The sequence below is a fragment of the Medicago truncatula genome, chromosome 4 (genome assembly GCF_003473485.1).
Source record: "Medicago truncatula cultivar Jemalong A17 chromosome 4, MtrunA17r5.0-ANR, whole genome shotgun sequence".
Taxonomy (NCBI): Eukaryota; Viridiplantae; Streptophyta; class Magnoliopsida; order Fabales; family Fabaceae; genus Medicago; species Medicago truncatula.
The window spans coordinates 972,123-1,114,209 of record NC_053045.1 but is presented as its reverse complement, the minus strand read 5'-3'; the positions used below and the strand labels follow the sequence as shown (position 1 = coordinate 1,114,209).

Sequence of the window (142,087 nt, the reverse complement as noted above, 5' to 3'; positions counted from 1 at the left end):
TAATTTTCTCTCTATTAATCCAGAGTGCTCTGGTCCTATATTAACTGTTCATATTATTTCTTTTAATTTAAATTATTCTCCAGAACAATCTGGTCCTTCTTAATTAAATTAATCCAGAGTGCTCTGGTCCTTGTTAATTAAATTAATCCAGAGTGCTCTGGTCCTAAGTTAATTGTTAATATTATATTTTTGTTCTCCAGAGTGTTCTGGTCCTATATATATATATATATATATATATATATATATATATATATATATATATATATATATATATATATATATATATATATATATATATATATATTAAATGCTATTTATATTATTGAACTACCGCACTTTTATTTTTATTGCTCTTTTAGTTTAATTTCATTATTCAAAAACAACAAAAAGCATTCAAATATCAAAAAAAATTACAAAAAAACATTTTCATAACAAACCTTGATTCTCAAATCAAGTGACCGTTATTTTTATTTTCTTTCTTAATCAAATTTCAAATCAATTCTAATTTTACCTCAAGTCTATTTCTTTCAATATAAAAAACACAAACAAATTCCAATTTGCCACTTGGCTTTTATTTTAACTTTTTTTCAAAAAAACTAATAAAAAAACACAAAACAAATCAAACGTCAATTTCTACCCCGAACTACGAGGTTTTGATCCCTCACGGGTACGTAGGCAGAGGACCTTGTCTTTCCAAATCAACTAAAAACAAATTTCTTTTTTCTTATCAACTAAAAACAATTTTCTTTTTTCTTTTCAACTAAAATCAATTTTCTTTTTCGTTTTAACTCATCATCCAATTTTATTTTCATCTCTTCAAATAAGCAAAGCAATTTAGCACAAGATAAATTAGGTAAAAGGTTCCTACGGAGTACCGTAGACGCTTAGGGTGCTAACACCTTCCCTTCGCGTAACCAACCCCCGAATCCAAAGTCTTAAGGGTTTTTACTCATTTTTTCCCTCCCACGAATAAAAATTGAGAGTTCAAAGATTGACGATTCAAAATCAATTAATGGTTTGATATCCGAAAATCACGAGCACATACGGCTTCTTGGTTCTCTTTTATGGTGCCACTGAGTCTAAGGAAGGAAGAAATATGGAGATTTGGATCCTCAGTGGGTGATCCAGAAAACTGATTTTGCTGCACTAAATTGAGTAGTGCAGGCTTGATTTCGAAGTTATTACCCGCAACCGTTGGGTACACGATAATAGCTTGTGGCTCTTCTGTTGAAGGAGTAGCATACTCTTTGAGAGTGCGTTCAGCCATAGCAGTATTATTTTGTGCCTCTCTCTTTTTCTTATGCAAAAATCTTTTGATCTCAGGAATAAATTCTCCGAGACTTTTACTTCTTCGCATAAGAAACCGAGAACCCAAGAAGTTGGTGGTAAAACAAAAGAAAGAAGTAGAAGAAAAGAAGAAGAGAAGAGAGTTCAAATCACAAAGAAAGAGTTAATCAAATTAGTTTACTCCCCGGCAGCGGCGCCAAAAACTTGATGAGATAAAACCGCAAGTGCACGGTCTTACCGAAGTAGTATAAAAGAGTATCGTTCCGACAGGGAGTAGTTCAATTCAATTAACTCTTTAGAGATGATTAGAAGGGAGAAGAGAATTGTAAGTTGGGGGTTTTCAAGCGTTTGAAAGAATATAATAATAAAAGGAGCCTTGGGATCGTTGGTTTCCTCTAAATGACAAGTCCTTCTCAAACCAAAACCATAAGCTTATAATGTTATGTTAGACCTAATTTCTCAAGACAGTTTCTCTTATGTTCCTCTAGCAACCAAGCCTATTTCGCTGACTTGATTACTATTAGATTTTGGTTCCTCTAACAACCAAGCCTATTTCGCTGACTTGATTGTTATTAGTTCCCTTGAAGATCGAAACTATATGTCTCAAAGATTGCAAAGCCTATTTCGCTGACTTTGCAATCCTTGTCTGAATTCACTTGTTCGAATATCAAAGCTCCACTTTCGTTTTATGAATTGATATTTGGAATAATGGATAAACAATTATCAAACCCTCCACTTTCGTTTCCACAGTTTGATAATGGTTGATCCATGTTAAGACGGTGAATCCAGATAAGAAATTAGGGTTACGTAAGATTAAGGCTTAGGGCTTGGTTTGATTAGGATTATGTCATTTAGACTTATCCAACAATCCCAAGACAAGGAGAAGTCTACTCACTCATGTTCATCGTAGACATGGGGGAGAAGAGAGGAAGCATAAAAGTAAAAGACAAGAAAGTAAAGGAAAATAAAAGAACTTTAATTAGAAAAGCAATTGTCACTTATTGTATTCCAAGTAAAGATGAATATTTGTGATGGCTAGCTACTCTATTTATAGTACACATTCGACTTAAAATCTAAGCAAGTATATTCCAAGAATATTCCACGATAGATTGTGCGCCAAAATAGAATAGCTCAGAATCCAAGCAAAAGCAGCAAAAGGTGTTCTGGAGGGTGGCACGGCCGTGCCAAGGCTAGCACGGGCCGTGCCAGGCTTCTGACTTGTGGGAGACATATTTTGTCTCTCAATCTTCATATTTTTGTGTCCAATCTGCTCCAAATCCCTTTCTTTTGCTCCAAGACTCAATCCATCCAATATTCTTTCCTGAAATATAATAAATTGCAATTTAAAGTAAACTATCCTAAAAAGGAAATAATACTAATATAAAATTATATAAAATCTAAATAAAACTAAACTAAAAAGCATATTAAAATAGACAATAAATGACTCATCAGTTCCACTCCTTTCACACACTAGCCGGAACATTAGATTGATCAAGCTTGATCTTTGTGTGACAATTGTAAATCCTGCCTTATTTGCTTGTCGACGCACCCACTCAAGAAATTCATCTCTATTTTTCGACTTAACGTCGTCTGAAAAAAACTTAGCCGTGTCGACCTCGTGGGGTTGAAGTGGGAGTACACCGCAGCCGCCGACATACTTTGAAGCTTCAACATGGACGGAAGATCCATCTATGTTTGTTTTCGCTTCAACATTAGGCGGTTTGACATCTCCGGAATTTTCGACAGGGTTCTACGTAACTCACGTAGATACCCATAAAATAATAATAAAATCAACCCAATAAAATGCACAATACCTGTTTTTTTACGTCAAATGTGTGTTGATACCTTCTATGCTTGATGCTTGAATGATTTTGGATCAAAGATTGATGGAAAAAATATTGGAATTTTGGATTGGAATGGAGAAGGAAAATGAAGTTGATGAAGAAAATAGTGTGTAGGGGGAGCAGGTAGCTGTTTCATCTGATGAAACATTTCCTCGGCAGTTAACTGCCGCCGATTTCCTAAAAACTTCGGTAGCAAACTGCCGAAGGGCATTTTCGTATTTTACTGATGTGGCACAGCCATACTATATGTGGGAACAGCAATTCTCAAACTCAACACGTAGAACTTCCAATATCCTCATCTCAATTCTCAAAATAGATCTATACTACTTGTGTGAAAATGAATATTCAAAATATAATGCTGGAAATTATAATATGTATGAGGATTTATTGCATAAATGAGTGAAGTGATTGAACTCAATTGTTCCAAATTCAAATTGAAATTCTAACTAAAACATTTTTTTTATTGAATTGTACTATACTTTGACCGAATTTTGAATTACTAATATTCATTTTTCTTGAAAGTTAGATGATTAAAACAAATAATGATATTAACTTCTTTTTTTTTTTACAATAAATGATATTTATCATAGTACTACTTTTTTTTGTTTTTTTTTGAAGGATCATAGTACTACTTTTACAAGTTTACTCTTAAAATATCCCAAATATTTACACTGTATGATTTAATTAGTTATATGTATGAAGAAAAAAAATATGGTTTGTGTATACAACTCAATTGCATATATTTTTCTCATGGTTTTAATATCAAGTTTTTTCTTGTGCTTTTTCATGATTTTATAGTTTGTGTGCAACATTGTGTTGTTTGTCCCTGGTCAGGTGTTGTATGATTTCTCTACTTGTTGATGTGTTCGTTTTGTTCTTATTAAAAGAATTGTTTCAATCAATTATTGATTCAATCAATGATTTAAGCATCAACATTCTAGATTCAAAGACATTGATATTTAGATCACTTGGATTTTGTACGGATTTAATTGTTGTTGTATGCTATTAATTTAAATTTTTTTTTAGAAAGAATTAATTTAGATGTTGTGATAGTGCCAAAAAAAAAAAAATTAGATGTTGTGAGGTTATGTATTTTATTCAATATACTCTATTAAATTGAATGAATAAATATCGGTTTATTCTTGCATAAATTCTAAAGACTTTGCTACAATTTTTCTTTTTGAGAAGTTTTTCTGCCAAAATACAACCTCCATGTGTATCTCTCGTCGACAAAGAAAGAAAATATATCCATGTGTATCGTGTGTATATGTATTTAAGAATATAAAAGAATCAATAGTGTAGGTGAGAAATAATTTGAATTGTTATTTTTATTTTATAGAAAAAAACGTGTTTTATTTTAAACAAAAGACGAATATATTGAAAGATTAAGAAGCCAAAAGAGTTAAATCAGATAAAAAAAAAAAAAAACATTCAATAAGACTCTTCAATCCACACGTTTTCCCCATTCAGAATTGCATATTCGGCAAGACAACGAGCCATTTAATTATTAATCCTAATAGTATGACATAAATTAATAGAAAATAAAAATTCGATTTAAAATCTAACAATTCCTCAATTAGAGATCCCTTCAAAAAAAAAATTCCTCAATTAGAGATGTAAAGTTAGATATATATTACAGTAGAAACTCTATAAATTAATAATGTCGGGACCGGAGAAATTTATTAATTTAGAGAGTTATTAATTTATCGATAAATTAATAATTATTAATTTAAAGAGTTTTTAAGTAATTATATTGTACATACCAAACAAAAAGGCAAATTAGTTTATGTCTCTTAGAATTACGTTGCACCAAATCTTGGGACTCAATGTAAATTAATAAATATTGTATTCATATCCATTGGAAATATGACTTTTGACTTTTGAAGTGTATAGTAAATGTAAACAAGTGGAATGTTCAATGTATTCTTAAGCAAGTTTGGCATATATAAATTACATGAATGTGTTAAAAGTATTCAAACCATATCTCACTCACGAGATGGCTTCTCATCTAAAAGGTGTTGCAAAATCAACTATGTCAGATCAAATACGTAAGGAGTTGTGCGAGTACAAGAGAGATAATCCTGCAAGCACACAAAAAGACTTGCAGAGATGGCTTGAGGGAAAATTTCAGTTGAAAGTTAGTCAAGGAACAATATCAAACACACTTAAGCGGTCAAATGACTATCTCTCTGCTGAAATAGAAAAGGGAAGAGCGGAGATCAAAAGACACAAACCAGCAAAATATCCTGACATGGAGAAGGTTGTTTATGAGTGGTTTCTACAGCATCAAGAACGTGTGAATATCACAGGAGAATTAATTTTGTAGAAGGCAAGAGATACAATGAAACTCTTGTACCCTCATGATGATTCAGATTTTAACTTCTCTACAGGATGGCTTGGGAAATTCAAGCACCGACATGGCATAAAGTCATTTCGTCGTTTTGGCGAGAGTGGGTCTGTTGATGTACAAGACATGGAGCAGAAATTGGTATCGATTCGAGAGAAAATTGATCAATTCTCTATGAAAGATGTTCGTTCATTTGACCAAATGATGCATGGTAGAAGAGTTCTACTTGTGGTGGATAATTGTCCAGCACATCCAAGAAATATTGAAGGGCTAAGAAACGTTGAGTTGTTCTTCTTGCCACCCAACATGACATCAAAGATTCAACCTTGCGATGCTGGGATAATAAGAGCTTTCAAGATGCATTACCGTAGAAGGTTTTACCGCAAAATATTGGAAGGTTATGAGGTGGGACAATCTGATCCAGGGAAGATAAATGTCCTTGATGCTATCAATTTGGCAATCCCAGCTTGGACGATAGATATTCGAAAAGAAACAATAGCGAATTGCTTCCGACACTGTAAAATTCGTTCAGCTAGTGACGTTGTAGGAAATTTGGATGAATCCACTTTTGATGAAGAAACTCAAGACCTCCAGACTATGATCAATCAATGTGGCTATCGTAATAAGATGGATATCGACAATCTAATGAACTACCCAGGTGAAAATGAAGCATGTTCGGAGATTCAGAGTTTAGAAGATATTGTGCGTACTATCATTGAGAACAATGCAGAGGATGACGACGAAGATGATACGGTGTCTTTGGAGCCTGTTACGCGAAAGGAAGCACTTATGGCGTCGAACACTCTTCACAACTTTATAATACAATACAAAAATACAACACCTCAGCTATTGGATGCAATAAGAAAAGTTAGAGATGAGCTCCAAACAGACTTGAACTTTAAAGGAAAACAAACAACTATTGAATCATATTTCAACAAAGTGTAATATATTTTTTTTCAATTTCTATGAATTATTAATTTATGATTTTCTTGGGACCGAAAATTATAAAGGGATCTCCCAAAAAATTATTATCTTACTATTTTATCGAATTATTCAATTTTTTACACTGGCCCAAGTCGGAACCGGACAAATTTATTATTTTAGAGAGTTTATTAATTTACCGAGTATTAATTTAAAGAGTTTCTACTGTAGTTAGATTAATTAGGAGTTATGTTGTTGTATATTAGTTACTTTACATTAGTTAAGAGTTAGTTAATTTAATTAACTATATTAGTTTTAATTCAACAAAAAGGTCATGCTACTAAATGTCTTTAGAACAATGTTAATAAACATAAAAATTGAAAAATGATAAATTTTAGGTAGAATTTCTTTTATAAAATTTTTGTCAAGTGTCCTTAAAATATTTATTAACATTTTTCTTTAACAAAACTCTCATAATCAATATTATTTTCATTCCACTTTTTTACGCACAATTTTCTCATATTTGTCAGTTCTATCAAGAATTGTTACATCAAATAATAGTACATTGTCTTTAAAATTTATATAGACGGTTAGATTAACTAAGTTTTAATTAATTTAACTGGAGTATATAGCTAACATTTATTTTCATCCGTCCTAAAATATAAGTAAAAATAGATTAACATAAATTTATATATTTAATACAAATTTTGAATCAAATATATTACTTTTATTTGTTGATATTTTGAGACGGTACATCTCTATTACGATGTTGTCTTTACAACAGAGATAAGTTGCAAGATTTTTCAAATGAAAGTTCATTCAAATTTATCATAACCTTTAGACATGTCCTTAAGACCCCAACAAAGAGCTTTTTTTTTCTTTTGATAGATAGACGAAATGGCAAAGCCATTATAAACTTACACACACAAGTGGAGGTATCGGGGTTCGAACCCCGATCATGACATCTGACCTAACAATTTCGGCATTTTGCCAGTTGAACTAGGACTTCTGGATAGAGGAGAGAGCTTTTAATCATGTAGTAACATTTTTGTAATAAACCACTATAGTTAGGTATTTATCTCTTTCATATGTCCAATAAAGGTATTGTCTCTTTCGTTCGTTATCTGACCATGGATAATATTGACTATACATAGATTTATATAGTCCTCACGATCATATGGTGGATCTTATACATAATATAATTTTGGAAAATGTTAGCTAGCACTTCGGACACTAGTTAAAAAAAACTGATATAAAAACTTTACATTAGGAAATTGTGAAAAGTAAAATGTTCAACTTTATTAAAGTTAAAAAATTATTTTTCTTTCCTTAACTAATATTCTGTAGACACCGATTAAACATGATCATGTATTTTTTCTTTCTTCACCAACCAAATACTATAGCCCTCCTCTGCCGTCGGTTTTTGAATTGTTTACTCACCGTCGACATTGACTCCTCCACCAAACTGCCAAGGGAAGGCGACCCCACGTTAAATATATTAAAGATTATGTTGGACCTTTATTTAATTTGACAATTAAATAGAGAGTTAATGTCTATTTATATATGATGATGAACGTAGTCTTAATGTTAAATAAAGGTTAGGTCATTAAAAAAGAATTTTTTTAAAGAATTAAAAAATTGCTACCTAAAAAAAGACCTTAAAGTTACAAAAAAAAAAAAAAACATTTATTTTTTTTCTTTATCGTTTTCTTCTTTAACACTCAAACAAAGTCATTAATAATCAGATGAAAACCATCACTTGAGCTACGAATCGGGCATGTTGTCAGATATGTTATAGGCAAAGAACTGTTGCTTGGGTTGAATCGAAAAAGAACCGTTGAAACTGTTTTGAAACGGACAAAATCGGCAAACCATATTAATTGATGTTTGTTTTTGCAAACTCACCTTAAAATTTGTGTCTCTTGTGAGAATGAAATCAAATTGCAAAAACACATTGATGTTTGAACATTTGAACCAATATCTTAGGATACGATGAATGAAACCGCACATCAGCATGAAGATTGTTGTGGTTGTGCAACAAAGCACCCAACACACACATAACACCTCAACCATTGATACAGACAATGGAAACCAAATCTGGCAGGATTGACAAAAGAATTATTGCGATATCGTCGAAACCAACAATGAAGTTCACATGTTACAACCAAATCGTGAGACATGTTTGGTAAAGAAGGCGGTGTCGTTGTGAAGATTGAAGGTACCACCATCGTCTGGGCTACATCGAAGAGGAACGAGTTTGGATTGAGGGCAGAGGAGGAAGGTGCTATAGGATAAAAGCTTTTCTTTAGTTAGAAAGAGGTGGTATAGTTTTTAAGTCAAATCAATCAAATGATGAAACTTGTTCTTTCGACGAAAATGAGAGAAGTTGAAGGACCAAGAATCAAAGTTCAAAAACGAACAAATTTGTGTCCTATCACATGCGATCATGCAATCGATAAATTGAAGATCGTATAATTAAATTCACACTATCCATATTTTAACCTTATAATTTGATATTATATAATTGTTTCAAAAATAATAATATAAAAATTAATTAAATTTCTTAAATTATCTATCCGCTCGATTAAGATCGGACGATTTTTCGATATTGACTACGTTTGACTGCACCCTATCCGATTGCACCTAATCCAAATAGTAAGAAAGGATATACCATAACCATAATCGATATCCCTAAAAATAAACCAAATCCAAATAAATCCAAAAGTACAGTCTTGCCAATTTAGACCAAGTAAAACCTAAAAAAAAGGACAATAAGATAAAAACCCAATAACGATTCTTTCCACTCGAGATTCCACGTCACGTTTGCATCAATCAATGGATAAGAACCAATTTCACACATAATAAATAATTTTTTATTTAGTAAATTATTTTCCTATTTCTATAAATACAAATCCCTTTCTTTACTTTCCTCATTCATTCATCCTTTCTTTGATTTGGACAGATTCCACATCAAAATCAAAATCAAAATCAACTTGCCGTGCCCATTGTTCCAATTCTAAAAACAATATCTTCTTTCCTTAATAAAACCACCTCAAAGTTTGGTTCTTTGTAACCAAACCTGTTCTGGGTCATTGTGAATCTGTGTTCTTATCTTAAAGTTTGGTCCTTTACAACAAAAACTCTTCTGGGTCATTGTTAATTTTTGTTAAATACTTCAAAGTTTGGATCTTTATAACAAAGGGTTTTTTTGGGCTTTTGAGAATTTGTGATTTTAAGAATGGCTGCTACTACTGCTGTTGGTGTTATTGGTGGTAATGGATCTTCATGGATGCAATTTGGTAGAAAGGAAAAGAAACAAAATAAGATGAATAAAGTTAGGGTTTGTTGCTCTAAATCTAAATCTAAATCTAAATCTTCTTCTGTGATGGATCCTTATAAGACTTTAAGAATTCAACCTGGTGCTTCTGAATCTGATGTTAGAAAGGCTTTTAGACAACTTGCTTTGCAGGTTTGATTCTATCTTTTGTTTTTTTTTTCTCTAATTTGATTTATGAATTTGGATTTGAAATCTTGATTTTGGTTAATTTGATTTGTATTATTAATGTTGATTATTTGGTGTTTTTTTGGCGGTGTTTCAGTACCATCCTGATGTGTGCAAAGGAAGAGATTGTGGGGTGCAGTTTCACTTGATCAATGAGGCTTATGATGTGAGTTTTCCTAAAATTTCTCTTAACTATCCTTAATTTTTATTGCATAGTTAATTTAATTGTTATAATTGTTTGGGTTGATTACTATTTTTAGATCCTTTAATATATGGATATTGGAGATTTAAGATCAATCGGTTCACAAGATCTTTACTATGAAGCAAACTTCACCATTGATTTAAAATAAAACAACAAAGATCAATAATTGTGTCACACATCTACATGAATCCAAATCCAGTTTTTTAATGTTTATGTAGCAACAGTTGAGACCAAATTTGATATACAATTATTGAATTATGACATTATTATTTGAATGAAATGATCATCTCTCAAATACAAATAAAAACATAGATGTTTGTTTTTATCTTCCTTTATGGGACCATAGTTTTATGATTTATTTGATTTTATCTTTTTATATGACGATTACCTAATTGAAATTTCATTGTTGCTTATATTGGTGATTGTAGATTGTGATGTCCAATTTGAGAGAAAATGTGATAGAAACTTATGAGACCACTACCACATATAATGAGAACAATGATGAGTCATTTAGAGGAATGAATGATCCAGATTGGGGCTATTGGGAAGAATGGATGGGTTGGGAAGGAGCAGGAATCCGTGACTACTCTTCTCATATTAATCCTTACATTTAAAAAAGTTTATGAATTGTAAATTATTAATAAATTAATAATAATATTAGTCTTTCAATCATATGTATGTATATTACCTACTTACTACTTGTCCCCCATCCAAATTTGGTTGGTGCTCTTTGTACATATAGTCCAAGTTAATGTATGTCATATTTCCTCAACATAATTGAATTTTAGGATATTTGGCTTTTTTTTATTATTGTTCAATGCAAATAAAAGTTTCTTGCAAAAATGTGTCCACTGTTTCTAATCTTTATCCAAATGAAATCTTATAAACTAGAGGCTAATATGTCATTGGTTGTAATGTCATAATAACTTAAATTGATTGTGATGATGTTCTTTGATGCCTTCAATAAACTTAACTACATGAAATCATAGGAATATTGATACTTTTCTTGAAGAAATTGATTGATCATTTCCTTTGAAATTTTTGAAAGCATAGGAATATTGACCTCTAGTTTAACAAGTCACTAGGAAAGTTGACATCATATAAAATTATTATCCAAATAGTGAAGCTGCCCCTTGAGCACAATGATTGATCATTCCCTTTGAAATTTTTGTTGAATTTTTTTATAAGCTATCGTAAAGCATAATAATATTAGTCTTTAATTTAAGTACGCTGACCCTTATTTTGTTTTATTTTTAAGGTAACCTTCGTCATTCAATAACTAAAATTAAGATTGGTCATTATGAAATATAAAAAACTAAAATAAGATTGGTTCATCCAAATTGAATGAATTTGTGTTAGGATATTCTCCATCTATTTAAAACCAACACAAATAACTAAACAAGCCAAGTACACAAATAACTCATCCTCATAGTCATAGGTGTAAGGAATATTGGTGGTTTGATTTTTGTTTTGTTTGCTTAGGCTCTATTGTTTGTAAGCTTGCTTTTTATTTTGGTTGTTGATGGCATCTGCATCTTTTATTTGCTGCACATCTTTTGATGTAAATAGTTTTTATGTCGATGCATTTTGTTGGTTTATGCAAAAAATAAAATAAAATTGCACAACATAGAAAATGCAAAGCTAGCAAAGCATCACCAAGCCAATATCTAAATATAAACAACCAAACCAATTTCTTCCACGATCATAGTCAATGGCCAAGAAAGAAAGAAAAATATCCACATTCTTTATTAGCATCTGGTTATGAATTATTTTGGTCTGTGCAGGCATAATTGACTATGGTCAGTGTCACTAAACTAACTATATGCTTGAAAGCATTTGTAAGGTGGAGAGGAAGTTAAAGTTGGCAGCCATCAAGATTAGTATTGTATACAAAACACCGTCAAACACATACATATTAGACCATCAAGTCACAAAAGGCCAGTGGGTTCGGAAAAGGGTGGTTCAGACTCATTTCTGAAAGTGCAGGAGCAACAATGGGAGTCACATGTAGGGGTGGTGGGCAAGGTTGGGGTGCTCCACCAGAGAAGAAACTATGGCAGTGAGGGGTGGGCATTCAAGTAGGAGTTGTGTGTTAATCATTGGAGGCTTTAGTAGTGTGGTGGAGCTGAGGTCAAGGATTTAAATTTTAGATGTAGTGGTGGATTGTGGCAGAGTGTGGAAGGGAGATCACAAAGCTTGGTACTAAAGGCATGGGTGGAAGGGTGGTGAAAGTCTTGGGCGCTGCCATGCGCCACAGACAGCCGAGCTCAAAGTAGCAGCTCTCTTTCCCAATACTAAAGCTTTCTTTTCTGGTAAATCCCAATTCTAAAGCTAAATAGTTCAATTGATGTATTACACTTCCTAGTGCCTGTGATGTTTTCTAAGGCTGAATTTGTGGTGTTACTGTTCACTATGGTTAATCAATTGCTACCTCACAGCAAATTTAGACCATGTTTGCACTTTCTAACATGATCTGCAACTCTGGTCTCATTCAAGTTCTGCCACTGAAAAGAGCCTCCCTAAGTTTTGCCACTTTAAACTTCTAAAGCCTAATTGGCGCAAGACGCCGCAAGCTACTAAACAGGGCACTTCAAGTTCAAGTTTCTACTTTTATCAACAATGCACAGTTGCAAAGGGAACTCCATCTAAAATTAACACTACTATAGAACTTTTGTATGCCCTACAAACAGCAATATGTCATTATTCAATGATAAAAAGATTTGATTAAATTTATATAGCATTATTACCTGTTGAAGCATAATATGAAGTGTTCTATTATCCAGCTTGAGACCAACTATATCACCATTTTCAACAACCATGACAGAAACAGAGTATGTTCTACTACAAACATTACAAAAAAATGATCACTAATGCATATGATGGACAAGTTGCACTTTCATACACATATAAGTGAGAAGTTCCCTGTCCTGCTACTATGCTTTAAACAACCAAATCATATGCAACAATTTTTATCATATAGGGAAAATTTATTATATCAAACTATCTAACATCGTTTAGTTTTTCATTAAAAGATTGATTTAGAAGCAAAGTACAACGACTTGAGAAAGATGGACCTCCATCCCACCGAAAAAATTCGAAGGAAAGGGACATCCAGCAAACATATCTAATCTTTTTAAATCTAAAGTTACTGAAAAACTGTGCTCTTTAATAAAATGCTTTTCGAAATCATTTGGAAGAAGCAGGACTGGATGAGAGTCTTTCGCTCCTTGCTTTATCAGCTTTTTCCAAGTAATCTTGATGAGATTGGTGTTTTGATCCTGCAAGGAAACATAAGCTCCACAGATTAAGTAACTAAATGAAATGTATAAATGGATACCGGTTTGGAAATTCAAAATTACGTTAAGTTTGCTTGATGTTTGGATATTTTGATTCAAAATTCATTGTCTCCAAATCTCGGTTTATAGCACACCAAATAGGATTATAGAACACCAATTTAAATAGATAAAAAATAGGATCGAATAATGATAGAACAACAATGCAGCTGTACAGAGAGTATTCTCTGTCCAAAGTACAGAACAGGAACAACCTCTCTGCTTAGTTTCAAACCCTACTATCAAATATACAACTCACTCTATCAAATATACAACTCAATCTGTCTCATATTTGGAATATTTGTTTATGTCATTTTAGAATACTACTAAGGCATTAATTCTCTTTTTCCACTGACACCTTCATTTATTGTATCTAGGTTCATCTAACTACTCCACTAACTACTTTATTAATAAAGGCATTGTAGTCAATGGAGCTAATTTTTTCATAGAAATTAGTACACTAAATGATTTTCTTAAGAATTCTGCATGAGACAGATTGAGTACTAATAATAATTGTAGAAGCTCTTTTCAAATCCTAACTGCCTTGTAACTGCTATTAAATCCCTAATAATTCCCATTATAAAATTCTGTTGCTAATTATTTCCTAACCACATCTATCATATCCTTCCTATTGTTTCTTATGCTGTCCAAATCACTTCATTTCAAACTCTGATTTAACCAATTCAATTTTACAAAATCAAGTTCATACAAACCATTGATCAACGCTTGCCCAAACACAGATGAAGGAAAGTGGAAATAGTATTTAACATAAAACCTTTTAGAATGATCAGTGTCAAAGAAACCAAGTCAAAAGAAAGCATCACCGATGGTACTGCTGTGAATATTTAAGAAGTATAGATTTTAAATGATAAAAACATACAATAACAGGATGGATAAAATTCATATTGGCCAGGACAGTTCTACAGTTGTGTCATAGAATGTTGATGTGTTCCATTTTTTTGGGATCTTTGACCAGGGTTTCCCCTCAAGTTTTTTCTTTCTTTCTCTGTTTTCATGCATTTATGCATTTAGGAGACCCTCATAACAATTGTTTTCTCAAGGAATTGAACTCTGATTCATCCCCATAGAGTGCGGCTTTCTTTTGACAGACAAATTTTGATTGCCACTGAAAAAAGACAAGATAGAGAGAGGAGCTAATTATATGAAATACAATTTTTTAAACAAGGATCCTTTTCCTCCTCTTTATCCCATCTTTTTTCCTCACAACAGGTCTTAGTGCATGGGTGAGTGAGTGTTTGCAAACTTGAATTTAAATGATTTAGATTTAGCAAAGTTGGTTTTGGTTAAAAGTAAATTTGAAGTGATTTGTATCTGGAAATGTCAATGGTAAAATCCAGATTAAAGTAAATTTAATATGGAATCCTCAACTCCGTGCATGCATAAAGAAGACATGCTGAAGCGCCGATAAAGAGGGTTGACATAATGAAGGACGCTCCAGTAGTTAGAGGCAGAACGAGACCAAGTAAAACTATAGGCCAAACCAGTAAGAGAGATTTACAGATAATAGCGCTTATCCTTGAACCAACACACATTGAAAAAGGCTTGGCAATTGTTATTTGTTATTCTCAACCCAATTTTTTAAGCAACATTTTTTGGAGGAAAAACAATTTTGACTTTGAACAGCCAAAGATAATTGCTTTTCTTTGATTAAAAGTGATTTTTGAGGCAAGAGGGAAAGCACTTGAGCAATACAATACCATCAAAAACCTCAACTGGAAAACTGGTGAAAGGTATCGAGCAAAGGAAGAGCTAAACTGGGATTTTCTGAAGAACTTCATTAACGCTTAGTCAAGGTTCTAGTTATACGCTATCTTGAAGAGATTGATGAAATTACCTGATAACAACTAAGAGCCCTTTTGAATTGGCTTATTTGAGCTTATCTACTGGCATAAACACTTGTGAAACAGTTTGGGTTTGGGAGAACTTCTAGAAACAGCTTATGACATGTCCATAAACAGTTTTAAGCTTATTTTCTAAACTCTCGAGGGTAGTTTATGTTTATGAAAATAGCTTAAAGCTTAGATGACAACATTCCAACTTTATTATATCTTTTCTTATAGTAATATACAAAGCAATTCTATGATAAACGCTTATGATTCTATAAACACTTAATTAAGTTGTTTCTCTATACAGGGCCTAATAGACATCTCATAAGCTATTTTTATATGCTCGCCTAAACACTTACGCAAATGCTAATGCCATAAGATAACTAGATAAGTACAAATAAGTTGTAAACAAAGAACTTCAAACGCACCCCCAAAGTCTAGTTAATTTCACCAAATATAAAGCCCAATTAAAGCAGTTGCAAACTTGCAGAGGGGATACATACATTCAGATTTAATAAGACAAAAATTGTATATCTGATGAACATATGCAACCACTTTTACATAATAATTCAACTAAGCAAGAGACCCTAAATGTACTTAACATGTTATGTTTTCTTTATAATAGCATATTAGGTTTTACACCGAGTTTAATTCATCCTTACAAAACAGGTTATGAGAGACATGGATTTTTTTTGCAATCCACTCTCATGTCGAACACTATTAGGCTTGGTGGGAGGATAATTTAATGGGTGGTCTCACTCTATGAAGCACATACACTCCTCAGATTAGATGTGTCCCGGCGACACATTATGTGATTTTCTCAAATTATTAGTGGTGTCAGTGTGTCCGTGTCGTATTCGTGCCCGTATCTGTACTTTATAGATTGATAGACTCTAATATCATATTGACTTTTTACATTAGTTTGACTCATCCTTATAAAACCAGTTTGTAAAATGATGATGTAACTCTTTATAAACTACTGAAAGGCCTTATCTAGGAACTTGAATTGTTTTCCTACTACAAAATTAATAATGGAGTAAACCACTAAATTCGTCCATGACGTTGTAGGGCGCTCTGAAATAGGTCATAAGATTGTAAATATTTCAAAATGGTCTCTGACTCTAATAAACTGTCAAGTTGCCCCCTATATTTAACCACTTACTATCAATTAAGTCCTTTTAATTTTTTTGGAAACTCAGTATCCAACTCAATGACAGACTAATCCGGGATCAATCCCACCGTCCACTAGCAGGGGCAAAAATTGAAGTCAGAGCAAAACTTTGTATGGACTGACCTAACACAAAAATTATAGGCACCTAAAGAATTCGAAGCTGAGAACTAGAGAGGAGCACACTCCTAGGTCTCAAGCCTTCACCACCAGGCCAACCCCTGAGTTTATTAAGTCCAATGGTTCAACAACTTCCTATCAATTTGGTCCTTATATTTAGCCACTTACTATCAATTTCGTCGCGAGTAAAATTTGACTTAGTAACATACCTTTTTGAAATATTCATAATCTCAAAAGACTTATTTTAGAACAACTACCAATTTGGTGGTTTACTTGTTAATAATGATGAGTTCTACACATAACACAATCACTGATATACTAAAATGTTGCAAACATCAGTGAAAGAAAGAGAAAGAAACAACCCATTATTGATATAAAGCTAAAGATAAGAACTTTGAAACCAATTTAAAAAAATTGACAATAACAAAAAAGTTGAAATTTGAAAGGAACGAACCTCTGTTCATAAGAAACCATGGTACAGAAAAAACGGCAGTGATGAGAACTAAGCCAGCGAAAACATGCTTCTTTTCACCGCTATACAGAATTTGATTCAACCTTGATCTAAATCCACCATCGCCGCTCTTCACTTTTGCTTTTGCTTCGTTGCTCATTTTTCCTTCACACACCTCTCTCTCTCTCTCAATTGATTCTTCCTACTCTATTAAACCAGCCCTAACATTTTGTTGAAATTTTCTAAACACTTTTACTACTACTTATTTATATTTAAAAAAAATAAATTATTATAGAGTTAAATAATAATTATCAAATTTTGTAAAATGTTTTTTTTTTTTTAAAGACCAAAAGGAAACCAATATTGAAAAACTAAATCAAACCCCCTCAACAGAAGGTGTACCGAAAGAAGTAGGAGTAACAAAGAATAGAGTACAGCATAGTAAATGCTAGGAAGAGAGTAAAAATAAAACAAGTTAGGTAACTATAGTTTAATAGAAAATGGGATTTAGCCTCCATAATTGGTAGTCAAAATTGAATAAAACATACTTTGACTCAAACCACCAATATGACCGAAGCTATACCCTTTCACAAAGAGTCTACAAATTTTTCTCTTTTTGATGAAAAATAGGTCTGTTACGGTCCTTCCAAATGTTCTAAGCAATAGAAAGTCAAATAATGTTAAGGGAGCATTGAACCTTATGCAAAAATCCTCTAAGTACCAAACTGGTATATATGCACTAGGACCCTGCCATTATAGACAATAGAAAAAGCAAGGCAACCAGAAATACCAAGGTCTACCATAAAAATCACATTTAACAAAAAGATGGTCAATATCCACGTTCTCACCACAATTCGCCGTGCATCCCTGCTCAGCAGCTTCTATGATGCGCCTTCGCAATAAATTTCCTTTGTCAACACTTTACTACGCAAAAGTCTCCAAACAAAAATAGATATCTTAAGAGGGTTGCACCTCATGACAAATTTATGATGATTTTGGTGCTGGTTGATGTCCACCTCTGTCAGTTTGTTGTAAGCAATCCCACCAAAATAGCAATGGGATGAATGCAAATGTCAAATCCAATGATCAGCTGACCCAGACTGCAAAACTACTGAAGTTGGACGATTAACGCACTCCCACAACAACTCTTCCTCCCAAACGAGTAACCTCCTACGACACTTGCACGCCTCACCATTCACACCCCACCCCATAGAAAACATATCCTCCACAATCACCAACTTATTGTCGGGTAACTCGTAAATTCTTCTGAAACTATCATTCATGGGTGTACCATCCAACCAGAGATCTAACCAAAACAAAGTAAAATTCTCATTACCCACCTTCCGACTAATATTATCTCTCAGTCACCCTCCATCCACGTGTCCTACTCCCTCTCTAATATTTCTCATAGTCTGCCACCATACCGACCCATCACCCCTCTCAACACATAAGCGTCCCTCTACCTGCCCATAACGCGCAATATTTCTATAAAAAAAAAAAGTAGTTTTTAAAATTAAATAAACTATAAAGCTAAATAATTTTTTCCCCTAAATACCTCTAAAAAAAGTTTTTTGTTCATACATTATTATCAAATTTTGTTTTTCTTCTTTCATAGAAAAAGGTCACAATTTTCTTGTTCATACTATTTAATTAAAAAAATATAAGTGAAATCTCATTGCAATAGTAACAATAGAAACAAAACCGAGCATTATAAAATAAAACTTATTTAGATCTTATTTGTAAATATATTTTTTTGTGGTATACAGAAAAAAAAATTAGAACAAAATGCGATAAATTAGATATACAATTAAGTGATATGGTTAAACTGATACATTAATCTATGTACTTTTGCTAGTTAACAACCATATGTTTTAAAATATGTTATTTGGTCAATTCAACACAAATATTAAAAGGAAAATGTTAACCAGATACCGTAGATGTAGATATGAGAAGTGTTGATTAGATATTATAGATAAATACTATGAATTTGTCAGTGAAAAAAGTTGACCAAAATTAATAATTTCAACCTCATTAATTATGAAAAAATAAGCCAGTTAGTACAAAAGCCAAAGGACACACCATATTTCAAAACATAGTAGAAATTTTATGTTCAATACCTTAATGCTGACCCTAAAGCACCTACTGCAGAAGTCAATGGTTTAGCACGAATCATGGTTAATGTAATAAATACCAAAGCAAACACTACCTTAAAGAAAATCCTTCAACTTATTCCAGGGAGTACTCCTCGTCAAGAATTTGCACTTAAAACACGTGCTATTGAATACAATACAATTATAATATATAATGTTTCTACTGCCATTTCAGCTTTGCAAAAAGGAAACCCTAAACTTGCAGAAGAACTTGCAAATGATGCTGCTAATGAGGCTGACGATTGTGAGAGTCAAATATTCTCAGGGAAATCACCACTTACTACTGAGAACAATGTTATGCATGATGCTTCTGTCATAACATCAGCTATTGTCAAAATATTACTCAAAATGTTGAATTAAACAATTTACATCCAATAACTTAATAAATTAAATATTATATTGAGAAATTAGTTATGCTTATCCCACTCACATCCACCCACCCACCCCCCAAAAAAAAAAATCTCTCCATAAAAACGATTCATTTACAATTAGTTTGCGACGTACATCATACACAAAATTTGCATATTTAAAAAAAAAAAATGTCTGCAAAACTAGGTTTGGTTAAATACACATGCAAAAAAAATAGTTTTACGCAACCAAAAACATTTTCATAAAACAAATGTTCTTTTAACGTGCACAAGTTAAAAATGCACCATGCCCAAGTTAGTTCATAACTTTTAATTGGGTCATGGGTTAAAAATGCACCATGCCCAAGTTGTTCTACCATGCACCAAACTGAAACCAACCAACGTGTCGACGAACAAGATGGTTTGAGTTGGGTCATGGGTCAATGGGAAATATTTAAAAAATTCAAAGAAAACATAATTAAATAATATTATTTTCATAGAAAATTCAACAGTTAGACTAAATTCCACAACTAAATTTCTTTACACTTGAATTAAATTGAAACACGTTAAAATCAACATATAAAATCATAATCTTTAATAAACAAAATCATATTTATTTTGAATAGGTTGGATTTGTAGATTCACGAATTTGAAATCATAAACCTGTTACCTGCACCAAACAACAACTTCAAAATTGAACAGGTTGGTTTAGATTGGATCCGAACGATTTCAAATATAATTTGGATTGGATTGATTTGGGTCATCGAGTTGAACAAATCGATTATCCGAGATTTGTGAACACCCTTACTTACAATAACCGTGTTAGTATTCAAGTTTAATCTCTTTTATTGAGCTTTACAATGAAAAAATCTACGGTCCCCATTTTTGTCATGAAATTTGATCAATTTTTGATACCTTTTATAGTATGGATAAAGCCCCTAAACGTGAAATGAAGAAAAATATGTCTCTTGAGCTCAAAAAGAAAAAGAAAAATTGTATTTTCCCTTGATATTTCTAGGAAAAAATGAAACAATCTAAAGAAAAAGAAAAGGGAAAGAAAAAAAATGTATGATTAGAAGAAAATGAAAATGATGAAAAGAGATGTAAAATCTCAAGTGGTATACACACCACAAAATGAAACAATCTAATGCAAAGTAAAAATTTGCTTATCCTATCTTACATTTTTTTTCCACATTACAACCCGTGAAAACCATCTTTTGAAGCATGCTTGCTTTCACAAGAGATGTAATGAAGATAAATGTTTTGGTAAAGCTTATGGTAGAACATAGTTTTTGATGAAAAATTGTGTGGAATCAAATCACGCTACTTACAAATGAGTGATCATGCGAGATCTAGGTTGTTGATCCCTTGGTTTTGGTGTTCGTTTCCTAAATCTTCCTACATAAGCAATTGCTTGAGGACAAACAATAGTTCAATCATGGGGATAGGCCTAAAATTTACATATTTTTATGGCCTTATTTTATTTAATAAATTAGTATTTTCATTAATTTTTAGTTGCGTTTCACTATATTTTATTTGTTTTTCCTTTCTTAAGTAATGAACTAGAAATCGTGAGGAAAATGAGGAAATTGGTGAGTTGAGCTAAAGTTTATGGATAAGAAATTTATTGATGGTATTAGAACACCATGTCAATGCAAAAAGGGTTGGTAAGTCAAGAAAAGTAACGGAATGTGAAATATAATACACGCAGAGATAAGTGCAAAATATATAATGCCTCAAATTATAGTATAAAAAGTTTGTATCCAGAGGGATTGTAGAGTTATTACTTCAACTTCTTTCCAAACAAACAACTTGTTTGTGCGAAAATAAAATAAATAATTTAACGTTTTAACAATCAAATTAAAGTTTGGTGAATAGACAAAGTAATAAAAATGGTTTTTAGATCTTAGAGGTAAAAGATTGGTTAAGGGATTTGACTAGGTTGAAATAAAGGTTTGCACCTAATAGAATGCTGAAACATTGAGTTACTTCTTGGAAACCTCATGGTTATAGGATTTTCTAACACAACAATCATGGTTAACTAAGGATACTAGCTTTTCAAGGTTTTCAACTGCTAAGTTAGCATGCAGCATTATAAAGGTCATATCTTTCCCCATGAGAGGCATATTGGGTTTTCCTATGACAAAATATCTGGTTGAATATTCAAACAACGAGGTTAATATCTCTTTTCGAGAGTAAAAAGATATCTCATATTAAATAAGTAATTTCATTCATTTTTCTCTTACGAGCTCAACGAACTTGAAAAAAAAAGTTGATTGAATTCTATTTTAAAGTAGCATTTTAACAACTTGTTTAAAAGAAGCATAAAAGTTCTAACAAAATTAACATGCAAACATCCTTTATATCTAATGGTTGCAAACATGCAAACCCTAATTGCCAACCTCTAACCCTACTTTTTTGGCTCCATTTTATCCTGACTGTTAGATCATTGTAATTAGGAAGATTAGCACATCAGCCGTTAGATCAAATCATTCTCTTTGAAAAATGAAACACATCTATGGGAAAACAAAACAGTTGTTATTATTTGGTCTTTTTTCAATGTACACAGTGGTATGTTATCTAGGTTATTTTCAATGTGTGAAATTTGAATTCCCCATTCCTTCCTCGGTAGCCTTCACATTGGTTTACTCTAACTACCGAACTTCCCAGCCACATTAAATTGGAGCGTGTTTTCTATGCATCACTCTCTACCCTCTGTTTCTCCAAGGCCTTCATCCCGTATCCAGTCTCTCTTCTCTCTTGCACCGCTTCTCGCATTTTCTTCCTAAGTGACAGAATCTTCATCCACCGGACTACCACCTTTCCACCATGTAAGTTACCTTCTTTCTTCTTTTCTCTGAACCTCTAATTGATGCTCAATTAAATAGATAAAATCCAATTCTCTGAATTTGATTTCTAAAATTTCACTTTTTCTCTGAATTTGATACCTGCATCGTAATGAATTTTGGAGACCATTTCTCTGATTTGCGGTGGCCGATCCATTTTGGTGACGTATTGATTTCGACGGTTGAGGTAATCCTTAAATCTGTTTATCTTATGCTATCAGATGATTTGCTGTGAAATTTATATATAGCAACTAAATCATTTGTTTTTGTTTGGTCATGCATTAGGTATTTTCATTTTATTCTATTTTTTTTACTTGAATTTATGATTGATCAATGGAGATAGGTTAATTATAGGTATGTTCTTTTAAGATGCATATTCCATCAATCTGCCATTTGACATATTTATTTATATATGTTAACAAAAAATATTGAGTATGGTCACATTGCCTATAGGCACGTTTTTGGTATTGTGAGAAATTTTGAAACACAAATGTTTGATATATTTGGGTTTCCCCTGTTGTTGCCTCCCTCTCAACCAAAAATGCCAAAATTTCTATTTCATAACTTTCTCTAACTAGGTTAATAAATAGTTACTTTGATTTGGGATTTCAAAATTGTTTAATCTGTATGTTTTATGTTTGGTGGTCACATTTATGACTGCAGACCTGCTTCTTACTAGATTACCATAAGAATTTTGTCACTGTTTACTCCCCATTGTTGTCCCAATTTCTGGCAAGAGTTTCCTCAAGCCCCTTTTCTCTCTGCATATTTTGTATTTGGTTTTGACTGATAAGATCTAATGAATTCAGTAAATTGATTTTATAAAATTACCAATTTCTTTATTTTTTTTTACTATCATTGAATCATTTTCTCTTAAAGTCATGTGTATTGTTTCCAATATTATAAGTCTCTGTTTCTTTCTCAATCTTTCACTTTTGTTTCCATAGTTTAATCTATATTGTTTCTATTTTGTAGGTTGCTACTTGCTTAGTTGAAGAGACTTTGATTTGTGGGAGGTAATCTATGATATTAGCTTTGATCCGGGAAGTTATACTGCATTTTGGATTATCTCCTACTTTATATTTGAGCTATTTTAATTTTTTTGATTATTCAAGTTCAATAATTGTCATTCTCCATTGTTCAAGTTCAGTATTGCCATTCTTCATTGTGTATTTAAGCTGCCCGTTGGAACTTACCAATTCCAATTTGAAATCATGTCAATTATAGTTACTTGACCTTTGTTTTAAACCAAGGAGGGCATATCATTATTTGAGGTTAATATGTCTTTTTTATGTTGAAAAGAGTAAAGAGAAGAGGAAATATATGTATGGTTGTTACAGTATTGAACTTTGTATCAAATGTAAGCTTTTGAGTTGTTCTTTAATCATGCTTTTACTATAAATAATGCCTCAAATGTAAGATTTCTACTCTTATTAATCCAGTTAATGCATTTCAATCCTTTGTAGTATTCATTTCAATTTTTGCTGTTAAAATAAAATTTTCAATTTCTTCCCTCTCTAAACTCTTTTTCATTGCCACTAACTCGACCCACCAGAGCATTTCCTCTCATATTTCCAGTGCAACTAATGTAGGCACTGTCTTGCTTATGATATCATTCGAGAGAGTTCCATAAATAGCAGAACAAAGGTTCGTATATGCAGCTCTTTTCCTTTTATTGTTTTATGCTTCTTAGTCTTTGCCGGCCTATTTTGCATTGACTATAGCTTTTTGTGCCTACATCAGTTGCCTTTTGGTTGAACATCATTTTTATATATGACTTTTCTATAATGATTCATTTTTGCTTTGAACTTTTATGCAGGTTAGTCCTTTTGTTTTAAATGTTTTAAGTTGAATTACGGATCAAATTTTTTGTTCTTCATCATAAACTGACATAACGGTTAAAAATGACACAATTATAAATGGTATGTGCCATTTTTTAAACATCCGTGTCCGTTAAACTTTGTTATTTTTTTAGGATGGAAATTTGTACCTTTCGTTGCTTCAAGGAGTTCTGACTAAAATTATTATTGTAAGTGTTAATTTGATATAAGATTATATACAGGAGGAGAATCCAGTAACCATGTATGCAATACCTTCTCTAACACTTACAATTGAAACAATGTACATTACTCTCATACTATTTGAGTTTCAATCTCTTCAAGTTTTATTATGAATAGTTTTAGTGCAAAAAAATTCTCAAAGTTCAACTTAGTCAGGGTTCTTTTTCAGTAAAATTCTCAATTTTGTTTCACAGATCAAGGTAGTTACATGTAAATAATTGGCCGTTGTAGAGCAAATGTAGTAATTTTCAAAGAAATGGATTGTTTTTTGTTTTGGAAGTTTTTCTGTTGAGCTGGGTTTTTTGTCAAGGAAATGTATTTGTGTTGGTTTTATTATTCTCCATATCAATCACTGCTATCACTCTTATGTCTACAATTTTGGCAAGGAATATAACCGAAAAAGTTCATGTTTGCAGTGGAGAAAATGGAGTAAAAGTTACAAAGTGGTTGAATTTGTACATGGGAACCACACACTTAAATTTATAATTTTTCTAAGCATGTTCTGCCTTTTGTTCATTATGTTGATGGACCTGCTGATCATTTTGGTGCTTTGCCATGGAAAACGAGGCAAGCCTCAGTATCTTATTAAGGGTTGAAACATTAGATCTATACTTTATTCTTATTCTTTAAGTTACATTGACTAATGTAACTTTAAATGTATTAATGTAAGTTCAATTGTATTATACGACATATTTAACATTAGATCTATAATGTAATATACTTTATTTCTTATTCTTATATATTATAGTCAATACAACCTCCTTTCAAAAAAAATAAAAAAATACAACCTGTACGACGCATTGGTCAAAGATCTAGAGTGGTAGAACAATGTTTGCCGATTTGATCCCATCTAAAAGAAGTGTCTCTTTGGGATATGAAATCAATATACTATTTTTTGTGATGATGACTATATACATATCCTAATTAATATTTGGAGGTGGTCTTGTGGAGATGCTTATATAGAAGACAATGGAATAGAAGTCAAGAGCTCGCCAACAATATAGGAAAATTAAGTCCTCCAATTTGTGAAGAGTTTGTCAAGTCACCATAAGTTTTGGTAGATTTTAGAGATGACATCAACCCGTCATATTTTTAATTTGTGTCATTGTTAGCTTTTATATGTACCATTTTCACATGTGTTAATATTTTTCATGATGTCATTATACCCAAAAAAATTATATGATCCAAGTGTCCTTATAGGGTGTATTAGGAAGATTTTGATTGCAACGTTGTCAAGGACAGTCACTAAAACAAGTAAGCATATACCACCTTCTATTGCCCGTGTTCTCGCATGGTCAATTTTATGTATCAATGTTAAGGGTTACTTCAAGAAATGGACTAAAATTTTTGCTAATAGATGAAGGTGTTTGCATTGATAATACTTTGAATGCAGTGTTTAAAGAAATTTTCAGAAATGTGTAGACACGGAATCCTTCCATTATTCTTAAATTTAAAGTTATGACATTTGAATATTAAGTTGGAATTATACGATGTATTTTTGTTTTTCCAAAATATATTTACATTGGATATCACCCGTGCGGTAGCACGGATGAAAAGTCTAGTATTTATATTTATAACATCCTCATTCCTCTCCCATAAAAGTGGTTTATCTCATAATGAGCTTAAACACAAAAACATAATTGGAAAAGATAATGAATAAAAACATATCACAATGAACATGATTGGAATGAATTGGAAAAGATAATTAATATTTGGAATGAATTGAGAATAAGATTAGAAAAAAATAAGACAATTAATAAACACTTGCAAGAAGAAACTATGAAGGGGAATATTTTACAGAGAATATCTTCGGTTGTGAAATGTCTAGTAATCTTCGCTACCTATCATCTTACTTAGCTTTGTTGGGTTGGGTTTGGTCCCTCCACACCACCCACACACGCACATTTTTTTTTATATTATTATTTTAGTTTATATATATATATATATATATATATATATATATATATATATATATATATATATATATATATATATATATAAAACGTGCATTTAATACACAATATTTTGGGGTACCAACATAGTTGAGATCTTGAAACATCGTATTATGGCCCAAGTTTAAAAAAAAATTGTATTATGGAGACTTGAGGTGTCAACTGTCCTAACTATTGCACGTCGCATTCATCGTTTATTAAACATTATGATGTATTATGTAAGGAAGTTCTTTCCTCACACTTTGTTTAAGGCGCGTAAAAGTCAGGAGCGAGGTTGACGGTAATTAGAGTTAATAATGTGACACTACATAGATGATTTTCTTTTTACAAATTAAATGGGATGGAAGAGGTGCAACAAAAGGATTTATGATGAGGTCACCAATCCTATAGATGGATTTTCACTTAACAACTCAAATCTTTTTTTTTTTTTTTTTCTAAAAGAAAAGTTTAGGTGAGTTGACTCTCGGGGCTCATCAGGGTCAGAACAGACCTCAAAACTTAAACAATATTTAGAGTGATATTTACTTACATATCACCCACTAAATATATCCTCACATTGACCACACAAATTGAACTCACAACTTTATTAATAAATCAACTCATTAACAACTAAACCAATCTTTAATTGCTTGTCATCAAAATAAACATTAATTTACGTGACAATCTTCCACAAACTCGATGTCAACCATACAAAGGTTAAGAATCCTTCATGATGCAATAAAGCCTTCGCATCAGAAATTTTCTACCATAGACCCAATGCTAACCATACTAATTCTGCGTGGTTACATCCAATGAAATCCAATCACACTGATTCATAAAAATAATCACAAAAAGGACATAAAGTAGTGCATTGAACATTTTCATACTTCCACACCTCATTATCGTGGTCTATGAGATCCTCCACCAACACATGCTCAAAATCCATAGTTGGCATTGATTAGACATAAGGTTACCAAGGGTATGGCTATACTCTCACTAACTTCCCATCTTCCACTTTCTACCTAGATCTCAATCTAACAACTTCTAAAGCATGATTAATGCTACACTAAATATAACTGAGATTATTTAGCTTTGAAGACATGAGTAAGTGTAACTATAACATTATGGGTTGATTGCAAGCTTCTAACCTTGCTTTCGTAACATAACAAGATTAAAGCCATAAAAGGGACGAAAACACATCCCTTCATATCCTTCCACACTATTACTTTTCCCAATTAAGCCAATTTACACCTCTCCTTGTCCTTTATTTGAACCTACACCAAAAAGAATTGATAATTTTTTTCAACTAGAGGCATGTCAAGGACAGGGAATATGTCGTCGATGCAAGTTATCAAGATTCATTTATTTCTTAATAGAATCAATGATGATTTGCCTATCTTCCAAGAGGTCACTTGATTACAAACTTGTTCTTGAACCTTCAAGTATTCGATTCGAGACTAGGGCACACCATGTGAACCAAGTATAGGCCATCTTGATGGATACTATTGATTGACAACTGAAAATTATCTAAAACATCGATCATAAATGATGCTACTCTTAAGAACTAGCAGCATCTTCATTTTTATGATTAATTAAAATGATGACACAATTCTTTGTTGTTAATATATACTCCTTTTTGCCTGTTAAAAAACAAAATTAAAATGATGACATAATTTATGTTAGTTTAAGAAAAAGTAAGGGAAACATAAATGATATAAATTGAGTTTAAAGCCACACGCATATTTTTTCTCTTGTTGCCAAACCAACTGCAACCAAATCAGTATTTCATGTATATTACAACAATGAAGAATATGCACTTCTACTTTTAAGGGACAACATCAATCTTGTATATGTGTGTCAAAGCAACATCCTTTAAATCATCATATGATATATATATTATGAGAAGAGAGAAAAAATTTCATAGACACAATCACAAATTAATATTTTTAGGCACACTCTCACATAAAATGAAAAAAAAAAATGTATTTAGTCTTATCAATTGACATTATTCAATTCTTTTTTATAATTTTTTTTTTATGGTTTTGTGTGTGCTCCCAAATATATTTATCTAGGCTTGTGTCCAAGCAAATATATCTCTACTTCTACTTTTGACGGTCGATCGGTAATTACAAAGGTGTAATGCACATATCGTTTTAATAAATTGAGTTGAATATATGCAAAACTAATTAAACACAATTAAGATTATAAAATTACTTGAGGGATCTTTAATCGTCTAAAAAATGGAAGCAACATATCCATTTTGCTTGTTTCTTTCAAAAAATAATACAGGAGGTGTGATTCCCTCGAATACACTTTTAATTTGATCAATTTAACAATTCCAATAAAATTTTAATTTTTTTAACCTTGAATCCTTTCAATTTGTGTAGAAAAAAAATATAAACAAAACGATTCAAATTATAAAATCCAAATAGAGTAAAATGGTCAATTTAAACCACTTGTGATAAGGTAAAAGAAATTATCTTCAACATCTTAATCTTAATCTTAATAATATACAAATGGGAAGAAACAAATAGCAAAAAATTTTGCACCAATCCAATGTGTCAAATCCTCAAGCCCCTTCATGTCACATCACCATTAAAAACTAATTTTATTTTTGCCATTTTAAGCATTCACACAATACAAACAATAAAATATCATTATCACATATTTTCCCTCTTCAATTCAAATTTCAAATTTCAAAATTTTTCAAATCATTCTTTCTTTCCCTTCTACCTTTTCTCTTATGCCAACATACATCATTTCTCTCTCTTTCATTCCAAACTTATTTCTTTTTCTTCCTCACTTTCTCTCTCTTCCTCTTCCTCACAACTCTCTCATGTAAACCTCACTCTCCCTCCATGAAACCATTTTTCCTCTACCTTCTTTCTTCATTTCCGATCAACTTCGGCTGCCTCACACAGAAATAAAACCACCATAATATTCCTCTCTTCATCCTCTTCAAAACCCACTAATTAATTTATAGATCTATCAAGTTCACTCATGAGGTGATTTCTAAAATTGTTGTTTTCCGACCACCGTGGACTGCCTATGGAGAAATTAAACAGAATATCTCCTTCACCATGAATGCTACAGTAAAACACACAAAAATTTATCTTCATCGGAGAAACTTCACCAGTGACCAGCGCACCGGAATTCGCTTCCGCGGCGCCGGAGTTACAATCAGAAGCTTCTTTTATTTTCATTCAGATCTCTTCAAAGGTTATTTGTTAATTTTGTTTGTTTTTTTTTTTTTTTTCTCTTTTTGGATACATTTTGTATTTCTCATTCAACCACTTGCAATAATGATAAATGATTTTCTGTTTTGATTTTTTTGTGCAGCAATAGGTGGAGAAAAAATAGAGGAATTGGAACAACTGCAACATGTTGTGATCCATATCTTTGTTTTCCTTGGTTAGTGGTTTTCTGACCAGTTTATAGTTTTAACAAAAAACTTCTTTTTATATTTCCTTTAGATTAAGGTTTTGTTAAATGTGTAATTTTATAATTTTTAGATTAGTCCTTCAATTAAACTATTGTAATTGTGTAGCAAAAAATCCAAGTCATATCGACTGAAACAATTGAATGATTTTTGGAGTTTAAATTGAATCAACTTGATAATTAATTCAAGACAATTGTTCATTTGTTGCACATGCTAATTAGTTTACACATTGATACACAGATTCATTTTGAAATTCAAAACAAGGTGTTTGAAGATATTTAAATGTGCATTCTTTGGAGAATTTGTGAATAAATTTACATGATTTCAACTTAAGAGGGCCAATGAAGTTCTGTTCATGATTTTGGATTTCATATGATTTTGGATTACATGTGAATAAATGTACATGTAGTTTAATTTTTGGATTTCATATGAATTTTTATTGTGAAATTGAACACTCACCAAGTGTTTGACAAAATGTCTCAACATTGAAAACTGATGGCAAATATAAACAACAACATCTTGGTCTTTGTTTGGTACTTTTATATACAATATTAAAGTTTATTGGCGGTTCTGTCATGTTTATTTAGACTTTACTGGTGTTGTTCCTTGATAAAGATATGCAATTTTAAACAAAACACATTTATTTAACTATACTTTTATGCGATTCATGCTAATTTAAAGGTTCTATGATTGTTACTATAATAAATATGTTAGTAATGGTTCTATGAATAAGTTAAGGTCATAAGTTTGGTTAGCTCTTAATTTTTGAAAGAAGCATACTGCAGACAAATTCAAATTACAAGAGTTAGTATCTTATTTCATCATCTTTTGATGCTATTATTTGTGTTAGTTTTTATTATTATTAGAAAACAATTCTTGCATCTAACACACATTCAAATTTCAAATTTGAATGTGTCTATCATTTTTAAATTCAAACATATATCCACTAAAAGACATGCTTACACACATTCACAATGCTTACATCACACATGCCAATTTCGTCAAACATCAAAAAGAGATATTATTTGATTTTACTTATACTTTGTTTTGTCATTAAAACTTCAATGATTTCTAAGCTTAAGAGTATTTCCTATAATGAGTATAAAAGTACCACATTTTTGTATCTTTTATGCAAGCTTAAATCATGACCTATTTATCTAGGTAGAAAAAAAAATCCTTTATTTTTGGTGTTTGGAATCTTTTACCATTTTCATGAGATTGAGATTTAGAATCATATTTAAATATTTACATATTGGTCAAGTTCAGAATTTGAATCTGAATATGACACATCTCTTTTTTTTGTTTTTTTTTCTTTCACACTCTGTCTATGTTTGGTTGTTTGAGCTCCAATAGAAGACCTCTGTTCAGATTTTTGTGTTTTCTTTTAATGCTCATATCTGCCTACATGTTGCTTGATCGAAGGTTTTTGAAGAAATTCCACATCCATATATAATCAAGATAAAGAGAAGGGTTGTTCTTGATGATCTTAAACAAGTAAGATCAATCTTATTTTTATAGATACTACTTAATCAGGTCTTATTAGTTATTCATTCAGTGCACTCATATTTCAATGTTTTGGCAGATTTTGAAGCGTTACATGAGAGATCAAGATTTGTATTTGAGATTAATGGCCATGAGGTAACTTCATTTCTTAGTTTAGATTTATTTTTTTGTTATTAGTGATTTTCCTTTCTTTCAATTGGTCTTTATATATGGGAGATTTGTAGTAGTGTGGAAGATATCACAATAGAATTGGCCAAAACTAACCAATGAGAAAAAAATTAGAAGTCTTTTCTTTCTACAAATGACCAGTCCTATTCCATCTGCAATTTTCTTTAAACACAAGATGCTTTGTTGGCCCCCCAAAAAAAGATGATATGTTGTACACATGACCAGTCACATTCTATCTGCAATTTTCTCCCTTTTCAATCAAGTTTTCAAATTCAAATCCCTCCAAAATATTTTATGATCCCTATATTTGTGGCTGACAGTGTTGGAATTTCACATTTTGCAATGTCTATGGATGTGGCCTCACTGATTGCTCCTTGGTGTCAAACCATGGTAAATATTTTTTACCTATTAGGTTGATCCTTTGCTATTCTGGGTTTTTACTATAAACTCAATTGTTGATCCTAATGCTCTTTCCATACACCCTATGGCAAAGTTTTTTGTGGGATTTCAATTCTAGGAGTAAAAGGATTATCATCTTTTTCTGATTATAGTCTTAAACTAGCTATCATATTCTTCTATATGAAATTTTGTGAAAAGTCCATATCTTTGAAGATACTAATTGTTAGCTGAAATATTTTGTACAAATTTACTCTCTGTCATTTTGAGTTGATGGGCCACAAGACAAAATTCCTGTTAGGAGCTATATCAATTTGTTGTTCATATCATTGAGCTTTTAACCTTTACTTTATTATTTTGCCAGCTTGCATGTATTGTTAAGTTGACACTAAGTTTTATGAATATGTCATGCTATCTTATTTCCAAATAGTTAACTAATCTAAATGGGGTTTTGAAATGCTTGACATTTTTCCCCATGGCAATTTCTTTACTAATTCACTTAACAAGTTAACATATAGATTTATATTGAAGGCCTTTGTAAATCGTGAAAGTGTTTTGACTCCTTTTGGCACTGATTGGAAATATAATTGTTAGTGTTATAACTTATAGGTTCTTTATCTATTGAACCAGGGCCTGTTTTGATTGATTTCATGATGCCCTTGCTTTTTGGCTGTTGCGGTTCTATGAACTAAGGTAACATCCTAAACTTTAGTTCTCAAACTATTGTACCCAAACATGGATATTAATATATTATAGTATCATCTTTGATTAACTGTCTTGGTTATGCTTTATGATCAATGAAATACTTTAGGATGATACATTTAAGTAATTAAATACTTTTAGTAGATTATCGTTATTTTTAAACTTATAATCAGTTTGATGAGAGAGAACGATATGTTAGGATCAATGGAAGGTTACAGAGATGAAACAATATGTAAGGGTGGAATTGAGTTCCCTATGATACAAAACTGGAACAGTTATGATGGGGTACCTGGACAAGAACCTGTTTTTAATTCTTTCATGCATTTGATGGTTAAGATTAAATAGGTATGCAATTTAACAATATTAGATTTACCCTGGGATTGACTTTTAATTTTAATTTTTTTTAAATAGTACCTCTTCTTAATGTTAGTGTGGAAGATATCACAACCAATTACACGTTTGAGAGTTTCTCCTTCAAGGTATCTAATTAATTCTACCCTTCCTATCTTCAGCCATCTGTTAGACTATGTTTTCTCAGCTAGGTTGCATTTTGTTTTTATCACCTTCCTATTTAATTTCAATCTCCCTACTGTAGTTCCTTTAAAGAATATTCATTTTTGTTTGTTAGAAAATTCACTATTGACTTTGCAGAGCCATTTCATAGTGCTGAATTAAGATTTTTACATAAATGATCATAAATCAATGATTGTTGGAAAATTGATACTAGAGAGGCAGAGTCATTTTTTTTACCAAATGACTGCAATAAACCAAGTTACTTGTCTGTTTTGAATCACAAGAACACATTAAATTTGATATTGTCTGTGTTAAATGCAATGTTCATTCAAGTTTTATTCGAATTCATTTTCCCTTTTGGAATGGCGATGAAGAATTTAATGATAAAATTATTGTAGATTAAACAGTTTTCACTTGCACTCATTTGAAGACTAATAAAACAATCTCCCTACTTAATATCATTGACTTATAAATTTGCTGGTATAGGCAATATTGGAGCAATGGGGGACTAGCATGTGACTAATTTTACATGGATAGGAAGGTGTTGCTATAAGCTTCTGCAACAAGTATAAGAGTGAATACAACTGTCTATCAAGTTCTTCAATAGTGTGTTACATACAAAAACAATAGACAATTATTTAAAAAAAGTATATAGATTGATTGAAAGGCAAAAAATATTAGACAATTGTGTATTAAGTTCTTTATCAAATTTGTAACTCAAAACTGATTAAATTGATATAAATGATGTATGATTTACGGGAAGCATAACAGATGCTTACTTATTTGTGAAGTAGATGTTTAAGCTATTATTGACAATGACTTTTTACTAAGTTTCCTTTTGAATTGTGTTTTTTTCTTTTTATATATTTCTTTTAGTGTTTTGTTTATTAAGTTTGAATTAAATTAGTTCAAACTTCACCCACAATTCAAACTCAAAATTCAAACATTCACACTTTCAATCTCTCACTCTTTATTTCTTATTCTTCTCTCTCTGTGTATGGCATAAATCATATTGAATATTCTCTAAACATATATTTCAATGCTAACCTCAAACAAATCAATATTTCCTATACATGGGGGCTATAAATATTTGATGGTAGTTTGAAATTTTATATTTCTCTAAATATGGGATGCTATAATAAGTATTTGATTTAAGTCCTAAATTTCATATTCTTCAAACATGGGGCTATAGGTATTTTAGTTAATGTGAGGCTATAATAAGTATTTGATTTAAGTCCTAAATTTCTTATTCTTCAAATATTGTTGTGATTAACAATTGTATTAGTGTTAAAATCACAAACTCCACTCAATTAAATTATAAGACAAACTCCACTCACAATTCAAATACCCACACTTTCATCCTATTCTCACTTTCACTCTCAAACATTATAATATTGCATATGGACAGTTGTATGTTGGTGTTTGGAGGGTACCACCAAGAAAGGGTTTGACAATGTTGATTTTGGATGAAGATGGCAATCCATGCACCTCAACTATCAATGTTGTTTATCCGGATGTGTTTGATAATTTGTAGAAAATAGCTTATTAGGTATGAATATGTGTATATTTGAGCTTTATGGTCAATTTGAATTATCCAATATACATTAATCACACGCAAAAACCTTTATTTAATTTTGTAGATAAATTTGGAGTTATCAAACGATGATGCATCTATTTTAAAGATGAATTTATTTATTTTTTTGGATTAATTGATCTTCCAAGTATTGACTACTTTTTTGTGACTTATAACATATGTAGTCATTAATCATTATTGATCAGGGTTATGCAATGATTTTAAATTAAATTGAACTATATGTCAAATGATGACAACATAAGCTGATTCTTTTAACAAGTGCATTATATGTTTTTATTTTAAAGGTACGTTCAAAGTAATAATTTAGTTAAGACGCAAAAAATATTTTTTCGCCCGTGCGTTGCACGGGTGGAAATACTAGTTCGAGATATTTTCCAACAACTACAAAAAGTGGATAAAAAAAGATACATATGGATAAATTTCTTTTTATTTTTTAAATAAAATGCTATGGATAGGGTTATGAGAATGTGATCCAGCCAGCTAAGAAACAGTCAATGTCTGCCAACTTGGTAGGACCACAACACAATAATTGCCAGCGTAGTATCTAATGTTACCGTTGCCACTCCAAGCAAATCCAAAAACTATTATAAAGAAGAAAATAATCATATCATACATCATTCATTCTCTTCTCAATGGCTGTTTCTTACTCATTCTTGGCACTAAGCTTCTTCTTTTTCCTCTTCACACTCTCTCCTTTACCTGTTTCCGCTACTGACCACATTGTAGGTGCCAACCGTGGCTGGAACCCTGGGATTAACTACACTCTTTGGGCTAATAACCATACAATTTATGTCGGTGACTATATATGTTAGTACTCTCTCTTTCTCTCTCATTTTCAGTAACTACTATCTTTATTTTTACATCTAAACATTGCGTTTAATTTTTGGGGTCTTAAACCTCATGCTATTGGGATTTTGGGTACTGGTCATTTGAACTTGGGTTTCCCCAAACAAACTTGGGTTCTTTTAAACAATTTGTTTTTAACCGAAATTTATTATTACGAATCATGAAATCATAGAGAAGAAGATCAAAATGATCAGCAAGAAAACATTAAAGCAAACATAAGAATATTCATGAAAGAGATACTTATAGAGATTCATGTAGAATGAATATAAATTGATAAAAGAATGAAAAATTAGTACAATGGTAAAGTTTATTTATAGAGTGACAATGGAATATTAATTTAATAAATTAATGGTCGCTCAGACCCATTAATTTGTGATCTAGGATGGACTCCCCATTCGTTGCTAGTTTAATTTACCAAGTTATGAATGCTAGTTTGATTCAAACTATTCGTATGTCACCATGTCTTGTCCCATCCATGGTACTTATAACTTTAATATTTCTTCACCTTCATAATTACTGAGCGTGTACCCATCACACCCATTATTTTTTATCCTCTATAAATAGTTAAATTTTACTTCATCATTTTTACACCACTTCATTTTCACTCTTTCATTTTGTCTTAGCTTTGTTCATATTGAAATTTCGTTAGATTTGATAACTAAATTGGTGATTCACTCAATTATGTTTTTCATTATTGCTTACTGCTTAGTAATATTAATTTTTCCCTTTAAGTAATCATTTGATTCTGTCTCTTATTGTTTTGTTTTTGTTTTAATAGCATTTAGGTACCAAAAGAACCAGTACAATGTGTTTTTAGTGAACCAAACAGGTTATGACAACTGTACCTTAGACAGTGCTGTTGGGAATTGGAGTAGTGGGAAGGATTTCATACTATTCAACAAGTCTATGAGATATTACTTCATTTGTGGTAATGGACAATGCAACAATGGAATGAAAGTCTCAGTTTTTGTCCATCCACTTCCTTCTCCTCCTCCTTCCTCATCTCAACACAACCATTCATCACCAAATTCTGCTGCTCCTATGGTCTTGGAATATTTGGGACACAAGTTTCTAATGTTGTCTTTTGTTTTTGTTATGTTTGGATATGTTTTGGTCTAACCAATGTTCCACTTTGCAAACCTTAATTAGCATTCTTAATTCATTGTTTTGTCTAATGAAACTTCCTAATTGTTAACTTCAATTACTTGCTAGTGGTAATTCAATTGATGCGACATGTTACAAGATTTTTATAGTACATGATGTTACAAGTCTTTTATAGTAGTATTTATTTATTTTAAAGTTCAATTTGCATTACTTTGAGGGCTGTGTTTCTAAATTTTGAGAAATTTAATTCTAGCTAGGTTCTGGAGAAAGTGGAACTCATGATGGTAAAGTAGATTGTTGTGATTTGTGTCTAAATAGTGTAGAAGTTCTTTCAATTAGATTTAGACCATTAAAGCCATTCAACGTATCAGATTGTTTCCCTTTTATTTTTTCGTTTTTACTGTCCAAAAAGTGCAGATGACTTTGCTCCAAACCAGATCAAAACAACTTGAATAATTGTGTGATGTTGAATCTCTCTTTTGGTGCTTCAAAGTAAGATATTTGATTCTCTTGACAGAATTTGACAAAGGCAAAGAGGCTATTTACAGCTGCTTCTAATTACATAATAGCTCAAAAAAGGCATTTGTGCTTGAAAGGTATGCATTGTTGAATAATTACATCCATTAAGTAACTCATACATCAGTGGCATACCTAAGCTAACTTTATAGTACTGTTTTCTAAAATATTATTTTTGCATGCTTAAAACGACAGCATTTTATACAACTGTGTGAAACTTGGATTTTGCTACTGCAGCAAATCCCAATCCAATGGGCGTAAAGAAAGAAAACATAGCCATATATTGAATGTGGCATGAGCTCTACGCTTCCAATCATCCTCATCGCCGTCTAACCTCTAAAACAAACTTTTATTTTCTGCAATCTCACTACTATTCGCATTGTGCACACAATTCAAACGTGCAACCTGTTAAATCATGTTATTGCTTTTTAATTTAAATAAGTTAAGTAAAATGTCGAATTGACGACAATTCATATGAAGACAATAAATTTTCTAGTTTTTTACTTGGAGGGATGCTATTAACAGCGAACAATTTTATCTAGAATTTGTCCCGAATAAACCCCAACCGCCGGATCTTGTGATCAGTGGACAACAAAGGGTTGGTGGAAGTAAAAATGGAGGCGGGCTACAATAAATATGTGCAGTGGTGAATTTTTTGTCCCGTTAGCATTAGTCTATGTTTTGGTGCACTTGTCAAATTAGTCATCAATCATTAGCAACATTTGAGTAGTCATTGGCCCAACCAAGCAAAATCCTTCTATTTTTTCCATCCTTAAAGAAATATTTTGATGCATAATATTTTGCTTAATCTTATCACTAAACATATTCACTATTGTCCTTATCATCATTATAAGTCCCAAATGTACCAACTTAAAACAGGAAGAAAAAAAAAAATTGCAATTCAATGGCTAGGATTGAAGAATGGGTACTTGTTTAGTGGGTTTGTTGTTCAATTGTTGGTATTTGCAAATATGGTCTAATGCCAAAGGTTTCTTCTGTTTTTATCATATGTCCCTCCAAAAAAATATGTAAAACTGAATAGCATCCACATTTTTTTTCTTTTTTTGTTTTTGCTATCATCCCCATGTAATAAAACAAAATTTGGTTTAATAATCAGGGTTGATGAGGATTTGATGTTGAATACTTGTAATTAAGCTAACAATGGGCAGAAATCAATCAAAATTCCATGAACAATAAATTTTATACTTTTGGAAAAAATAAATAAATGAATGGTAATTATTAATTAGTTGAGTTTAAAATGAGTGTTTGTTCGCGAGCGAGCACGCAAAAATGTGCAAACAAAAATACTAGTTATTTTAAGGTTTCAAGCAAGTTTCTAGTAATTGGTATTTGAAACTTTCTAAACTCCTACTAAATTATAGATTTTAAGATATCAAACAGATCACATTCTCTTTTAAAATTAATTAAAACACAACCTCCATATTTTATAAAACATGTGGTCGTACTATTCTACTACCCGTGTCATGAAGTTATAATCGTGATAAAAAACATTAGCTTACTTACGCCGCTATGACACCATTAACTTGAAATAGTTCATCTTCTTTGAGTATTTTTGCATTGAAAAGAACATTTTTAAGAGTTTGACTACGCATCTTCCTTAACTAATACCCCACTAGTTAGCATTTTTCTTAAATTTAATATGGTGAATTTTAGAATAAGGGCTCTATTAAGTCCTATATTGGTGGATTAGTTCAAAATTACCATTAGATTTAATCTATGGTCCATATTAGGTAAAAATTAATATGAGAAGAACCAAACATTTCTATACAGAACTCTTACATCTTTCACATGTGTGATTGTTACCACTTACCAGGCTCTACAGTTTTCTAATTATTTGTAAAATGAGAATGCTTGTTCGAGTGTGAAATGAAACATTTGTGGCTTTTTTGCATCGCAATCTTGAAGCTTCAAAATTAAATGCTCTATTTTACTCAAAGTTTTTCTCTTTACACCATGGATAAGGATAGTTCTTCCCTGTGGAGAAGTATGGTTAGGAAATTCATAAAAGAAATTAATAAACCTCCCTTTGAAGCATAAGAAGTGCCAAAATAAGGATAAAAATATTTTAGCAACACAAAATTCAAAGGTGGATTCTAAGATGAGGGATCAATTAAACCCCTCATCAGTGAACCATGAAGAAATTACGGTTGAATTTAATCAATGGATCATATTTGTTGCAAACAAAATTAAGAACATCTATATCTTTCCGCATACAATTTTGTCTCATCTCTTCTCCTATCCATGTTGTTAGTTCCATCACCCACCTCTTGTATCAACGCTCTTCTCCTCCAAGTTCTGCTTGTTCTTCTCTCTCACCATTTATCCTCCATTATATTTCTTATAGTTCTATTGTGGAATGATTCTTCCTATAATTTTCATCTCTTAAAAAAAAGTCATTAGAGGATTGAATTTCATGGTAATACTAAACTCAACCAAAATTTTGAGCACGTATGATCCATCCAAAAAAAATATAATCCTTAGGGGCGATGGAGCAATCCTCATATATATTAATTATTTGATTCATCATTTGTTAAGATTAATATTTTGTTATGATTCAATATTGCTTTCTGTTGAATCACTTATGTATTTGATGATAAATATCAAATTACATTGTCATACAAAATATGGAAACTTCGATAAAAAATAAAATAAAATAGAATACAGAAACAAAACAATAACGTTGGTGGAAATAATAAAACAATTCTTGAATCTCAGCCATTTTATTTGAATGAATTGAACCCCCTTAGATAATTTGTGTTTATCAGCCGTGGCTGGATTTTGGATTGAGGGAGGATGTAGATCTGAACAAATTGGGAGAGATAAGAGGAAAGAGAAGAAGGGGAAATAGATTATGTGAGCAAAAATGTACGTGTTCTCATTTTCTTTTATATTTAATCTACACCTTTATATATATCTTGATGGTATATAAAAGTGATTCACCGGTAAACTATTTAATTGATGGTTCACCCTAGACATCACCAAATTCAAATAGGTAAAATTAAAAACAAAGGTTGAGGCAAAATTACAAATTGGGTAAGCCCAAACAAAATAACGGGGTAGACCATCGCGAATGAAAATCCACCAACTATACAATAATAAAATTCATCCACAATCTTAGCTCAACTGACAAAATGTCGAAATTGTTAGGCCGGATGTCATGACCGGGGTTCGAACCCTGGTACCTCCACTTGTATGTGTGAGTTTATAATGGCTTTATCATTTCATCTATCTACCAAAAAAAAAAAATCCGTGTTTTTTAATATATTTCACACAAAAATTAAAAATAATTATAACACATCAATTATACAACAATAAGAGTTGTTATTATTATATTAATCATTCTTTCTTTCAAAAAAGTATTATATTAATCATAATTTATTACAAAATCATTCACGAGACAAAGTATAATATACAATTATTTTGTTCATAATAATCAAGATATCAAGATATGACATACATGCAAACATGTTTTGATGTACGGCAGTTATGAAACTCGGATGCGGATATGGTTGCAGGTATGATATGATACGTTAACAAAAAATTTATACTAAAACTTATATGTATACGTTAACAAAAAATTTATACTAAAACTTAAAGAAAATAAACATTGATTAAAAGAACTCAACACAAATTTTATCTAATGTTGATTAACTAGATCCACCTCTCTCTCGTTACCTTCATCCACAAGAAATATAATTTTAAGTGGTTAATCGAGAAACAATTCTAGTGATGCATATGTAAAATTGAAATATGTATATGTGAAGTATCTTATAAGTATCATTGTGTATCTGCGGAGTATCGTATAAATATCCGTTAATATATTTTTTTTAAATTTAAATAATTAACTCCGATACTTCGTTAGTGCGTATCCGCGAATATCCGTAGAGTATCGGTATCCAATACGGGTACGTCTCCATTTTAAAATATCAGACTTCATAGACAGCCAATATGGAGCACGGACCTTAATGTTGCTAGCTTTTTCTAATAAAATACACTCAAAAGATGTCCTTTAATGAATAAAGAAAAAATACAATGAATTGCAATAACTATTTACATAAAAATAAAATAACATTTCTGTTTCAAGTACCTTTCCATGCCTGACTTATTTCCATCATACATTAAATATTTATTTTAATTAATTTACATATACTTATAGAGAAAACTACTTTTAAAATATGGTCTTGTTAACCGGAGTTCCGATACTGGTTAAAAAGCTAAAAATAGAAAGAAAAAAAATATAATTTGCATTGAAAAGAGCAATTTTTTAACTTTTAAAACATAGAATACACAATTTTCAAGGAAATATTTCCTTTAATAATTCCTTAATCAGTGCCCTAGAGGTACCGGTTAACATTTCCCTTTAAAATATCCTCGTCCTGGGGCAATCATTGCAACATATAATAAAATAATAAAAACTATAGCTTAATGCAACAATGTAAGTTTTTATTTTATTTTTAAAGAGACTTATGTTATCTATTGAAATCCTATCTAATTCAAATCATTAGTTTACGTAGTTGCACATTAAGATATCCAGTTCGCACGAAAAATATAATAACTTTGGTATCATCATTAGTTATATATTTATAAATAAATGAATAATTTTTAAATATCACTTCATCTAATCAGAGGAAAATTTCTATCTAATAAGCACGAACGTCCCGTTTAGACGCATAGAGAAACTCTAAATTTAATTTAATTTCTAAGAAAAATAAATAATTTAAGTCTATGAAAAAAATAAATTGGACAATTTAATCTTTCTCTATTTTTTTCTAAAGGATAAAACTTATGTGCATATCTTTAAATGTTTTTCTTATGAATTTTAACTAAAAATATATCTTTTGGATATTACAAACTTTAAGAAAATTATAAATTTGAAGAAATCATAATAAATTTAATTAAGAATTATACGAAAATCATGTAAGAATGCACGTAAAATTTTTCCATTTCTAAATAGGAGTATTAGATTTGTCCTGATGACTTGTATGGTCAATACATATCTTTAAATGAAAATGAAAAGAAAACCAACTTTTTTGACTCAAAAATAAATACAATGATTTTTTTTTTTGGTAAAGATAAAATATAGTATAAATACCATGAATTGCAATGACATATATATGATAAAAATAAAATTGAATTTCTGTTTCAAGTACATTTCCCTGTCTGACTTTTTTCCATCTTACATTAATATACTATTTCTTTTCATTAAATGTTTATATACCTATTGAAGAAAAATATAGTATTTTAAAAATATCCTAGTCCAAGTGTAATAATTGCAACATATAATAAAATAATAAAAAGAAGAGCTGGTTCCAAATTGCAAACGTTAAAGCATGTTAATTGGGTCTAGGATCTGACAAGAACAAACCAACTAACTGCCAATTGTTTCTCCACCTCTTACTTTTACTTTTTCTCTCTTTTGCTCTCATCATAATTTTTTTTCTTCTTCAATTTATAAATCAATCAAGTGTTGTGTTTTCTGTGTGTGATTTTTTGTTGTTCATATGGCATCTCATGATATCTCATCTGCTAAGTTGTCATCAATGTGTGACATAACATACTTATCAGATGATTTATTAGCCAAAATATTCAGTCTTGTACCATTTAGATCCACTGTTGGATGCAAATGTGTTTCAAAACGTTGGTTAGATTTGATTTCAAGTCCTTATTTCATTAAACAATTTACATCTTATCAACATTCTCTTTTCAAATCAATCTTCATATTTGTCACACCTCATGAAGTTGTGTTAGCTTTTCACGAACAAAATCCGTCACTAGAGAGGCCTATCTCTTTTGGTCTGGATATGCTTATCAAAGGAAGCGTATGCGGTTGTTCCAACGGTTTATTCTTGTGTTGTAAGAATCGATACACCTATGGTATCGACTATTATATTTACGATCCACTTATGAAAAAATGTGTCCCTATACCTCCTTCTCCTTCAACGTGTAATGAAAGTTTATTCGCGGTAGGATTCATTTGCAATCCTACGGGCGCGGCGGTGATCACTCCTTCTCCAAATGAACGTAACTTTCGAGTTGTGATCATTAAGTCCTTCATAAAAAGGTTGTTCGAGATGGAGTTATATGTTTTCTCCTCAGAGACGGGGTCATGGAAACGCGTTGTTATGATTATTCCGGATGGATTCGCTTTTGCTCCTCATTGGCTACTAAGTTTTTCCTATGGTGGAAGCTTGTATTTCATGGGGAGGACAAGCATTTTTGTGTTTGATCCTTATACAAACACAAGGGATACCCTTAATTATCCCTTAGAAGCTGATTCAATGAACATAATGAGTTTTGGTTTCCTTGGAATCTCTTGTGGTTGTTTGAGGATAGCTGATATTGGACAAAATAATTTGAGAGTTTGGGAACTTGTTGAAAAGAATCATTGGGATTTGTTGCATAGCATTGACATATCCAAAAAAATGTCAAAGAAATTTTGTGGTAATTATTATAAGAAGGTTGCAGGGTTTCATCCTTATGATGGAGACATTGTGTATTTACATTCTTATGCTGATGGAGTTTTTATTTGCAACTTAAGGACTGATACATTTGAAGTTGTTCCTGGTTATGAGAAAATTGATATAAGCCCTTTTCAGTTAGAGATAGCAGATTTGTTGTTGCCTACAGAGTCATCATCCCCATCCGCTGAATAAGAGATTATTGGAGGAGTCCTCGTGAGCTTAGTTTATTTGGTATGAACAGTGCATAATATATGCTGATGTTCAAACTCCGGTCAAAAAAAAAAAAGATTATTGGAGGAATACTGCAACTTTTTCTTCTTCTTCTTCTTAGATTGTTAGGAGCTTAGATTAAAAAAAAAAAAAAATTAAGTTTTGAATAATAGAATTGTACTTTACTATGGAATTTTATTTGATGATGACGATGATGTGGGTTTTTATGTCATAGTCATTTTCAAGAGACAAAAAATGCTTGACTTGTGTTGTCGGTTGTCACATAGTACCTGGAATTGCTAAGAGAAACGTCCTTTTGAAACCAACTTGTGGTTCAGAGGGGAAACAGCAAAAGCAAGAGTGAAATTTTGAGATCATAAAGAGAATAAAAGGGACAAAGAAAATTGTTTGAGGGATCAAAAAGTCATAATTATTTAATGGAAGACTTTGGAAATAGTATTCCATTGAGGGTCCTCCATTGAGTACTAATTAAGATTTTCATACTTCGTTGTAAAGAAACTTTTATGCTTTATTGGAATTCATAGAAGAATGAATAATGTTTGGTTATGCTATAATAATGATTGATTTTGTAAAGTTGATTATAAGAGTGAGTTAAAGGTAAAATGATTTTGTTTGAATACCTTTGTAAACGTAGATTAAATAAATTTGAGTGTAAGAATCAATTATAGAATTAAAAGCTATAAATTCTAACTTTAAGTAGAATCAATACGTAGACAAAATCAATTCTACTTGAAAACAATTGAAATCAATTTAAGTAGAATCAATTCAATTGAAATCAATTTAAGTAGAATCAATTCTACTTGAAATCAATTTTACATTTCTTGATTCAATTTTGGACCAAACATACACTATGTAAAACAGTTTCATATGAATAAGGAATTAGTGAAAGAAAGAAAAAAATCATATTAAGAACGCATCTGTCTCCTGTTTTTTTTGTTTTTGCCAACAATTTTAATATTTCATCAAACTAGGCAAAGGTCATGTGCAGCAAACATCCCACTTTGGGAACCATAACAGGATTAATACAAACTCTTGGATAAGGACATCTCATTTGTGGGACATTTCAGGTCATACATGTGTGATGAGTGTGCATGTGACCTGCTCTGCTTACACAACTCAAATAAATTAACTTCTTGTTTTAGCACATATACAACCTTCCATTCCAGATATAAGAAAGAAAGAAAGAAAAAGAAAAAAAAAATGTACTTGATCGAAATTTGAATCAAATGCAATTGACTTTTTGCTTATATTTAAGACGAGAATTAATCATTTGAGCTTCATAACTTACAACTATTTCATGAATTAACACAAAATATAACTTGCATCTAAATGTATGCAAATGAAAATGAAAATTGAATTGCTGAGAGTAAGACTACTAATCCATATCTACAATAGATAAAAGGACCACCTCTAGCACCATTTCAAGATCCAATCAATCACCTTAAGTAACTGAGAGAAAAAACTAATTCATAATCAACCAATAATCACATTTTACATTTGTTCCTCTTTCATTATGATGGAGCCTTAGAGGTTCACAAATGAAAAAGCTAATGCAAACACACAGATTTGATGAAGGGATTAAAATTAATTCCGGTTATGATGTTAAGCCTGCACCTGCTTGTGCATTACATTACACATACATTTTGTTAAACAAACAATATAACATTCTGAAATTACATGCCCCAATCAGTCATCATCACCGAGCAAGTTAAAGGATCAATGTTACAAGAATATTTGATATTATGGGGAGAAATTCAATTCCAATCGCCAGTAAAGAAATTTCTGTCCTAGAGTTAACATACTATCCAAGCATCAAGAATCTAAGTAAGTCGCAAGTAAATTTTAGAACAAGGATAAGAAAATGACAACATTTTCCTTGAATAACGGACATGTTTATGTATATGAATTTTGAAGAATACTTCTTTAGAGACCTTAACTAATTTTTGTCAGTTAATAAAGATACTTGATCCTATATAATAGAGGACAAATCGCCCCCCAAAAATCCCAAAACAAAACCTGATTCCACTGGTAGTGTCAGAGAAGTTCTAGTTTCTTTCTAATCATCATCTTTCTTGTTAGGTTTGTGGTATTTTTTCTCAATTTCCTTGGCCCAATCTAAGAAATTGTCAGCTTCCTTCTTTATGTTTGGAACTTGGTAATTCTGAGCCACATAGATCCCAACCACATTCCCTGCTATAAAAGAGAAGAACCTCCTGATTATACCCATGACAGTTGCTTGAGTCCTTGATTTGCAGTAACTGTAAAATATCTAATCAGATTTGCAAATATCACAGTCAGAAGGAAGCATATGATCAAGTAAAAATCATCTGAGCAGTCATTTATATACGTGGCCTTATTCAATCTTCATCCAAATTGGTTATCATTATCATGCTATATTACATCATTTCAAAGTATATTTTCCTTTAACTATACTCTAAATGATCAATTAAACACAAATGAGAAAATGTATGTGAGCAGTTCCATTAACATTCAGAAATAAAACAATGTAGACTTGCATCGACCAACTCTGTCATATAAGTCTTAGAAATTGAAAGTGAGTAGTAGTACCAACTCAACCGCAAAAGCTAACATTTGGGGTGAGAGTTGCCCCCACTATAATCACAATATTCAATTTGTGACTCTTAACACGTCACCTCATGTCGAAGATGAGAGTGTGAAATTTGCATTACTAGACATCTGTAGGATAGACTCAGTATTGTAAATTGCGGATTGCAGAAAATAACAGTTTGTTCAAATTCTGCTACGCTGCAATGTTATGACACTAGTATCACCACTATTTGACAACATGTTGTATTAACTTGCGTATCGTGGAACAATAGCAGTTTGTTAAAAAGGTGACAACACGTTTTCATCCACATCCTCGTCCCCATGCGGAAAAATTCCCTGCTTGTGGATCCCTAAATAGGATAATCCCTATGGGGATTCCCGTTTATAAATGCAAATTGACATCCCTAGGTAGAAAGAAGTTGTTTCGGTGTGATAAAAATTAGTATACCTAAACATTATAAAAAGTAATAGAGAGATAAATATAAACATACAGTGTCACATATATTGTTTGTATCTTGATGTTCAAATAACGTAACTCGTTTTGATCAAATATAAATATGAAAAATGAGGGTTTTAAAGGTCAGTTACAGGGTTGCTCCCAATAGATCCATCTAATCTGACCTAATTCATGTATTATGGGTCGGGTACCGGTTTGGTGAATCCAAATACATGAAACCTTGACCCCGGCCCGATATACTTCAAATATCTCCCATTCACTGCTAAATGTGAAAACTAACACTAGTTGCAGCCATAAACCAACTTCGGACTCTCTCTGCCAAAAGCTAGCATATGCCTTCACTTATAATAATAACCAAATCTTAGTTATGACAATATTCAATGCGTGACTCTTAACACATCATCTCATGCATGCCCAAGATGAGAGTGTGAAGTTTGCATAACATACATCTCTAGGTGACCATATTGTTAGTCACAGATTGCAGAAAATTGCTGTTTATATCAAATATTTGACAATATTTTGTATTAAATCGCGTATCACAAAACAATAGTGCTTTGTTAAAATTAGGATTCTAATTCAACCCCATAAGTTATAGCCACAATTCAAGTCATATCAACTCCTTAAACAAACTACTTTTCCATTTTCTTTAAATTTTAACAAAAATTTCAGTCACACACAGAATGTTTGCCAAAAATAACAGATAACAAGATAAATTGAAAAAATTAGGAGCACAATGAGTTATTTATTATACTTGTTAATCGAATAGATTCAAACAGTGAAGAAAAGATCGTACCTTATAGTGAGAGGGTGTCGTTATAATTGAATTGTTTTCGCCATGGGTAGAAGCTTCGATGGTATAACCGAAAATGAAACTGAGAAGACGATGAATACTACTATCGATCTAAAAATATGATTTTTCTTGTGAAATAAGTTTTTTAGTTAGATTTTGATGGTAAAATTAATATTTTATTGATTGTAAATAATGTAACAATTTTATAGAGTCAGGAGGTGTATTGGATTGGAATTTTAATGGATAATTTTTGTTTAAAAAAGTCTTTAAGGATTTTAAAAGACTTTTAAAAGATTATTAAGGATTTCAATGGATTTTGATTCATAAGATTTTAAAGGATTTGAAATGATTTTATGGATTTCAACAGATTTTATGAACTTTAAGAAATAATTGAAAAAAATATCTTCCTTCAAAAAAAAAATTGGAAAAAAACATCATAACACACTTTCTTTCACAAAATCTCAATAAAGACCCTTTTATTTATCTTTTATGGGAGAGCTAGAGAGAGAGGGGGGGAGAGAATGAGGAGATGAAAAGAGAGAGAAAGAGAGAAGGGAGGGGGGGGGGGGGGGGGGGGGGAGAGAGAGGAGAGGAAAAGAGAGAGTGAGAGAGAAGGGAGGAGAGAGGGGGAGAGATCGTAAAATCTTAAAAGAAAAAAACAATTCTAAGAAATCTTATGTTTTCATGAAAGACTTTTTCATGCTAAAATTTCACTAGAAAATCCCACAAAATCCATCAAAATCTGATTTATTAAACAATCCTTCGAAAGTTGAATGGTTTTGAATACCACTAGACTTTTTTTAAGTGATTAAGAGTCTTGATTGAATACCACAAGACTTTTTAAATGACAAGGAATCTTGATTGAATAACACAAGACTTTTTTAAATTGGAAAGAGTCTTGATTGAATACCACAAGACTTTTTCATGATAAAAAAATCTTTTAAAATCCCTTAGAATCATGATCCAATACACCCCCCTAAATATGTGTACCAAAAATGAAAAAGAGTGAAATTAGAGAATTGATGTTCCAACATTTGATAAAGTTATGCCACACTAGTAAAATATGATTTTGCTCCTTCGGCAGTTAACTGTCGATGAATTTGAAATCTGGCTGCAGTTAACTGCCGAGGAAAATGTTATAAGAATAGAACAGACATAGGAGTTTCCAAAACTCCATTGTTACGTTTTTTGATCTCCAAGGTGCGATTTTGAGCTATTTCAAGTCATTTCAAGCCAATTTCAATCACAAAAACAAATAAGTTTTTTTAATTATTGCATTGTTGTTTTGCGGTTGAATTGTTTGTTTTTTTTTTTTGTTAAATTTTGATTATATAGGTTCGATTATATATATTTTATTGATTTTATGATTTTATGATATGTTAAGATAGTTTAGGTTAGAATTGTTAGAGAACTTTTATTGAATTGTTAGGTTTAGGTTTTGATGAATCGTTGTAGAATTGTTAGAATTGTTTAGGTTTAGGTGTAGGTTTTGATGATAGTTTAAGTTTAGGTTTAGTTTTTGATTTTATGATTTTATGGCATTGTTGTTTAGTTAGGTTTTGATCGCCATTTGTTTTTAATGTAGATATGTCTCAGAATCAAAATCAAAGTAACGTTCAGGGTGATGAGAAGAACAAAGAAAAATCGCATATGACGTGGCACATAATTGTTTGCGATGGTTCCGAAAAAAAGAAGGGTTCGAAGGTGCCGGTGTACAATCACTCGAGGTTGAGGAGGAGCGAGAGAACATGCTATTTTGGTCCTCAACCAAAACAAGGTGCCGCAGGGACTGTAGCGGGAAACCCGATTGACTTGTGTGACGAGGATGAATGAATGAATGCCTAATTGTTTTCGATTTTTTTTTATGTTTTATTTTTGTGTTCCGCACATTTTGTTTGACATTATGGTACTTAGAATAAAATTGCATTTGAAATAATTTCGATTAAAGTCGCGTTTTTAATTATTGCGTATTCGAATAAAAACTAATTAAATCTAACGTGAATTCAACTAATTAAAATTGCGTAATGAATAAATAAATTTGAAAAGTGAATAAATAAGATAATTATTGTTCCATTCAAAACAAAATATATGTCATCGCATTACATTGCATTACACATTACATTACATTCCAGAATGTACCTTCCAACTGCAACAATCATCTTACCACTGAATGGGGCAAATTCAAACTTGCTAACCAGCAGGACTCCAGTATTCGATCAACATCTTGAACGCTGGTATTCAAGTGTCAAAAGAATGAGGTGCATTCCTTGACACTTGAATACCAACGTTCAAGACGCTTATCGAATGCTGGAGTCCTGCCGATTAACAAGTTTGAATTGCCCCATCCAGAGTAAGACAATTGTTGCAGTTGGAATGTGCATTCCAACTGCAACAATTGTCTTACCTTTGAATGAGATAAATTCAAACCTGTCAAACAACAGGACTCAAGAATTTCGCTCGACATTCATGTTTTCCTTTGAAAAGAATAAATTTTTGTTAGGCTTGATTTAGATGATGGTATTCAAGTGCCAACGAAATGAGGTTCATTCCTTGACACTTAATACCTTCATCTAAACCAGCCTAACAAGAATTTAATCTTTTCAAAGGAAAAACATGAATGCCGAGCGAAATGCTTGAGTCATGTTGTTTGGCCGATTTGAATTTATCTCATTCAAAGGTAAGACAATTGTTGCAGTTGGAATGTACCTTACCCTAACTAATGACGATCTTCTGGCGGAATCAAGTTGTTGATGATATCTTCAGTTGATCTCAGCAACGTCACCCGCATATCGATCCACTGGAACATGCTGTGCTCCCAAAACATGTTCGTCACGTTTTCGTCGTTCGTTAATTCCACCCAAGTGAATGAAACTCTCCCCTCGTCTAGCGTTGGACGTTTATACAAGGCGTTCCACCCTCCTTGTGTCTTTGGGGTTGACTTCTTGGTTGAATTCAGTCAGTTGATCCTTGAGACCTCTTAACGTTACACCAAGGCACCGAACCTTCAACCTCTGAGGTTCTCCGCCGTTGAATTGCGCATGAATGTCGATCCACCCGACCATTATTTCAAATCTACACAATAAGAAATTAAAAACAATCAATGAAAAACTCATTCAAACATTTCATCAAACACTTGATGTGCACATTATACATAGACTCTAAAATTCATAAAAATAACCCTAAAATTATAAATCATATACTCTTACTAAAATAAAAAAATTAATCATATAATATAACATTAATCAACTAACATCTAATCTAAAAATGATTTATAACATGTAAATCTAATTAAAAACTAAAATAAAAAAATAAATATAAAACAACAAAATAATAAATAACCCTAAAATTCTAAATTATAACATAAACATCATGCAAATATTTTAACAACATTAATCAACTAACATCCACCCTAAAAATTAATTATAACATGTAAATCTAGTCAAAACTAAAAAATAATAAATGTACTCAAAAACTAAAAAAATAAAAACATTTATAACAACTAAAATGTAAGTTAATAGCATTATAATTACTTACTTGTGGTTTTGTTGAATAAATTTGATTGGATTTGATTGTGTTTTTTAGAAAGATTCGTGAGAGAAATTTGAAGAAGATGATATGAACAATGAATGAGAGAGCTTATGCCAGATTTGTAGTAGAAGATCCTCGGCAGTTAACTACCGAGATTTTTCTCGGCAGTTAACTGCAGTCGGATTTCTAATTCCTCGGCAGTTAACTGCCGATCGGGCAAAAAAGTAAATTACTCGTGTACCACAGCCTTATCAAATGTGGGAACAACAATTCTCGTGAAATTAAATATGTGTATATTAGTGAAAAATTAAATAAATATTACATTGATATTTTAAAATAATAAATATTTTGAGAAAAATAAAAAACGAAAAAGTGACAATTAAAAAAAGTCAAAACATGAGCAATAAAAAAAGTTTTTTGGACCTACCAGACCTACTTATTTAAGTAAATATAAACAGTATTTTTATTACAATTATTATATTAATTTTATATTTGGGTTACATTATAAATTTTGGCAAAAAGATTCATATTTAGTTCATATTTTATAAAAAAAAAATAATGTTTTTGAAAAAGATTCCAGCAAAAATTCGTTCAAAAGTTTAAAGAGTATGGATGGGTAGGAGGAAAACATGCATATGTGGACGACTTAAGTTTCACCACTTATGGGATTAGGTGTCAGACCTTTTTATGGTAGGACAAGCAACTCTAAAAGTTGTGTCAAACATAGTGGTCAAACATAAGAAAGTGTGTTCTGACAAGGTTCATGAATGTTGTGTTTTCGATGATTGATTTTACCATCCAAAAAAACCTAACGGCGTAGCTTATTGTCCGCTTGCCCTTCTATTCGAGAGTAAATAAGGGTTTATATATTCAATTATGTTATGTAAAGGTAAGGTACATATATACACATTATGCTTAGGTTGGCTGTTGGCCACAACCTCTTCAATTATTTTCATTGTGCTTGCCGAAGTATAGTATTGGTTTAGTTTTCAAGTATGTGAAGGGGCAACATAATGTGTATAAAGTGAGAGAGGATATTTTTCGATCATCTGGCTAAGTTTGAGAGTGGGAAGATCAAGTGGTTCTCAATAAGGTGAAGTGATATTGTTCATTTGTAATATAGCTGGGCATTGCCTTGGAGGAATGGGGTTTGGAATTGAAGTCAAACAAGCAGGGACAAAAATTAATTTTGTCTCCTCCAAAAATGATTCAATAACCTTTCTTTCTCCCTTTCTTTTTTGGATCATGTTAACCGGTGCTCTTGGAATACTGATTAAGGATGAAAAAAAAAAAAGGAAACACAATAAAAATAGAAACTAGTATTAGATAAGGACCTCTAATATGTGGGAAATTTCAGGTTATACATGTGATGTGATGTGTGCATGTGCCCTGCTTTGCTTATACAACTCAAATAAATTATAAAGTAAAAAAAAAAATCAAATGTATTTGATCGAAAATTGAACCAAATGCATTTAACTTTGGCTTATATTTAAGACGAGCATTAATTATTTGAGCTTCATAATTCACAATTATCTCATGAATTAACATAAAACATATAAATTGCATCTTAATGTGTGCGTATGAAAATAAAAATTGAATTGTTGAGTTGAGAGTAAGAAGACTACTAATCCATGTCTACAATAGATAAAAGGACAACCTCTAGCACCACTTCAAGATCCAATCAATCACCATAAGAAACTGATAGAAAATACTAATGCATAATCAACCAATAATGACATTTTACATTTGTTCCTCTTTCATTATGATGGAGCCTTAGAGTTCATTTGAGCTATTAATCTTGGTTATGATGTTAAGCCATCACTTATTTTGTGCATAACATCATACATACATTTTGTTAAACAAACAATATAACTGAGCAAGATAAAGGATCAATTTAACAAGAATATTTGATATTATGCAAGTCACAAGTAAATTTTAGAACAAGGATAAGAAAATGACAACATTTGCCTTGAAGAACACTTCTTTAAAGACCTTAACTAATTTGTGTCAGTTAATAAAGATACTTGATCCTATATAATAGAGAACAAATTGTCACCCTAAAAATCCCAAAACAAAACCTGATTCCACTGCAGTGTCAAAAATGAAAGTTCCAGTTTTTTTTCTTCTAATCATCATCTTTTGCTGTATTCAGTTTCTCAACCTGATCTTGGAAATTTGCTCTATTCAGTCTCTCAAGGACCAGTTTCTCAACCCAATCTTGGAAATTTGCTGAATTCAGTTCCTCAACCTGATCTTGGATCAATTTATCAACCTGATCTTTGAAATTGTTAGCTTCCCTCTCGAAGTGGTTTCGAAGTTGGTGATTCTGATAAGCAGTTACGTACCCTAACATAAAATAGACGAGCCTCGTTGCTAGACCCATTGCAGTTGCTTGAGTCCTCCTTGATTTGCAGCAAAAGTGAAATATCTAATCAGATTTTCAAATGATCAAGGTGAAAATCATCTTTAAGAGTCCTTTATTTTTGTGGCCTTATTCAATCTCTTAAATGTTGCCAAAAATAACAAATAACTAGATAAATAAAAAAGAGCACTGCTATTTAGTGCGATAAACAACATATACGAAACACAAGAAATCTTGGCCTTTAACACAATACATGGTCAGGTAGTGTGTGAAAGTGGGATCATGACATAATATATGGTTAAATAGTGGCGTACGTAAAATCACCAAGTATGATAGTTTCGTGTGTTTCGTAACAAACATCATTACCCAATAAAAAATTAGGAACATAAAAACATGATTACATTATTATACTTGTTAATCAATGATAAGTTAATAGATAGATTCAAACAGTGAAGAAAAGAACGTACCGTATCGTGAGAAAGCTGAGTAGCGAGGAGTTTCGACGGTACCCTAATTCTCTTCACGGTTCTAAACGCAAGCAAACCTTTTACTGTTTTAAATATATATTTTTTCAATCTAAACATGATGTTTCTTGGAGAATAAGTTTTTTCCTAATTTTTTTTTTTCAATCTAGATGTTTCTTGGAGAATAAGTTTTTTCCTTTCACTACTTTTAATATTGAAAATACTCTCCGGTCTCTTTGGATTGTGCTGGTTCGCAAAGAAATAATTAGTTGCTCTTCTTTTGCAAGTCTTGTTGCTAGAGAGTAGAGCTCTCCCTTTGTGGTAATATATCTCATTTTTGTTAGTTAAAAAAAATGGTAAAATTAGTATTATGTATTAAAATATTTTTATTAATAGTAGTTCGTGGAGCAATTAAGCAGAGTGAAATTGAATAAATAAAGGTATATGTTTTGGGTTACATTTAAATTGTTCAGTAATTTAAGTTTACTGATGTACCTTAATTTTTTGTGTATTTGAATTTATTATTATAAACTAGAAATGAAATATGATATATAGTTAAATTCTTTAAAATGTCACGTAAAATATCAAAAGAAACTTTAGTTTCATCAGTCTATTAGTTCGTTAGCCTATTTAAACATAGATCAATTACTTGTTTAAATATGTTCAAAAATGAAATAAATTTTTAAATAGGCTAGCAAATCATATCAAATGTTTGAAAGGTTAAACTCAGACCTGCAAAATAAGCTTATGACAGACTATATATCAGACTTGGACCTTACAAAGTTAACTAAACTTAACCTGTTTGGAGTGATGTAGTGTTAGAGGATGACTCGACCTAGCTAAGAATATGCGAGTTAAACTCTTAATGTAATTTGAAAGGTTTTTTATTTGACATTTATCTTTTATTGTGTTAGATTTATGACTTCTAATTTCTTTTTTGTTTATATTTTAATTTCTTGAATAAATTTCTTACTAAAGAAAAGTTACTCAATGCACAAGATGTACTAAGAATACTCATACAAACCAAACTTTGAATTGCATCTTCTATGTGTATGTTAAGTTGATCTCGTGGCCGCACTTTCAACAACAATAATTTCAATTATGGTGTAGTATCAAATTCATTCAAACTCACTTTTTATCAATCCAAAATATTGCATCATGAGAAAACTGATGTAGTTAGTTAGCTTGTATCCATATATACTTGTTCAGCAAGTAATTAGCCTAGGCAGTTATAGATTAGCATTAGTAACAACATACACATATAGTAAGATAGAGTGTGGAGCTATTAAAAACTACATGTATCTTCTATCTCAAGTAATGGAATGTACAATTTTCATTCATTTTCTTTCATTTCATAACATGATATCAGTTTTCTTTCTTAGAGAAAGAATTTGTTACAGTCTGTTTTCCATAATTGTCATTTTCTTTTGCGTGTTCAACAAGATTCTTCATCTTGTTCATCAATTCATCACATATTTTCATTGATTTATTTGCTTTGATCTTCCTTATTCTGCAAGATTCTCACTCATGCAATTTTTCTTATCAATAGAGTCATGCACCCCTCATTCACCATAAGTCACAATTTTAGTTGCTATATGATTCAATTCACGATTTATCTATTTTTAAGGTGTCTGGTTATTTATGCTATGTCTCCACTCTCAGATCACACAGAACCAAACATTATCCTAAAGCCAAAAAGTTTCTATTCTTGGGATATAAGTCAAGTTACAAAGGCTATGTTCTTCTTGATTTAAACTCCAGAGAAATATTTGTTACACGCAATGTCGCATTCCATGAGCATGTTTTGCCATACTATAAATCATATATGTGTGTTACTTCTAATTGGAACTATTTTCTATCTCAGAACTCCAGCCAGTTCACCTATTACACACCTTACTGTTTTAGATGATCTCTCACATGAACCTCAGACACATATCCATCAGAACCCTTGTGTTGATAATGCAACTTGATGACATGAAATTATATAGGGTTTTTAGTGCCTTTTTAGGGTTTAAGTAGCAATTTTATGTGTATTTTAGTTGAGTTTTGTAAAGGATCGATCAAAAGTCATGCAAGAGTATAAATGGGAAAATAACTTTGAAACTATAAAAATATACCCAAACTAGACAACTTTGTGACTGTACTATGCTTATTACAAGTTTTGACATGTTAAATTTTGGGGCATAGTTATTATAGACGTTTCAGTGAGGATAAATGAGACAATGAATAAAGAAAAGCATAAGGATTAGCCTCGTCCCGACTCGTGTCCCTTCCAATGAGCCACACACCGTGATACCGATGGAAAGTTAGAAGTGTTTCGCCATTGCCTCACCCGCTTCGCGAGATATACGAAAGTTCAGAAGTGTTTCATCACTATTTAAATCGCATCGTATACTACAAAGATCGTGTCGCGACAGTTGGAAAATTAAGAAGAGCCACTCGTGGAGAAAGTCACTTAATGAAGAGGTGGAGTGCAAATAGGAATAATATTGGGTTATTGGGCTTATTTTCATTCATTTTATTTCATTTCATAATACAAAGCCTCTTATTTGCAATATTGATAATACTACGTTGGTTAAGGAGGTGTAGATAATTTTTGTGTTTATGATACCCTCTCGACTGTATCTTTAAGTAGTTGCCCTTTTTATTATTTTCGTTAACTTGGTAATATTACTTAATTTGTCTCATGTAACTGCTATGAGTTGGACCCATCAACCAAATTTACTCAATTTTTTTATGGTAAAATAAGTTTAATTTAAATGCTAAAACAAGAAGAGTATAATCAATTAGGCTATGAGTTGTGTAACAAAAAAAATTAGACCATGAGTTGTGACATTTTCCATCTACATTTAAGATTTATCTTGCTTTCACAGTAAACAAAATGAAGGTATAAAATACTCACCTGCATCGAAAAACAACAGAGGAATTTTACTGAGAAGAAATTGACTGTGGTCACAGTGAAAAAATCTCTCATCAGATGTACCACTATATCTTAGATCCACATACATTGTTGATGGTAAATCTTCATTCAATGTATTAGACATAATCTCCATCTCAATTGTGCTTTGATATGTTTTAACATCGTTTGCATCCCAAAAAGGAGAGTCGTTTGGTAACAACCAAGTTGAATTCAAAAATGGTTCACAAAATAAACCTTCTTTGTCTTTCCCAAAATAACGCGATCCGTTAGCATCGCGTAAAGAAATGATGAAGCCGCGGTAATTATTTGGTTACCTAACCCATTTGCTGGTAACAAAATAATGTATTTGCATGTTGTTTAATTTTTGCAGCACAATCAGTACCATTTTCCTTATATTTTGCAATAATTTTCATGTCTTCGTTGAAAGCTCTAGTGTTTGGTCCACATTTTCTATGATTTTCTTCATACTTTCCAAGTTTAGATAACAAATATGGAGAAGGTTTGTGGTAGAAATGAGATTGTGACCTGCTTATGCATGATGATTCATCAAATCCTGAAACTAAAAGTCCATCAAGAAATTTCTCTTTGTCATTACCAGTGATGTCGTTAGATATTGAAGTTGAATTTTCCAATGCAATATTTTTGGAACCTGTAGATTATGCAAATAAAATCATAGTGAAGTTAGTAAGTAGTGGAAGAATTGCGATAAAGAAATATATCACCAGAGAGAATTAAGATTATGTTTATGGATTCTTTATATCAATATTTTAGATGTTTGTGCATGGCATCATAACCGAAATTACGACCGCATTCAATGCATTTTACCATCATATCAAAGTCCAATACAAAACTGCAAATGTCATTTGAAACAATTCATGGAATTGTGTGGTTTGTAAATGCTACAATGATATAGTAAACTAATACAATCAAAGACTTTGTTGAAGACAAGGAACAACTTTAAGGAATCATTGTAGTGTTGGAGATAATGTTAATAGAATCACTAGTCATGCTTAGTAGAAGAAAATAATTTTCTTTAATGATCGTAAATTAACGAGCATGAATAAAGATGTTATAACATTAAATAAATGAAATAAGCAAAAACTATGCTTCTACATTTATTGTAATTTTTTTAAGCAGCCAAAATAAAATAATAAGAATATCTTAGCACAAGACTGACAAGAAAACAAGTTTCATAGTAAAAAGAACAACAAGCCAAACAAGTTACACTGTTATTATATTATAAGGGTGAGTTGTTTAATAGTAAACATTAACTTCAAATGAATTAAATTTAGAATAATATTATACATGAACACCCTTTTTCTTGTACCAGCCATACACACTCCTTCCGTGGCATTTATTTAATTATTTGTTTTATTTTATTAATTAAAAAAAGAAAACCAACACAACATTCTCTCTCTTCTCTCCACCGCCCACACCCTCCGTCACCACCAACACCGTCATCACCTCTGACCTCTTTCATCATCTTCTCCTTTTCTCTCTCCTCAAACCTCTCTATGACTCTATCTGCAAGAGTTTTCCTCACAACTCCTCTCTGCAATTCATGACCGTCGACGTCGCTTGTGTTCACGACCGTTGGCGTAGCATGTGTTCCGGTGATGAGTTTAAGATACCCGACGACGGTGGTGGTGGTCAGATCCGAGGATGAGACAACAGGAGACGACGGTTGTGAGATCTGACGCTGATATGGAGGACGCATGTGGTGGGCGGCAGTGTTGACGGTGGTCGTGAGAGAAAGGAGGAGGTAGGTGGTGGTGAAGAGAAAGAAGTAAGTGGATGGAAATGGAAAAAAGAAATGACTGTGCAGATAGAAGAGAGAAGGTGAAGTTGAATGGACAAAATTACCCTTAAAAAAAATAATTAAAAATGCCACATATGGGTTGTGCCAGCAGCTTAGTGTGTCTATGTATAAGTTCTCTTAAATTTATGATTTGTGTTTAGTTGTTTTTGCTCTAAAACGGCTACATTTCATCACTTCCCATAACCTTGGAATAAAAATATGAAGGAAGATGTTTTAAGGTATGAAAATTTAAAAACAAAATCAGTATAACTTAGAAAAGTACAAATGCGGCAATTTTTTGTATTTTTTTCATTAAGTGTGAAAAAAATGAAAAGTTGCGGGTTCAAGTTCACATCTCAACACATCAAATGTTCTTGCATCTACTATATAAACTGCACTTGCAAGACGGTCTATTTTAAATAAATCATATTTTTAGCCAAATAAGAAACCTAATAGATTTTCGTAATTTTATATTGCTTTCATTTTATAATACTTACAAGATTTTCTTAATTTGTTTGTAATAAATAGAGTTGTAAAAATGGGTCGGCCCATTAGCCCATATTTTAGGCCGGGCCACAAAAAATTAGCCCAAAATGCACTCGAACTTTTTTGGCTCGAGCCCATTTGGCCCATATAAAAAAGGGCTGGCCCATCGAGCTTCGGGCCGGTCCGTTAACAATATTTCCATTTGATTTTTTGTTAAAAAACACTTTATTTTTGAAACAATTAACAACTAATGTAAAATTTATTAACAAAAAAATATTTAAATAAGTAAACTTAATAAAAATGAATGAATTTAGCTCAAAGTTTTCAAATTATAAAATTTATAAATTATTAGTTTGATTCAATAGAATGAATAATCTAGAGTTTAATTAATAGAATTCAATTTATATAAATGTCAAAATTATTATTTCAACCGTTGAATGAGCAAGTTAGGAAAAAAAAATTGATCGTGTAAATGCCAAAGAGCCACGTGAACTAGATTTTCTTCTTTCTCTGCACGTAAAAAAACGATTGGTTAATCTAGAAGTCCTAGCTCAACTGGCAAAATGCCGAAATTGTTAGGCCGGATGCCATGACCGGGGTTCGAACCCTAATACCTCCACTTGTGTGTGAGTTTATAATGGCTGGCTTTGTCATTTCGTCTGTCTATCAAAAAAAAAAAAACGATTGGCTAAGAGCAGGAGAGAACCGTAGAGAATTGAGAATTCTAACTTGTTTCAATCCTAGAAATTGAAATATTGTGCATAAAAAAACAATAAATGACAAGAGTAGTGATATTTGAACAACCATTTTAAACAACTTTTGTGACAACTTCTTTTTTCTCTTTTTTTTGATAAAGGTAGATGAAAAAAAAAAAAAAACCAGGAGAGGCCTAACCATATACAAAATCAGTTCATGGTAATGCGAGAGAAAGGTAAACCTAGACTATCTCTCAAAAGAAAAAGAAGAAATAAAAGGGGGAGGGGATGACCACCACTGTGAGGAGTAGAGAGCTAAACCCTGAGCATTTTTAGCAAGAGCATCGGCTGCCATATTGCCTTCTCGGAGTATGTGAGTGCAAGTACAACTAATCAAATTACAAAAGTGCATACAATTATGCCATCTCCTTCTCATTTTCCAAGGAATCCCAATATCTTTGTGAAAAGCATTGACAACTGCCATAGAGTCGGTTTCCATCCAAATAGAAGTCAAACCATGATCTTTGGCTTTGTCAATAGCCAACATGAAAGCACAGAATTCCGCTTCAAGAGAGGATGCAAAATCAATATTGCTAGCTAAGGCACCCAGAAAGATAGAGGAGGATCCCCGAAGCACAAAACCAATAGCCCCACATGGGTTAGTACCATATGAAGAACCATCACAATTTATTTTCACAACCTCTCCTGTTGGAGGTGTCCACACAACCATCTTAGCAATAATGGCCCTTTTAGTCTTAAAAGGAATGTTGAAGAAATTAGAAACCTGGTAGTCTACCATGTCAGATCTACCTTTCATGATAGACAAATTAAAACTAAGGTGCACCTCTGATAGAACAACATTGAACACTGACTCCATGGATCGCTTAACATCAGAAAAGCACCTCTGATTTCGCTCAATCCAGATTGCCCAAATGATGTGGAGAGTTGCAGAGTTTAAAACTTGTTGCACCATATTACTACTAGCGCCATCACTCCTCATGAGCAGAGTGAGAATGTTAGTGCAGTCAAACTGTTGTCCGGTACCACTCCTGAGCCAAATCTAAAGTTTCAAAGTGACAGAGCAGTTTAGAAAAATATGATGAGAAGTTTCAGCGGCCTTGTTGCAGAAGCAACACCTGAAAACCACATAGCAGCCCCTTTTTCTCAAGTTGTCATCAGTGGGGAGCTTATTATGGATAAATCTCCAAGAAATAAAAGCCCTGGTGGGAGGAGTATAAGAATTCCAAACATACTTAAACCAAGAAACAATTTGACCATTACTAGCTAGAAAAGAATAAGCAGATTTGCTAGTCATTATGCCATCAGTAGTTAGCTTCCAATTGAGGCTATCAGGAATATCAGAGACACAGGTAGAGTAATTCTCAAAATCTTAGAAGCTAAATCAGAGTCTATGGCAATTAAAAATTCAGGGAGGCACCAAGCGTCATTCACAATGCATTCAGAGACACGCATATTCAGAGAAGCATGGAGGTTATGGGGGATCTGCCAATGCTCAGAGATGGCAACTTCTTTTTTCTCACTTTTCATTGGTCAAAAACAATGGAGAGAGAAAAAGAAAGAGAGAGAATAAAAACATAATGTGAGTATGAGAGAGAAAGTTGTCAAGAAGTTATCACAAAGTGGTTGTACAAATATCATTTCTCAAATGACAATGAGAATAAAATAAAAAAATGTTTCTCAAGTTTTGGCTAAAAATAAAGATCTTGATGGCGAAACAAAAAAACTAATGAATTTTAAATTATTTTTTTGACCAAATTATTGATTAGAAGATTTAGCTTGTATAAACTGTTATTGGTTTAATACCCATAATGGAAGCCGTTTCAGTATATTAAGGATGTATCCTCGATTTGATCTTCATAGCTGCTTTTAATATATAGCTAAATTATTTTCATTTTAAATTAAATAAATTATAAAGGATAACAATGGATTTAAGATAAAATAATGGGGTAAAAATTGTAGAAAAGATGATAAGCTGTAAGCTCAAACAATATCTGAAATAGCGTCTGAAAATAAGTTATAAACTCGTAAAATAAGCTATAAGCTCGTTATAAAAAGCCAGTGACCAAACAGAGCTTTTTTAAGCATACGAGGTTATCTGCTTTAAGCTAACTTTTTGGGTTTACCAAACAGACCCTTAGGGTATCCATCAATTGCCAGGTTTAATTTTCATTACTGTCCTTTTAATATGAATTCATCAAAGTCAAATTTAGTCCATAATTTAATTATGTCTGAGTAGTTTACTTGGAGTCCAGAATGTGAGGACCGTATGATATTCTAATGAATTGTATTTTATATAATTGAAATAAGAAATTCAGTTTCTTTCAAATTAAAAGTTTTCTACGCAAGTAGAAACACCGTGAAACATATTTTGCATCAAAAGAGTGGAAAAATGTATCAGACTCTAGAAAATTAAAAAATTAATTTTTAAACACAGCGAAAGCGCTTTTAAAATTAATTTAGAAAATTTATATTTTCAAAAAGAGATTTTAGAATTATAATCGTGCACGCGAAAGCTAACGATTATAAGTTTAAAATTCGATAACGGACGCGCGAAAGTCGATGGTACGTTTAAATTGATTTTTTTTTTTTACTAAAAATGACTTTTTCTGAAGAACTGATTTTCTACTAAAAATCCTTTAAATTGATTTTTCAAAACGTACTTCGAAGTTGTAATTCGTACCACGCGAAAGCGCGCAATTACAAGATTCGACTTTTGGCAACGCGTGCGTTAGAGTAAGCGACATCTTTAATTTAATTATTTCCCGCAAATAAAATTATTTTGTTTTAATTATAAAAGTATTATTTTGTGAGTATCAACAACGGTCAACGAGAACTACATTCCAGTCTCTCGTTGTTATAATTAAATTAATTTCATTATTTTATTTTTACGCGCGAAACAAATTGTTTTGAGATTAGCCTTAGATAAACATAAGAGCGACATATAATAGTACTTGTAAATTGATCTATGTGGATTCGACAACCCTTTATACTAAAATTGGCATAGTCGTACACTAGCGGCCTATCACACAACCATGCAGATTTATTGGAACACGAGAATTTGGACATCCAAATCAATTCTAAACATACACATACTAAAAAATGAAAATCACTTTATTACTCAAAAAGTACATATAAGCATGAAACAATTACAACTAATAAGAGTCGTTAACTAACTTCAACCTCAATAATAATCCTTACCGTGCCTAATATTATGAGAAGAAGAAGAAACATTTTCAAAAGGTTTTCCATCACAATAATGTGAAGGAACTCCAATGTAAACTCACGTTCACAAATCTCCTTACCTTGAATCGAATTGTAAAGAATCCATGGTCTTGAATTTCCTAAACCCTTAGCAACATAATCAAAAGTAGATTGATAAGTAGTTACCAATACATCGGATAAACTTAGTAAATATACATATCAACCCAAGTCTTCATATTATGCTATGCTGATTGTCATTAAATTTTTGTTGTTCTTCACCACTTGGTTGATAAACCTCAATTACTTCCCCAATAACTTTTGATTTATTCATATACATCATCTTTAAATTATCGCCATATTGTGGATATAAAGACGCCACAAGAACAACCTTCGCAACCGTCTTATTTTTGTCACTAAAAGACGTTGTATATTTTTCGTACCAAGTATTTCTTGTACCAATTTATAGGCGGAACAATTCTTTGTCATAAAGAATATATGTAATATCCTATGCAAATTTCTAAGCACATTTGTTACTCATTTTCCAAATGTATGATTTATTAATACTATAAATTTGTTTTTCATAGAAAAAATAAAATACCAATTTATCTTGTAAGATGAAAATGAAAATTATACACACCATTTTTTAAGAATAGTCTGATCAATTTTTTTTTCCAATGAGTACAGTTAGGCGTGGAATACACGGGATGTTTTAAATAGGGATCTATTTGAAACATTCACAAAACCAAATAGAATAATATCGCGGGAAATACTTGAGGTGGTTTAGGGTTTTAGCATCGGCCATGGGGTCGAGACCAGAGGTGGTTGCACCGCCTGAGATATTCTACGACGATGACACATCACACAAATATACCTCTAATTCCCGTAACATTCAAATTCAGGTTTTCCCTCTTCTTCTTCTTCTCAATTCAATTTTCTTCTACATTTTGCTTAATCAAGTTCTGATTCGGTGCTTTTAACAAAGGAATCAATGTCTGAGCGAGCACTTGAAGTTCTCAATTTGCCCGAAGATGGTGTTCCTAAGTTACTCCTTGACATCGGTATTTCAATTCAGTTTATTCGTTTTGATCACTCACACCGGACATGACACTTACACATATCAGAAACACATGACGCATTTTAAAAAAAATGTCATAATTACTTATAGTCATACGTGTGTCGGTGGCGTGTCGGGCACTGACATGTGTTAAACATCATACACACCTTTGTTATGCTATATTGTTATAGCACTGATATTGCTACAAATTGACAATTAATCCTTTGTATTAAATAGCGTATCATAGAACAATTACAATTTTGTTCAACTTACGCTATGCTACAACACTAATAGCCATTATTTGACAACACCGGTTTCAACTTTATTACTCCCTCCGTCCCTATATATAAGACTCTTTTGCCAAAATCACGGGAATTAAGATAGTGGATATTTGTATTAAATTTATTTGTAATCACTATTATTTTTACAATTTTATCCTTTAAGAAAGAAGGTTAGTTTATGTTTTCAACATGTTATTTATTGTTGATTGAAGAAAAAAATGTATAATAAATAGGGGCATGTATGTAAAGAAATAATTAATGTAGTTGGAAATAATAAAGGGGTCTTATAAAAAGGGACAATTTTTTTTTTCAAAAGGGTCTTATAATTAGGAACGGAGGGAGTATAAATGTATAATTATTGTTGTTGTTGAGGTTGTTGTTGTTCGTGTCATCTTAGGCTTTGTATGGATAAACGGCTTGATTAAGTGTTTATCATATAAGTGCTCATGTACAAGTTATTTCTATTTCTGTAATAAAAGATAAAGTCAAGTCAAATTGTTTTGGTATAAGCTATGCGCTGTTTTCATAAGTGTTTTGATATAAGCTAAACACTGCTTTCGTAAGTGTTTTGATATAAGCTATAACTATAAGTTGCTTTCATGAGTGTTTTGATACATAAGCTATAAGCTGCTTTCATAAGATATCCTGGAGAGCTTAAGGAAATAAGTTGTAAATAGTTTATGAAAAACATGTTGTCGGCTGTTTGCCTGTGTCTATAAGCTCTCCCCAAGAGTCTCATAAATGCTTATGCAACAGATAAACTCAAACAAGTCAATCCAAGTAGACCCTTTGTGTTATTATTATGCTCTTTCCCAGGCTTATAGTTTCCTAAGCACTACCCAAATCAACAGTGTTTGGACACACACATAAAACACACTGCAAAGTTGAATACCGTAAAACATTAGGAAAAAAAAAAACTAAAGTTTTATTCATTTCTTTGTGAGATGATGTAGTTGAATTTTTAATTCTTATTATTTTTGCGATACATCATGCTTTGCTTTAGACTATGAATTACAACAAAGTGCAATGACAATATTGCAGCACCAATTTGCTGGATGATATTCAGGATAACTAGGATATGGTTTTGAAGATCTATGTAAATCGTTAATGGATCCAACATAAGTAGGATATTTTTGTGAAGATCTTTGTATGTCATGAATAGGAGTATCATGACGAGTACTTTGTGTTCTTCCAACAAAAGTACTTACAATTGCAAGAAGCAATATCACTAGCTTCAAAATTTTCTTCAATGAAGTTTCCATTATGACTTTGCAAAATATTAAAGAAAACACAAAATGATATTCTTTCAATGATGTGTGTGTCTATTTATATGTACACAACCGAATCAACAATCAACAACCAAATCAACTAAAAAATCATCAAATGTAATTTCTAATCAAGGTGATTAATTATGTATGGTCCATGTATGATTGTTAAAAGAAATAATATCTCGACAAAATATTGGAGCATTGAAAGAAGGAAATATAACGCTTTCAATTACAATTATAGCCAAGATAGGGAACCAGGGTGCAACCAATTATTGAGAAAAATGATTACATTTTAATTTTCTTACAGTGTCTAACTTTCTTCTTGCGGATGGGAAATTTGGTTTGGCGAAAAATCAAGCTAAGGACATTGATTTGGGGAAAAATTAAGCTAAGAAACAAATAACATAACCATATAGGGTAATACATTTTTGTGGTATACACATTGTTGGTTATTCAAGCGATACAATGTAAAAAAAAATAAAAATACTATATTAGATATAATATAAGAATGGAATCCTCATGTAATATAAGGGCTTTTAATTTTAATTTTATTTTTCTTATCTTATTTCTTCTTGTTTTTTTTTTTTTGAAGAAATCTTATTTCTTCTACTCGGTTAGGTTTAACAAAAGTTTATTATATCATCGTTAAGTAGTAAAATTTATAAAGTTTGTATCCGCATGGATTGCATTATTTCAACTAAACTACTGCGATGATGATTATAATTGATGTAACTAATTGTGGGGGTGGGTCTGCAATACTCAATATTATTGATTGTTTTGCTTAATAAATATAGAGAAAAGCAACTAGGTCGTGTTAGATTCCTTTTCCTATATCGTTTATGTGACTACAAACTATGAATAAAATGTTAACTGATTATTTACTTAGTAGTTTAATCATAATCTATTTACTTAGGTAGTTTAATAATAATCTAAATTAAATAATATATGATAAAAAATTCCATTATTTACTTAGGTAGTTTTTAAAAACCAACATGACTATTGATTCGAGTGGAAAATTAGATTCATATCCCTTAAATAAAGTCTCACATTTTGGTCTTATTGGCAAAAATTTGGTTGGAAGAGGATATCTCACTAAAATTGGTCAATCAAGTTTTCGGATGTAGATTTGTAGTAGGCAAAGTCAATGGATATTTCATACCAACAACATGCTTACAAGAATATTTGTTTAGGGTGTGTTTGTTTCAAAATTTATAATATAATTATCGCGAATATGAGATTGGAAATGCAACATTCTCATGTTTGTTTCAAGTTTTAAAAATTTGTTCCGAGAAAATTTTTATTCCCATAAATACTATTTACATATGATTTCTTCTATTCTTATTCTCATGCTTAAAGGATGGGAATCTTACATTCCCATGGAAATATAATTCAACTTGCTATAAATTCTCACTATTACACTCATTTATTTTCATTTTTATTTTTTTAATTAAATAATTTTTAAAACTTTTTCAAGAAATCTAAATTTTTACCAAACATATGGTTATGAATTTATTCCCGAAAATATCATTTTAAGCAATGTAATTTCTTACCTTGAAACAAACACACAAGAAATAATAATTGATGATGGCAAAAACTGTATAATAAATAAGATTTTTCCTTCGAATATGATAACAACCAAATAATTTGTAGAAAATGAGTCACTTAATACACAACTTCATTTTTGTATGAGATTGAAAACAAAATTAATGGTTGGGTTGACTTGCAAGGTTAAGAGCAAAAAATGAAGTGTCCGTTGGCCTAGGATTTGGACTCACGTCTAAAATTCCATGATGTTATTGATGCAATTATATAAAGTATAATACATAATCTCAATTATTAATTTAGGAACTTAAGACTATAAGTTCACAAAATTAATTTAATTTTTTTGATACCATTAATGTAGATTAGACGGTTACTGCTAAAAATATTAACATTGCCTACGCAACCCACAAACACAGTGCAAAGTTGAATAGTAAAAAAATTAAAAGCAATCAAGTTTTATTCATTTCTTTATGATACCATACGATACCATGTAGGTGAATTTTTAATTCTGATTATTTTTGCGATACTTTATATTATGATTTCGAGGACAAAAAATCATAATAAAACAGCAACACTATTTTTCTGGTTGATATTCAGCATAACTTTTTTTTTAGTAAGATATTCAGAATAACTTGGATATGGTTGTTGTAAATGTTGACATCAAGCATAACTAGGATATTTTTGTGAAGATCTTTGTATATCATCGGCAGGATCATAACGAGTACTTTGTGTTGTCCGGTTATTTTTAGCAAATGAAGAGGATCTTTCCTATTTTGTATGTAAATAATTTTTGAATGTTTTTTCAACGTGGCTGTAATTATACCATAAATACGTAAGGAAATTAGGAGTCTGGGTATCTCTATTTTGGCTAAGCTTCATTTACTCAATTTAGAGTTTGGATGCAAGATATGTGATAAAAAAATATATAACGGTTGAGATTTTAAATTAAAAAACAATAAAATGTGGTTGCGATATGAGAGGAGAAAGAAACATAATTTGTTTGTTATTATTATGTATTTTTATTAAACAAATATTAATTTTTTAATTTAAAATATCAACCGTTAGACATTTTTTGCCACATATCTTGCATCCAAACAAGCTTAGCCTAAATGGATCATATTCGAACTAAAAAATTAGGGTTTCATCATTTAAAATTATGTCACAATCAACGTCAATTAAAATGTTCGGTTCAATTTAAAAAAATTAGAAAAATTGAAGGATCAAAATTAGAGATTTAAAATCCTAATTCAAAAAAAGGAAATTTTAGCAAGAAAAAAAAAATAAAAGTGAAAATCCTAATAAGCTGCATCTCAGAGTTATCACTTCTCCTTTTCAAATCTTCGTCCCAAATTCACAGAGATGAAAGTGAAAATCTTGCGTATCCTTCTCAATATTTCAATTCCCTTTCATTATTCTTCAATTCTTCTTTCAATTTTTTCTAATACTTTGTTTTATCATTTTTGCATATTACCTGTTTGTTCTTTTGCTTCACAGTGTTTTTGTTTTCAAATTTTCATGTTTTTACTCTTTTTTTCAATTTTTATCAATATATCATGAATTGGGTATTTGCAGTGTTTTTCTTGACTTAGGTTTCTCCTTTTGGGATATCTGCTGATCTTCTGTTACAGAGTATGTTATCTTCTTTATCTCAAACTAACTTTATGTAATGATGGATTTGTTTTGTTTAATCTGTCTTTCAAATAGTATGTTTTTGTTACAATGTCTGATTAAGGTTTAGGATTACAATGTCCCATTTAATAATGTCTCTCTATGAAAATAGTTGTGGAGATGTTTTAGGGATTGATATAACATTGGTATAGCGATGCCGATGACATTATTATTGGATCGTCCGTAAACTGTTAAGATTATGCTTATTATGAAAATAGAGAGGAGAGTGAAATGAAGTGGCATGGAATTGGTGGAAATGGAGAACAAAAGTGGGTTTGAAAATGATATTTGCTAGATATTGAGTGTACGTTTGGTTCCACCTTTAGAGCAAGCAAAATTGATTTGACATGTTTAGTTGTTCTTGATTAGAATTGATTTTTGCTTTAAGTTAGAATTTGTAACTTTTTCCTTGAGAATTGATTATTACCCTTGGCTTTATCATTCAACATTTCAACTCACTTTCACATCAATATATCCAAACAAAAATCACTTTACCTTCAACTCACTTTTAGCTAAAATCATTTTTACAGAATCATTTTTGTCACTGTAGAACGAAATACACACTAATTATATTTAATAACAAAGGTCGTATGGCTAGTGTGAATCTGACGTTGCAATTTTAATCAAAATTTGTATTGGGCCTAGCAATTTCAAATTTTCAGTCTACGTAATTTCTATCTGTGAGTTGTATCTGTTTAGTGATTTTTCCATATCTCTTGTGTCGAATGTAGATGGCATGCTGTTGCTTCATGGACTTGGGATGCACAGGATGAAACATGTGGGATTTGTAGGATGGCCTTTGATGGATGTTGTCCTGATTGTAAACTTCCCGGGGATGATTGTCCACTCAGTAAGCTACTACTAATGTTATCTTTGGACTTTCATGTCATTATATTAGCATAGAGTTGTCTTTGGTTAATCACTTAATCTAATAATCTTTGTATACGAAGAGTTCCATGCTACTCAAGAAGTAGTAAAGCTCAACTGCATAACTGGTAATTGTTTGTGTTTTCATTTATTCTCATTACTGCTTCTATTAACTGAGTGAATTTGCATGAAAGAAGCCTTAGAAAAGAAACTTTTAGTTTTAGCTGTTAACTTAGTGAGTATGAAATTGTAGTGTGTATGAAACTTGTCATTTTTTTTTTATAAATTGTGCATGTTTTGTAACCTTATACACAAAGGATTCCCTTTTATTGCTTTTTGAGTTCTCTACATGCAGGAAAGTGAATCACTCAGTTCATTTCTAATTTTTCTAAATGTAGATAGGTCTGGATACCTCTAAACATCATTTGTAGTTTCATAAATATAATTAGGCATAAGTGCTACAAAGATGTGTTGTTACTGGCATACAAGGTGAAAATTTATAAAGCTTTATGGTCAAGGAATTGGAAGCAATTCCTGCATAATTGAGAATTTTTCAGGAGAGCCATAAGATGACAATTGACAATTCTATTTTGGGCCGTCAAATCATGCTTGAGAACTATTTATCATCGCCGTGATGTCTGTCTTCGTCTCTCCAACATATTGCATCACTATACGGATAACTTGTCTTTCTATGGGACAAGATTTACATTGATTAAGTTTCTTATTGATCAAATATGGTTCTTTAATATTTGTATTAGTATTTATTTAGTAGTCTAACTCTTTTTCCTGCTACTTGCAGTTTGGGGTGCATGCAATCACGCATTTCATTTGCATTGTATCTTGAAATGGGTGAATTCTCAGACCTCACAAGCACATTGCCCAATGTGCCGTCGGGAATGGCAATTTAAAGGTTGAGAGAACATGGGCAATGTATTTTTTTTCTTGGCAAAATATGGTATCTTTGCACATAAGTGCTGAAATGTAATTTGATCATTTGTATTGGATGCATTGCTTTTGTATCAGCTAATATACTATAATATCCTTTTTGGTAGTAACCAATTATGTATGGTGCAATTTAGAATGTTTTTGGATGTAAGAAACTGCTTGTAGCTTTGATTTTGAATTTATGTATGCTCTTAGCGGATGGAAGAGTTCAACTCATGATTACAGCTACTAAATAATGCTTTGGCAAGGCAGAATGAACTTTAAGTGTCCCAAAGTAATTAATTTTTAAATTATAATTATGCTTTTTTAATTTTCATACTGATTGTCATATTAATTATCAAGGGTTCAACTCTTTTTCTTTTTTCATATTGATTGATTTTATATGTATTGTGAAGTTAGGTAAATATTTTCATGTGGAGTTTGGAATTTCTTATCGGCACAAATTGTTAGCTTCATTATGTAACATTCTGATTTTTTTTTTTATTACTTGCTTTATTAGAATAATTGTGTTCTAGAGTGTGATGATTAGGAAACTAAAATACATTTTAGAAAATATTATTGGTCAAAATATAGTAGTTCATATCTGAATTTAAAATTTAGACATAACCAAATTTATTTTCAAGCTGACAGTGTAGAATTACATTGTCTATGAAGATCAAAATATTGACTTGAGATGAAAAAAATATGACTTCAAATATGTACGTTTGTTGAATTGTTTTTGGAACTAACATAAAATATTGATTTGTCAACCATGTATTTCTTATATGAGAAACAATTTTATTAGACCATAAGAACAGTAAAAACTATGTAGATAGGATAATGATATGGTCGAATTTGATAGACTAAACTCGTCTTAGAGTTCAAATTTATGTTGTTGGTTCATCTGAAGTCTGAATCATTGTTTTGATAGACAAAATAGAATTATTCTACTTGAGAAGACACAATTTTGAATCCAGAATGAAAAATATAAGTTCAATATTATTTTAATCAATTGAGATATGCTTAATTGGTAAAGGTTATGAATTTGTAAACACATGCATTCACCTACGTTGTTTCACCTTCAATTCAAAACTTAATTTCAAGTGTTTAGAAATTGGTCCTCTCAACATTGAAATAACTATTGACCTTGTAACTAGGTGTAAATATAACTCAAATCAAAACAGTAACTGTTTTAGAAAGAAAAAGGTAGCAAATTGCCAGATGAATATGCAACATGGATACGGGGGTTCGCCAAAGTAAATGATGAAGACGAAGCAGTTTAAGCACCCCTAATTTCAGATAAGTGGAATAATTTAGTTTTCAGCCAACCATAAATACCACCATGTATAAGTTAACGTATATGATAAACAATATCAAAAGTGATTTTTCCGTTTCCGACCAGTGTACTTGGTATCTGGAGGAACATCATCTCCTCTTCTTCTCATCTGCTCCTTCTTCCTCTTTATCCATTCCCTGCCCTTTTCACTCTTATTATTTTTCTGTATCTTCCACGGTCTACGCCTGTCTAAAACATGTACCTGCAGTATTTTTGTTTGTTCAATATAGTAAAACTAGCAATAAGCTTGTGAAAAAATGACATGTTAAAAGAGGCATCTACATTATTCCCCAGCATAAGGGCATTTCAGGCATTGACAAGAAAGTTATCGGTTAATATGTTTATTCATCCGTGATTTTAATACATGTGCATGTAATAGTAGCATGAATGTTGCCATCAATGATAGAGAGATTTTACTTTATGCTACAAAGTGAAATGCTCTTTTTAGACAAGCTATAACCAATTTATGAACAGGTGCTTTGTGACGGATAGAAGAATAAATCAATACCAGGTGTTTTGTGACCAAAGTCATACTTTATGAAGAATATTTAAAAAAAAAATTCAGTACATCTCTTGATGAGACCTGAATATGAATCAAATACACAGAAGTGGGGGGACTTACTGTTTTATTTGTTTCACTTCCACTGTCGTCGTTGTCTTCAGTTCTACCTTCGGGCAAGGGCAAGGGTACTTCTTGACCACATACGAGAAAAAGATACTCTTTTCTCTTCTTAGGACTATCACAAGACAACAATTGTTCCACGGTTAGTGAAAAAGAAAAAAACAAGTTGAACAAAACACAAAGATAATTATGATATATGTTGACAGTCTCGGATAGAGGAGTGGCCACTATTTTATTAATATTTATCTAAATATTTAATTATCAAATCAAACACACACACACACACAAGCAAATAACTATAAGTATAAAAAAGAACTATAAATAGTTAATACTATATATATTCAATTATGTTTATATCTATGTTATGACTATAAATGATAAAGATTGTATTATATATATTTGTTTATTTATACACCACAAAACTTTTGTTTGTCAAGTAGCCTAGTGGTTAGATTCACACACTTTAAGTGTGGAGAATCTGGGTTTCAAACTTCAGCCACTACAAATGATGTCCCTGGTAGCTACCAACTGATCTACACTTATAGACATACAACACAACTTTATAAGAGGGGAAACAATTAAAAGGTGTTACTTTTTTTGGTCAACTGAACAGGTCCACTTAAATTAAAGATAGTTGTAAAGAATAGGTTTTAATTCCAGACCCAGCCCATTATCCCTTTTTTAGGAAAAAGCTAGTAGTAAATAAATAGGATAATTTCTCAAACAGTCCCTCGTTAGCTACCAGAAGGGTCTTTCCGGTGGTGTATTTGAGGGCCCTCTGAGAATATAAGGGGTGGATTGTGAAATTGTCAAATATAGTCAACATCAAAAACCCTAACTTCTAAACAGAACCCAAAACCCAACTGCCAGAAAACCCTTGAGCTAAAGAAAAGCCCTGCAAGAAAACTAAGCTAAGAGTGGGTCTGGGACAGAGGTTGACAAAGGCAGAGGTTGATGACGGCTGGCGATGGCAGGGGATGGACGCCGGTGGCGACCAGGGAAATAGAGGAGAACAATTGTGCTCCTGTAGCGGCACAATGCTCTTCTGAGTCGCTAACATGGTTGCAAGTTGCAACTCCCTTCTGCGCAGGTTCGCCATGTGTCGCAGAGGCTAGCCACTGTTCCATGTCGCCCACGGCTGCTATTGACAGCATAGATCGGGATGATAACAAAAAAGCTCATACACATCATTCCCTTACATCCATATAAAAAATATATTACTTATACATATGTCACAAGAGTATTCTCTTACGTAACCATGTATCAATAAAAGAATTTCACAAAATTAAGTCTTAGATTCAATTCAATTGCTTACTAGTTACTCCCTGTTTTCTAATACTATATACTCCCTCTGTTTCAAAATAAGTGTCGATTTAGCCAAAAAGAATTGTTTCAAAATAATGTCATTTGCACTTTTCAATGTAGAACTATTATTATACTTCCAATTGCACCCTCTAATCAATTGAGTGTACACTCTTCCAAAGCATTACACCAATAGTAAAAAAAAAATGGTTAGTTTAGTAAAATTGTCATGTCTTTTGACACCATTATTACATTTCTAAATTTGTGTGTAAAAACCTTAAACGACACTCATTTTGAAAGGGAGGAGGGAGTACATTACTTACATCTCATTCTCACCATCCAAAAAAGCATTAATTCTACATCTAATTCATAAAGAGACAATTCTGCCAATTCAAGTCAATCACCACCATCAACACATATATCATGTACACCATCCCACTAATACCCCTAGATCAGTGCCCCTCTTATAGCAAAAAACAGTGATAGGAGAACAAAGAGTGCTTATACACATTGGGTAGTCCTCCCTTGGGTTACCCCCTAAACCCAAATTGTAATATTCTTTTATTTTTATATCAGTTAAAAGATAAAGATTATTGGAGGATACTCCTTCGAATTGCATACAGGGGTATTGTACGCTGTCAGTATTGAAAATGGATAATATGTAAATACTTTAGCAATATGGGAGTTTATAGCCTTCATCGGTTCTCACAAAAAATATTGAGCAAAAAAAAACAGTGATAGGAGAACAAAGAGTGATTATACGCCTTGCTTAGTCCTCCCTTAAGTTACGCCCTAAGCCCAAATTGTAAAAGTATTCTTTCATTTTATATCAGTTAAGAGATAACAATAATTGGAGGATACTCCTTGCATTTGCAAATAAAGGTATCGTAAGCTATCGGTATTGAATATGGATAATGTGTAAATACTTTAGCGATATGGGAGTTTATAGCCCTCATCAGTTCTCACAAAAATTGTTGAGAAAAAAAAAAAAAACAGTGATGGGCGAACAAAGAGTGCCTATAAGGAATGGGCAGTCCTCCCTTGAGCTAGACCCTAAGCCCAAATAGTAATATTATTCTTTTATTTTGATATCAGTAAAAATAAAAAATAAAAATAAAAAAGAAATAAAAAACACAAATTCTGCAAATTACTCTTTGATGAAACGAAGGGCTTTGTAAGTATTACTCATACCTGTCCTTATAATCCACCACTATACCCCCACTAAATCCAGCTTTCATTGCAGGACTCGACAACAATTCCCGTTGATCATCGTTTTCCGGATACACTTGAAATACTGCTCTAGCCCCATTTGTCAGGCATTTGTATAAGGATGTAAAAAAAGCCCTACAAAGGAACAAAAAAAAGTTGTAAAGAAGCGAGGAAAAATGCAGCAAGTTTCCATATGCTTTACATACATTGGAAAAAAAATGTATAATAGATAAGGAAAACAGCATACTTCAATCTTAGATGAGGGTTGTGAAAGGATTTATCAGCATTACATAACCACTGCATTATCAAGTAAAAAAAAAAAAAAAAAAAAAAGGAATGAAAATCAGACACGTAAACCAAGAAAACTTGGTAGAAAAGGATGACTTATCCCAGATCAAACTGGGGACGTTGGCTGTTAGAGATTAAAAGTTTAACACAGTTTTATATCTTTTCATTGCATTTCTTTTTAATTGAGTTTCATTTCATCGGTGCTATGACTATATTCTTCTTGACACAGTGACCATGCATGAATTTTTTTAGTTTGAATTTTTCATTTATCAAAAGCAAACCTGAATGGTAGATATACCGATGGCCCCATCAAACATTCCAAAACGAAGCCCTAAACCCTGAAACCAAAACAAAGTAGTAAGAAAGATAGAGAGAATGTGTCTTTATGTTATCTATAACCTCAATATAAAAAGGGGATATTAAGTTTTGATGTAGTATTTTTTTCCAATTTTATCCTTCATTTAAACTACTATATTTACAATTTTTCCATTGTTTACTTGATCAAATACTGACTTTTTAAACAACTGCATAAACTTTGTAACATATTATTTTTATCAAGGGATAGACAGGTGCGGCATGACTGCACACTAATGTTTATCAATAACATGGAAAAGGAAACTAATAGCCTTTATTAGAGCATAATAACATAAAGTGTTTGGTTGGATTGACTTATTTGAGCTAATCTACTGACATAAACACTTGTGAGACTGTTTGGAAGAACTTATAGAAACAGACAAAAAGCTTACGACATGTTTTCATAAACCAAATTTAGGTTATTTCTATTAGTTCTCAAGGATAGCTTATAACTTATAGCTCATATGAACACAATTTGTCTTTATTTTATAATTTATTATAGAGATAGAAATAGCCTATACATAAACACTGATATAATAAACACTATAACATAACAGAATTCCTACAAACTGTTATTTTCCACAAAATCTATGATTGACAACAATTTGCTGAAATCAGGTTTAACAGTATACCTGACCCATGTCACCGAGTAAAAGGTCGCCCTCAACCTCACGGTCCAATGCGATATCTACAAGTTAACAATTTGATTTTCAAAAAAATTATCAAAACAAAAATAAGCAAAATAGATATGAATAAGTAAAATTACTTGCATACCAAGCATTGAGGGTGCAATGTCAAGACCAACCCAATGGTGTCCACTCTCTGTAATTACCTCACCGCTAAGTCCCGATCCACAACCTAAACAAAACAAACATTCACAAATTATATAATGAATGAGAAATAGACCCTGAATCACCGACCCTTATGATCGAAGGTGCATATGATGTTTGACCCATGTCCATGTCCGATACGAAACTCACATGTATGATTACAAAAACTTATATGAATGTGTCAGTGTCAGAGTGTCAGTGTCGTATCCGGTGTTTGTGACCTATGAAAACAACAAAGCTAACTAAAGTGAAATGGCATACCAATGTCAAGGAGTAGCTTAGGAACACCGTCTTTGGGTAAATTGAGAAGCTCCAGAGCTCGCTCAGTCATTGAAGTCTTTGTCAAACACAACAAATCAGAAATCGAAATAAAAAAATAAAAATAAAAAAGGATTAAAAAGAAGAAGAAGAAGAGGGAAAACCTGAATTTGAATGTTACGGGAATTAGAGGTATATTTCCGTGCTGTATCATCGTCGTAAAATATCTCCGGCGGAGCTACCGCCTCTGGTCTTGAACCCATCCCGATCCCAATTCACAAAACCCTAGTAACAATAACAACAGTATCACGCGTATTTTATTTTATACTGCAATAAAATATGGTTAGCTACTATATTCTCCCAAAAAATAACAACAGTATACTTTATTTTGAGTCAAAATCTTCTCCATTTATTTCCCTCTCCATTTCCTCCATTTAGAGAGATAAAGACACATGAAAAGTAAAAAAATAATTAATGATGGTGGGACCCACCTAATGATGGGACCCACCACTTATTTTTTGTGTCTATCTCTCTCTAAATTGCAACAAATGAAAAAATTTATAAATGGAGAGGATCTTAACCCATTTATTTTGTTCTTATTTATGTCACTAACCATATTAAAAATCGATTTTTACTTTAGCGTCCGAATTTTCAATCACTATTTCTGTTGCTAAAGATATTAGCCACCAATTTTTATACCTTAGAGATTGAAATTTTGTCGCTTAAGAAAACATCTCTAATTTTTTTATAAAAAAAATCCATGTTTGGTTATAGCTATTCAATGCTGTAATTGTTTTTTTAAGGCATATTATGTTTTTTATTTACTATTGGAATGCCAGACACTCTTTTCGTTGTGTTAACATTTATAAATTATAAATGATGTTTTTGATGAAATTTTGATTTTTATTAAAAGTATAAATATAAATGGTTGTAACTCTCAAACTATAACAAAACTCTCCTTGAAAACAATATAACAAATTCATGTATGGTTATAGCTATTCAATGTTGTAATTTTTTTTTAAGGCATAATGTGTTTTTTATTTACTATTGGAATGACATACACTCTTTTCTTTGTGTTAACATTTATAAATTATAAATGATGTTTTTGATGAAATTTTGATTTTTATTAAAAGTATAAATATAAATGGTTGTAACTCTCAAACTATAACAAAACTCTCCTTGAAAACAATATAACAAATTCAATGAATCATGTTTATCTATTTACACCAATAAGAGAAATGATATTTGTACAACCAATTTTGTACAACCTTTGTGGCAACCACTTTTTCTCTATTCTTATTAGACAAAATCAATAGAGAGAGAAACAAAAGGAGAGAGAATATAAACACATGTGAGTATGAGAGAGAGAGAGGGTTGTTTCAAAAGTTCTCCACCAATAATATAACAAGTATAATCCTTTTAAAAAAAATAGCAAATATAATATAAATTTTGATCTTTTTTAATGACACCAACAATAAATTGTTATAGGAAAATTTGTTTGATGGTGTAATTGAAATATTGGATAATAAAAAAGACAGCTAAAATTTCTTTATTCTCTTTATATATATATATATATATATATATATATATATATATATATATATATATATATATATATATATTAATAGAAGCATTTAATACATAAATGAAGCAAATAGTTCGGTGGTAAAGCGAGTGTTTTGCAGGTTAAGGGACGCGTGTTCAACACGGTTTATCGTCGTTTATTTTGATCGAAAATATGCAATGATATAAGTGTAGTAAATTATTGAGAGCTTAAAGCTTATCCCAAATTCTTTTATTTTTAATTATAAGACCGAGTTTTCAAAGATGAGGTAAACATTGATATTCAATGATTCCTTTTGAAATACATCGTAACTTGATTCAACGGCCCTCCCTATTCTCTTGATGGATTCAATGTCGAGATCCATTAAAAATAATCATCCTAAAACATCTTAAAAGAACCTAAACTATTCTCATGTGTCGATTATTTTGTTCAATCTTATAAGTTGGATATTAATCTTTATTTTCATTAACTAATCAATATCTAAGATTATGAAATCTACGGTGTATATCTCTATATTGTGTTTACTCAAAAAAAATCTCTACATTATGTGAAACACAAATATTGAATTGAAAACTCAAAAATATAACAAGTAGAGTGAATGTAGGTTTAGAAGGATTCAATCATCGAATTCCTCTAAAACTCAAGACTACTATGAATTACTCACTCACTCACGACAATCTAAATTATAAAACACGAATAAGCAATGATTATGAAGAAAGATAAAAGGAACTTGGATTGGATTTGAAAAGTATAGATTCTTAAGTCTTACAAGTGAAAATAGGTGACATTTAATTTGGGTAAGTGAAGTTGTTTCCCACCATGGGAAAGTTAGATTAAACCATTAGATTTAATCAAGAACACAAATTTACTATGGTCTGTCAGTATCAAATTTCCCTCAATTTTTCCCTCTCTACATCCTCTCTCTACCCTCAAGAACAGAACTACCCTAACCAGTAACCACCACCATGTTTAATTTCAGTCTTTAACCTTTGCCATTAAACAATCACAATCTTCCCTGTATTTTAATTTCATTGAAAAAAAAATCATACATTTTCATTGAAATATTTGATCCATTGCCCTTATAAAAAGAAAAAAAAAAACTGAGAAACAAAATTCATCGAAAAGAGAATAGAATTCAACAACTCCTAAAACTAAAACCCATAAAATCCAAACTTAATTTCAATGATTCTCCTTCGGTGCTTATCAGTGTACTGTGATCAATAGCTTGTGTGAATTAGTTGAGTCTTTTATGCCTTTATGTTTTGAACCCATTCCGTGAAAATTTGAAGAGGACCGTAAAGCGTAAAATGTTAGATTCAATTTCTTGGAGAGATCATCTGTTGTTGTTGATGATGAAGATTATTTGATTATTTGTGTGAAATTCCAGATCTAGAGGATGAATAATGTATAGAAAGACCATGGTAAGATCAATACAGCTCTTTAATCTAATGGTAAAAATCCAACTTTCCTATGGTGGGAAAAAACTTTACTGTCCCAGGTTAAATGTCACCGTGAAAATATGATATCTTTCTGTTATGTCTCATGCCTATTTATAGCCAAGGAGGTCTTTACTCTTTAACACTCAATTATATTAGATGACCATCCATATTCCATATTACAAAATAGCAACGTATATAAAAGGGAAACATTAGGGGATTAGTTTACCCTTCATTCCTTTTGTCCATTTTCGCTCTCAAAAATATAAAATCATTTTCTCCATTTGCTCCTTTTTGCATCATTATTGAACATCGTATATAAGCAAGGTATATGTTGTATGGCTTGAATGCATCACTTTTAACTCTAAATCTTGGCTCAACGATCACTCCGATAGAAAGAAAATAAACAAATAGTAGTGAAAAATCCTAAAAACTCATCAATAAAAGATGACCAAAATAACAAGTAAAACAAACCGTATAAAAAGTTAGAAATATGAGTTATCAAGCTCCTAGAAATAGCTTAGATAAGGTATGGTATCATCATTAATGTTTGATTTCATAATAAAGTATGCCATCATCATTATTATTATTGGTTCTATCATATGAGGTACCTTATTATTATTATTTTTTTTACCCTTAGAGCAGAATATATATGAGCTGTATAAGTATGATATAATGTTGTATGGACCATTTATGAGATTTTATGGAGGGGCTTCTATGGTGCAGTCAGAAAATTGATTTTTTTAAAAAAGTTTTTTTTTTTTTTTGAAGCATTGAAAAAGTTATTTTGTTTAGCTAATAAGATGTCATGTCAGCTAGTGTACTGCTAGTGGACCATTCTAAAACTAAATTTTACCTTATTACAAATCAATCTTCATAAGGGGAATTTCAATTTTAGTGCACAAATAGGAATCTATGTTTAATTTTGATTTAATCAGGGACACAAATTGCAATAAGTAAAGATATAATGACACACCTTATGGGCAAATGTGCAATACACCATATAATCTGACGTGACATGGATTAAATACACAAATACTCGATGATTAACCATTTAACTCATTCTCATGACTTCACCATAAAATTTTCCTTTAAATATTGGTGTATATTTTATATATCTTATCGATAAAGTGTGAGAAAGTTATATGATATATAAGTTATAAATTCTGCACATCTACTTCAATTGAAATATAATTAGTAGAAATTTCTTAAACACACTTTTAATCCCATGAAACATCTCTAACTATTTATATCACTAAGCAACTTTACACCAAACCAAAAATCCTTACATTTCCTCATATAAATGAAAGAAGAAGCAAAATCTTTTATTGGCTTTCCACTACAGTAATGCTTAGGAGGAGCATGATAACATGGCTCCATTGAGAACTCTCTTTCACAAGCTGGAAAATGAGTGTCATTACTTATTATCTTGTATAGAAGCCATGGCCTCAAATTTCCCAAGCCTTGAGCAACATATCCAAAAGTAGACAAAGAAGTAGTAACCAACACATCAGATAAACTTAGTAGATACATATCAACCCAAGCCTTCATATTATGCTTATTATCATTAAATTTTTGTTGCTCTTCACCACTTGCTTGATGAACTTCTATTATTTCCCCTGAAGAAGTTGATTTATTCGTATACATCGTCTTTAAATTATCACCGTATTCTGGATATAAAGACGCAACAAGAACAACCTTCACAATCGTTTTGTTTTTGTCGCTTGAATTTTTCATACCAAGTACTTTTGGTAGTAACTTATTGTGAATGGTGCAATTTAAAACTAGATTCATAATTGCTTCTTGTGGAGTTAAAGTAGGATTGAACACTCTTATTTGAAGACCTATTTTCTCATCTGCTTTAGCCAAGTGTGCTTGATAGAAATTTGTGATTAGTCTCCACGCTTCATTCGAAGGGTGGAAAAGGTAGCGTCCTAAATGGTGAAAAACGGTGTCCTTTTCAACGAACATTTTTTCAAGTTCCTTGTTGAAAAAAGGTGTCATGAAAAGAGAAGGTACAAAATATTGATCTGATTGCAAAATTAACAAAGGAACCTTAATGATAAGAGCTTGACTATGATCACAGTGAAAAAATTTCTCAGGTAAATTTGGTCGGTATTGTAGGTTGAGAAATAATGATGATGGCAAATCCAATTTAGAATTATTGTTAGCTTTTTCCTTCTCTATCAAACTTTGATATGTTTCAACATGATTTTCATTCCAAAAAGGAGACTTTTCTGGTAACAACCAAGTTGAATTCAAAAAAGGCTCACAAAATATACCTTGTTTGTCTTTCCTGAATCTTACGAGCATAACACGGTTTGTGAGGAGAGCATACATAAATGTTGCAGCCATGCTAACCATTTGGTTTCCTAAACCATTAGCTGGTGTCCAAATAAGGTATTTGCAAATCGAAGCATCACCCGAATTTAGAATCTTTCTCATGCTTTTGTGATAATCCTTACCATTAGGTCCACACCTTCTATGAATTTCTTCGTAGTTGCGTAGTTTCGATATTAAATATGAAGAAGGTTTATGAGGTGAAACTTTGCGATATAAATGAGATTGTAACCTGCTTACGCATGAGGCATCTTCAAATCCAGAAGCTAAGAGTCCATTAAGCAGTTTTTCTTTGTCATTATGGATTGGAGTATGTAGAGTTGGATCATTTGTGGAACTTGTCATTGTGTCATTCTTCAAACCTGTAGATTTGAGAGAGATAGAATAAGTCCCAAAAATTATTATACTAATCATCAAGATTTTTTTTTTTTTTTTAAATAAAAATATCTATGATTGCAAGATGAATAGAAATATCATGGTTTTGATTTACAAACCTGTTGTTGTAGCTGGTCTTTCTTGAGTTGTTTTAGTAGAATTTTGAATTTTCCCCTGCACCTTGAATTTGACAAGTACATTAAGAAAATGGTGAGTTGTGGACAAAATAGAACAAAAATTAGTTTTATTTAATTAACTAACAAAAGTATGTTTAATGTATACAACTTTTAATTACTCTATGGGGCCTTGAACAATTTGATAGTTTTTAAATTGGTTCTTAAACTAGAAAAAAAAAATAAAAATTGAGCGAGTCTTTGAATTTGTCAAAATATTAAATTAGATATCTAGTTTTCTTAATTGAATCCTTGAACTTATGAAATTAGACATATATAGTTACATACCTTTGACATGGTATTATTAAATTCTCCTTTTATGTTGCCACCATCTGAAATTTTATGGACTGTTCCTCCATTGGTTGTGACATTTGTATTGTTCTTCACATTTTCAATTTCTCCAACAAGTAGCACCTTGCCTTTTGTAAACTGCTCAAAGAGAGAGAAACTTGTGTTTGAGTTAACAATGATTACAAGAGGAAATGCTATGAAAATTACAACAAATAATGTTGTAAATCTCTTGGAACTCTTCACTATCTTATCCTTAGTGATTTGAAGGATTTCCATAATATTTTGAGAAGAGTTTATGTGGTAAATAAGAGAGGAGAGTTTATAAGAAAAGAAATAATTCAATTCATGTGATGTTAGCAAATAAGTTAAGAGAGGAGAGTTTATATTTTCATTGAAACAAAAATAATGTGAACAAGAGTTTGGTTTGTGTTTGGTTTTGTTTATGTAAGTCTTATACTTTAGGTTAATTATAGGAAAGGACAAGATGTCATAATGATATAGCACTATCATGACGTTACCTAAGGATAAAAATAAAATAAAACAAAAATAATAATTCATATACATGATTAGTTTATTAACAAGAAAAAAACAAAAATAATAATTCATATACATTCGTTATTAACAAGAAATCATGTATTAGAAGTCAAAATGAAGCTCACAATCCAAGTTGATAAAGGAATAAAAAAGTAGAAATATTAATTTTAAAATGACATTAAATCTATTAATTGTTTATAAAGTTACATATTTGAATAAATATAAATTTAGTATTTTTGAAATATTCACTATTATTCTGAATAGTATCAAATTAGAGAGAAACAAATTATTGGTGGTGGTTGGAGTGGAGACATCAGACATGTCTCTTAGAAATCAATTTGATGAAATTAAATTATGAGCTGCCATATTTTTTTATTTTTTTATTTGATAAAATGTCCAAATCCCTTAATTATACGTATACGTTTTGTGACAACATAAATGAAACATAATCTATGCCGTAATTTTGTAGAAGTGGAAAATGTAGTTTTTGTTAAAATTACAGTAATTATGATGATTTTGTCAATTTCATCATCAATCTAAACATGTACGAAATTGACGTAGACGGTAACAATCTAATACCTAGAGGATATAACCAGTCTATCAATTTGTAGTAAAAGAAAAAGGTAAATGCTAATTTGTACCCTCAATGGTACATGTTAAGAAATTTATTGTAGAAATATATGTATCAAAAGTCATACATTCAACTACTTAAAAGTTAAAATATTATGTTTTCCAATACAAATAGTTTTTTTTCGATTCCTTAATGCTAGCATGACCCAAAAATATATAATGAAAGTCAACTTTGTTTTGTGACACTTCATACTGAATTCTTTCGCATTTCTTTTTTTGATAGTTTACACTAATTAAGTGAATTCTCATTGGAACACAAATAGTCTTTTAAAATGTGTTTTGCTTTAGAAAAAATAAAATAAAATTTAGGTGGCATAGATGTCGTTCCTTAAACGTTGTTCTGACTTCCCTATCCCAATGAGGCAGTGACAGTAAACACAAAATCATGCAATTGATTAATAATAATCCCACTGATCAACTTGCTTCAATTACTTCTACTTCTCTTAAGCAGTCAACATTGAATAAATAAATTATTACTTAAAGTATGATATCATAAGGTCGTGTGCTTAATTAGTCACTGGAAAATTGAAACCATAGGTTATTCTCAATTATTTAAGGAATACATTTTTTTCCTGTATAAAATTTGTTTAATTTTAGTCCATATTTAGTTTATTTTTATGCAAAGGATAAGTGATTTTGGTTCCAAAGTGACTAATATACCTATGACTCCAAATCTATAATGTTCAGGTCCAAATCATTGATTGAATAATCGATATTTTAATATGAATCAAATGAAGACCACAAACAACGTCGCACAAGACGACGAATCACGAAGAAAAAAACTAAATTTATGTGAAAATCACTTATTTAGATTAAAATAGAGAGAAAAAGATGCAGATGAGTGATTTCAAGTCAAATATTGATCCAAAATCATCTACTCGATGAAGATGATGGAAGAGAGAACCAAGAGAGAGAAAACTAAGGTCGGCTTGTTAGACTCTTGTAGTAATATGTTGAAGAGCTAAATATAAAGTTAATTTAACACGAGAAATAATATAATGAAAATGTAAAGAGAAATATTGTTATCCGACTGTGCGCGTAGTTGATATCCACTTTTTTTTTTTTTTTTTTTTTGTGTGTGTGGTAACCTTCTATTCCTAGGAGAAGTAGGCGTAATCCAAAGTTCGGTCAAAAGATAAGTAATGTTTGGCTCAGAATTGATCCATAAATAAAACTTAAGTTCTTCTAAACAATTCGTTTTTTAGTGAAGCTCGTTAACCACTTAAACACAATTACTGTAAAGAGAAAAGTGTTTTTCATTATTCAAGTTGTGAAATACAAGCAGTAGTCACCTATTTATAAACAAGGTAACAAAACAACTAAGCTAGCTTGCACCACAAGCAACTGTGCAAAGACTAACTTTAAAAACACTAAAACATGATTAAGCTTGCATATTAACAAACTACTTAACCCTATGAATCCCTCGCTTAAACTGAGCAGTCTCTAAAACAATTTATACAGGGAGTTAGTTTGGTTCTTTCAAGCTATCCATAATGCCAAGCTTAGATCTCAGTCTGCCACATGCTTCCAACTTCAATGGCTTTGTCATAATGTCAGCTAGTTGATCTTGTGAGTTGCAATGCTTCAATTCCATGATTCCATCTTTAATTAGTTAAGTCTCTTAGGTAGTGAAACCTGACATCTATATGTTTGTATCTACCATGCATGATTGGATTCTTAGATAGCTTTATTGATGAGCTATTATCACAGTATATTGTTGTTACTTCTTTAAGTTCCTCATTCAAGTGGTGCAGGATTCTTCTTAACCAAATTCCCTAACATAAACATGAAGCTGCTGCAACATATTCTGCTTCAGTAGTGAAGAGAGTAACTATAGGTTGCTTTTTAGATGACCAAGCTATTGCACTATCACCAATCATGAACATTGAAGTATATTGTAAAACGACATAAAATTTAAAACAAGTTTTTATCAAAACGACATAATTTGAGACGGAGGAAGTAATAAACATATTTAGAATTCCGTGAACAACATAAAAAAAACAAGGTGACATGGCTATACACAAAAACGAGTGTTAAATGCGGAGTGCAAGAGCAGGGAATATATCATCTCTCTCGTGAAAACATGTGCAGTTTTCTCCGGTGTCAAATTCAAGTCATTAAACATCATCTCTCTTGATTTTAACATTTAATTTTTCAAATACATTTATTTTTCAATAGATAGAATTTCACTAGACCTTCCGATCACTAAAGAGGATTAGTCCCGCAAAAGCAACTCCGCTAGTGTGAGATTAGAGGTTTCCACTTGCCATGTTCTTTTGTTTGCGTTTCATGTTGCCCCCATAAAGGAATTTCTCACAGTCCTCGACTCCAATTCTTGTAAACTCTTTTACAAGTGCTTTCATACGTTCAGCCAATGAAGTATTATAATACTCTAAGACGGCTTGGTCCGTTGCTGCCATTCTTACCATCCTTTGCAAGTAACTCTCAAAGTGCATGGCTCCATTTCCTGCATAATTCGGGACAACCACGTTAATAAGTCTAGCTAAAGAATAATAATTAAACCCTAACAGCTTTCGCGACCCTCTAAACCCCACCTTTGACCAAACACTCCACTTTACCCTCTTCCATGTATGCATTGTATGCCTCCAGAATATCATGAGCACGGTTGATGAAATGCCCTACAATAAAGTCTTCGAAATTCTGAAAAAAAATAATCTTAAAATTAAACCTCGGAAAAGGAATAGCCACAAATTTAAGTTACCATGAACAAATATGCATTTTTTCTCTTAAACAAACTTGCAAAACCACTATCTGTTTTTCTATTTTGAACTCTGCCATTCTCACACTAAGTGACATTGACTTATCATGAGAGTTTCATTATTTTGTTGAATTTTGGTTTCATTAATAAGCGTAGATTTATTTATTGCTCTTCTAACCTGATATTCTTGTTTGTTGATTGTGTTATGAACATCTTCATTTTTTTTTAACTTGATAGTTTGGACTTATTGGGCGTGATTGATCTTGATGGAGACGATACATCTACCACTAGAAGACCCAAAATTGATTGTCTTTTGAAATTGATTGTTGGGGTCTTTTGGTTTGTTCTTTGTTTTAGTAAACTTTTGTTGAGGATGCATGAATCTTCAGCGATTTATTTCAGAGAATTGATTTAACTTTTGTTTTTGCACTTTTTATCTATTAAATTTGCATATGAGTAATAGTTTGCCACTAATTCCAAGTTTCCAACTATAACACGTTTGTTTAAAATCTGAAATTTCCAATTTGAATGTCTTGATGCATTGATGAATATCCAATTAAGTTCTACGATTAATTGATAAGCTTTGAAATTTCGCAGGAAGTTCCACTAAACATTTTAAAGTTTAGCATATTATCAAAGCTATAGTCTAAAAAACAAACATAATACATTTATTGGTTTTCTAGCATGATATTAAGAAATTTAAACTGTATTAAGCAACCTAACCACAGTAGTAACTAACTTTGCTATACTAAACCACTTTTCTAAATATTGAAATGTATGAAATTTCATTTATAATAGTGAAGGTTGTGGTCAATGTAATGCATTCCATATTGCTATTCATAAAGATCACACATTGCAAACATCAAATATAAATGTCATATAATATAGCTTATTATGTTAATAACCAATTGTTAAAAAATATTAGAGTATGAACAAATGGGTCAATAGTCTAGACTCTTTGACATTTCAATTTCAAAAGAATTCTAATTGTGCATTATTAAGTTCCATATTACTTTGATCTAAGTTCAGGTTGAGTGAACTGATCATAATTTCCATTTCAATATTTTATGGCTATTAAAGTTGTTTTGTCTTTCTAATAGACCCGTGCGATAGCAAACACCATAGTGGGCATGGCAAAGCAAACATGACATACATGAAGATATAAAAGAAAAGAAAGAAAGACTAGAATCAAACCTTTGGAGGCCTTCTTATCATTTGTTCCATTATCGACAATGATTTAGTGAACACATCCTTATTGCATATCTGGGAAGTACTTTTGGCCGCTGGAGGTTTGATTATAGGTTCTGTTAAGATTTGACCCTGTATGGAGACTAGAACCTGTAAAATTGTTGAAACGTGTGGGCGCCATAGATCGCTCCCTATGCTATCCTTGGTGACAAGTAGACTAAGGTATACTTGGCCAGAAGCAAACAAACTTAGATGTGGACAAACACCTCTAGAGTGAAAGTAGACTACCTGCCATTAAAAATGTATCTTTTGTCAAACTTTAAAAAGAAAAGGAACAAGAGCACATGTCACGATTATCCTCAACGACATACCGGGGGTACAATGGGATAGTTACTAGGGAAGTAAAAATCAAAAAAGAAAAGACCGTGCTGGTAAGGAGTCCCTTTTGGTCCAATAATTACAGCCCTCAACAGATTCATCTTTGATTTATATGCTCGGACAAATATGGAATCTGACAAAGATAAAAGAGTAGAAAAACATGACGAGATTGAGCAAAATTCCATAATAACAATACTGAATTGAACACAAAGCAAACCCACCCGGCAAATCCTTCTCCAAAATTTCCCAGTCTTCCTGGATTGCATCCGACCAATTATTTGGATGCTGTTAAGGAAATGAGTACATTGTAAACCCTTATAATTAAGATTAGAACAGAAACAGTGTATCAAAATAAATGAATGAATAAATAAACTTGCCTGGTTCAACGGGCATTTTTTATGAATAAAGTGATGGTCCGAAGCATCATTAACAAAGTCAAATTGCTTAAAACTTGGGAATTTTTTGAAGATTTCATCTTTGGTTTTCATTGACTGTTGTTGTTGTTCATCTTTGATATTGGCATGGTATGAACTGCTACTGCCGGTTTCCTTCAATAATAAAGCATACTCATCAAACAAACAGATTTCCATTAACAAAAAGGCAAACTTGATAAAATAATACAGAAATACATACATGCATATATATATATATATGAAACATGAAGAAAAATGAATTTCAGAAGTAAGAGGACAAGCATACACGTTTCGGCTTTTTCACGGAGCCAAAAAGGTCGACGAAGTCAGCGTCCATCTGAAAACAGCCAAAGGAAGAAAGAAAGTGAGGGTTCTCGTTCACTGACGGTTTGTGAGTGAAGAAAGGAATTGGAACGCACAAAAGTTAGGGTTTGTTTTAGTTTTTTGGAACGCACAAAAATTAGGGTTTCTTTTAGTTTTTTTTTTTAATTTTTATATAAAAATAAATCATAGTTTTTGTCATGTTAAGTTTTTTTTAAGGTTGTCATATTAAGTGTCTATTTAGGCCCTTAAAACACCAAGAAAAAAAAACAAAGCCCCTTAAAAAATGTTTGTTTAGGATTTTAAAAAAATATATCATTTTATCAAATATATGATTTTTGACTCTTAAATGAAAGACTATTGGACTTACTTTTCTTAAAATCTATTTATTATTTTTGTTAAAAAACAATGAGGTAGCCCGTGAACAAGTTAAAATCATTTTTTATGCCTTTATAGTGATAAGGACATGTTATCGATGAGCTCTCGAATTTCAGCTACAGTTTTGTTCTTCATGGTACCTCCTACTGATGCATCTAAAAGCATGCATGCGGGTTGTCAGTTTCAATCCATCTGTGAAAGTTAAAGCAATTTCCATCTCTGAAAATTTGTTCCTCGAACAACGTTGTTTCTTAACAAACCCCGAACAACGCTTGAGTAGTAAATTGTACCTCTCCCATGCATCGTAGAGATTCTCTATGTTTTCTTGTTGGAAACCGGCTATCTATTTTCCTTTTTTGCATTGGCCATCCCAAACACTCTTGTGCTACAACATGATGCAAGGGAGCTTCAGAGCTTGCTATATATGCCACATTCAGGATCCTTTCAGGATAATCTGAACTGTCGAAAACAATCGTATTCACATCGGATAAGGCTCTGTCTACTGGCTAACTAGCAATGCTATCCTATAGATATAGTCTACACATTGGATTTATAATGTTGATATGCGTTGTGATTGTGCAATGTAAGTTGGTTAATAGCTTAACTATGAGATTTTGTAAGGCCTTGTTAATATGTTATACAAAAAAGAGAGTATTGTTTTTTTTTTAAGAAACTAAAATGAATTATATTACCACCTCAAAAGAGTCTTTCCTAGCACAAGACGTACTAAGGAAAAAACAACATTGTCCAAAACACTATTTACAACAATCTCCTATACAAAGCAAAAGATAAAAAGAAAAGAAAAGAGAGTATTGAGATTGTATATAGGTAAAACAATCAATCACTTTCCAGGTTTACTGGATAGTAGCATACAAAATTGCTCTTGAGTATATTTTAAATTTCAGAATGTGTGTGTGCTTGCATTAGTTATTTAAGGTCTGCGTCACAGACCTATTACTATTATGTTAGGTTAGTTTTTATGCATATTTCAATGGTTTTCAATTGTGGCCAAGGTTCTACTTTTATGTGGTAGACATCAAAACTCCCCTTGAATACACCCTTCAAGTTTTAATACCAATTCTCATAAACTTCTTTTATTTATTGTTGACTGATTTTTTATATGATTGCTTATTAGAAGCTATTAAGAGTCAATTCCATATACTAATGGGATTGTTATTTGTTCAAAATATTCTTTAAGGAATAATGCTCTGAAATCATTCCTTTATGGTCTATGTTTTATTTAATTTCTTATCATCATAGGATAATAAGGTAAAGTATAAGAATTCTTCTTAAAAAAAGAAGGTAAAGTGTAAGAATTAATTAAAGATCCAGAGGGAAAAATTGGTTCATGTTATGTGATCATCGTATTTTTCGAAAAGATATGGTTAAATAAAAATGATGCTTTTAAAAACTTTAAATCAAAAGGAGTATCAATAAATTCATACTTAAATTTAATTATATTAGAAACTAAACAATTCACTGCAGTTTTGTTCGAACAGAGGCAATACCATTAGACCAATCCAAATAGGCTGTTCGAAATATAAGTTATGGCCATAAATTCATACTTAGTTTCAATTATATTAGAAACTAAGCAATTCACTATTGTTTTGTTTGAACAGAGGCAAGGGTTGTCAATCCTAATATTTCTCCATCTATGATTTTGATAAAAGCGGACATATACGAATTACATCAGACTTTAGATTATAAACTGAATAAAAACTTTATTAATGGAATCCAACAAATTAGAAGGGATTCAATTCATCGTGGAACCCTAATCAAAGAAGTTTAGTCGAATGAAAATAATACAAAAAGTTCCTCCAAATGTAAAGAATTACACTAAAAACATCATATGTTATTCCATCATCACTTCTCACGCACCACATCCGGTGGTTATTTCTCTCCACCGAAAATCACCTTGGAGGATAATGTAGAGTTGTTGAAGCCAATCACTAAGGAGGAGCTTAGGCTGGCTTTATTCCAGATGCACCCTGACAAATCCCCTGGTCCAGATGGCTTTAACGCAACTTTCTTTCAAAGATTTTGGAGCTTATGTGGTGATGAAATTTTTGAAGCAACAAAATGTTGGATGGATCGTGGTTTTTTTCCCTCTTCATTAAACGAAACTAATATTTGCCTTATTCCCAAGTGTGATAGTCCGAAGTCTATGAAGGATATGCGCCCTATTTCGCTTTGTAATGTGCTTTATAAGATGTTGTCAAAACTCCTCGCCAATAGATTGAAAAGGTGCATGACAAAGTGTGTATCAGAGGAACAATCAGAATTTTTGGAACGGAGGATTTGTCGGCCCTTATTCATAGAGCAGTTGTTAAAGGAGATATTCCTGGCATCAAAAATTTTAGGAGAGGTCCTGCGGTTTCTCACTTACTTTTTGCAGATGACTGTTTTATTTTTTGCAGGGCTAAAGTTAATGAAGTTCAACATCTAATAAGTATCCTTAGAGAGTATGAGGAAGCGTCCGGACAACAAGTTAATCTTGCCAAATCAGAGGTGTTCTTCGGTAACAATATGAGTCAAGCGGCTAAACAAGATTTAGCTAATATTCTTGGGGTGAAACATGCTTTGGGTACAGGAACGTATTTGGGGCTTCCTTCTATGGTGGGGCGAAGCAAGAAGGCCACTTTTGGTTACATAAAAGATAAAATCTGGAGGAAGATAAATTCTTGGAGAGGAAGGTCATTGTCTAAGTCAGGTAAAGAGACCATGATTAAGTCTGTGCTTCAATTAATTCCGTCATATATCATGAGTATCTTATTCTCATTCTCATACTGTTGGTTTTGTTTGAATTCGATTTGTTCACTTTGTATCGTGTTATGCATCTTTGACGCACCTTTGATGAACACCCTCTGTCATTCTTCATATCCTCTTTGAAAAAAACTTCACCATTTCTTCTCTCTCAAATTCATGTGCGACTATTCACCACACTTGACGGAGCAATAATGCTGGAGAACAAGGAGATTGTCATCTTCAATGGATATGTGTGTATTGAGAAGTGATTTTTGTCATCTTCACTTTTAAAAAAGAATTGATATTTGTGATCTTAGCTTCAAAGATGTTTTTTTTTTTTAAATCAAGAAGGATTTCGAGATTTAGGGTTTCTAACGGAGTAATACGATTGTTGTCTTGAAAGGAGTAATATTATCTGACATACGCTAACCAAACTATATTAATAAATTAAAGAGTAATATTTTTTGTAAAAAATAAAAGTTATATTTTTTTTTTTCAAAAGTTTATTTCGCAGAAGTTAATCATATTCAAGACGAGTCGGATAATTATTGTGAATACATTTTTCTTCTCTAAGTTCTGAATTTTAGATCATTACATTATGGTGTTGTAGTAGTCTAGCTCCATATCCGTTAGACCTGATTATAGGAGTAATATTTTTTTTACTCGTTATAAGCATTTGATTTACAATTTCTTTTGTAACTCTACTTTGGTCGTTCTTAGAGGGAAAAAAAAACTATAAAGATAGTAGGAAAGAAATAATGTTGCTTGTGAGATGTCTGAATTACATTGAGGTGAATAAATATGGTTCAGTTTGTTTCGGTTCAACCATGCATACCCCTAGTTGTGAGCAGTGATATTTTAATTTAAAAGAAAAATTATATAAAGTACGGTAGCTACATTTTATTAAAAAAAAAATAATCCAAAAAAAGCAATCTAAGATGTGGGGGCTACGCCTACACATGTAACTGTCATAACGGTCTTATAATGTTCCTAAATCAAGTCGAAAAACATGGTGACAAGGTTTCTCCCTCTTCCATGCATTCTCTCTCTTTTCTTCTCCAGAAAACTCAATGTACCATATTTTTGTATCATCAATGCCTTCAAACATTCTCACAGTAAGTTTCTACATATATTTTCTCTTCATTTATTTATTTATTTAGAGAACCTTTTTAAATCCAATTTTTCATCTTTCATAGATTAGAAACAATATATATTATTTTCCATTGTTGGATATGAACAACCCTGAAGATGATTTTGTCTCTATTAATTTAGACCTGGGAATTGGATTGTTGCAAATCACTATAAAGAAATTATTCTAAGAATTGTGTTTTAAATCATTTTCATTATCATTTTATGAACAAAAATGGTTTATAAGAACACAGGTTGTTCAAACCTAAAAAGAGACATGTTTGATCAAAATGATTATTTCAAGGTTTCCTTGTGATCATAAAGCACATGTACGAACACGGACACCGAACACGACACAACACAGACACGCATAGATCGACATCGCTAATAATTTGAGTAAATCATATAATTTAGTGTAATTATATGTGTCGACATGTCGCGCCTAATCCGAAGAGTGTCCGAGGTTCATTCATAGGATATAATTCATCAGGTTGCTTTGTGTGTGTGATTTTTTAATCCCTTTATTTTGTAACGATTATTTTAAATTTCACTATTTTTTCATTCTACATTATAATTGTTTGAATTTCATATTCTACTAGAGCTTATGCATTGTATGAATTTCATATGACAGGAAATTGCTAGACATATCTAGTATTTCTGGTAGATCTCTATGTTATTTTCTTCACAATGTTTGATTCTGGTTACAAGTCACAGTATATTGAAGGTCAGAAGGAGAAATTTGTGAGGTATTTTTATTTTTGGATATAACATATCAATGTGATTGGTTATTTTTTTATTCTTTTCTTATCTCAACTCTCCGGTTCTCGAGGGAAAGGGACTCTATTAACATAAGCATCTTTCAGACTAATATACAGTGGATGATGTAGGTTGGATGATTTGGATTCCAATTCGTCAATGCCATCTAGCTCAAGTGGGATGAAGAAGTTAAGATTTAATTTAGATTGTTTGCCTTTTCTTATTCCCGGTCGCGGGAAAAAAAATTCGTCGAAATCGTTTCGAGTCGGAGTGAAAAAGGGATCAGATGGACTAATGAATATTGGAAGATCACTCAAAAGTGGAGTCACTTGGGGAGTTTTTCCAGAAGATCTTAAAGTGTCACAGAAAAAAGTATTTGATCCTCAAGATAAGAATCTTCTTTATTGGAACAAGTTTTTCGAGATTCTATGCATCCTTTCTGTAGCTTGTGATCCTTTCTTTTTTTATCTTCCTTATTTCAACCACAAATCATATTGTTTAGCCATAGATAACAATCTAGCGAAGTTTACTGTTATATTGAGAACAATATGTGATTTTATTTATCTCATTCGCATAAGTTTCCAATTCCGCACCGCCTTCATTGCACCTTCATCTCGAGTATTTGGAAGAGGTGAACTTGTCATAGATCCTGGATTGATCGCAAAGCGATATTTACAACGCTATTTCATTATTGACTTCTGGTCTGTGCTGCCGCTGCCACAGGTTTGCGATACCATCCATGCTTAATATGTTTTGCGTACTACATAACGTCTCGTCTCTTTTCTTTTTTCTTTTTTGCCAATATGTCTTAATGTTTGTTGTAGATGGTAGTGTGGAAGTATCTTTATAGTGCAAGACGCTGGAAGGTATTGGATACAAAAACATCACTATTGAGACATGTCATCATGCAATATTTTCCGAGAATGGTACGGTTCATACCTTTGGCTTCCGAAGTTAAAAAGACAGCTGGTGTTTTTTCTGAAAATGCATTGCTCGGTGCCATGTACTATTTGATCTGGTATATGCTTGCTAGCCATGTAAGTTTCTTTCTTAAGTTTTAATTCTCCATTGCTTCTGTATTACTTATGAAGCTCAGATAATCCATAAAAGAAAAAGTGTTGGTGTCATATCTGTATCAGATACATATACTCTTTGGATATTTCTCGATACGTGTCCAAAAAGCATCCAATTTTTCTATGGAAACTTCCCATTAAAATTGAACTCCTCGTACACTTCTTGATGCTTCCCGATTGGACACCAAAATTTATTTATAGTCAATTTTTTGAGGTGTAATTATGATGCTTTTGTAGATATCCTGACATAGAGGTTAGAATAAATTACGCTATAGGCGGAAGCTCTAGCATTCTTGTTACCGACACGAATGATCAATGTTTCTTTCTGACTATTATTTTTGTAGATAACGGGTTCTGTATGGTACTTGCTAGCGATAGAACGTAACGACACATGCTGGAAGAATGCATGTAAAGAAGTTGAAGGATGTAATTCAAATTTCTTGTATTGTGGAAGTTCAAGTAAGCATATACCAGGGTATGAAAGTTGGAGAAATGTGAGCCAATCTGTGCTTAAAAGTAAATGCTTTATTGAAGATGATAACTCGGCTTTCAACTATGGAATCTTTTCTCAAGCTATAGAATCTCATATTGTTGCTTCCATAGAAGTTTTCCCAAAATTTTGCTACTGTCTATGGTGGGGACTTCAGAATTTAAGGTATGTTCTTTGTAGGATTCTTTAGAACTATATATTATCTACACGAGTCCTCTTTATAACACCTATAAAACACTCAGTTTATAAATGTAATTATAATTAATAAATATATATGTATTAGTGTCGGTGTCCTATGTTTTTCACATTAGCGATGTAAAGGTGCATGTGCCCATATCGTGTCTGGTGTTCGTATCAAAGTCGGTGCTTCATATGTCTTAAATCTATAATTTATAGAATTTTAGATTGTAGATTCACTTGATGTTGAGTTAACCTATATCATCTTTTATAAATATGCTTTGATTCTTATTGATTTAAAATATGAACACATAAGATGATAACATGTTCACACTTTGACCTAATAACCTTCTGTTTTTGTTTTTCACAGTACACTTGGTCAGGGGCTTCTAACTAGTACCTACCCTGGAGAGGTTTTGTTTTCCATAGTAATAGCTATTATGGGGCTTGTGCTCTTTGCTCTTCTGATTGGAAACATGCAGGTAAGCAGAAAGTTTTTAATGTACACATTGATTTATAGCATCTTGATTACTATAATACTTTAATCCTTGTGTTATAAATGCAATTGGACAGACCTACCTTCAATCAATGTCGGTTCGTCTGGAGGAAATGAGGATCAAAAGGCGTGACTCCGAGCAGTGGATGCATCATCGCTTGCTTCCTCCGGACCTAAGGGAAAGAGTCAGACGCTACGACCAATACAAGTGGTTGAACACCCGAGGGGTCGATGAAGAAAATTTGGTTCAGAGTCTTCCAAAAGATCTTAGAAGAGATATCAAACGTCATCTTTGTTTGAATTTAGTCAGAAGGGTGAGTTCTGAGCAAACTAGCTTGTCCTTTCCGAGATTGCTTATTGCAACACAAAAGTGTTACTTCTAACTCTTTATTTTCTCATTAGTATTCTGTGTATGACATATATTATTCAGGTTCCTCTCTTTGCTAACATGGATGAACGCTTGCTTGATGCGATATGTGAGCGATTGAAACCGAGTTTATATACAGAGCGAACTTTCATAGTTAGGGAAGGTGATCCAGTTGATGAGATGTTCTTCATCATTCGTGGTCGTCTAGAGAGTGTTACTACAGATGGTGGAAGAAGTGGCTTCTTCAACAGAGGAGTTTTGAAGGAAGGTGATTTTTGTGGTGAAGAGTTGCTAACATGGGCATTGGATCCAAAATCTGCAGCAAGCTTACCATCATCAACAAGAACCGTGAAAGCTATGAGTGAGGTAGAGGCATTTGCTTTAGAAGCAGAGGAATTGAAGTTTGTTGCATCACAGTTTAGACACATACATAGTAGACAGGTTCAGCATACATTCCGTTTCTATTCGCAACAATGGCGAACATGGGCTGCAATCTATATTCAAGCTGCATGGAGGAAGCATTTAAGGCGAAGACGAAGGAAGGAGGAAGAAGAATACTACGAGGATTACGCGGGAAGTGATGATTCTGCAAGGGCGTTGGTTCCGGGTCCTGAAAGTTCGTCAAAATTTGGACTTAATACAACAGTCTATGCTTCTCGGTTTGCTGCTAACCTTCGTGGTCATAGACTTCGAGTGCCAAGTTCAAGAGACCTGGTGAATATCCCAAAGCCCTCAGAACCTGATTTCAGTGCTCTCAATGATAAAGAGTTATGAAATTCTGTTTTGCTTATGAGGACTGTGTTATCTTCATTTACACTGCTGCCGCTGCGATTGTCCTTCAGCATGACACTGTCTGTACTTGTAAAGTATTGTGTATTTGTCAGCTGATAACAGTGTTGGCTTATACAGTGTGACACACCTTTTGGTGGAGTTAGCCTATTGGTACATGGTTCTAATCTAGGCTTGTTGAATTTCAATAGACATTTGAAATTTAGATAATATAGCTGCTTACATGCCAATTTTAACACATCTACATGTTTGTTTGCTAGTAACAGCTGTCATGATTTGTGTAAAATTTTCAAAATACTTGCTGATAAACAATGTACAGAAAGTACAAAAGGCTCATTATACTGTGCATAGGGCAGAGCTAATGGAGTTTGAACATTTTACTGTTGAATTGTTATCATTATAATCATACATGTTTTGTGTAACTCAACTGATATCTTGCAATTCAAGACAGCCTAAGGCATCATAGAAGTTACAATATTTTTTTTATTTTTTTACAATATTATATAAGTTACAATTGACATAGTTACAACAGTTGAGTTTGCTTGGTCCTCGTATTCCTTTGGCAAAAGTATTACATCAAATCACTTAAAAGAAAAATAAACTATGTAAGCAACGCCTTCTTTCTCTGCATGCGAGCATTCGATGACCATTGCTGTGGATGGACAATAAAACACAGAACCTCCTCTAGCAGTGTTCTACTCAGGTCCGCCATGCAGAAGATACTTCCAATTCAGAATCTTCTTCCCACCATGTGCTTGACTGCAATATCACAAGATGTTGGTATCAGATTTAAAACTGGACTAGAGAGTAGACATGACCAAAATGATTTATGATCCCATAATAACCCACTATAACAAAATTTCACTCGGCCTAATGCCTACAAACTTTGCGATTATGATTATGATTTTGGCTCGATTCACATGTATAAATATTTTAAGAAGGTAGGTATTAATGTACATTAAGGAATATAACTGGGAATAGCATTACATAAACCCAATAACATTATAAAGATGCAGTGTAGAAAATGTAAATTTTACATAAAGAGGGAAAAAAACAATAAAAATAATTATTCAACCATAGCAAAAAGGACACAAGCATGCATAAAAGCAACACAAGCTGATTAAATAAACAAGAATACCCTATAGCCTCTTCGTAGAAATTCTAGAGAGCTTCCCACTTCTTCTTGAAGTCCAAGGACCCTCAACAGTTCTTCTTTGGCCTAGACAAGCCAATAGATAATAGATAATAGATAAGGTTCATGCAATTATTCACAGTTAGTAAGAAAATAAGGTGAAGTTCATGAACTTACTTCACCAAGGGTGAAGCGAGTTGCACTTTCTGCTACACACGCATAAGAACCATCAGCTTGCTTAAGCATCACCTGCCAGGGACCTGAACAATTTATGAAAAAAAAATCAGTGCATCATTCATATAATTGGCAAATAAAAGCATATTAGTCATACAATAAGAATCAAATATAAACTAGCTATCAGGTGTTAACTGCTGGTTAAATACGCTTTTCCAGATCCATTACAGAAATGAATATTGATATCCTCCCTTTTTCTTATTGACAACTTGACATCAATGCCCTTGCTTTTTTTCCCTGGTGATACAAATATCTTGCTTTAAGTTATCATGTAATATGCACTAGGGTAAGGACGACAAGGCCAGATTTTGATTATTCGTGATTTGGTTCAAGTCAAAGGAATTTAGCCACGTCAAACGAAAAATAGAGGAAACATGGCCATATTCCAATTTCCATTACTAATTAAATGTTTGAGTAAAAAAAAAATAAAGAATGATATAGAATCAAAGAACGATAATAAAATAAAAAAATTGAAACTGAAATTGGGGTTTGGGTAAGGGAGGCCTGCATGTGTGAGTTCTGCAAAAGTAAGCAGCGTCAACACATGGCCAGCCTATCACCCCTCCAAAAATAATTGCATCATGTTGTTAGATGCTACGACCGGCTCCCACCAGTTCGCTTTGTTTTCCTTACTCCTTAGTTTAAGGCAAGTTTCTATGTTGCTTCTACCTTCTTAATAACACCTCATGTTGGGTCATCAAACAAATATAACCGATGTGGGACTATAAACTTCAAAAACTATATACTTATTCACATTGCAATATTGCAACTGAAATTGAAGCATTCATTGAAGAGTGGGTAGTAATTTGTCGTCAAAGTATTGGAACATTTCTTTTATAGAAAATAACCTATTGGTGTTTCATATACTGAAAATATGTCCTTCCTTGCAAGATTTGGTGTTAATATTAAGAGAAATGCTAGCAACACACATCTTAACACACACTTTCCAACAAACTCTCTTTGATTTGTTAGAATTCACATGGGACCCACATGATTTGGTGGGACTCATGTGAATTTTAACCAATCAAAGAGTGTGTTGAAAGATGTGTGTTGCTAGCATTGCTCTAATATTAAATAACTGGTAAGAAGCATTAGTACTAATATCGCCTTTATTTTAACACAACTTTTCTCAGCATTGTATTTTAGTTTCGCTTTAGTTTTTAATAACGTTAATATTTGATTTATATATCTTGTTAAAAAAAAAAAAAAATTTATATATCATGTATCACAATTACTAAGTAGAAAACATTTGATAAGAGTGTGTTGCACGCATACATGCATGTATGTATGTACATATAGCATATAAATATACAGCTGTACCAGGGTATTGGCGGAACACAGCTCCACTGTAATTGACAATATAAGGTGCTACTGCAATTGTCTAGAAAACAGTAAAAGTACAGTCAATGCCTATTATTTGAGAAAATATTATTTTTTACACAGATAATGATAAATATCTAGGGACTATTCAATAAAGAAGGGGGTACCTTTGAATAATCTCTGATCCGAATGTAGAATACTGGAGTGAATTGAGAAAGAAAGCGGTATTGCAAATCTTTGGGTGGGAAGCCTAGAAGGCCTAAATCAGCACTGCAAATTCAGTATTTAATATTTGTCAAACATAAGTGTCCGAAGTAGTTAAGGACTTGGGCATGCAAGAAAGTTTCAATAAACAAAAAAGAGTACAACATATACCGCAGTGTATCTAGCTCAAGATTAAATAAAAGTGTTGGGGTTGATGGAGCAAATTTTTCCTGCAAAGTCGTAGTATTAGAAGATATATACATCAAATTAAATAACTAGGCGATGCCAGTGCACATAATTAATCGTGTTCAATCAAATAAACTGATTAGCTATCCAAAAGTCAAAACCATAGCCTACATCAAGTTTAACCATTTTAGACCTTGCTACTAAAAGGGACAAATGAAATTAACTATTTAATGCAGTTATTGGGATAGGGATCAAGCGGTGTGGTCAATTGGTGATCTTTGTTGTCTTCAGTATAATGCAGCTGTAGAGATGGGGATTTTTCTTTCTTTTGGTTTATATTGTGCTATTGGTAATGGTGAGTGTTTGTCATTTTGGAGTTAGACATATAGGGGCAACCCTATCTATCAACTTTTCAGTAGCTCCCTGATTTGTTACTTAAGTGTTCTTAGTATGATTCTATCCTTGGGTTTCACAGTATAAATTAGTATTAAATGAGTATTAGTTTATACACTGATCAGGAGCTAAGAGTGGGTTGTAACAACAGACATAGAAGCTAAACTCAACAAATTGCAGAATTTTGCATGCTGACCAAAAAACAAATGAAAGAACTCAAGTCATGTATTATTGCACATTATTTATCACCAATGGACAAAAAATAAACGACCCCTACCAAAGAATCAAAGACCAAGCTAATACAGATAAGAATGATTTCATTTGCACATCAAAGATTTGATACTGAACAGATAAAAAATCATGAAACCTTCTAATGGCAGAGGCACCATACCACATACTTCTCAATATAACCAAGTTCACGTGTACTGCAATTAATGAATATGTAGAGCGATGGAGGTTCACTAGACTGCCAACGACCTGCACTTCTAAGAAATTTAATTGTCAAAATATTGTTTTTATCATGGGTGTTTTACATAGAAACAAAGCTTAACCAATATGACTCAAGAATAATTTGATACTGTAACACATAAGTTTCAAACATGGTAACTAAAGAAAGAAAAAAAATATTATTGCTTAAAAATCCATTTTCTCGCAAGAGCTAACCTTCATTCTCATCTTCAAAGTCAAAATCAAGGGTGTTTCTAACAGATCTGAAAAATGAAGCCACGGGTCCTGCAGGGATATCATCTAAGGAGCCTATAGTAAGGCCATCAACCTTGAAACAAAACAAAGATGAAACTTTAGAATATGAATGGCTTCAATCTGACTAGGATATCTTCATTCTTTATTGTTGAAATTTGGGGTCTAACTCATCCTTACAAAACCTGCTTATAGAATATGAAAGGCCATCAACCTTGAAACAAAACAAAGATGAAACTTTAGAATATGAAAGGCTTCAATCTGACTAGGATATCTTCATTCTTTATTGTTGAAATTTGGGGTCTAACTCATCCTTACAAAACCGGCTTGTAAGGTGAGGAGTGCCTCCTCATTATAAACTCTTCTCAAGAGTGTTATCTATCCGATGTGGGACTAAATCCACCCCCTCAAAGCCAACACAATGAAGGTGTTGGAGGCTGCAATTAAGGCTAACCAAAGGTCGCAATTATGTTGAAATTTGGGGCCTAACTGGCTTGTAAGGTGAGGAGTGCCTCCTCTTTATAAACTCTTCTCAAGAGTGCTATCTATCCGACGTGGACTAAATCCACCCCCTCAAAGCCAACACAATGAAGGTGTTGGAGGCTGCAATTAAGGCTAACCAAAGGTCGCAATTTAGGCGACTAGGGGCGGACCGCAATTAAGGCGAATTTCCAACACACCCCCTCACGCTTCAGCCCGGCCTAATGGGCCTGAAGCGTGGACGATGCGGGAAGCTCAACGATAGATCTAGGATAGACTCTGATACGATGTTGAAATTTGGGGCCTGAAGGTGTTGGAGGCTGCAATTAAGGCTAACCAAAGGTCGCAATTTAGGCGACTAGGGGCGGACCGCAATTAAGGCGGAATTTCCAACACACTCCCTCACGCTTCAGCCCGGACGATGCGGGAAGCCCAAGATAGATCTAGGATAAGCTCTGATACCATGTTGAAATTTGGGGCCTAACTCATCCTTACAAAACCGACTTGTAAGGTGAGGAGTGCCTCCTCTTTATAAACTCTTCTCAAGAGTGTTATCTATCCGATGTGGGACTAAATTCACCCCCTCAAAGCCAACACAATGAAGGTGTTGGAGGCTGCAATTAAGGCTAACCAAAGGTGGCAATTAAGGCGGAATTTCCAACATTTATTGTACATAGTTTAAATACATTAGAATTTTCCAATAGTGTGATCATTTTATGACATTTTCTTGAAAAAGGCCTCATATTAAATAAGAATAAATTCATAGTAAAATTTTCATTACTGAATCCAGAGCTGCTTTGAACAACTGAGAGGCTCGAAGCTTTTCTGGTTTATCAGGGAATACCTACAAAAAAGTCCCGAATGTAGTGACATCTCTGAGAAACATTATAAAAGTTGTATTGAAAGGAAAAAAAAAGTTATATTTTCTTACTACGCAAGCTCTGGTCTCTTTTTTCTCCTGGAGCTTTTTTACAACAGCTAAGACAAGTTGAATGTTGGCATCGATGAAATCATCTGAAGATCCCTTGAAATATTTAGGAATTTGAGAAAATTATGTGCAATGTATTCAGATACAAGCATGCTTCAAAAACGTCAAGTAACTGTCAATCAGAACAGTTTCTTTAAGCATGAAAATGAAATCAACTTAGCCCATCATATTAGCATAGCTACAAATATCAACTAAAATAACAAAGCAGTTGAAATATTCTGCTAACCAAAAGTATGCAGACAAGATCCATGGGAAACAAAGGCATGCGACAAGATCAATCAAATATACATTTGAAAATGTATGATTCAGCCTACTAATTTTTGGAACTTCGTAATTATTAGTTATTACTCTCTCCAAAAACATAGACCTATATACAATGAAGGACCAAAACTGAAACAAATAAGTCACTACACTTGAGAAAGCATGCGTCACCAGAGCAAAGAATAGTACCTTATATGAAGAAATGTTGCTGGGCAAGGGCCTGCATACATAACCCCGAGAACAAAAAAGATCAGGAATGGAATCCCAGCACATAAAAGCCGCAAGCAAAATATTGTTATTATGTGTATATTAACTTACACTAAGCTTGAATTATAAAGATTTGAAAGAAGAAAAAATGTTGAAAATGAAGGTTAATCATGTTTACCTTTCCATAGATAAATATTGAATAATATTAAAGGCTTAAATATGGAAATGGTCCCTGCAAATATCTGACGTTTTGGTTTTAGTCCCTATAAAAATATTTTTTTGGTTTTAGTCCCTGCAGATATAGAATATTTGGTTTTGGTCTTTGGTATTTTGTTTTAATCCTTGTAAAATCATTTCATATTGAAATTGGTCCCTATAATATTCATTTTAGTCCTCATTTTGAGGGACTAAAATCAAATATTCTACATATTACAAGGACCAAATTCAATATGAATCAATTTTACAAGGACTGAAACAAAATACAAGGATCAAAACCAATTTTTTTATATTTACAGGACTAAAACCAAAAAAATATTTTTACAGGACTAAAACCAAAATGTCAGATATTTGGCAGGGACTATTTTCATATTTAAACCGAGAGCATGAACGTTGAGTTTAGGACGGAGAGGGATTCTCTCTACCTTTTGATTGTCTACATTTTGGTAACTTTCTCTCATCCAAATAATCTCTTTTAATTACTCCATTTTGTCCCTAAGTACACTAAAATCACCAAATATCAACGGTAGAGAATCTATTTTTGTGTAGGACAAAGATCCAAACGACTAATTTCTCAATCAGTATTAGCTCTCACTTAATAATAATAGCAAATCAATTATAAGCAATTTTTTATTACCTACTACAGTCAAAGAATCCAGATGTTCACATAGTCAATAGCTCGAAGCCATAGAATCAAGAACCAATGGTTCCGATTTTAAATTTGCTTTTAAAATATTGATAAACTGGCTTCAAGCTAATGCATGAATACGAGGAATCTTTGACTACATAGAAAGAGAATGAATAATAAACGTACGGGAAATCGATTTCGATTCTCAGTTTTCCATCTTGAAGAGCAAAATTGAGTGAATTAGCAGCATCAGTGGCGAGAACTTCATAAGACTTAGGTTTATAAACAGATACACCTGATTTAGGATCGAAACCTCGATTTGGGTCTGATGAAGAAGCTTCTCTTTCAGTTTTAATGCATTTGATTTTGAATAAAGAAGTGTTTCGAAGAGATTTAGTAGTAGAAATTGAAGAAGATAGTGGAGAAAGATGTGAAGGTAGAAAGGTGAGGTTGTGAGGTAGAGATGACATAGCCATAGCCATGGATAGTAGCATTGTGTTGTGTGGCACTCAAATTGGCTCAGCACAACGCGATGAATAGAAGAAGATAGGAATATGGAATAGATATTTTTGGTCATATTCACTCTCAAATTACTCATCAAAAGTTTCTCAATCATATATTTTATCATGAGAAAAAAACCATAAAACAAAGAGTTAATTGAAAAACTATTGAGGACTAATTTAAAAGTGATTGACACTAATTTAATTTAGTAGTTTGTTTATTTTTTTATAGTGATAAGCAAGGCGAAAATATTATTCTTTCTTTTCACTTGTAAACTAGTTTAATGATAGTGATTTTTATTGATATACGAAATCGTATAAGTAGTAAAATTAAAACGGTAAGATCGAATGTCGAACTCGAGAATCACGTTATATTGTCGAATATTATTTACATAATTTAATTGAACAAAAAATTTTCGTTTGTTTGATAGCAATAATGCAAAGTAAGCAAAATAAAATTTGTTTGAAATTTATAACAATTAAATTTTCAGAGATGAGTTTTACTAGATGACTGACTTGAGTTATTAACTTAATATGACTATTAAATCATCATTACTTAATTCTCTAAATTATTTTTGCTTTAATTCCTTAGTGACAAAATGTTAATTCTAAAATAACTCATAATTCTTTAGTGAAATTAAGATTAGAATTAAGCATGAATGAACAAGAATTTTCAATTGGTTTCAAGGGTTAATTTGCATCTATTCCTAGATTATAAAGCAAGAATTTCTTATCTTAAAGCATTTATAAATTCAACTTCCTTTTTACAATATAAATCATAAATCAAATTAAACACAGCCAAGCAATAAAAGCATTAAGAACAGAGTTAAGAAAAATGATTAAAATTTCAATAATCAAAATAAAATCATAGTACAAAAGTTGTCATCTAAATAATTTCATCTCTAACAATAAAGAAATTAGCCACTCATGGCTTAACTATAGAGAATAAGAAGGATTTAAGGAATTCACATAAAGGCAGAGGATGAGAAGATTCAACCCCCGCCTCCTAGGTCGAACAACACCTTCATGGAACCTTCCTAAGTATTTTTCACCGATTTATATGTATAAAGCTATGAACCCCCTTCAAAATATGATGTTTGTGCTTAAATAGACAATTTGAAAAGTGAATTTACACCAGTTTTGCGCCTAGGCGCAGATGATGTGGCAATGTAAATGGCTTTTGGTATCACGCAACAGTTTTGCATTCAAGTGTAAAATGGTAGCAGCAAACAAGTCTTGAACTCATTTGGTTGCGCCCAAACATAGTTGTTTTGCGCCTAGGCGTAAAATGGCAAAAACACTGATCTTCTAAACTGTGTAAAATGACAGTCTTCACCTTTCTTTTTAAAAGTTTGCATACTTTTGAAATGACTTTTATGATTGACTTTTCAAAACTTCGTAGACACCTTACCACTTTTAAAATTTAATGTAAATTTGATAAACACACAAAAATAGATAAAATGCTCTGAGGATTGTCTGGTTATGGAAAAATCAACACAGATCAAGATATCAAATAATCATGATTTCTACTATAAAGAAACTAAAACTAATTAATAACTAAGAAAACTAATTAAAACAAAGTCTAAAACTAATATAAATTAATATAAAAATGATGAATAATCATTTAATACGTGTGAAATAGTTAAATTAATCACTCATTGTGGAACGATGGGAGTAATTTATACATTTTTTGTATAAATCAATGAGGTGTAAAAGATAGAGAGGAGACATCCCAACTAGGTACCCCTAACCACCTAAAGCAATACCTTAAAAGTAAAATGTTATTAAAAATTGCAACAGAGAGCAAACATCACGAGGATACTAGACCAAAATACAAGGAAAAGACATGTACACACAATTGTCTCGTTAAAAACCTTATTAAGGAAACTCAATGAAAATTTTATCCCAAATTATAAGTAATTTACAATGAGACTATTGAAGCATTAAAATTATTTTTCTTAGTATACCTTTAACTATTTATTACTCTATCTTTTTCCAATTTTATAATTTATCTTTCCATACCGTTTATTAAGGAGAATTTTGTAAAATAATTCAAAATATCTCATTTATATACAAAATTAATTATATTTTTAATACGTGTGAAGTGCTCAAAACATCATGATTAAAGACGGAGGGATTACGTCATTTTATGATTTCATTCGAATCATTAGTTTCTTTTTTGAATCATATCACTTTAACACTCTTTTTTATATTACTCTCTCTTTTTCATAAAATATTCACTATATTTATTAATTTGTGTGAAATTGTAAAAGTGGCTTATAATATGGGGTGGAGGTAATTATACACAAATTATTCACATTAATAATGCTAACAACGTTTTCATAATATAAGTGAAAAGTGATTGAGAAATTTGTAAGGGAGAGGTTCATGTATCATCCATCCATGTGAAAGAAGGAATGCATATCATCTAAAGCATATATGCAATTTCCCTACCATAATTTATGTCGTGGACCATTTTTGATGAATTTAGATGACATAGTAATTGGCCCACCTAGCTTATAGAAGTTATTATTCAAACTTACCGTCTGTTCTATGACATAATGGTTGCAGGTTGCTTGCATATGTACCTGCATTACATATCAGGCAACTTAATTTAGTTGTACAAATGTAGTTGCTATAATTTAGTTGTACAAATGTAGTTGGTTGGTTAGCAAATTTCTAGTGTTATAAAAGCATAGTTTAGCATAAAACTTTGGTGATTTTTACTTTCATTTATCGTTTTGTTAGTTACTTTTGGCGATTAGTGTAACATTTTTCCATGGTCAATGTATCTACCAAGTTCACTCCTTCATCTTACCCTCTTATCACCTCCCATTTCCTCAAAACTTGTATGCTTTAGTGCTCACAACCATGATTCCCAATCTCCTTTGCCAAGGTATGTCTTAGAATTTCTCTATTGTCTCACATCATCACCCTTTCATTTTATATTATACACTAGATTTTGAAATTATGGTTGCACTCACTAGATTTTGTCTCGTGTACAAGTTGTTTAAAATATCAAAATAGTCTTTTGTCCAGCAAAAATCATATAAGACCAAAAATTATTCAAACCATAAAAATTTGTCTTATGATGTTTTGTCTTGTGTTGTATTGTTTTGTCTTGTGTTGTTCTATCTAATACTTACTGTTTAATAAATCAAACACACCCTACATCCTAGTTCGCATGCTACTAGAAAAAAATTAATTAGCGCAAAGAAATAGAGATGCCAAATATGGCGACCAAATTGGTTTTTGTTGTCTCTAATTTCCATAGTTGTTTCACTCTCTTTAGTAGTTACAAATGCAAATAACTATGGTTGCTAAGGTTATAAATTGTTGTTGTTACCAGAAATATTGAGTAAGTTAGTGGTTAGAAATTAATTTTTTTAGGAAAGTAGTTAGAAGTTAGTTTCTCAATTTGTATGTAAAAATTGAGTTCTATAAACATGAAAATTATGTACACAACTCACATCTTATACCAAATAATCAACATGAACTCTAATGAGTTTTTTCTCTATCAAGCTCTCAAGTTTAATTTACCTATGAGACGAATCATCATTTCTTTGATCTTATAATTTGTAAAATTGTCATTGTTATCGTTGATAAGTATAGGACAAATGTGATTGATGCATGTAAATGAAATTGTGGTCGGTATACAATTTTGAAGACCTCAAAAACCTTAATAATATTGCGGTCACATTTGCATTTATTTGCAACACAACTGCATCTTGTTGCCCGCTTTCCTTCCATTTCTCTGTATTTTTTTTATATCGTTACAACTTCATATTATTATATTAGACAAATATTTATATGATTTAAAAAAAAAAAAATCAAACCATGATGGTTATGATTTGTATAATAGTTCCTGCATCCTTGTTGAATTTGGACTCTTTCTCTCGGTGCCATAACTTGGAACTGTAATTCAAATCTTTGCAGACTTGTTAGTCAAGGCTGTAAGCTGGTAGGATGTGGTTCAGCTGTGCCAACTCTTGAGATTACTAATGACGAGCTTGCAAAAATAGTTGATACTTCTGATGAATGGATAAATGTTCGCACCGGGATTCGTAAACGCCGAGTTCTTTCAGGTTAGTTTATTTCTAACTTGCTATGTAACCATCATTAATAGAATGGTTGCAGCTGAATTGAATTTGGCTTTTATGGAGTGTTGATAGTTTATAAATCTCATCCATGTTTCCATAAGTATGTAATAATGAGGATTGTTCATGGTTCGGTCCAAGAAAGAAAACCGAACAGTTACAATGGTTTGGTAAAATTGAACCGAATCGTTAATGATTGGCCCTGAACCAGAACTATTTTTAGAGAAAGCCAAACTACATTGTTTTTGAACTGAAACTAAACTAAAATAGTTCAATTTAGTTTTCATTTTTTAACAATCCTAGTAGTAAATGTGAGTAAGAAGTCCCATATTAGATGAAAATGTCAATATTGAATAATATAGATGAGACGACCTATATATCCAATGTTTTGTAAGGTTTTAGGTAAAGATGTAGCAAATAGTTGCTCATAGCCCAGTGTTATGATTCATTGGTTGCAGGTGGAGAAAACTTGACCACTTTATCAGTAGAGGCAGCAAGGAAAGCTCTTGAGATGGCAAAAGTTGATCCAGGTGATGTTGACCTAATCTTGGTGTGTTCATCTACTTCGGACGATCTTTTCGGCACTGGTCCTCAGGTTGGTATTGGTTATGTTAATGTTTCTTTCTTTGTTATTAATGCATCTCTATAGTTCATATGCTTTTTTGTATGCATGACTGTAATTGTTATTATGAATTTCAGATTTCAAAACAGCTCGGCTGCAAAAAAAATCCAGCAGCTTATAACATTACAGCTGCATGTAGTGGATTTATCTTGGGTTTAATATCAGCTGCTAGTCACATTAGGGGTATGAATCAGTTACTTTTTGTTGAATTAAGGTTGTAATATCTCCTACATGTAAATAATTTTTTTTCATTTTATGAATGCAGGAGCAGGATTTCAAAATGTTCTTGTAATTGGAACTGATGCTGTTTCGAGATATGTCGATTGGACCGACAGAAGTTCATGTATTCTGTTTGGAGATGCTGCTGGTGCTGTTCTAGTACAGGTAACTCTTTACCTTCCTCAAAGCGTTGACAAAAAAAAAAAAAAAGTGCCTAACTATACTAAGTTTAGTTACTGATTCATCGTAATGAATCAAGCTTCATCATAGTAAATAGGGTTTTAACATAGTGAATAAAAATTGATTTATTTTCATTGAGATTTAAATGGAACTGATTTTGTATAAATTTGTAGCATTGTTCTGATGTTATATATGATTACATTGCAGGCTTGCAACTGCAAGGAAGATAGTTTATTTAGTTTTGATTTGAATAGTGATGGTGATGGATATGTGTATGTACTCCTTACCTTTGCACTATCGACATTTCTAATCGAAGGCGTGTTCAGTGATATATGTGATTACATTAAATTAGTTAATTTTTTGAATTTATTATCAGTGTCAACGTGTAAGTATCGTGTACAATGTATATGTGTCGGTGCTTCGTAGTTTCTTACACATCCATGCACATTGTTAAGTGTTGTGTGACAAACAATTTAGTTTTATTACTTCATGTAGGCATCTGAATGCAGCATATAAAGAAGAAGGGACTAATAATGCACCAGACTCAATTAAGGGTGAGTTGGACTTTCCTCCTAAGAAGTGTTCATATTCATGCATACATATGAATGGCAAAGTAGTGTTTAAATTTGCTATACAGAATGTGCCAAAGTCAATTGAGTCAGCACTTCAAAAGGCTGGTCTATCTGCATCCAGCATTGATTGGTTACTTCTCCATCAGGTATGTGAAAATCATTTTTTGGTAATTAACTTTTTGATTAGAGAAAAAGGTTGGTTACACCATGCTTATAAATATAATTAACTATTTACTTGTTGACAAATGTAGGCAAACCAAAGAATTATTGGTGTAGTGGCAAACAAATTAGAATTCCCTCCAGAAAAAGTGATATCAAATGTGGCTGATTATGGTAATACAAGTGCAGCTTCCATTCCATTGGCTTTAGATGAATCAGTTAGAAGTGGAAAGATTAAGGAAGGACAAATTATTGCTGCTAGTGGCTTTGGTGCTGGTCTTACTTGGGGATCAGCTATTTTTCAATGGGGATAAAAGTATTTGATATTGACAATATCCTTATGTTTTCTAGTGATATACTGCATGATTTTTATTTTTACTTTTCTAGAATAATTAAGATTTTTTTTTTTTTTTACTGGATTATAGAATAATTGATGGGTGATTTCTTTTTTGGTTTCTATTTTTATAGTCAATTGTCAATAATTTTTCTGTTTTCACTTATCACTACAAAAAAATGTCATATTATTTTTGTTGTTTTTCAAAACAATTAATTGATCGGGCTCAAAAGACTAATAAGTTTTATTTAAAGACAAATCATATGAAAGAATTTGGTTCAACTTTTGACTAAAACAATTATTGATCAGATTTTGTTTACCTTTCAAAAACCCAAAGATTAAAACCAATTTGAAGAATTATTTCAAAGTATTTTTTCAGGAGTTTTTTTTTTTTTTTTGAAGGTTTAAGTCGTTGAGTAAGACTGCGATGACTTATCAAACCTCTTGTTAAATTTGAAGAGAACATTTACCATCTCATTCTTGAGTTTTGTCAAAGTTGGCATGGAATTGGAGGAAACAATAAAAGCTCGGTCAAGAAGTTTTAAGATTAAAAGAAAAACAAATGTGGCAGAATTTACAAACTTGATTAGTGAAGTTCATAAGACGGAAATATCTCCAAATAGTAGTACTAGTAAACCTTCAAGACAAATTGGCATCGCGTCTAACATTGCTTGACTTCAGTTTTCAGATAGAACCACAAGCTATCTAGCCCACTGTCTATCAGCATTGCCCTGAACAGAAAAACAAGCAATATTAGGTAAAAATGCAATGGGAGAGTAAATCACACAGGTGCATTTTCAAACATCTAAGCATGTGCCAAAAAGTTTGAGAGGGATCAGAATATAAATCAAACCAAAATTCCAACATCGATATAGATTTAAACAACAACCAGAAACCTGACAAAATCTATTGAGTTGTTGATCCTATCACAATATCCTAGATTCATCTAAATAAAACAGACGTCTATAGAAGACATATAACAAAATCATCGAAGGACATCAAATATTCGTAGACCCCATCCTGTCTCTGCACAGCCCATCTCCACCAATAGATCAAGATGGCCGTATTAACTCACAATCAATTGAGTTTGACGTTGCTTCTTTCATTTTTGAGTGTGGATATGCAATGGTTATCAGCAATATCTATCCAAATCATGACTTGATGTTGCTATGGCAGCAATTTGAACCCAAAATATTGTTACTGGAAATTTGTTAACGACGTTTACTAGTTACTACTTAACTAAGGGAGCATTAGACAGTTTATATTGGCTAAGTAAGTAGCCAACATTTTTTTTTGTTACAAAAGATAATCATGAAGACAAGGAACAGAACAGAAAGCAAAAAACAGTGAAGCAAAATAACCAAGCTTTAGGGAACCGAGTTCCCATAGCATTAGTTCCTCATGTAGTGGAGAAATGACCATCATGCAATTCAGCAATACATTAAGAAAACAATAAAACAAATAATAGTGATACATACCTGTGTTCGTACAAAACCAAAGGGCGAAAATGGAAAAATGACCAGTGTAGACACCACTCTCGTCCAAATGGCAAATATTGATTTGAAAAGAGGCATGTTCGCTGGCGGTTATCAGTCTGTTAGTGGCAGAGCTGCAACCAATAGGACATATGATCAATCTCACAAGATAACCAAACCGGGGCTCCGGAGAAATGAAAGAAGAAAACTTTGCCTTGGAATGCATAGCCCGATGAATCTTCCCTCCTTGCTCTGCATCTTATGGTCGGTGTCAGGACCGTCCCTGAGAATTCGGAGGCTCGGCTCTGGGATTAAAAGGAGGCCGGTGATAATACCCAAAGATAAAAATAACTACCGTATACACAGGGTCGTTCCTATATATTTGGAGGCTCGACTCTAATATAAAGATAGGCCTCTGATAAAAATAAAAACATAAATTTTTTTAAAATAACAATTATCTATTTAAATTGAAAATAATATCCATAACGATAAAAAAAAGTTGTTAAGAGTCCCACATCGGTTAGGAGTTGACCTGAGAATTTGTTTATAAGTGGGGGCAATCCTCACCTCACAAGCTGCTTTTCTAATATTTATTGTAATTAGCACAGAAAAATCAATATTCTAATCAATAATATAAAAATACAACTTTAAACGAATATATTTATCAATCTTCTAAGTTATTTTTTTCCATAGTTTGCACAAAGCCAAAATAAAAGGTTTATAATATTTTTTTAGAGAATAATTATCATGCTTGTTCTTTCAAATAAAAAAAATTATAATATTTATTGTTAGAGTTTAACTATTTTATACGATAAGTATGGACCAAAAATAACAAGAACTGTTCTAATAAAATATGAAGAAAAAAAAATATTATATTTTTATTTGTAAATATACAATTCAATTTGCTGAGAATTTGGCTGAATTGGAGAGAGGATTGAGAATAGATGAGCCTCAAATCCATATAAATTATGTCTAAATCAAAGCCCTCACATACTAAAAAATAATAATTAAAGAAAGAAAAGAAGAAAAAAGGAAAAGAAAAACACGGATCCTGGGAGAAGAAAATAGGAAAAGCAAAACATATAAAAATAATGGATGCTAGGTGTTGAACACACTTCCAAGGCAAAGCAAGCTCACTATTGTACCACTGGGCCACTTGAACGATTCTGATATTTAATTGCGCCATATATATTTATTAATTTATTTACATGCAGTATATAAAAAAAAATAAAAATTGGGCCTCCAAATTTAGGAGGCCCAGCTCAGTAGAGCTGTTTGCACCCCCTTAAGGCCGGCCCTGGTCGGTGTATAGACCTCTTATTCAAACAATTGAAAACATAAAACAGAACAGAATCAGCCTGCATCAGAAGTGACAATTTCCAGTTCGGGAAGCAACAACATAAGTGAGTTTAGAAACAAAATTTGAACAAATAAATAACAAACCCAGAATTGATATTACACTACAAAAGCACAAAATAAACAAAAAGGAACGAATGAAACAAAGAGAGAGTGTACCAAGAGATTTCAGATTTAATCTTATAATATATTTATCTATTCAATCTAAGTTTTTATCAAAGATACTTCTGACTATTGAGCAGACCTTACCATTTCAGCTATACAATTACCCAATTGTAGAATTTGTTTCTTCATGTTAACACTCTCGATGATAAAGACTATACCACAACATGTATACCCCCTCATCGTTATTAGTCAATAGCACGATGGTACTGCTCAAATAACAAAGATTCATCATTATCAATTGGTTTCTATACCAAAATTATTTATAAATAGTATTATTCGTGATAATTCTCCTATTCACATATTCTTAACCATGTACTTATATATATGATATATTTGATTGAGGTCAACAAAAAAGAGGGGGCTGGGGAAGAAAAAAGATTCAGAGACCAATAGACTTTGTTTAGAGCATGAAGAATACCTGATTTCAGGTCAATATGTAATGGATTTAGTTTACACAGCTTCTATAGACTAAATTCATACATAAAAATTCTCATCTTTAAGATAATAAAATGCCGTTGGAAAATATTTAGAATGCCAAAGCTGCAGCAAGATATCCTAAAATTATGTTGTGAAGATCTCCTCTGAGAGATTTGATTTTGTACATAAATTGATCTCCAAAGTTGTATACCAAGAAAACAAACATCATTGCATTACATGGAGCGAGAATGAATCTTTGCTATAATGATCACATCAACTGTTGATGAATTGATGTATTCCGTAGCTGCAATTTAATCGAAGCATCTTATTTTTTTTATATGAACTCTATTCCAGATTTGAGGAAAAGTAGCTACTCTCACCTCATCGGAGTTCAGATGACTGATTACCTTAGGCTCATGCATGGCTGTTTGGTCATGAAAGGGTATCAATATGTCCCTCAAGGTAGGTTTGATTGGCAAGGATGTTTAATAGAACGTGAATATCCTCACTCTGAGGATGGTTGTTATCTCCAACTACGAATTTATGACTCTTACCATCCACTCTTATAAGGCTAGAACCTGGAGCCTTGGATATTCCTTTCTCCTTCATCAATCTCCTAACGCTTCTTACTTCAGCCCATTTCTTATTATTTGCATACCAATTAGAGAGAAGCACATATACGCCACTCTCTTGACATTCAAAATTTCGAACTGTTTTTAACATTTCTGGAGTTAACTCGACATTTCCATATGTACTGGAGGCACTCAAAAGAGCCCCTATGATCTGCACATCAGGTGGCATAGGCATTTTATTTATCAACTCCATAGCTTCCTCCACCAATTCAGCCCTGCAGAGCAAATCAACCATACACCCGTAGTGCTCTAACCAGGGAGAAAGATTATAGGGGGGACTTGTCATCTGTTTGAAATAGCTACGGCCTTCATCAACCAAGCCAGAATGACAGCAAGCTGAAAAAACAGCTAGAAATGTAATCTCATTAGGCCTTGTACCAGATTCAACCAAATATCCAAATTGTTTTAATGCTTCTTGCCCATGCCCATTTATTGCTAGACCACCTATATAGGCATTCCAAGTACGGATATTCTTAGAAGGCAACAAATTAAACATTTGTTGGGCCATCTCTATACAACCGCATTTAGCATACATGTCAATCAATGATGTTCCTATGTGGACATCCCATTTGATACGGCTATGATCAATGTATTCATGAACCCATCTTCCATAATCAAGAAGCCCAAGACTAGCACAAGCAGATAGCACACTGGTTAGTATAACCCCGTCAGGCTCAAAACCTGAACCCAACATTTCATAGAACAAATCAAGTGATTCTTGTGGACACTGGTATTGCACTAATCCACTTATCATACTAGTCCAAGAAACAATGTCCTTTTCAGGAATCTCATCAAACAATCGCTTCGCATCAGTCACGGACTCACACTTCACATACATATCCATCAAAGTATTGCTCACCACCAACTCCTTTCCATGCGGATATTTAGAAACCAACCCATGAATCCCCTTCCCCAAATTCAAACAACCCAATTTCCCACATGCCCCAAGAATGCTAACAAATGTTGCTGCATTAGGCGCCACATCCATTCTCAAAAACAATGCAACCGCATCATTGAACAAACCTGCCTTCATATACCCGGATATCAAACCAGTCCAAGAGACTACATCTCTCACCGGCATAAAATCAAATACCTTACTAGCACCAACGGTGTCCCCACAAATGCTATAAACATGAACAAAAGAATTTTGCACAAACATGTCACACCACAAGTCAGTCTTAACAGCCAACGTATGAATTTGTTTAACCTCTGCAATACCAGAAAACCTAGCACATGATTTCAAAACTGCTGGGACAGTGTACACATCAGGCACAAACCCGTTACCGACAACCCATCTATAAATCCGAATTGCAGCCCAAGGGAAGTTGCCAGCTCCATAGCCAGAAATTATCAAATTGCAAGGGAAAGAGCTGAAGCTCCAATCAAACTGCTTCAAGAAATTGCAAGGGTAACGAATATCAGTGACATGTTTCCCAAAAAAGTTTGCAGCTTTGGTTACAACCAAGTCATTGTCAACAAGGGTAGATCTCAAAAGTTGTGCATGGATTTGTTTGAAGGATCTCAAATCATTGCACCTCTGAATGAAATCCAAAAGAACCCATTTCATAGAATGCGTACCCTTATTCATCCCAATCACCAAATGCTCGAAATTCAATTGAACATGCCAAATTTATACCATCTACTGCATTTTAAAGTAAGAAAACTCATCAGAACAATTCTGCTCAAAATTTCAATATCAGTCATTAATCGACCAATTTAATACAAATAGACCTATGTTAAAAGAATGATTGAGTTTACAACAAAAAATGGGAAAGATATATGAAAAATACTTGTTGACTATTTTGATTTTTTTTTTAAACGAAAGTCATTACAAATTGTTACACTATCAAATCTATCCCTAAATTGACCCGCACAAAAATTGTGAAGACGAAAATGACTTTTCACTCAGATGAATAGAGATTTGCTCTACAAGACTTTTGGATTGTTGGTAGGCTCTTCATAATTCTAAAATTGCTCTTAATTTAACTATCAGGAGTTCCGATATGATTTGATCATAAGCTATCTCCCGATTGCTTCATATTAGTAGTTACAATCCAATTTGAATCACTATCTATATAATGTGAATGTAAATGGTAGTTTAGTGTTTGAATGAATGAATACTAATTAGGAATGTGAATGTCATTTTTGTGGTCTTAATGTTTGATGAAATGCTTCAAATATTAGTTTTAGATTCTTCTACTTGTTGGCATTAAAAACATTCATCCTCCACAAATAAATTGAAAGCGACGAGAAGAGTTAGCTACCTTTGCTTTGCGCGAAAGAAAGAGAAAAATATATTGTGAAGTTGTATCTGCCAAGCCACTGTGATGATGAAGCTCGATTGGGTTGGTTGAATCGCTGTTTGACTCAGAAGCACGATTCAGAATCGGTGATGGGAGAAACTCGATTGTGGAGAAGGGTTTGGGTGAGCGGGATGAAGAAGGTTTCACACTGTACTTGTGAAAATTTTGCATATAATGTTTTTTCAAATTTTGCAAAATGAACCTCCTCAGATTACTTTTTTGCACCCCTCACCCACCCAACAGAGAGCCAAGTACCGAATTGAGAGAATCATGTAGAGTTGATACACATATTCACTCCTTGAAATAGATGATAAGGAGGATTAATTTTGATCACGAAAGCTTGCTATATTCAAAATACTTGTGAATTATATGGAAGCTCTTGATAGGTTGCTATACATACCATTCTGTTTGCTTTACAAGACTGATTTTGCTTTCTAATTTTATTCTGTTATTTTGCTGTTGTAGGAGAATATGGAGAATTTTTATAAAAAATTTTGTACCCCTGATCCGGGGTCCTGGCAACGCCACTGGGACTTTCCTTCGAAACCCGACTAACTCACCATCAATCAATTCTCTCTGAGTTAGAAGACTTAGAATCCATTGGCTCAATAAACCTCTCTACCATTTCTCACGTTCAGGTAACCACAAGTTACTCATCAAAACTTGTAAGCACATGGTTGAGCATATGGTGTTGGCATCTTAGAAGTGGAAGAACTTTAGAGGCCCGAACATTGTATGACCAGATGAAGAACAATGGTCTGGAACCTAATGTTCAGACATTTAATATGATTCTTTTCAGTTCATTTGAAGTAAAAGAACTTCAAATGGTTAGACAGTTGCTGAAAGATATGATTGATTCAAGGATCAAGTTGAGTGACAGAAATTTCTTCAACTTGCGTAAATTTCAATGCAATTGGAATTTGTTGACTGATATGGGAGATTTGGGTTTATTATCTTCCAAGGCGTTGCATGCTGAAAGTGTAAAAGCAAATTATAAACATTGTGCTGAAGTTGATACACAATGCAACTCCAGTTCTAAAGATATTTCAGATGTAGCTGTGTCAGTTTGTTGAGCTCTTATTGTTACTACGTTGTGGCCGACGTCTGATTGAAAGGTTCATTCAATTCCGATATCATAAAATTTGGCAATCTATCCACAAACTGGTACTGGTTATATCACTTATCACGTCTTATATTCTTAATTTGTATTTCTTTTGCGCGAGGAGGGATACATATTTATTTTTCAGCTAATTATAAATCTTGTTGGAGTGCTTGTGTCTTCATTGGTAAGTTCTATGCCGTTGATGTTTATAGCACGAATATATGATCCGAACTAATGCTTATTGAAGTAATCACTATTCACTAGTGATAATTTGCTTTGGCATATAAGCTTGTTTTATTTGTTATGAATATTTGGTAATTTTTTTTCAAAGATGAAAACTACCTTTGGTAATGAAAACAACTCTCATAATAATGAAAACCTGAAGTTTCGGAATAGCGATAACCTAGCTTAAATCTGTTCATTCAGAATTCTATGAACTTTTTTTATTTCGAAAAAGATGGCATGTCCAAAGTAAGAGTTGGAAATAGTTGAACTCTACCAAACCTTTATACCTATAGACAAAAATATTTTAGTACACTATTAGCATTTGCACCTATACTTTTGCATAAAATGGGTGAAAATTATTTAGATTTAGATTTGGATTGGATCATATGCTCCATAAACCTTAATTTAGTTAGTTTTATGCAGAAACTGTTAATTGCCCCTTCCGAGCTGGCCTATGGAAGCAAGGGAGAGACATCAAAGTTCTCAAGGCTGAGCATGTAAGTTCGGAAATACAGATAGAGTTTGCTCAGGAAGTCGACATCATGAGGTTTGTTGTTTTAAATTTTCTCATTTTTTTTACCATCTGAAGTCTGTCTACTTGTTTATTGAGATAGTGATTTTGCATGTCAGAACTGTTAACCATGCCAAACAGTATGCTACACTCACTGAACTACTACTTCAGCCTCAAGAAATATAGGAGTTTTGCATCAAACTGGTCTATTTTGGCAAGGACTTCACTGTGTTTCTTTCAGGAAAGGAACAGGAGATTCAGTCGCAAAGGAATATGGAAATCACCTACTAGAGCTGTTAATGAGGTATACGAAAATCTGGTTATTGTTTTTTTAATTTTTTAACATTCAGAGGCAAGTTATAGTTGCCTACTAGGGCTCCTATTTGTGCATACTAGATATTGCTTTTATGCTTGATTTTTAGTTGTGCTGAACAAGATTGTATTTCAGATGTACAGATGAGATTGATTTTTACATGAGGCATTACTTTATCTTGTTTGTTTTATGTTGAATTGTAGGACGTGTCTTCTGATGTGTTATACGTTGAACAAGATTATACTAAAGGAGTTGAACTATATTAGACCATACCAACTCAGAGAAAGATCAAGCCTGTCGTGTCACAATCCAAAGGCCAAAAGTGTTATTCACTGTCATTGTCGTCGTAGAATCTAAGACACAAGACTTCCTGCTCTATTCAAAGTTAACATGTCATTTTTATCAATATTATTTGGCATGGAAATTTTGCAATTAGTCAATGTATATAAAAAAACCATTCCTGCTAGACAAAGTTGGAACTGAAAGGTAAATTTCACCTTGGATATTCATCTGCTATAGCTAACCATTGGCCTTTGCATCGGTTACAGACCATACAAACCAGAAGCTGTAATTGAACAGAGTTGAGCTAGCGGAGACTTGGTATTATATTGGAAGATACATATTTGTGTAATGAATCATTTCAAAGTTCCAGAATACAACAATCTACAAGAGACGTCCAATAACTTTTTAATATGTAGTAGTTTAACTAAGTTATGTTCATGTTTAACTTGAGAATATAAAATGTAATCATGTGAATGTCCGAGATCATACTTCAAAGGGACTAATTTATGTGATTTTAATTGTAACTATTGTTATTGTTTCCCCCCTCATACCATAATCTAAGAGATTTCAGAAGTTTGGACTATTCCTTTTCAATCAATTTTTTTTGTTAAACTTTCTATAATTTCTTTTATTGCGATACAGTAATATTAATTTCTTTAATATTTTTGAAAAAATTGTTTGGACTTTAACCCTTACAAGATGAAGTACAATTCAAATGTCCAACTTAAGAATTAATGTATTCGGTCTTCACGTCACGTTAGATGCTATCTAAAAAGTTGTTTTTTCTTATAAATATAATAAAAAAAGTTGCATATCACTAATCTATTTTATTTTAATTCTATTATTTAATCACACTTCTACTTCACTTATCCATCAATTTATAATGGGACAAACATTAAATGTAAGTGGTCCATTATACTTATTTATTTTTTGCACGTTTTTATTGAGGAGGAAATTTTGATTTTTTTCAATAGTGAAATAAGACTACAAAATATAGAAATGTATTCAAAATTGTTTCTTTAAACTACAACAATTAACATGAGGAATTCTACAAAACTTAGACGTCTAGTTATTTACAATTCTATAAAGGTAATTTAAGTTTCACACAAAAATAGAGACCGAGAGAGTGACCAATAGAGAGGTGGACTAATAGTCACTTTGGTCTCTAAATGTGTAATGATTAGTCATAATAGTATTTCAACGTATTAAAATTCTAAAATAGTTCTTGATTATGCACTCTCTTAGTTAAAATAGTCCGTGATGCTAAAATAATCTCTCAATGCTCACAATCACTCTTTTCATAGGGATTAAAATGACAATAAGTAAATACTTACAAGGACTGATATTACAATAAGTATGTATATTGAATGATTAATATGACAATATTAATGAAACATTAATATCATAGACTACTTTGACTAACAAAGTGCACAATCAAAGACTATTTTGAAATTTTGATACATTGAATGACTATTGTGACAACTCGTTACAAATTCAGTGACCAAGTGACTATTACCTAGAATTAGTTTAAGTTGTAAGAAATTTTGATCTTTAAAAAAAGTGTAAGATGTTCAATTAAGAAGAAAGAACTCTTAAAACAAGTATAAGATGTTCAATCAAGAAGAAATAACTCAATTATATACACATATCCGATGTATCAAAGATGGTACATTGTTAAATGAGTAAATCATTGAATTGATACTTATTTTCGTAAGTTATTCTTAAATTAGTCTATGATTGTCTATTAATATTCCAAACTAACCTGTATATTTATCGAAAGTTTTTTAATTAGATCCTTTGTCGTAGATAGAAATTTTTAATAAACTTCTTACCAGAAATGCAAAAGAAAGGGTAACCGATAAGTAATCATTATTGGACGTTGGAATGAAATCTCCAAATGGACACCAAAATATCCACACAATCTAACAGATTATACATGGACGTCTCTGATTTGTTTTCATATAATCCTGTCTCTTATTTTACTTTATTATTTTAATTTTTAAAAATATAAATAAAACATCATATTTTTTACCAAAAAACAGAAACAACCGTTTTGTTTCATTCATATGAATGTGGCCACTTTCCTATTTCTTACAAATTTGACATCTTTTTCTCTCACCCATTTCTCAAAATCCTAACTTTTTCTCTTTTCTCTGTTGAAACCTTCATTTTGAACTAAAAAAATGGCTATGGCTATTAGTGCTTGGAGACTTGGATTTCACTTCAGTGCAACTACTGATAATAGTTTGAGAGTTTTGGAAAAACCCATTTTCCGTGTCCCTTTTTTGAATGCTTCTTCTGGGTTTATTTCTACTAAACCATGTTACTTTCTTCATAAAAGAAGGTAAACTAGCTTTGATAATTAGTTACTTATGGATAAGATGATTTGATTATGTTGATCTCATGAATTTGAAATTGTTTATTGTAGTTGTTGATATTGAATTCTTAGAATTTGAGCTTTTAGTTGGTGGTTAATGGTATTACTGTTTGTATTATTATGCTTTTAATTTAGTTGTTTTAGAGATTCACTTTAAGATTTAATTAATTGAATCCATTCATAGATATGATTTATGAGTTATGACTGAGTATTATGACGTCGTTTGATCGATGATTGTCAAGTCAAGATTCATATCGTGAATCGGAGGAACTATTTTGTGAATTGTGAATTGAAAGTTTATTATGAATTGTAGTAGAGATATTACTTGTAAAAATATGAAATTTTTAAGTAAAATCAAGAGACATTAAAAAATATTATAAGCCAATATATCGTAAATACAGCTCAAAATAATTCAAGATTTAAGTCATAAATCAGCTGAGAAAATAAAAATGATTGACTATACAAAGTTGACAAAAACAAGTGGATGGATTGACTAACCTTAGGTAATGGTTCATTACAATGAATCAGTATTCATCATAGTGAATCAGGATTTAAGATAAAATTCATGTGCAAAATTGATACGCACTAGGAATTGTAGCGATTGGATTGACTAGTATGTCCCGAAGATACTGGTAACCATGCCCTGATCGTATGTGCTATGTACCCTTTTGTCAGGTTGTTATCTTCTGGAACTACTATTATCCCTCGAGCGGCAGCACCTGCTACTGATGTGCAGGTAGTCAGTGTGATCAAATTATGTGATTGTCATTATTTACGTGTGAAACAGCCTAGACCCATGGTTCATTTCTATAATGCTTGTCGACTATGCTCATTGATCGGTAAAAAAATCGATTTTTGTTTCTTTTATGTGAATAACAGAATGGAAATCAAGGGGAGACTGATACCGTTCCGACCCCAATAGTCATAATTGACCAAGACTTGGATCCAGATGCAACTGTGGTGGAGATAACTTTCGGTGATCGGCTTGGAGCTCTTCTCGACACAGTATGTCATTCTTTGAGTAAATCTATGCTTGTGCTTGCTTATCTGTTACTTTTTCTTAGAGGGTAATATTTTCATTTGTTGTAGATGAGAGCATTAAAAGACTTAGGCCTCAATGTCGTAAAGGCAAATGTCTTTCTCGATTCTTCTGGCAAGCACAACAAGTTTTCCATCACAAAAGCGTAAGTGTTACTTGATTTGTGCACTTTGCATATAATTGTTACAAGTATATGTAGCTGTCCGATCTTGTTATTAATTTTGTATTATAACTGATCTATGCTAAATGACTGCTAATAATGATTATGTTGCTCAAACCGCGAGTATCTCTTCAGTTTAGGCCAGCATTGGAACCTAATTGAAACTCTCAGATATTCTTTATTTTATTCACTCCACCACTGGCCCGCACTAGTCATTCCTTGTGCTCTCGCTCCTAATTGCACCATCTACTCTAAAAAGCCCTCTTTGGATAAACAACTTAATCAAGCGCTTATCATATAAGTGCTTATCTATAAGCAATTTCTATAATAAAAGGTAAAATAAAGTCAATCAGTTCTACCAAAAACAAAGTCAAATTGTTTTCATATAAGCTATTTTCATGAGCTATCGTGGAGAACTTATAGATATATCATAAGTTGTTTCCATTAGCTCTCCGAAACAGACTACAAGTGTTTTTGCTAGTAGACAGACTCATTTAAGTCAATCCAAAGAGACCTTTCTTTATGCGAGCTAAACACATGTTAGCACATACACAAGTATTCACAGTCAGACTTCAGAAAGGTCCTACCTAAACATTATTAGAAATTCATTCTAGAACAGTGAAACTTGTTACGCAACTTTGGTTCGATTTCTCTTTTTAAACAACAAATATCTTAGATGAGGTTTTAACTAGCTTCTTTAGTAATTCCTTGGGTATGCTGGTGGAGCTTTTTGCAGTGATACTGGCAGAAAAGTGGAAGATCCAGAGTTGTTAGAGGCAATTCGTTTGACAATTATAAATAATCTGATTCAGTATCACCCGGTATGCTTTACCAACTATCCTCCTTTGTCATTGGAGGGTGATTTGGTTGTAATATATGCCAACAGGCAATTCTCACTTCTCAACTAATTAGAATTTTCAAATCGATGATTCAGGAATCAAGTTCTCAGTTAGCAATGGGAGCAGCTTTTGGACTTCTACCTCCAAAAGAGCAGGTGATGAATGTCTTCACTTTTCAGTTTCAGTTATAACTAGTGAATTATGTGGTCTTTCTGGTAACATATGTTACATAGACAAGTCCTGTAAATTTAAAAGATAAGGGCATGTTCAGATGTTCCTCATTTCAATTTTCACTGATAAAAAAACATTAGAGAAGACATTATGGAAGTTTTTGAAAAAACATTGAATATTTCTGAAAAATCTTTTTAAGTGACATTGTTTGTCAGTGTTTCAAGAAATGTATTCTCTCTAGTTAGCTTTTATCTTCTCTCTATCATAAATAGAAAGAAAAATTCATAACCAATTGTCATTCAGGTTGATGTGGACATTGCAACTCACATAAATATTTCCGATGATGGGCCAGATCGAAGGTAATGCATTCATTTTTTCTTGCTTAAAAGTACAAATATTATGATTGAATCAGGAAATCACTTTGTTGAAGGCATGATATATATGGTCTTAGAAGAATACTCATGCTTGTACTTTTGGCTAATATGTGTATTTTGTTACTTATTTGCTTTCATTTTTGTAGTTTGTTCTATGTGGAGACAGCTGATCGACCTGGATTACTTGTCGATCTTGTAAAAAGTATTACTGACATTGACATTGCTGTTGAATCTGGAGAATTTGACACTGAGGTATACACATATCATTATACAACTTATGCTCAAACTAAACAAATAAACCTTCTAAGTTCTGACGTGGCCATTACTCAAAATGAATGTATCAATGTTGAGTATGGCTCGTAATCGCTGATAAGCGGGTAGACACTGAGGTATACACATATCATTATACAACTTTTGGGTTTGGCTGATTTGTTTTTTGGGTTACAACTAGGAGGGTTAGGGGTGCGAGGGTCTTCGCCACCTGCGTTACGGTTTAGGGATAAACTTGTGAACTGGATCGTAGTATTTGAACAAAGCTTTGTACTCTCTAACCCTAATTCATTGAATGGTAGGAAAATACAACAGCCACTCTGATGCGTTTTCTTACGTTAGAACCTTATTTTTTATTCTAACAATCAATTTAATTCTTGAGCTTCAAAAAGAAGGGGGTTTATACCAGTCTGATGAAAAAGCTTTGTTTGAACCAGGGACTCTTGGCTAAGGCAAAGTTTCATGTTAGCTACAAAGGCAAAGCAATCAGCAAGCCCCTGCAGCAGGTAACTTTAATCTTCTAATTTCGCATTTTCAAAAGAAAAAAGCTTTAGTCTCCAACTACTCTTTGGTAAGATCAGACCGCTAGCTTACAACGGATAACATATAGCGTATAAACTCGAATGATTAAAGTAGATTTGTCTGGTAAATGGTAATGGTCTCTCACAAGTATAAATCATTTTTTCACTAGCTTATATCGTTTTTTGAGATGCTATTTAAAGTAAGGTTTGAGTCTATAGCTTATATCGTATCAGTTTTACCCTTATAGCGTATAGTTTATAGCTTATTCATCGTCCATTACGATTTACCAAACATATCCTAAATGATAAAAAAATCAAGACCGACCATAACTCATACATTGAAGTAGGCAAGTAGGTCCTTATCGAGCGAGCATCTAGTCGTGAACTTTACATGATGTAGAAAGACTCTTGAGTTTCTGAACTGATTTTAATTCATATTTACCATGTTGCAGGTTCTTGCTAACAGCTTGAGATATTTCTTGAGGCGTCCGGCAACTGAGGAATCCAGTTTTTGAAGGGTATCTCTTTCGATTTCAACAATGTGCATGGCATTATATTTTCTTTTGGAGTATAACACCACCATGGATTGGTGAATGTTTGCATTCATTGTTTCATTGGGAGGAGAAATGAAGAATAACTGGAATGTGCATTAAAATCATAAAACTGAATTAACAGGGATATATGATTGTAAAGTTACATTTGTCAATTACTTACATAAAATTATTTTCAACTTTAAATGCTGTTGATACTACTATTTGGTTATTTATATCATAATATTCACTTCATATAAAATACTATATTTATGGTAAAGGCATGAATGAAAGTTTTGGCCACCACTTTTCAATAACTTTTTAAATGTAATGTACACATTTCAATAAACTATTTCTATATTTGATTCATTAACTTGTGTCTTGAGGACGCAAGTTAGCATTTCCTAAAAATAAAATATTGCATTGAAAAATGATAAAAAATTATGAATTTAACTTTTTAAAAATTAAAATATTGTTGAATCCAATGAAAAACTACTACTTTTGATTTCCTTAACAAGTGTTGTATTGGAAATCGTTAGCATAACTCTTTTATCTAAAGTAACTGTTATTTTTTTAACGCAATGTAACTACACGATGTCAGACTCCAAAGGTAATATTTGTAGCATACCATATTTTTTTTCTTGTTACACGGTTTGAAATATAGTCGTTGGAATTGCTCTTAAGGTGGCAAAGCTATCCTTTTAAAAAGTCTAACATTGTTTCATGTTTAACGATGACACAAGTTAATGAATCTTTATCATCTCATCCAGCTTTCTAAAATGACAAAAGTGATAAATTAATTTAAAATTGATCTTTATCATCTCATCCAACTTTCTAAAGTGACAATAGAATAAAAACCTAGCCTATAAATTTCTGCTTATAATTTTTAATAAGTAAATGTCAGTAGTTAATTTGTTATTTACTTAAATGATCTCAAATCCTCTTTGTATTTATCTTCATGTCATGTGAACTTCTTCCCTCCCCTCCTCACACCGCATATTTAAAAAGTCCTATATTTAATTACTTATTTTAATAAAATTATAATATACACATGTGACAAAAAATGATTAAAAGTAAGAAAAGATAGACGAGGAGACCATGAAAAGATATTGGTTCGAATGGCTAGATTTTCAAGTGTTTATAACAACCACTAAAAATTCAACTTTACTTGATTGATACTTCCACCTGTTGAAAAGGGTATATATTTCTCAAAATAAAGATATTTTGATTTTGATGAAGTAATTATTTACGATAAATTCTTTTATCATCCTACTTGTCTCTAGAATTCCTTCCAAAATATCCGAATAAGTTTTTGAGATTTTGAATTATATAATTTGATAGAAGACAAAAAATTAAATACATTATACCTCACCAACAACAACGACATAATTTGACCAAAATAATTTCAACAATGTAATTTTTTCAACATAATACAATAATAACGTAAAATAACAACAATAATAACCGTAACAACATAATTAAAAACCAACAACATTGTGGATCAACCAAACAAACTTCACATTATTCCATGTATGTCTTGATTCTTTTGTATATTTGGATTTGGATCATATTTTATCGAATATTACGAAAAGATCTCATCAATGAATCGTCTAACTTGATCGGTCCCTTCAAACTATACTAACTAAATATAGAAAACCTGATTGAAAAATCTCTATTTAACCATTGCAACTTTTCAAATTTATATTTTAGAAAATTTTCTTACAATTATGGGAAACATGCTCATGCATAAATAGTAGGGTGTTTCGAATTAAAGAAGTTGAAACCACAAGACCGACTTCAATTGATAGAATTTGAAATGGTGAATTTTGTCAACAAAGATAAATGGTAAAATCGTAGAACATATGTGCTGTTTCAAAGAAAAGAAAAACACTTTTTTATACTTTACAATATCATTCCAAATTAGTAATTAGTAGCAACCAAGACCCTCTTTCTCTCTACAGATATAGATATACATACACATAAAATAAAATGACATAAGCTAGTGTTAAAAATCACGAGGATCAACAAAAATTACTGATGAAGAAGATCTATAATTGAACCAATCTGAGGGTCCACATTTTTCATTGATACTATCATCCTTCTTCATGTGTTCAAGACTCTTAATGCACCACATGTCCTCAGCCCAAGATAATTTCCTCCAATGTGGGATCACTTCTCTAACTGGGTCCCTTTGACTCACTTCAGTCACAATGGCCCCACAACCACCATCATCTCTAGCCATATTATGTACAAATCCACATAATGACTTCATAAGTTGTTTTCCATATTTACCCTCCATGTGTAATCCATACATTACATAAATCCCAAATGGCCTAAAAACATTAGGAAATGAAGGTAACCTTAGCCATGGCATACATTCATCTAATAATCTTGTACCTACACAACATGCATGTACAAATGTTGAAGCTCCTTTAACTTGCAATTTGAACACTTCTTTTGTGTTCCACACACTTAATACTGCATAGCTTGGAGGGAAAATACCATTTTTTGGATCACATTTTGTTAGGTCTTTTTTAGGGATGGCCATAAATGTGCCCAAATTAAGTTTGTTAGACAAAATCAAGTCTATGTCTCTTGGGAAAAATTCTGCATTGGCAAACATATGGTTGTATGTCGTCCCGGCTAAGCGCGGTGGTAGGCGAAGGACGGCAATGTTTGTGTTGATTGGCTTGTAGTGAGCATGAACAGGCTGTACTAGCATTGTTAGAGTCCTGAATTTTGAGTATTCACATTTTTTTGTGAACAGATTGATGGATGGCTCATTTGTACAATCAGTTGCCATATATGCATACTTAGCCCCTTTTTGCTTGCACCACTCTTCTAAATGTTCAACTAATTTTGTGCCAATGCCAAATCTCCTGTATATGCCAAGACAATCTTTTAGTTATTAGTTTAATCTTGCCTCCAAAGTTGTTTAAAAAGGAGGTTTAGAGTCCAAACTCTATCTATTAACCTAACATGCTGACAACTAATATTTGTCTATAAAAATATATCAAAACATTTATTCATAGTATGAGAGAATTTAAGTTCGAGTCCTGATTAAAATAATTTTCGATCAAGACTTTACTTATCTTACGGTCGAACTTAGGATTTGCAAGACCTGCATCTATATAAACTAGAGTTTAAGAAAGAAAAAAACATTTATTTATTCATAAAAGTGGATACATAGTTTTTAAAAATAAAATAAAAAATCAAATATGCCTAAAGTAAGGTTTTTTGTGGACCTTATTGTCTAGATGAAGAACTTGGTACCAAATGAAGTATGAGAAAGTTGAAAATAAGAATAAGACATCCTATCCAATTACTATAGTTTCTTAGTAAAGTAATCATAGTGGATACATGATATACATGTGTCAATGACAGAGTAGCTAGCATGCTTAACTATACTTTTTTCATCTTTCCATTGATACGAGAAACATTAACCCTTTTATTTTTCTTACAAAGAATCTAATCCCCCACCACTTCTTTCTATTGTTTTAATATCCCTTAGTTTTTATAAGGTTTACAATCACATTTTTTTAGAGCCAAGAATGCACATAACAACTTGACAAACAGAATAGAAGCAAAAGTTTTGAAATGACTTGTGTGGATTAGGATAGAGAGAGAAAAAAAATACTTTGACTCATGCTTTTGATATTTTTTATCTCATAAAAATAAAACTCATGCAAATTTAACATTCAAAAAAGAAATAATAAACAACACTAACTAAGAGTTGAAAATAGAACCTGTGTTTGGGAGAGACTCTAAGTCCTAAAACATAAGCTAGTTTTACATAAGCTGAATTCCCTCTTGTAACTGTTTTCACACAACCCCTTATCACTCCAGCAACTTCTCCTTCTTCTTCATATTCTGCAACCTGTTTGGAACAAATATTACATTGATTAGTCCAATATCAAACTGTGAAACTACTTGTATTCATGACTCGACACACGGAGAGCAAACCATCGAGAAAAAAATATATATTCGTTACAATTTACAATTTGTTGTGTTCGGCTACGATATTCAACACTAAAACATAATGTCGCATTAGATATACATCAATATAGTGTGTCAACTCTTAGTCTACACATTTATATGTTAATATAATCTTTTTTTGTTATATGATTCAACTTCAAGATAATGTGTCTATGAGATATTAGCTCGCAGTAAGAAAAAAAATTCAAATCTCTTCGAGGATAGTTGTAAAATAGTCATTACTGTCACTTTATTTTATAATAATTTCTCCTTCTCGATCAACTTTAAAAAATAAAATAAAAATTCAAGAAAATGAAAAACAGTTATGAGTATAATAAGATAAGATATAGTAATTACCAGCATAACATGTAATTGAAAGTGACGAATTCTACATATAGGATCACCCAATAGGTCAGTAACAAGAGAAGGTTTTCCTCTTTGTCCAACCTCACAAAGCCTCTCCAATTTTTCTACTCCCACTTTGTGTTTCTCTTCATCATAACTTCTTATCACTATCACTGCCTCTTCAACCTTCTTTGATGATGGTTTTTGCCAATTTTCAGCTGCTATCTTCAAAGACATTGTGTATAATATAAATCTTTAGAATGGTAGTTAGCAAAAGATAAAAAAGATTAATAATGTGTTTAATATTTATGATATTGGATTTGTTCTTGATGGTAGTGATTAGCTTCTATGAACTTTCAATGCTTCTTCTTCTTCTTGTTGCTATATATATACACACATATATTAGAATTTAGGACCCTCAAGAATATGAAGACGTGGCACATCCCTAATGTTTAGTGCACATTTTTCTTTTGGAAAAATAATGAGAAAATAAAATTAAGGGAAAGAAATCTTACCTTGGATTATGTTTTTTCTATTACATAGTAATGTTACATCATGCTCATGCTCGTGTCTTTTGCAATAGTAATGCGCATTTTCTTTTTATCTTAACCCTCCGATTCGTTAGAGAAAAAAGGTCATTGTAATATGAAGTTCGACTGAAAAATAAATTAAAGTCTGATTAATTATTGTTTTAGTCAGAATTTAAACTCAAATTCTTCCAAATGATTCATACTTAACTGAAGTTCGTTGGTCAGTTAAACTCAATCACTTAGCTGTCTTCATGCTTAATAATACAACTTCCACCATATACTATCTTTGGTTATTTTTAATTAATTATGAAATTGTGCAAATTTAACTGGTGTTCACATTAAATGTGTATAAGGGAGTGAAATAGTAAAAATAGGTACCCTAGTTTAGTCTTCATGTTCACAATGTGGAATGGACACAAAAGGAATGTGATGTCTTTATAATGACAATAACAACAATGACAGAAATATAACAATTTAAGGTAAACTTATCGACAGTCAAAGTAGTAGGCTAGCTATGTAATAATTGTCCTTTTTCCCTAATGATGGATGAGTAGTTATATCCTTATCTAAAATTTCTAAGGCATGAAATGAAAATGAAATTTTTTTGGTAGGTTTGAAATGAGTGAGGCTTTTATTCAACTTGGAAATAAAACTACATGAGATCAAAATTTATTCATTTAGTCATTGAAAGAACATGTGTAGGTGGGGTGTCATGAATGGTCTTTAGTGTATGGTTGATTTTCATTGTCAAATGTATAGCTTTAATAAGATGAGTGATATTTGTACAACTAATATTAAACAATTTTGGTGATAATCACTTTTTTCCTTTTGTGATTGGACAAAAGCAATGAAAAGAGAAAGAAGAAGAGAGATAATGAAAAAACATGTGAGTATGAGAGAGAGAGTTGTTTCAAAAGTTATCAAAAAATTATTGTACAAATATTATTTCTCTTTTAGTAAAAATAAATAAATATATATGGTTAGCTTGCCAATTTATTACTTTGAGATTATCACGGTGAATAGTTAGTCGTTTGTCTAAAAGTGAATAAATATAACTTGCATTTGGTTTTAAAAATTGCACTAATTATTTGGCTCCAAACACATGTCAAGTTTTACATCAAACTTGATTTCATAGTAAAAACATTCACACATAAATCATTTCAATTTAACTCAAAGTTAGTATGTGTTCGACTATATATAGGGTAGTGAAAATTCATTTTGATTGAAATGATTCAGTAGAATTAAATTTTGTTTAAGGAAAATGTTACATGAACACCCTTTAATCATACACTCTATTGTACACCCTATACATTAGGGACATTTTGGTAAATTCATCTTATAATCGTACTTTCTCTTTCATCTCCTATCCCTTTTCCTTGCCACATGTCAGGATTTTGTGTGGGTGTAAGAGGTGTATTGTCACATAGGGGTGTAAGAGGTGTATTGCCACATGGGGGTGTACATGTATCACCACCCTTTGTTTAAAGATGAGTTGAACGCAAAAAGTGTATGTTTAAAAGGTGTTTATTTTAAGGTTAATACACCGTATATTAATTGTGAAGCCACAATTTGTAGCTTTGAAAATTCACGTTAAAAATTACATTAGGTCATGAGAGTGATGCTCTTGAAGTTAATTTGGGCACAAGAAGGTTTAGGTGTTGATACATTTAATTGCAAGTGAAATGAACAATAAATTTAAGTATAATACTGCTTTCTCTTTAGAGAAGCTCCAAAACTCAACTTCATATAAATGGTTACATTATACTTTTAATCCAACAATAAATTGGTTTAAATGGTAAGAGATTAGAGCTCCTTAAACAAGTGGTTAGGGTTCAATCTTCAGCTCTTGCATATGAAAAAATGGATTGAGATGAGAGAACTTATCTTATGTGTCTCACATATCCTCGGATAGAGATTAATAATCATTGTTAACCAACGGTAAAAACTTCGTACATAGTAAAAATCGATTGAGATGGGAGAACTCATCTTACATGTATGATTTATGGAAAGTGAATACTCACACATATGACAAAATCATGTTTAGAATTCTAAAATCATGTTTACCTCTCATAGAAAGTGAATCCAATCATATAATTAATCAATTTTACAAAATAAAATTCATTAGAAATCATGTTTAACAAATGTTTAACTAAAACACACTTAGGATCATGATGACAAGTGTTTGAAAACCACAACCCTTACCCTTAGAGAAGTACAAAACCCCTCTTATCTTATTACTTTGCTTCACCAATTATTGAGCTAAGTTGTGAAAAGCATGCTTTCACCACGTTTATGGTGAACATGTGGGATGGTAATTCAAAGTGGGGGAGTGTGTCGATCACACCATCATCATATGCACATATTTAGTCACATTTTTCAATTGTTAAATCGTACTACTCTAGGGTTTTGTCAACAAAAAAATTCGTACTACTCTAGTGTTTGTTTATAATTTTCAATTGATGGTGCCAAGTGTTATTAAGAAAGCAAGTTTTCAAATGTCTATGCACTTCCCTAGAACTTTCATGCCACCCCCCATATCATATAATTAATTAAGTTGATGTGTCTTCTTATTCTAAATTGAGATGAATTCTGTTTTTTTATATCTCTAATATTGTGGTCCTAATGTACTAGAACTTACCTATTTGGGAATAGAAAATTTGATCCAAAATTTTGAACACTTATCTCTAGAACTACTTGCTTCAAATGATACATACAAATGGTACAAAAGCAAAGAAGAAATGTACCAATAACTATAACCAAAATGTGAAGCTGGTCAAGACTAAGTTGCAAACTTTGATTTTCCATATAAATTATTTATCCCATGCTTATGATGTTTTTTTTATACTTTCAATGAGGAAGATGTGTTTTTTTGACCTCATACTATGAAAACAATAACATATGGTTGATGCAATCTCACTTTGAGTATTATCTCAAATAGTCCTCTACTTGGAAGAAAACATGGGAGTAAGAAACAACAATTGATCACATAGCCTTTGTATTTTCAGAATTGCTCTTCTCTCATTTGTTTTTGTTCATTTCCGCCCTACGTGAGTTAACTTACGCTGAAAATACACCTGCATCAGTTAACTGACGCTCGATTATTTAACGGAAATGAGCAAAAATAGATGGGAGAAGAGCAATTATCTTATATTTTTTCATTGTGAAATTGAGAAATTTTTTGATCTATCAAAATTGATCATTGGGCCTAATTTAAATTGTATGACCCTAAGTTAATTTTTTTATTGATACTTGAGATTAAAGTTGAAGGAAAAAATGTAGTTTTTTTTGTTCAATTGATTCCAGTTATCTAGTATTAAAGAGCATTTCTCAAAGAGTTATGTCATGATCCAAATCGCAGTCAATATATTATTATATGATCATAACAATCATATGATATTTTTACACATAATAATCATATGGTTAATGGACTATTTTTTTTTTTTTTAACTTTCAAATATGTTTCATATGACCAGCCTGCCAAGTCTTTGGTACGAAAATTGATGTTGACACATTTTATAAGGCTGAGGCACATAAGTAAAATACGTTTTTGTCCTCTCGACAGTTAACTGCGATGAATTCAAAAACCGGTTGCAGTTAACTGCCGAGGAAAACCTCGGTAGTTAACTGCCGAGGATCTTCTGCTACAAATCCGGCAGAAGCTCTCTCATCCATTATTCTTCTCATCTTCAAAAAAAAATTCCAAATCTATCTAAAAAACTCAACCAAATTTATTCAACAAAATCATAAGTAAGTAATTATAATGCTATTAACTTCATTTTAATTGTTATAAATGTTTTTATTTTTTAGTTTTTGAGTAGATTTATTTTATTTTTGTTTTTTAGTAGATTTACATAGTATAATTCATTTTTAGAGTAAACGTTAGTTGCTTAATTTAGTTAAAATGTTTGTATGATGTTTATGTTATAATTTAAAATTTTAGGGTTATATTTTAATTTGGTGTTTTATATTTATTTTTTTATTTTAGTTTTTAATTAGATTTACATGTTATAAATCATTTTTAGATTAGATGTTAGTTGATTAATTTAGTTAAAATGTTTGCATGATGATTATGTTATAGTTTAAAATTTTAGGGTTATATTTTAATTTGGTGTTTTATATTTTTTTATTTTATTTTAGTAAGAGTATATGATTTATTTTAAGAGTAAATATAAGTTGAATAAATTTGTTATATTTTACGTTTTAACAAAAAAAAAATTATTTTAAACATAAGTTGAATGATTTATGTTATAGTATATGATTAATTTTTTTTATTTTAGTAAGAGTATATGATTTATAATTTTAGGGTTATTTTTATGATTTTTAGAGTCTATGTATAATTTGCACATCAAGTGTTTGATGAAATGTTTGAATGAGTTTTTCATTGATTGTTTTTAATTTCTTATTGTGTAGATTTGAAACAATGGCCGGGTGGATCGACATTCATGCAAAATTCAACGGCGGAGAACCTCAGAGGTTAAAGGTTTGGTGCCTTGGTGTAATGTTAAGAGGTCTCAAGGATGAACTGACTGAATTCAACCAAGGAGTCAACCCCGGAGACATAAGGAGGGTGGAATATGTTCTGTATAAATGTCCAACGCTCGACGAGGGGAGCGTATCATTCACTTGGGTGGAATTAACGAACGACGAAAACGTGACGAGCATGTTTTAGGAGCACAGCATGTTCCAGTGGATCGATATGCGGGTGACGTTGCTGAGATCAACTAAAGATATCATCAAAAGTTTGATTCCGCCAGAAGATCGTCATTAGGTACGGAATGAATGCACCTTCCAGCTACAACAATTGTCTTCCTTTGAATGGGGTAATTGAAACTTGCCAAACGGCAGGTCTCCAATATTCGACCGGCATTCCCATTGTTCCTGTCAAAAGATTAAATTCTTGTTAGGCTAGTTTAAATAAAGGTATTGAAGTGTCAAGGAATGAACCTCATTCTTTTGACATTTGAACACCATCATTTAATCACAGCCTAACAAGAATTTAATCTTTTGAATGGAACATTGGGAATGTCGGTCGAATATTGGAGTCCTGCTGCTTTACAAGTTTGAATTTATCCCATTCAAAGGTAACACAATTTTTGTAGTTGGGAGGTACAAACGTCCAACTGCAACAATTGTCATCCTTTGAATGGGGTAATTCAAACTTGTTAAACGGCAGGAATCCAGCATTTGATAAGCATCTTGAATACTGGTATTGAAGTGTCAAGGAATGCACATCATTCTTTTGACACTTGAATATCATCATTCAAGATGTTGATCGGATGTTGGAGTCCTGCTGTTTAGCAAGTTTGAATTTGCCCCATTCAAGGGTAAGATAATTGTTGCACTTGGAAGGTACATTCTGAAATGTAATGTAATGCAATGTAATGTGATAACATATATAGTTGAATATGCATAATACATTTTGTTTTAAATGGAACAATAATTATCTTATTTATTTACTTTTCGAATTTATTTATTCATTACACAATTTTAATTAGTTGAATTCACGTTAGATTTAATTAGTTTTTATTCGAATATGCAATTATTCAAAACGCGACTTTAATCAAAATTATTCCAAATGCGATTTTATTCTAAGTACCATAATGTCAAACAAAATGTGCGCGACACAAAAATAAAACATAAAAAAATCCAAAACAATTAGGCATTAAAAGTCATTACATTCATTCTTCCTCGTCACACAAGCCAAACGAGTTGCCTGCTACAGTCCCTGGGGCACCTTGTTTTGGTTGAGGACCAAAATAGCATGTCCTCCCGCTCCTCCTCAACCTGGACTGATTGTACACCGGCACCTTCGAACCCTTCTTTTTTTTCGGAACCATCACAAATAATTATATGTCATGTCATAGGCGATTTTTCTTTGTTCTTCTCATCACCCTGAACGTTACTCTGATTCTGATTCTGAAACATATCTACATTAAAAATAATGGCGATCAAAACCTAACTAAACAACAATGTCATAAAATCGTAAAATCAAAAACTAAACCTAAACCTAAACTATCATCAAAACCTACACCTAAACCTAAACAATTCTACAACGATTCATCAAAACCTAAACCTAACAATTCAATAAAAGTTTTCTAACAATTCTAACCATTCTAACCTAAACTATCCTAACATATCATAAAATCAATAAAACCTATATAATCGAAATTTAACAACAAATATCAAACAATTCGACCACAAAACAACAATGCAATAGGATTCAAAAAACTTACTTATTTTTGTGATTGAAATTGGCTTGGAATGGCTTGAAATTGCTCAAAATCGCACCTAGGAGATCAAAAAACGTAACAATGAATTTTTAGAAACTCCATGTCTGTTCTGTTCTTATAACAAATTTTCGGCAGTTAACTACCGAGGTTTTTCTCGGCAGTTAACTGCAGCCGATTTTTGAATTCCTCAGCAGTTAACTGCCAAAGAGGCAAAAACGTATTTTACTTGTGTGCCTCAACTTTATGAAATGTGTCAACATCAATTTTCCTTTAGTACTAAGTACTAGTAACTTCCCTTTATGCTAAATTAACCACAAGGGTAAAAGTAAACTGACATTTACCAACATTTAAAAATGGAAAGGGGAATAGTTTTTATTTGTGCCTTACCTTTCACATGCTCATAATAAATAAGAATTTTCCACACCCCTTATTAAATATTAATATCAAAGGTTTAGATATGCTTTTCTTCTACACATATACAATTTTTTTTAATCCTTTGCAAATATATTACTTTTTGTTTTTTTTTCCTCTCCTTGTTTAATTTTAGTCAATGTAAAATTTGTTCATGCTATTGACCAAAAAAATTTAAAACATTTGTTCATGCTTGAATTGATATTTATAAAGTATGTGTAATTCTCATTTAAGTCCTTATAAACCCCATATTAAAAGAACTAAAATCAAGCATTCTACACTTTATATGGATTTTTTTTTTGAACAAGCCAAAATGAAATTATATTACCAAAAGCGATAGCAATCTCTTCGCACAAGGTGTGCCAAAAGACCACTAACAACAACACAAAGAGAACAACACAGTAACAAAGTCAAGAGGAAACAACCTCCGGTGATTAGTCAAAGCCCAAACAAACCATAAATAAATATGTGTCTAAAATATTATATTTATAAGTTTTTTTAAACAATGTATCCTTCACACATAACTATAGAGATTAATTCATCGAAGTTGGTAGAACCAAAAATGGACAATAAAAATTTTCTATAAAAAATTTAACATTATTACATTATCAGGATTAGATTCAAATTTAGGATGTCTGATTGATTAATATTAAACTCATTTCACTTTTTTTTTTTTTTTTGAAGAAAAATTTTCACTTATTTTTAAAGCTTCAAATTTAATTATACACTTCCCGATCACAAAAATTATACTTCAATTAAAAAAATGAGTTAGGAAAAGTATATTCTATAGAGAATTTTGTTTTCACGCATTAAATCATAAATGTATAATGCAATAATTGATCTTCATCATCCGATCTTAAATCAATGATGTAAATTATTTAAATATAATTAGTGAAAATAAAAAATAAAAATCATGAACAAAATCAATTACTACATGCAAATACATGTATTTTCAATGCATTTATATGAATCTACAAAATCTTGGACTTTAACGGTGGATAAAAATCATAGATAGATAATATAACATATTATAACAATAAACATATTGATCAATAAATGTGGGTCTATCATTGTTGAATCCATTGTTGTTCAAGTTGGGTGAAGAAAGGTTGTGAGAAGTCTACTTCCATTTTATCGATGAATGTTTCTCTTAGATTAAACTTACAATAGTCACCATGACAAATGTTAGGATCCTCTCGTTCTAACACTCTCTAATATTCACTCTCTTATTAGGTCGAATCTGTATAAGTCTCACTACTTTATATGAATTTAGTTTTCAAAATATGATACCTATATATATTTCACCCATTAAAAAATGAGTATATATTAGATTGAAATATTAAAAAGAAAATGTATATAGAACTCCTCTGATCGGCATATATATCTACTAGATAAGATAGAGACCTCTCACTAAACTAACTAAAAGAACTATCCAACCCATAGGTCATTCACAAATATAAGTACATTGTTTTGTTCTTGAGATTTTCATTCAATTATTTTATAGCCTAATCTTTGCATCACTTGTGCATGGGTTAATTTATATATAGTAATTCATTTTACTTTTTCAGCAATTAAAATAAAAATCAATTATCTTCTAGTAGCTTCTTTTTTTTTTTTTATAATTTCGTTATTTTAGGAGATAGCAGAAGGTGACTACAATCTACATATACCAAAAAAGGAATCAAATCTTATGTTGTGGTAGGATTTTTCCAATTAACCTAAGCCTAACCGTACGTAGGTCAAGTGTATAGACTACATGAGTGAATCAAATCTTTCATATAACAAAACTCGACAAAGGAATTGCAAGAGGGGTGCATGTTCAAAGAATGTGGCACACTACTTAAAGTAACATTCCAAATTAGAGATAGGAATGCATCTAGCTAGCTTCTTTGATCAAGTTAGTGTAACACATTAAATTATTTATATTGTAATTTAATAAAAGTAATTTTCCTTTATGTTGAGCCGTTTGGGATCACATGAACAATGTGGTCCTGCATCACTCTCAAAAATTGAAAAAGGAAGGCAAAACTATGTTTATCCATAATCATTCAAACAACAGATATCAAAGTATTCCCATATATAATTTATTTATAAAAAGACTAAATAATGGAAAAAGAGGTACACTTTGAGAGTAACATTGTTCGGCGGGCATGCAAAGCAGCAGTAAAGGAAACTACTCAAACTATTATGTGATTGTTTAGTTTTGTGATGGTGGAAGTTGATTTCGTACAATTGATTTTAATTAAGAGTGAATTGAATGTAAGGTGATTTATATTTTAATACATTAATTGATAAAGTCGCTTATACAATACCTACGAGCCAACGACAACATCTCTGATACATGAACCACCACAAAAACAAATATGTCACAACACTTGGCTATTAAACAACAAGAACAAGGCATAACTAGCCACCCCCATTGAAACAAGTCACCACGCAAACCGAAAGTCGACGGATCAACCCATAGATTTGGTGCATATAGGTCAGAGAATCAACCCTCATGGGTAAATAAATAGATCGAAATGGACCTACACCTCTACCAAAGTGAGCTTCAAATCGTCGTGTAGGAGAAACACAAATAGTTTTGAATCTTCACGAAACAGATCCACCTAGCATGGTGGCCTCCGCAGTAAACAAAAAATCGACATTACTTTTTATGGAATATTCACCCCAAAGGGGTTTGAAAGAGGTGATGCAGAGGGTCTAAATCCCTCATCCCCTTGTGACTAAAGATTTACAAATATCTCAAAAGTGGCGATGAAATTTAGAGACTTGCATGTTGCATATCAATAATTTTCTACGTTTGAGACGAGTTCAGGATGGGTACTTTTATTCCAGACACGTATTTTGAAATTGAGGAAACCAAAACCCAATCAAAGTGGAGAAACCCTGTCAAATTAGTGTGGGTTCGGGCAGGTACTTGTGGGTACGAGTTTTGTGGGTATTTGAGTGATTGAAAAGCGGTGCTGATTATATAGAAGTTTTGGGTTTGATGATAGAGAAGTGGAAGATGTGGTTGGATCGGAGGAGGGGGCGGTGGCTGGAGGGAGTTGTGGTGGGATCAGAGGAGCGAACGGTCGTGGGAGGAGTGATTGAAAAGAAGATTATGAATCTGGAGTGAAGAGGGTGCAAAAGGTATGTGAGGGAAGAAGAAGAATAAGAGGGCATAATGGTCATTTTGCTTTTGCTTGGCCTTCATGGGCACTTTTGTCAGTTCACACCATTTTTTGTTAACACATCATCTCATTTAACCAGTCAACACTGTCAAGTCAGCTAATCAGTGATGTGGCTATAATTAACCGGGTTGAGGGACCAAATTTAATTGATTAATAATTTCGGTGGCGGTTTGAAATAATTAATAAGTCATGGGACCAAACTTCAAATGACTCATATTTGCAGGGACTAAATGTATATATAAACCTAAATTTTACTACTTTTCGACGAACTAAACCATTCATAAAAATGGTATTTTAGAAATATTTATATATAAAATCCATGTCAAATTCACTTATCACTTTTCATAATATATGTGAAAAAAGAGATTCAAAGAGTCAAAAGATTTTGTCTCAATTTTATATTAGATACATTTAACTTTATAAATATCTTTTGAATTACGACTATATTATTACTAATTATTCATTGAAATTGATCAAAATTAATGAAGACGGTGAACTTTTCTCGTGTGAAATTAATGTACTCTTGTTCTTCTTCCCAACTTTTTTCACTATTTAAAAGACGCGAACCATTGCTTCCCTCACCATCACATCTAGAGCTGTCAAAACGGGCGGCCCGGCCCGTTTAGGCCCGGCCCGGCCGGGCCAAGGGCTTTTAAGGGCCGGGCTAAAAAGCCCGGTTTGAATATGGGCTGCAAAAAATGAGCCCGAGCCCGGCCCTATACGGGCTCCCGGGCTAACGGGCCGGCCCTGGCCCGTATTTTTTTCTTCCCTTTTCCATTCTTTTAAGTACGGAACATACATAAATATGTCGGGCTAACGGGCCAGCCCGGGCCCGTATCAGTCTCTCACACACACAGACCACAAAAAAAAAAAAAAACAGTTGTATTTTTTGCGGGCTTCCGGGCAGCCCGGAGCCCGGACGGGCCAAGGGCTTTTACGGGCCGGGCTAAAAAGCCCTCTTCAATTTCGGGCTCCACTTATTCGGCCCAAGCCTTACATTTTATTCGGGCTTTCGGGCCGGCCC

At 32.1% G+C, this 142,087-nt stretch overlaps 16 protein-coding genes, 2 long non-coding RNA genes and 1 other non-coding gene across 26 annotated transcripts; 10 read left to right on the top strand and 9 right to left on the bottom strand.

The window, feature by feature from the left end:
• The first annotated feature begins 5,127 nt into the window (after window positions 1-5,127).
• LOC112421298 (CENP-B homolog protein 2-like) lies at window positions 5,128-7,402 on the top strand. The gene is made up of 3 exons (XM_039833574.1): window positions 5,128-5,425; window positions 5,522-6,345; window positions 7,394-7,402. Exons 1-3 carry the CDS (start codon window positions 5,128-5,130, stop codon window positions 7,400-7,402), a joined length of 1,131 nt encoding a protein of 376 aa, XP_039689508.1.
• Window positions 7,403-9,331: 1,929 nt separating this feature from the next.
• On the top strand, window positions 9,332-10,915 carry LOC11430211 (chaperone protein dnaJ 8, chloroplastic). The gene is made up of 3 exons (XM_003604221.4): window positions 9,332-9,868; window positions 9,999-10,067; window positions 10,532-10,915. The coding sequence occupies exons 1-3, from the start codon at window positions 9,638-9,640 to the stop codon at window positions 10,715-10,717; spliced, it is 486 nt and encodes a 161-aa protein (XP_003604269.1). The 5' UTR covers window positions 9,332-9,637; the 3' UTR covers window positions 10,718-10,915.
• A 1,972-nt stretch (window positions 10,916-12,887) lies between these two features.
• Window positions 12,888-17,259, bottom strand: LOC11429331 (uncharacterized). The gene is made up of 2 exons (XM_003604220.4): window positions 17,025-17,259; window positions 12,888-13,381 (listed from the first exon to the last, which is right to left on the bottom strand). The coding sequence occupies exons 1-2, from the start codon at window positions 17,179-17,181 to the stop codon at window positions 13,290-13,292; spliced, it is 249 nt and encodes an 82-aa protein (XP_003604268.2). The 5' UTR covers window positions 17,182-17,259; the 3' UTR covers window positions 12,888-13,289.
• Window positions 17,260-19,192: 1,933 nt separating this feature from the next.
• LOC11429330 (uncharacterized) lies at window positions 19,193-19,531 on the top strand. Its single transcript, XM_003604219.1, has one exon. The coding sequence runs from the start codon at window positions 19,193-19,195 to the stop codon at window positions 19,529-19,531; it is 339 nt and encodes a 112-aa protein (XP_003604267.1).
• A 9,579-nt stretch (window positions 19,532-29,110) lies between these two features.
• Window positions 29,111-33,906, top strand: LOC120580268 (uncharacterized). 4 transcript variants are annotated; one of them, XR_005645969.1, is made up of 8 exons: window positions 29,112-29,574; window positions 29,695-29,766; window positions 31,217-31,288; window positions 31,377-31,432; window positions 32,492-32,554; window positions 32,763-32,908; window positions 32,994-33,042; window positions 33,563-33,906. It is a non-coding gene; the product is annotated as an uncharacterized lncRNA (long non-coding RNA). The 4 variants fall into 4 exon arrangements; XR_005645968.1 differs by having other exon boundaries at window positions 29,111-29,574; window positions 32,763-33,042; XR_005645966.1 differs by lacking the exon at window positions 32,763-32,908 and having other exon boundaries at window positions 29,117-29,574; window positions 32,975-33,042.
• A 1,356-nt stretch (window positions 33,907-35,262) lies between these two features.
• Window positions 35,263-36,830, top strand: LOC11420494 (lamin-like protein). The gene is made up of 2 exons (XM_003604216.4): window positions 35,263-35,477; window positions 36,295-36,830. Exons 1-2 carry the CDS (start codon window positions 35,303-35,305, stop codon window positions 36,633-36,635), a joined length of 516 nt encoding a protein of 171 aa, XP_003604264.1. The 5' UTR covers window positions 35,263-35,302; the 3' UTR covers window positions 36,636-36,830.
• Window positions 36,831-45,419: 8,589 nt separating this feature from the next.
• On the bottom strand, window positions 45,420-47,817 carry LOC11420493 (short transmembrane mitochondrial protein 1). Of its 2 annotated transcripts, none has more exons than XM_003604214.4 (2): window positions 47,668-47,817; window positions 45,420-46,118 (listed from the first exon to the last, which is right to left on the bottom strand). In XM_003604214.4, exon 2 carries the CDS (start codon window positions 46,074-46,076, stop codon window positions 45,906-45,908), a length of 171 nt encoding a protein of 56 aa, XP_003604262.1. In that variant the 5' UTR covers window positions 46,077-46,118; window positions 47,668-47,817; the 3' UTR covers window positions 45,420-45,905. The 2 variants fall into 2 exon arrangements, with proteins under 2 accessions (XP_003604262.1, XP_024637199.1); XM_024781431.2 differs by having other exon boundaries at window positions 45,420-46,107.
• Window positions 47,818-63,939: 16,122 nt separating this feature from the next.
• LOC11418690 (uncharacterized) lies at window positions 63,940-71,022 on the top strand. Its single transcript, XM_039833547.1, has 5 exons — window positions 63,940-64,038; window positions 64,122-64,197; window positions 68,524-68,662; window positions 69,684-69,802; window positions 70,619-71,022. The coding sequence occupies exons 1-5, from the start codon at window positions 63,940-63,942 to the stop codon at window positions 70,732-70,734; spliced, it is 549 nt and encodes a 182-aa protein (XP_039689481.1). The 3' UTR covers window positions 70,735-71,022.
• An 850-nt stretch (window positions 71,023-71,872) lies between these two features.
• Window positions 71,873-77,268, bottom strand: LOC11420496 (18S rRNA (guanine-N(7))-methyltransferase RID2). Its single transcript, XM_003604233.4, has 9 exons — window positions 77,107-77,268; window positions 76,946-77,021; window positions 76,629-76,712; window positions 76,487-76,542; window positions 75,782-75,838; window positions 75,460-75,509; window positions 75,195-75,347; window positions 72,702-72,816; window positions 71,873-72,281 (listed from the first exon to the last, which is right to left on the bottom strand). Exons 1-9 carry the CDS (start codon window positions 77,203-77,205, stop codon window positions 72,117-72,119), a joined length of 855 nt encoding a protein of 284 aa, XP_003604281.1. The 5' UTR covers window positions 77,206-77,268; the 3' UTR covers window positions 71,873-72,116.
• Window positions 77,269-81,117: 3,849 nt separating this feature from the next.
• Window positions 81,118-83,472, bottom strand: LOC11418689 (probable fucosyltransferase 7). 2 transcript variants are annotated; one of them, XM_024780346.2, is made up of 3 exons: window positions 83,119-83,472; window positions 82,777-82,831; window positions 81,118-82,644 (listed from the first exon to the last, which is right to left on the bottom strand). In XM_024780346.2, exons 1-3 carry the CDS (start codon window positions 83,395-83,397, stop codon window positions 81,182-81,184), a joined length of 1,797 nt encoding a protein of 598 aa, XP_024636114.1. In that variant the 5' UTR covers window positions 83,398-83,472; the 3' UTR covers window positions 81,118-81,181. The 2 variants fall into 2 exon arrangements, with proteins under 2 accessions (XP_024636114.1, XP_003604261.2); XM_003604213.4 differs by having other exon boundaries at window positions 82,777-82,837; window positions 83,119-83,470.
• A 3,062-nt stretch (window positions 83,473-86,534) lies between these two features.
• Window positions 86,535-89,160, bottom strand: LOC25491186 (probable ubiquitin-conjugating enzyme E2 25). Its single transcript, XM_024782444.1, has 6 exons — window positions 88,948-89,160; window positions 88,792-88,855; window positions 88,564-88,703; window positions 88,199-88,480; window positions 86,865-86,946; window positions 86,535-86,752 (listed from the first exon to the last, which is right to left on the bottom strand). The coding sequence occupies exons 1-6, from the start codon at window positions 89,158-89,160 to the stop codon at window positions 86,535-86,537; spliced, it is 999 nt and encodes a 332-aa protein (XP_024638212.1).
• Window positions 89,161-94,242: 5,082 nt separating this feature from the next.
• LOC112421063 (putative cyclic nucleotide-gated ion channel 8) lies at window positions 94,243-97,823 on the top strand. Its single transcript, XM_024781102.2, has 7 exons — window positions 94,243-94,301; window positions 94,443-95,034; window positions 95,136-95,348; window positions 95,729-96,039; window positions 96,422-96,533; window positions 96,625-96,861; window positions 96,978-97,823. Exons 1-7 carry the CDS (start codon window positions 94,243-94,245, stop codon window positions 97,686-97,688), a joined length of 2,235 nt encoding a protein of 744 aa, XP_024636870.1. The 3' UTR covers window positions 97,689-97,823.
• A 220-nt stretch (window positions 97,824-98,043) lies between these two features.
• Window positions 98,044-105,212, bottom strand: LOC11423735 (protein LOW PSII ACCUMULATION 3, chloroplastic). The gene is made up of 12 exons (XM_039833177.1): window positions 104,838-105,212; window positions 103,790-103,820; window positions 103,283-103,375; window positions 103,133-103,195; window positions 101,836-101,947; window positions 101,564-101,649; window positions 100,765-100,823; window positions 100,557-100,659; window positions 100,390-100,450; window positions 99,013-99,095; window positions 98,842-98,922; window positions 98,044-98,462 (listed from the first exon to the last, which is right to left on the bottom strand). Exons 1-12 carry the CDS (start codon window positions 105,143-105,145, stop codon window positions 98,403-98,405), a joined length of 1,140 nt encoding a protein of 379 aa, XP_039689111.1. The 5' UTR covers window positions 105,146-105,212; the 3' UTR covers window positions 98,044-98,402.
• LOC112421445 (U12 minor spliceosomal RNA) lies at window positions 99,561-99,719 on the bottom strand. The gene has a single exon (XR_003011773.1). It is a non-coding gene; the product is annotated as a U12 minor spliceosomal RNA (small nuclear RNA).
• Window positions 105,213-107,767: 2,555 nt separating the features above from the next.
• On the top strand, window positions 107,768-111,459 carry LOC11423734 (3-oxoacyl-[acyl-carrier-protein] synthase III, chloroplastic). Of its 2 annotated transcripts, XR_005645670.1 has the most exons (9): window positions 107,768-108,047; window positions 109,088-109,236; window positions 109,707-109,843; window positions 109,948-110,053; window positions 110,136-110,254; window positions 110,477-110,541; window positions 110,765-110,823; window positions 110,907-110,987; window positions 111,093-111,233. XR_005645670.1 is itself a non-coding variant. In XM_003604210.3 (8 exons), exons 1-8 carry the CDS (start codon window positions 107,938-107,940, stop codon window positions 111,312-111,314), a joined length of 1,131 nt encoding a protein of 376 aa, XP_003604258.1. In that variant the 5' UTR covers window positions 107,768-107,937; the 3' UTR covers window positions 111,315-111,459. The 2 variants fall into 2 exon arrangements, 1 of the variants encoding a protein (XP_003604258.1); XM_003604210.3 differs by having other exon boundaries at window positions 110,765-110,987; window positions 111,093-111,459.
• Window positions 111,460-114,708: 3,249 nt separating this feature from the next.
• LOC11424766 (pentatricopeptide repeat-containing protein At4g38010) lies at window positions 114,709-117,828 on the bottom strand. 2 transcript variants are annotated; one of them, XM_024781509.2, is made up of 2 exons: window positions 117,644-117,828; window positions 114,709-117,021 (listed from the first exon to the last, which is right to left on the bottom strand). In XM_024781509.2, the coding sequence occupies exon 2, from the start codon at window positions 116,965-116,967 to the stop codon at window positions 115,180-115,182; it is 1,788 nt and encodes a 595-aa protein (XP_024637277.1). In that variant the 5' UTR covers window positions 116,968-117,021; window positions 117,644-117,828; the 3' UTR covers window positions 114,709-115,179. The 2 variants fall into 2 exon arrangements, with proteins under 2 accessions (XP_024637277.1, XP_003604256.2); XM_003604208.4 differs by having other exon boundaries at window positions 114,709-117,018.
• Window positions 117,829-117,868: 40 nt separating this feature from the next.
• LOC11420492 (uncharacterized) lies at window positions 117,869-120,671 on the top strand. The gene is made up of 5 exons (XR_003011183.2): window positions 117,869-118,797; window positions 118,906-118,968; window positions 119,433-119,556; window positions 119,640-119,824; window positions 120,037-120,671. It is a non-coding gene; the product is annotated as an uncharacterized lncRNA (long non-coding RNA).
• Window positions 120,672-122,155: 1,484 nt separating this feature from the next.
• On the top strand, window positions 122,156-126,603 carry LOC11424765 (ACT domain-containing protein ACR11). The gene is made up of 10 exons (XM_003604206.4): window positions 122,156-122,459; window positions 123,168-123,228; window positions 123,372-123,497; window positions 123,582-123,676; window positions 124,428-124,512; window positions 124,626-124,685; window positions 125,005-125,060; window positions 125,222-125,327; window positions 125,783-125,851; window positions 126,319-126,603. Exons 1-10 carry the CDS (start codon window positions 122,299-122,301, stop codon window positions 126,379-126,381), a joined length of 882 nt encoding a protein of 293 aa, XP_003604254.1. The 5' UTR covers window positions 122,156-122,298; the 3' UTR covers window positions 126,382-126,603.
• A 1,691-nt stretch (window positions 126,604-128,294) lies between these two features.
• LOC11430209 (probable N-acetyltransferase HLS1) lies at window positions 128,295-131,077 on the bottom strand. The gene is made up of 3 exons (XM_003604205.4): window positions 130,729-131,077; window positions 130,143-130,273; window positions 128,295-129,275 (listed from the first exon to the last, which is right to left on the bottom strand). Exons 1-3 carry the CDS (start codon window positions 130,951-130,953, stop codon window positions 128,402-128,404), a joined length of 1,230 nt encoding a protein of 409 aa, XP_003604253.1. The 5' UTR covers window positions 130,954-131,077; the 3' UTR covers window positions 128,295-128,401.
• Between the last annotated feature and the right edge of the window lie 11,010 nt (window positions 131,078-142,087).

What these genes read in the sequence shown, in the direction of transcription:
- LOC25491186 (XM_024782444.1), bottom strand. Translation starts at nt 89,160, where the DNA reads ATGGAAATCTGTTTGTTTGATGAGTATGCTTTATTATTGAAGGAAACC. An exon ending in ACTATCCCATTGTACCCCCG is followed by an intron (nt 88,481 to 88,563) that starts GTATGTCGTTGA and finishes TTTTAATGGCAG; the next exon opens with GTAGTCTACTTTCACTCTAG. An exon ending in TGATAAGAAGGCCTCCAAAG is followed by an intron (nt 86,947 to 88,198) that starts GTTTGATTCTAG and finishes ATTTTTTTTCAG; the next exon opens with AATTTCGAAGACTTTATTGT.
- LOC11420494 (XM_003604216.4), top strand. Translation starts at nt 35,303, where the DNA reads ATGGCTGTTTCTTACTCATTCTTGGCACTAAGCTTCTTCTTTTTCCTC. An exon ending in TTATGTCGGTGACTATATAT is followed by an intron (nt 35,478 to 36,294) that starts GTTAGTACTCTC and finishes TTGTTTTAATAG; the next exon opens with CATTTAGGTACCAAAAGAAC.
- LOC11424766 (XM_024781509.2), bottom strand. Translation starts at nt 116,967, where the DNA reads ATGAATAAGGGTACGCATTCTATGAAATGGGTTCTTTTGGATTTCATT.
- LOC11429331 (XM_003604220.4), bottom strand. Translation starts at nt 17,181, where the DNA reads ATGAGCAACGAAGCAAAAGCAAAAGTGAAGAGCGGCGATGGTGGATTT. An exon ending in ATGGTTTCTTATGAACAGAG is followed by an intron (nt 13,382 to 17,024) that starts GTTCGTTCCTTT and finishes GTTTCCTTGCAG; the next exon opens with GATCAAAACACCAATCTCAT.
- LOC11430209 (XM_003604205.4), bottom strand. Translation starts at nt 130,953, where the DNA reads ATGTCTTTGAAGATAGCAGCTGAAAATTGGCAAAAACCATCATCAAAG. An exon ending in TTCAATTACATGTTATGCTG is followed by an intron (nt 130,274 to 130,728) that starts GTAATTACTATA and finishes TGTTCCAAACAG; the next exon opens with GTTGCAGAATATGAAGAAGA. An exon ending in AGAGTCTCTCCCAAACACAG is followed by an intron (nt 129,276 to 130,142) that starts GTTCTATTTTCA and finishes TGGCATATACAG; the next exon opens with GAGATTTGGCATTGGCACAA.
- LOC11423735 (XM_039833177.1), bottom strand. Translation starts at nt 105,145, where the DNA reads ATGCTACTATCCATGGCTATGGCTATGTCATCTCTACCTCACAACCTC. An exon ending in TCAAAGCAGCTCTGGATTCA is followed by an intron (nt 101,948 to 103,132) that starts GTAATGAAAATT and finishes TTTTGTTTCAAG; the next exon opens with GTTGATGGCCTTACTATAGG. An exon ending in CTTTGAAGATGAGAATGAAG is followed by an intron (nt 101,650 to 101,835) that starts GTTAGCTCTTGC and finishes TTAGAAGTGCAG; the next exon opens with GTCGTTGGCAGTCTAGTGAA.
- LOC112421063 (XM_024781102.2), top strand. Translation starts at nt 94,243, where the DNA reads ATGTTTGATTCTGGTTACAAGTCACAGTATATTGAAGGTCAGAAGGAG. An exon ending in CTGTGCTGCCGCTGCCACAG is followed by an intron (nt 95,035 to 95,135) that starts GTTTGCGATACC and finishes TGTTTGTTGTAG; the next exon opens with ATGGTAGTGTGGAAGTATCT. An exon ending in TTCTGATTGGAAACATGCAG is followed by an intron (nt 96,534 to 96,624) that starts GTAAGCAGAAAG and finishes GCAATTGGACAG; the next exon opens with ACCTACCTTCAATCAATGTC.
- LOC112421298 (XM_039833574.1), top strand. Translation starts at nt 5,128, where the DNA reads ATGGCTTCTCATCTAAAAGGTGTTGCAAAATCAACTATGTCAGATCAA. An exon ending in GTTTCTACAGCATCAAGAAC is followed by an intron (nt 5,426 to 5,521) that starts GTGTGAATATCA and finishes ACTTCTCTACAG; the next exon opens with GATGGCTTGGGAAATTCAAG.
- LOC11418690 (XM_039833547.1), top strand. Translation starts at nt 63,940, where the DNA reads ATGGGGTCGAGACCAGAGGTGGTTGCACCGCCTGAGATATTCTACGAC. An exon ending in GATGAAAGTGAAAATCTTGC is followed by an intron (nt 68,663 to 69,683) that starts GTATCCTTCTCA and finishes TGTCGAATGTAG; the next exon opens with ATGGCATGCTGTTGCTTCAT. An exon ending in CGGGGATGATTGTCCACTCA is followed by an intron (nt 69,803 to 70,618) that starts GTAAGCTACTAC and finishes TGCTACTTGCAG; the next exon opens with TTTGGGGTGCATGCAATCAC.
- LOC11424765 (XM_003604206.4), top strand. Translation starts at nt 122,299, where the DNA reads ATGGCTATGGCTATTAGTGCTTGGAGACTTGGATTTCACTTCAGTGCA. An exon ending in CACCTGCTACTGATGTGCAG is followed by an intron (nt 123,229 to 123,371) that starts GTAGTCAGTGTG and finishes TGTGAATAACAG; the next exon opens with AATGGAAATCAAGGGGAGAC. An exon ending in TCAGCAAGCCCCTGCAGCAG is followed by an intron (nt 125,852 to 126,318) that starts GTAACTTTAATC and finishes ACCATGTTGCAG; the next exon opens with GTTCTTGCTAACAGCTTGAG.
- LOC11430211 (XM_003604221.4), top strand. Translation starts at nt 9,638, where the DNA reads ATGGCTGCTACTACTGCTGTTGGTGTTATTGGTGGTAATGGATCTTCA. An exon ending in TTAGACAACTTGCTTTGCAG is followed by an intron (nt 9,869 to 9,998) that starts GTTTGATTCTAT and finishes GCGGTGTTTCAG; the next exon opens with TACCATCCTGATGTGTGCAA. An exon ending in TGATCAATGAGGCTTATGAT is followed by an intron (nt 10,068 to 10,531) that starts GTGAGTTTTCCT and finishes TGGTGATTGTAG; the next exon opens with ATTGTGATGTCCAATTTGAG.
- LOC11418689 (XM_003604213.4), bottom strand. Translation starts at nt 83,397, where the DNA reads ATGGAAATCCTTCAAATCACTAAGGATAAGATAGTGAAGAGTTCCAAG. An exon ending in TTAATAATACCATGTCAAAG is followed by an intron (nt 82,838 to 83,118) that starts GTATGTAACTAT and finishes GTCAAATTCAAG; the next exon opens with GTGCAGGGGAAAATTCAAAA. An exon ending in AAGACCAGCTACAACAACAG is followed by an intron (nt 82,645 to 82,776) that starts GTTTGTAAATCA and finishes TCAAATCTACAG; the next exon opens with GTTTGAAGAATGACACAATG.
- LOC11420493 (XM_003604214.4), bottom strand. Translation starts at nt 46,076, where the DNA reads ATGGGTATAATCAGGAGGTTCTTCTCTTTTATAGCAGGGAATGTGGTT.
- LOC11429330 (XM_003604219.1), top strand. Translation starts at nt 19,193, where the DNA reads ATGGTTAATGTAATAAATACCAAAGCAAACACTACCTTAAAGAAAATC.
- LOC11420496 (XM_003604233.4), bottom strand. Translation starts at nt 77,205, where the DNA reads ATGGGTTCAAGACCAGAGGCGGTAGCTCCGCCGGAGATATTTTACGAC. An exon ending in CCCGTAACATTCAAATTCAG is followed by an intron (nt 77,022 to 77,106) that starts GTTTTCCCTCTT and finishes TGTTTGACAAAG; the next exon opens with ACTTCAATGACTGAGCGAGC. An exon ending in CATTGCACCCTCAATGCTTG is followed by an intron (nt 76,543 to 76,628) that starts GTATGCAAGTAA and finishes GTTAACTTGTAG; the next exon opens with ATATCGCATTGGACCGTGAG.
- LOC11423734 (XM_003604210.3), top strand. Translation starts at nt 107,938, where the DNA reads ATGTATCTACCAAGTTCACTCCTTCATCTTACCCTCTTATCACCTCCC. An exon ending in TCCCAATCTCCTTTGCCAAG is followed by an intron (nt 108,048 to 109,087) that starts GTATGTCTTAGA and finishes AAATCTTTGCAG; the next exon opens with ACTTGTTAGTCAAGGCTGTA. An exon ending in TTTTCGGCACTGGTCCTCAG is followed by an intron (nt 109,844 to 109,947) that starts GTTGGTATTGGT and finishes TATGAATTTCAG; the next exon opens with ATTTCAAAACAGCTCGGCTG.